This window comes from Patagioenas fasciata, chromosome 16 (genome assembly GCF_037038585.1).
Source record: "Patagioenas fasciata isolate bPatFas1 chromosome 16, bPatFas1.hap1, whole genome shotgun sequence".
Taxonomy (NCBI): domain Eukaryota; kingdom Metazoa; phylum Chordata; class Aves; order Columbiformes; family Columbidae; genus Patagioenas; species Patagioenas fasciata.
Window position 1 is genome coordinate 15,476,668 of NC_092535.1, and position 141,934 is coordinate 15,618,601.

At 52.9% G+C, this 141,934-nt stretch overlaps 2 protein-coding genes across 12 annotated transcripts; both read right to left on the reverse strand.

Annotated features, from left to right (window-relative positions):
- Nucleotides 1-1,021: 1,021 nt before the first annotated feature.
- On the reverse strand, nt 1,022-7,714 carry AAR2 (AAR2 splicing factor). Its single transcript, XM_065850119.2, has 3 exons — nt 6,884-7,714; nt 5,224-5,453; nt 1,022-2,229 (listed from the first exon to the last, which is right to left on the reverse strand). Exons 1-3 carry the CDS (start codon nt 7,641-7,643, stop codon nt 2,062-2,064), a joined length of 1,158 nt encoding a protein of 385 aa, XP_065706191.2. The 5' UTR covers nt 7,644-7,714; the 3' UTR covers nt 1,022-2,061.
- Nucleotides 7,715-8,356: 642 nt separating this feature from the next.
- Nucleotides 8,357-78,805, reverse strand: EPB41L1 (erythrocyte membrane protein band 4.1 like 1). Of its 11 annotated transcripts, none has more exons than XM_065850003.2 (26): nt 78,676-78,805; nt 69,357-69,406; nt 39,115-39,310; nt 38,384-38,548; nt 35,476-35,580; nt 35,354-35,396; nt 34,574-34,649; nt 34,115-34,333; nt 33,922-34,009; nt 33,494-33,646; nt 32,653-32,750; nt 32,340-32,515; nt 31,785-31,927; nt 31,165-31,200; nt 29,089-29,280; nt 27,695-27,793; nt 20,204-22,858; nt 19,536-19,643; nt 17,934-18,332; nt 16,394-16,504; nt 15,909-15,989; nt 15,663-15,725; nt 14,640-14,735; nt 13,576-13,656; nt 12,493-12,609; nt 8,357-11,389 (listed from the first exon to the last, which is right to left on the reverse strand). In XM_065850003.2, the coding sequence occupies exons 3-26, from the start codon at nt 39,289-39,291 to the stop codon at nt 11,381-11,383; spliced, it is 5,490 nt and encodes a 1,829-aa protein (XP_065706075.2). In that variant the 5' UTR covers nt 39,292-39,310; nt 69,357-69,406; nt 78,676-78,805; the 3' UTR covers nt 8,357-11,380. The 11 variants fall into 11 exon arrangements, with proteins under 11 accessions (XP_065706075.2, XP_071671761.1, XP_065706076.2 ...); XM_071815660.1 differs by lacking the exon at nt 78,676-78,805 and adding an exon at nt 73,956-74,051; XM_065850004.2 differs by lacking the exon at nt 31,165-31,200.
- Between the last annotated feature and the right edge of the window lie 63,129 nt (nt 78,806-141,934).

Sequence of the window (141,934 nt, forward strand, 5' to 3'; positions counted from 1 at the left end):
CTTGTATTTCACATCTAACAAAGGCACTGTGTCCCCGAGGGCCTTTTTCTTTCCCACCCATTTTGTGGGTCTGATAAGAGAGATTATCTCTCCCTGTTATAACCCCAATCGAGTACAATTATATTCTCTTTTCTCAGTTGCTAAAAGTGTAGCCCATTATGGGAACCTGACTCTTATGCACTTCAGAAGTTAATTTTCAGTTATTGTTTTTGAATTTAACAAAGAGACATTCAAATTAACCTATTCATCAAACAAGTGGGAGCATTGCCAGGCCAGCCTGCGCGGCACCGACACTGCCCGGCCAGCCTGCTCTGTAGCCACACAGCGCGCATCCCTCTTCCAGACACGCGGCTCCCCAGGTTCCGTGCTACCTTCGTTACTTAAATCAGTGGCTGGTGTTCTGCTCCAAAGCAACAGAACCAGTCATCAGGTTGGTGTAAACAGCCAACAGACTGAAAAGGCATCTTTCATCAAAGCTGGGACCATTCACTAGAAGTGACGCGTCCATTTGGCAACTGCAAAGACAGCACTGCCTGGGGGGTACAAACAAAGAGCAAGAGGACAAGAGGAGAGCAGTCAAAGTACAGTACAAAACATCTCATGGGTGTTAAGGACAAGAAACCACAGAAAAAAACACTTGCCACATTGGAGTAACCTCCCAAAAAGGGCCTGTAGTCAATACAGTGTATTCAAAATGGACAAACAGAGACATCAGAGCAACGGAGTGCAGAGCCCTTGAGGAAAGGGAGGAAACAGCACCGAACTGCAGACAAGGGCTTCTGACAGCCAGTTCCCATGGCAAGTTCCTGATTATCTGGAAGCACCGCGCCACGTACCTCCTTCCCAGAACACGCTGCACTTTGTGCCATGCCATGTATCATTTTACTGTGAGTTGTCCTTGGATGTCACAGATAACCTTGTGATGTTACTTCTGGGGATACTGGACATCCTGATGAGAGAGGCCAGCATCACTGTGCTATCAGCTTTGGCTAAATAACTAAAAAAACTATTCATACAGATGTTTTCTGTTGGAAAGGCTCTCTTGAGATTTATTTTGAACTACACAAGTCTAACAAACAGCGTTAACTTGTTGGACATGCATACAGACAAATTCCTGGAGCAGTCGAACAGCAACGAGTGGTCAGACTAAGTGCCTGTACAGCTCTGAACAAGCACCACAAGTTTTCTTACAGCCGACCTGCGGGAAATGGGGAGAAAGAACTGAAAATACATAAGATTTCAAATTATAACAAAGCAGATGATCCAGTTCATGTGAAGTCTGATCTTCTATCTCTATCAAGACAGCATCTTCTTCAAGACCTGGGTGACCACTGCCCGATAACTCTATTTCTTGTTGCCAAGTTGTAAAACTTACTTTTACATCAGGCTAAACGGAGTGTCAGCAGTAAATACAAAAGGCTTTAACAGAATGGGAGGAATAAGATACCTCAGTATTAGGGGTATGAAATGGGAGGAATTTTGCTGTGCCTTTGAGTTCTCCTCCACAACAGATCACTGCAATAAATCACAGTAAGCATCACAAATATCCAATGCAGTTTTGAAAGAGTTTTGGTTACATCCTTTGCATTACACAAGCCTTGGAAGAGCAGCAAGGCTCAGCTCACAGTCTGGGATCAGGCTGTCAAAGGTGCAATGACCAGTCACATGGGCTCACACTCCTTGCTCACCAGGTATCAAACCGGAGCAGCAAAGGCTTCAGGTGTAAAGTCACAGACACTCTCCAAACAGGGTGTCACTTCCAGCCCAGGAGGACAGAAGGGATCAGGGATCTACAGGTCAGCTGAGAACAGAATGAGAAGAACGTGCAGAACAGCCAGGGAAAAAAAACAAGGTGTCCAAAGTAGCCGTGTGACAATGCTCAAACTCCTCCAGTAATTCTGGTCTCCTTGAAAAGCCAGGAATCCTCCTCAGTTTTCCACATCTGTTTCTACAGCAGAAAGAGGAGTCAGCTTCAGAAACAGACTCTAGGAAGCTGGCAAGGTTAGGGATGATGTGGAGAGTTATTTTAAAAAGCTGTTTGTTTCTAAGCAGGCATTTTGTTTAGTCCACCTGCACGCCCTCAGGAAGTTCCACCACTACAGGAGCGCAGTCATCAGGCTCTGCCTCAAAGTCCCATTTAAATTTCTTCGTTAGGTGAGCCTTGAATTTTTCAGCCTTCTTCCTTAGGGTCCCATCAACAGCAGCGCTGCACGTGTAGGAAAAAAACACCTAGAAGAACAGAGTAGAGGTCAGCGAGAACCCAGCCATGGCCCAAGCTCTGCATCTCTTTCCTATAAGGAGGTCATCAACAGGGTGCGTCAGGAAAAGTCTCAGGTTAGGCCACTAGTAAGAGATCTACCACCCTGAAAACCAACTCCAGCTTTGGAGCTACCTAAACAAAGCCTTCCCGCCTCCTCCCATCCCAGAGCCAAGACAGATACCCTGCCCTCTCACCACCGAGTCAGCGTTAGAAATATCTGCACTATGGTAATCACCTTGCTTCAAGGAGGAGTGTATACGTAATTCAATATGTACTATGGAATTCTGAACTACTCTTAAGTGTGAGCAAAGAAAAATATCTGAGCAGAAGGAAAAAACCAAAGAGGACTATCAGTTTTCATTTGCAACAGAGTCAATTTTGCAGCATGTGTCAAAAAGGCCAACAGGTAATTATACCCATTGTTTTTATGGTTGGACGGACTAGGATATTCCACAAACTATTTTTGTAATACGGTATCACCAATACCTTAGGATATAGAGGAAACTTAATAAAAAGACCTTGAAGGTAAGTGAAGAATGGGAGCTCTCTGGAGAAAGTCCAGTTATCCCCAGCACAGCCATTCCCTTGAACACAGGGCACTGAAATCTGGACTGACCTCTATGGGCGGCTCCTCCACCATCCAAACACACACAGATCTATTATCTTTTCACAAATTCACAACTTCTGTTAGCATTGTGAGACCTAAAGCACCTGTGTATGATTAAACAGGGCATTTAGCTTTTAGAATCCATCTCTCATCAGCCTGCTTCTGCTCCTCTTCTGAACTTGTGATCCAGAATTCACTTTCATAGGAAAAAAACTTTTACTTCAAAGCCAAATAAAAAGAAAAATAATTGCAGGATGCAAGTAAAGGAAAAGGCGTCTGGGGAAAAAGCAGGGTGTTGTTTGGGAGAGACTACTGACAGCCGGATAAAACACTGACAATGAGCAGCAAAGTTCATTGCCTTGTTTATGATCATTTGTCTTTCCCTTGTTCATTCTACCGTGAAACTGCCTCTTTGTAACAGAACTCCCTTACACAGCAAGGCTACTATTAAGAACAAAAAGATCAAAAGATTATACTTCCCACTCTTCCTCAACGAATTGCACATTAAATAAGTCATTTCATCTTCTTTTTTTTAAACACTGTTAGGGCTGCCTATTCAGTGGAGGTTATGCTGTAATTGTCTTGCCTTAGATCAAACTCCAGAAATAAAGTTGCTGTATTCAAAGCTGAGCAAAAGCTAACCCAGATAATACACCCCCACACACACTGTTTTGCACTTCTGCTGCTGCACCTGCCCACGTGCAGTTCAGAGTGCTCACCGAGGGCTGTGCGCACAGCGTGACTGGGGAAGGCGAGGCCCAGAGGTTCCCTGGCACTGTTTGAGTACATCAGGGAAATCCCACAGGAGCAGAGGAACAGAGAACTTCTAGCGAGGAAAGGTTCTGTTCAACCATAAGGCAAATCTGTTCTTTGTTACTAGGAATGTGGTGGCTCCTGCTGGGGCTTAACAGTGATCACTGAAGCCAGCACAGCCACCTAAAGGCATCAGCTTCTACTGCTTAAGTGGAAAAACAGAGACCAATGAAATTCAAGGGCATACAAGACTCAGGTATCAAAAAAGTAAAGATAAACAGCAAGACAGGTACTTCCAAAACGCTCCTGAGATGGAAAGAATGGCATTCTTTGTACTGCTGTAAACTGACAGCTCAAAGTGTCGCTGGGAGTGTGCTGCAAAGAGGTAGGCTTTCCACCCTGTAATGGGATGGAAAAAAACACCAACAAAAATCAAATAAAAATATCAAGACTTCTCTGAATCCAAATTCAAAAAAAGTGAAGAAAGTGACTTGATTAAAGCAATGTTTCCTGTAACACCATACCCAGCAAATTAAAAACAAACACCTTCCCTTTCACCAAATCTGCAGCAAGAACTTGTAACTCCAAGTACAGAAACGCAGGTGCTCCCTAAGACAGGCAAAGGCATTAGTGACATGCAGCAAGCAACTGCTGGAACTAAGTTTCCACTGCTGAGTTTCACCAGTATATCTAGTGTGGGGTTTTTTTCTTTTTTTTTAATTTTAAAGCAAGTTTGATTGGGTTGTTTGCTGAGCTGTTAGCATGGTTACAATCAGCAGGAGTAACTGGTATTACTAGTGCTGAACTGCAGGTGTGCCCATGACAGTCTCAGCAGCAGCAGTGTTTTCTGCATTTCCGACTAACCATAAATGCGCTCTGAATAAGAACTTCGTTACAGAAAATCTTCAGCTTTGCTTAAGGCTCACAGGAACGAAGAAGTTTCTTAAATGCTACCAATGTCCTAAGCTCAATAAGTTTTCACTGCAACTTCTCTGCAGTCTTTTATGCCAAAGTTTTGTGTTGTGGTTTTAAGAATTAATGGAATTTGCGAAAGAATAATCTGACTGACATCATCTCGCACTTGCTCAGCCTCTCTCATAGCTGTTCAGCTTAATGTAGTCAAAAGCCTTAACAAGTTTTAGAAGAAGTATGCTGGTACAGTCCAGTCACATTAGATGCAGCACTCCAGAACTCCAGAAGCACGCCAAGGCAGCAGGCTACTTTCAGCACTGTTTGCAAGGAAAGCATAAGAAAAAAGACAACGTCCCCACTCTGTGTTGCAGCCATCTTCATTAGCCTTTCCCTTCGTCACCTCGCTTTGCTGGCCTCTCTGCACGTGGCCTAACTCAATTTTATACTGCATTAGACTCTTCTAGGCACAGCTTGAGCAGATCTAACTGCGATGACAAGCAAACGGCATTTCTTTGTAAATAATACAGGGAAAAAGTTTAAGAAAACATGTGTGGGCTTAGATAGGCTCACTATCTCCCATGCAGCTCAACAGTAGCTTAATTCCTTTTGCAGCTTCTCCCCAGATTTGCTCTGATGTCCTGTATGCTCTCTCCTCCCACTCCCATTTTTCAAGAGATAGCCACAAACGTACCTGTAAGGTGCTGGTTAAAAAGTTATCCTGGGAAATAATGTCCACAAAAAAATCAGCTGGGATTTCACTGAGCTGATGATACAGCACAGAAATGAGATTGATGTAAAGGTCTCGATACTTCCCTATGGCATCTTCAGATCGGCACAGGATGTTTAAGAGTCTTTTCCAGTGTTCGAATGCATCATACACGTTCCCGATCAGGAAGCAGATGAAAGCGAACTGCAACTCAGCTGTGTGTATTCAGCACAGGAAAACAAGACGAAACACATATAAGACTAAAAACATATCCAAGGTACATGCCCTTTCAAAAACTCTAAATGATTGCATAAAACTCTGGGTTTGCCTTTTGCGTAAGCAATCTGCCCTCCAGCGATTCTGCTAATAGCAATCAATACTCCAAACACTATTTACTAATGTTCTGCTCTTCAGCTGGAGGAAAAGCAAAGAATAATCCAGGCAGGGCCACCTGCAATGGTAATTTTCATCTTTGGAGGGTGACCTCACTGGCAATCAGAGTAACAGCCACCTAAGGACTTCCCGTGTCATCTGTGTTCTCAAAATGACACTCAAAGAAGTCAGTCAGATGTCACTGGTATTCTGCAAACACTCGCTCCACCTGTGCGTGGGCTTCCAAAGCCACACAGGAGTGCAAATGCTGTTGACCTTGAACACAAAGGCTGTGAGAACATTAACAGATGTTTCCTCCTCATCAAATTAAGAGCCAGGGATCATCTCACTGGATGTTGAGCATCAGCTATTTTGCCAGAACAATGGCATCATCATTTCCTGAAGTAATCTGTTTTTTGTATATCCTAGAGTTGTCTTTGATAATTTTGATAAAGAATAAATTGTATAATGTTAATATAAAAAAAAAAAGGAAGACAGGAAAACCAAAGGCTTATTCCAAACCTCAGTAGCCTTGAGGCTCCAGCTCAGCTGGGTTCCCAAGCCCTCCATCCTGCCACAAAACAAACCCACACTTCAGGACCGCCACAGATTTTATATTCATTCATATCGGAGGTTGTCAACAAAGGCTGGCAAGTGCTAAAAGACCCTGTGACGGGGAGCCACAGCCCTCCCCGTGGATGGCAAACCTCAAGCGCTGCCCAGAGCTGAGCTGCTACAGCTCCAGCCAGGGAGGGGACCGGCTCCCACCTCGGGAACTGATTGCAGCGAGATCTGATATCACCTCATCACCAAAATCGGATCAACAATCTGAAAATTAAAATGCTCAGCCCCACTCAATGCTTCTAGGCCTCCACAGCCTCTGCCCTCAGATGTTCACTTAACAGGCAGATTGCCAGTTTGGTGCCAGATGACAGGCCCAATTTGCATGAGATGCTGTTCGTGGCAACATGCGATTGCTGCTTTTGACTTGATTTGAGGCAATCTGGGCAGCACTCAGGAGCGAGAGGGGCAAACGTGGCAGCTTCGGACACCAAGCACCTCATCCTCACACCAATGCAACTGAAACAGGCCCAAGAGCTGCTAAAAACTCCACTAACTCCCGTCCCGTGATTAAGAGAGATGCTCCAGGGTGCCGGGGCACCGGGCCCACAGAACAGGTGCAGGTTTCATCCCCAGGCTCTCGTTTTGCAGAGAAGTGACTTCATTCTCCCCAAGCACCCCAGGACTCCACCAGGCAACACGCGGGACTCACCGAGCAGATCCAGAGGCTGGCTGGCATATCGCTGCTGAATCACCTTCTCCAGCGCGTAGCTGAGGTCCATGCTGTGCCTGGTTATCTCCTCCGGGGTAGCACCATCGGGGAACATCTGTGTCGGCAGCTCCGTGAACCTGATCTCGGTGCCGGCTCTCGGCTCCATGCGGGGCAGCCGCGCCAGCCCCTCCGCGTAGCTCCGGCACTCGGCGCCCAGAGCCGCCCCGCGCTGCTCCGCCCGGTCGCTGCTGAGCCGCCCCGCCACGACCGGCAGCACCTCCGAGAAGGCGCAGATCTGCCCGCTCTCCGGCTGCAGCTGCTTCACCACCGCTTCGCTGATGAAGCTGGTGAGGGAGACCCACTTCTTCAGGGTCTCGTAGGGGTAGGGCCCGAGGAACCGGTCCATCTCCTGCAGGTTCTCCCGGAAGGCCTCGGTCTCCCCGGGGGCCGGCGGCGCCAGCCCCAGCGCCTCGCTGGCGGCGTCCCAGCGCAGCAGCCGCACCTCCCGCCGCCGCAGGCTGAGGAACTGCCCGGTGCGCGGGCCCGTCTCCCGGCGGCCGCCGCCCGCCCGCCCCGCGCTGCAGTGCACGAAGTGGACGCCCGGCGGGATCATCTTGACGCCGCGGAACCTGGGCCCCACGGCCCAGCTGCTGTAGTCGATGCCGAACTCGGTGCCCTCGGGCACACCCAGCACCACGACCGCGGCGCCCTCGAAGAAGAGCTGCCTGGCCAGCTCGGGCTCCAGCCGCGAGCCCGCCATGGCACCGGGGCTGTCCTTACCGCCCGGAACCGCCGCCGAGCCCGCCCGGTCCTCCCCGAAAAGGGCCCGTGTGGCACCGCCGCTCCGGGCACGGCGGTTCCGGACGCGGCCGCATCCCGCCCGCGGCCGATCCGGGGAGCCGCCGGCACTGCCGGCCCGGGGTGGGTGTCCCGGCCCTCACTGCAGGCCAGCGGGCTGGGGTCCCCTGACCCAAGACCCCAAACCCGGCGGCTGTTCCCCTTCGGCCTCCTGGGGCCCTCCGTGGCTGACGGCTGCTCCTCTCTGACCCAACGTCTCTCCAAGACAGTCTCTCCTCAGCCATTCCCCTGGGCCCCCAGTCCTCCCAGCTGGGGATGGAGAGCCCCACAGCACGACAGACACACAGAGACCCTCACAGCGAGACAGATATACAGGGCCCTGCGGTGGGAGATGCCGTCACAGCACCACATCCTTCCAGGAGGACAAAGTCGGGGTCCTTGGAGCAGCTGCTGCCTCCTGTGTTCCGAGCATCCTCCCAACCACCTTTGCTGGCCCACACGGCCACACGAGGGTTGGCCGCTGCAGCTGCACGAAGCCACAACACCCAACCTGGCGGCATCTTCGCTCTGGGCAGAGCAGAATCCAGTATTTCCATGTGCAGAGACCCCAGTTGCAAGGTCCCCCCTTCACTTCTCCGTCCTCCTGGTAGGAAAGAGTCCACTGAGGCCCCAAGCTGATTTAGCATCAAACACATTTATTTCACTTTTATTGACTACAAGAACAGTGAGCACGCACGCATACACCACCGAGCACTGAAAAAGAGTATGACCAAAGGGGGGAGAGGGAGAACAAGGGAAAAGGAGAGTTAGCGAAGGAACAACAGAGCATTGCAGTTGGTTGGTAAGGTGCTTCTCGAATAAAAATAAATATTATTATTATTTTTATTGTTACTCATGCGATCGCAGGCCAGGTTTGGAATGAATTTGTGGGATTGGGTAAAAACAGGCACTCGTGTCTCCCACCTCTTTCAACAGAAAGGCCCCTGGAAGAAAACAAGTAGTAACCAGCAATCTGAAACAGAGAGAGGTGATGGGCAGGCTGGGGCTGCTGAGCCCACGGGAGCCTCGGTTGTTGCTGAGCAGCAGAAACCCACACCCTGCCAGGCAAAAAAGGAGTGAGCTTTTTTCTTTACTTTTCTTTTTTTTTTTTAACAGTTTTTAAACACTGCCACCCATTAAACACGCTGCGGAAGCCAGATGAGTGAGCCAGATCTGCTCACTCCAAACGTAACTCAATTCAGTCCAAGCACACATCAAGTCTAACTCTGTAAGGCCACTAATTTTAACAGTAACCTTTGATTTCATAACTGTACACAATGTCAAAAGGAACTATCTGGTTTCACAGTAGCCTCTGGTGGATTGTAAAGGTGTCAAAGCCAGGTGGGCTCATCTGAATATGCAGTGGCTGATGAACAGCAGTATCATCTGCAGATCACAAGTCTTCTGCCCCTCCGACCCTGCCGCTCTTTCTGAAAATGCCACTGCTGATTACAGCTGGCTTGGGTCTATTGAAAAAAAGAGAGCAAAGTAGCCTCGTTACAACTGGCTTAACTCTTTTTTCAGTCGGGAGTCTGGTCTCTAAAGGTACCTGAAGGTGCTGGGGAGACCCTCACAACTTGGCAGCACTGGCACCAGCCAGCAGCTCTGTCCACTTCCCAAGCAGCCTGTGCTTGTGTCTTTCACGCTTTCAGGAGAAACCTCTCAGCCAGAAAGACAACAGACTTCACGGGGACATAATAGCAAGCAACTGGTGAACCGTGACTGCCAGGGAGCAGGCTCTCTCCTGGGACAGCAAAGGCACTGAGCAGGGTCTGCCCAGAACACCCTTGCAGCGCAGGCTCTCCTGCTCACTGTCATCTTCGGAGTCACTGCAGGACCTGGCAAAATGCACCTATTTCTGGGCACGGTTTGCGTGAGGGGTGGGAGACTAAAGGCAAAATGGTGCAGAATCATGGGCCCTTCTGTTTCTGCAGAGCTAGAGATGATTCGAAGAAGGAAACCTGTTTACTTTCCTTTCTGATTTTGGTTCCAAGTCCACCCTAACTGCCTGGTTCACAGTGTACAAGGCCCTGGTCTTGGCCCATGATCCCCTTCCAAAGGCAGCTGTAGAGGAAGCCTGTGGCTAATGGCTGAGCTGGGATGAGCTGGGGGAAGGCAGCTCCATGGACATCTCCTCGACATCGCCTTCGTAGGCAGAGGGCCTGGGCTCTCTCATCCAGCCTGGGATGCTCTGCAGGGATGGAGACAGCACAGTCCCTCCACTGTCCATCCCCGGGCAGGTCCTGAAGGAACTGCCATCACCCTGCCATCACTGTCACCAGCCCACAGCGCCTTGGGCAGCCCTTGCCATCACACCCTGGGCTGCAGGGCAGGCAGGGCAGAAACAACCCCTCTGCCTTTGACCCTACTACAAAGCTCAAGTATCTTTATTACTGGGATCCAGAAACAAAGCAAAACCACCCCAACCACTGGCACGGCTCAGTGGGCTGAAGAGGAGCAATGAACGTGGTCCTGTTGCTGCCGCCTTGCTCCAGATGACTCCCATGTCAGCTACCGGAGCCACAGCCCCAACCTCCTTCCCTGCCCCTCCGAGTCACCACTGGCCCTCCAAATACAACCCCCATACACTGCAGATCAGCCGGCGAGACATCTCCCGTCTCTCGCCCTCTCCCTTTCCCTCCCAAAACATGGCGGCTGAAACCCTCCCCATTCTCCTCTTGCAGGACTGAGAGTCCCATGTGTGATCTAAGAGTCTCAAAATACACCAACCACAGTCAATCAAAGAGTTAATAATTTAAAAATGTCATCTTCATATTTACCAGCACTGTTGAATTATTTCAGTATTGTTCCCTCCCTCCCCCCTTGTTATATATAATAATATACATAACTTAAATGCACATCCATATGAAACCCCTACAGGCTGCTTTTTTATAAATGAGAAACCATATACATATTGTTTGTTTTATCTGAAATGAAATCCATTCTTAAATACCTTCAGAGAACAAGAGGTTGGACAAATGCACAGAGAAGAAGATAGGGAATAGACAGGGAAGAGTTAACAAAACCCCAAAAGATGCAAAAGAACCAGCATGGAATGAGAAAGGCGAAATGACACTTGTGAATCGGAAAATAACTCTAAGGTAATATAGTCGATATTTTTGTCTCTTCTTTCCAGAGGTGGGGAATGGTTTTGCTTCTGCTTGTGGTTTTTTATTTCAGTTGGCTTATTTCTTGCTTTGTTGCAAAGCAGTTTTTCTTTCCATTCAGTGTGCAACAAATGAACTCACGATTGTGTATGCTTTAATGTAACATGCAAGATGGTGGCTTATTGTATTACTAACAATATTATTGTTATTATGACTTTTTAAAATCTTATTTTATCACCAATCCAGTAAATTCTTCAATTTAACTGCAGAGGGTTGGCATTGTATGTTGGTGGTGTTGTTTGCTATTCATTTCCAGCATATAGCAGCAGTGCAAGGATGCATTTTGTTTCCTGTTTTTTTTATATATATATATATGTATGTATATATATATATAATATATTTGCTATTCTTTTTTTTTTAAAAAAACATTTGTCTCTTGCCATGAACATTGCAGCCAGGATGTCTACGTCTTGCTGACAAATCCAGCATGAAGGCTCCTTCTCTGCTGTTCTCCAGGTGTGAATGCAGATGCTGACTTCCATGAACATGTTGGTCAAGATTCCTGTACAAGGCAGATAGAAATGACCGGTCATGGGGGATTGATTTCTTTGGCTCCTCTTTGTATGAGGGCACTGGGCAGTAAATTTGCAAACACTTGGGGCCACAGTTTGCACTTAATTACCAGGACCTCTGGTTATTAGCAGAACTCTTAATTTCCTGGGCTGGTGTTGGTGTATGGGGGAGACACCAGTGAGTCACTGCTCCCTCACTTGAATACATTCAGTGAAAATGGGGTGGCTCCCGAAGTGATGCAGAAGTGTCTGGGCTTGCTTGTTTGTACTGTGCCATAGGAGGTCAGATTAAGCAGATGCAAGAGCCTCCTCTGACCTTCCGAGTGGCCTCTCGAAATGCACCTGCAGCCTGGTTGGTGCCAGAGTTCCTCATACCTTTTTCAGCAGTGCAGCTGCATTTAGAAGCTCCCACTCTCCCCTCCACTGTGCTCCTGCCCCCCAGCTGCCCTGCACGGAGCTCTGTTGGGCTGTGCCACCACGGCAGAGCTGCAGCAACCCAGCTAATGGGGGAGCAATGGGGTCAGAGCGGGGCAGGATTCCTCACGCCAGCTTTGCCCTGAGGAAAAATGTTTGGGGTGTGACTGCTTTGGGGCATCTGCAGGGGGGGTGCAAATTTTGTGTGCTGCTGCCTGCGCCTGCACATGTGTAAAAAGCCAACCTGGGGATCTGACTGGAACTAAAGAAACCTCTTGTTTTGCAGACACTGCTCTGATACTTCGGACTAGCTCTGCAGAACCTGTAGCCACGTTTCTCAGCCCATCCACAAAACTGGTATCACCTCCTTCCCTCCCTGCCCCAGGGGGGCAAGCAGGTCCTTTCTTCTTCACATGCAAATGACGCTGACCCCTCTGCCAAGAAGGACAGCAAGGTGACATCTGCAGGTGGCATGGCACTGGCTTTCTAACCAGAACCAGGTGGGCATGCCCAGAGCCACCATCACATGAGAACTGCTGGCCAAGTCCTGCTGCTCAGTGCTGAGGAGCAGCAACACCTACCAGCCCCTGCAGCTGCTGGGGATCAGAGACACCTCCCCAGCTACCTCCACCTCCTCCCGCAGCAGGTATAAATCACACCTGGTACCTTCTCCACCTACCTGAGGTTTCTTGTCCCTTTCCTCTGGAGAAGGTTCTGTTTCTCTGTATACCACAGCTTTGGTTACCAGCATGTCAGGATGCTGTAGTTTTGCCTCTTTGATTGCTAAAGCCAGTGCCTAGAAAGCAGAAGGATGAAAGCATTTATCATCGCTTCCCTGAAATCTGGTACATTGCTCTCAGCCAGGCAGAACCAGTGGAGAGAAAGCAGCTGAAGATGAGTGGTATTTCAGGAGGAAACGGATACAGAGGTTCAAAGCTGAACCCACAGGAGCCTGGCAGAAGAGGCTGGAGCCCACCACTGATCCAGGTTTCGTACACCATTGGGACACCTCATACACTGCCTTTCTCTTGCTGTTTTTTTTTTTTTCCATACAGACACGCTATGTCCCAGGTTCCCTACTAAAACCCAAGCAAAGGAACAGCAGCAATTCTACCTGCAGCAAAACCCTAGAAAAGTCTACAATAATAATCTAATTAAATTTATTATTCTAATTCTAAAAATATATAAAAATTATTTTAGAGCCTTTTAAATGCTTTAGTTCTTTACTTTTTCTTCTTAAGCAACAAATCCCAAATGGTTAGGTCACAGGAAAGTGACTTGGTAGCCCTAGAGACTTGTGTCAATCTGTTATTTCATCGAAAATTTGTCACTTTCTGTTCCTCTGTGATGGAGGCAGATGCAAAACACCATCACTTGGAGTGAGTTAACCTGTAGTGAGACTGTGCTGGAAAGAGAGAAAGAATCTGGATTACTTTGGAGTATTTCAACAGAGAAAGGGCAACGGGAAACCTGTTTTAAGAAAATAAAAAGGTGATCCCATCACTGGACTCTGTGCTGAGGTTTCACCTTTGCCACTGTTCCAGTGCTGCAGCGGGCGCCGATGGGAGTTGGGCTGGGGCTTCACGTGGGTGCCACTGCACCCCACGGGGACCTGCACTGCCAGACACAGCTCGTAAGTTTGGGAACTTGGGGCCAGTTTTTGGAGTGAAGGAGTAAACAGGTACGAGCCAGACCCAGCAGCATGCAGTGCTGTAGCTGGAGGCAGCCAGAGCTGGGCAAAGCCAGGGCCTCCTGCTCCTACCTGGTCCTGGTCCACATCTTCATCTCCTGTGATAATGATGCGCTTCTCTATTCTGGTCTCAGAAAAACCTCCTTTCACAGTCTGTACAAGAAGAAGGAAAGCACTCACCCACAGCTGTCCACCAAGCAACTCCCAGCAGATGTAGCTCTGCCCATGGGAGCATCACCTTAGGAACTCCCCTGTAATTTAGTGTATCATCTCCCACTACCCTTGACTCAGTGCATGGTCAGAACTGGCAAGACACAGCTGGCCACAGGTGGGAGGAAAGGAAAAAGTCTGAATGGCAGGTACTGAGCACCCCTCCTTCCTGCTCAGCTCCCTCACTGGGCTTCTGCTTTCATTTATGTGCACTCAGTTTGGGAATTAAATGGCCATGGGTGAGGTCCTCTAATGCATCCTTGTCTTCTTCATTTCCTACCATCACTCCTCCTTGCCTGGACCACTCCAGCTCTAATAAACTAAACACACCCCACGCTTACATGGCTCCCACAGCTGACACAAAGTGAGATGCATGATGCCATGGGCTTCTTGGGCCGGGGGACCTGGGGTCTGGCTCTTAGGTACATCTGGGAACACTCACCCCAGTTGCACGAGCAGAAACTCACAGGCACATTGCTGGCAGCCTAATTCAGAGTCCCTTCCAGTCTGCAGTTGGCCTCAGGAGGTCAGTGACACTGCATGCTGCTCTTCCTTCTCGCCCCACTGACTCCCTGCCCTCCCAATGAGGAGAGGTAGGCACAGGAGAGGTGCGAACACTCACAGTCTCCGTGGGTGGTACACAGGTGACAAACACCTAATGCCTGGCTGTCCTTGCCTGCAGCCCCCCGTGGTCACACCTGGCTGGGTGGGACAGGCAGCACAGCATGGCTGAGCCAGGCATGGGGTGCTCAGAGCGAGGCATGGGGTGTTGTGCTGGCTTGCCATCCCTGACAGGACAGCATACACTTTCTAAGCTTGTAAGGAGGAGAGGAGCTGTACCAACCACAATATAAATCCACCTATCCTCAAATTCCAGTGGCTTGCATCAGGAATCCCCCAGCTGTCCCCCTTGGAGATGCTCTTACCTTGGTAACATGGGTAGTGGTGGAAGTGGAGAGGGTTTCCGCAGTGGCACTGAATATGCTGGTGAGCACATCCTTCCCAGCAGAGCTGCTGGTGATCTGCCAGATAGAGAGCAGCAGCATCAGTGGGGCCACCACAGAGGAGTCCCCAGTGCTGGCTCCAGAAGAGCTGGGACCTCCCACGGGGGGCACCTACTCAGTCAAGCACAGGAGGGGAGAGAGTGGCAAGGGAAAAAAAAGACACTGCACTGTGCTTCCAACTGGACCAAGGGTTTTTTGAGAAGCCAGAGAGGTTTCCACAGCTACCCCAAGTCCAAAGCTGCAATAAAGGACATCTGCAGTGGGGAGATGATTCCAGGGCTGTGTTTTGCTCTTCCCCACCCATCCTCAGGGCCATCCTAAGTGCAGAGTTCTCAGGCCACCTCTAGTTCCGTCCATCCTGCTTTGCATGGCGAGGGCTGGGCAGGCTGCGCTGGTGGCCCGGCCACACAGTGCTGGCTATGTTCTCTGGGCTGCACAAAGTGACAAGCCTGGGGCAGCACATGTGGCATTTGGCCAGGCTTGACTCCATTGAAACGAGGCAACTGAGTAAGAAATCACTCTGTTCAGGAAGACCTGCTGCTGAGGGTTCTTGATGGCCATCACCTCCACTGGAAGTCTGGGGACTCTGTGTGTGGCCTTGTGTGGCCAGGCAGGACACACAGCCCTGAAGATACCTCAGCCTGCTAGGAGACTTCACCAGGAACTAGGCTATTTTTTTAGGAATTCTCCTCCTCCAGCTCAAGGCATTTGTCTGGCACAAGAGAAAGGCCACAGGCAAAAGGCCATGGGCAGTGGGTCCTCTGACACCTTGTTCCCCAACCTTCTGAGCATCCTTCTGCGCTTCCCAGTACCAACACATTGGCCCAGGGTGTCAGTGCTGGGAACGCAGGAGGGGGCCCTGTGCGACCAACCCTAGCCCCACAGGGCTGCCTCCCGCTCTCCCCACCACTTGGCCTGGCTGGTGGTGCCACGTCCCCCCCTCACCGGTGAGAGGGAGCGAAGGTCCGTCGCGGGAACAGCCCCTTTCCCAGCCTTGGTGCTGTGATCCTGAAAGAAGAGCAGACGGGCATGTTGGCTCTGACACAACACTGGGGCAAACACAGCAGGTTGCCCTCCACAGACATCCCTGGTGAGGCAGGGCCCCCCCCCGCCACAGCACACCCTCTCTGGAGCAGAGGGACTGCAGGGGACAGCAGTTTCCCCACCTCTCGAGGGGCCAGCCCTACTTACTGAGGCCAGCAGTGCTGTCTCTGCAGTGCCGCCGTGAGCAGTGGCTGCGGTGTCCCTGCTGCCTGGGGTGCCTCCTTCCACCTGCCAGGCAAAGGGACCTGGTGAGCCTGGAGGTGACAGGGAGGGGGTGACACTCGCAGGGACAGTGTGGCTGTCCTTGCTGCCAGAGGAAGCTGGGGAGGGCCATGAAGCCACAGACACACGTGACGCAGCATGTGTGGTGGCTGTCACCCTATGGAGATGTCCCATGTGCCAGCATTGCCCAGCAACATGGCAGATGGGGCCAGGGATGCACACAGAATAGCTCTGGGTGAGCTTTGATGTTCTGGGGACTCCAGCAAAACAAGGGTGAGCAGACGCCCCTGACTGCCCTGCTCAGCCACCTGCCCTCCCAGCGCTGCTGCCTGGGGACAGCTTTTGCTGCACAGGGGCTCAGCAGAGCCACTGGGGAGTGGGGTCACAGGAGGGTGGAACCACCACGTCACCTGGGCTGCGTCTGTGGTGCTGACCCGGTGGGGAGCAGAACCGTCTGCTTCAGGCTTCTTCATGCCTGGCGCCAGGCCAATGGTGACAGCATCCGTTTTCAGGGCTGATGACTGCAGAAGAAACACGGCAAGTCAGGCACTGGGGCACGATGCCAACAGCCTTGAGTGCTCCTTGTGCACCAGCCTCCATGTGCAGAGCATCCCCACCCCACTCCTCTGCCAGTGCCACACACACAGGATGTCCTACAGGTGTCACACTGAGCCCTACGTGGGCAAAGAGCAGAGGCCAGGCTGCTGCCCTGGGCAGATGGCCACCATGCACTATGCCCCGTGTGACTGACACACCCCAGATCAGACCCGATGCTCTGTCCCCGGGGTTTTCAGGGATTTTTTTTTTTTATAAATTTATAGATATCATGGGTTAGGTCAAACTCATCTTCAAAAGGTGGCTGAGAACCACCAAATCCATTTCTCTCACTCCCTGCAGCAGATTTATGACCTGCACCAGCTCCTGATGGCTGTGGTTACACCTGAGGTGTCAGAACCTTGAGGGGATGGAGACAGGTGTCCAGGTGTCCCTGATACAGGGAACTGGAGCTGCCAAGGGCTCCTGCACTGGGGATGCTTATCCAGTGCTCAGCATTCCTGAGCCAACAGTCTCCCCTGCCCGGCGCCAGCCATGGGGCACCGTGGAGATGATCACCCCTGCCCACGGCGCCGCTGTGACGCTGGGGCTCATGGTGTCAGACGTTCCACACAAGGGTATCCAGGCTGGGTCAGAGAAAGGTCCCTCTAATTCCACAGCTTTTTCCTGGCTGCAGGTCTGGACTCACCCTGGCAGCTCCAGGCAGCATTGGGCACTTACCTGCCAGGGCTGGAGTGCTGCCCCGGTGCTGATGGGGCAGGAGACGGCCCTGGCCCAGCACAGACGCAAGGCTATGTTTTGTCCAAGCTGGGGCTGGCTCTACCGTCCTCTCCCTGTGGCGTATACTCAATTCCACCTGCATGCTGCATGCATTTTTCTTAGCCTCATTATAATCACTCCCAGCATAGCAGTGACCCTCCACAAGCTTTGCAGTGGCTCCCACAAGCTACTCTGCAAATCCCTCCCAGCCCTGGCACGACCAGAGGAGTTAGTTGGCAGCACATTCCTCATCATTACACAAACTGGTCACTGACTTCATGCAAAACACAAGGACAGAGCTGCTGGTTAGTGACATGTGCCCTTCCCAGCTGCTGACATGCTGTAGTGGTGTGAAGGGCAGGGTAGGCAGCCAAACGCAGGGGATTAAGATGTGACAATGACTTCTCCTGGATAGCAGATGCACAAAACACATGACAGAGCCATGCAACAGGTGACAGGGTGCACCGCGGGAAAACTGCTACAGCGGACAAGAACCTGGGGATGTTTGAAAGCTAGCATGTTCTTCCAAACCAACATGGGAGCGCACACCAACAAGGCAATACTGGGCAGAAGGACAGGGGACACAGAAGCGTGATGTCACTGAGACAGTCTCGGTGGAAAGGCGTCCCTGTGTACCTCTAGCTGGGAGACATCTGGGCTGAGCTGGGAGACCTTCTCCCTGCCTTTGACATCCTCTTCCAGTCCAGGAACTACTTTGTCAGTGTGCTGGAAGGAAACCAGGGCCTCATCTTCCATTTCACTCTTGTCCTTGTCCAGCTCGGGCAGGCTCCGGGAGATGTCCTCAAAGGCTGTGCCATGGAAGTCACCAATCACTGTGAAATCCACCTCTGCTTCCAGGCTGGAGGTCGAACTGACCGTGATGCTGGAGCACTTGCGCTCGATGGCCAGGTGGTTGTCCTTCAGAAAGACTGAGTCCTTCTCTTGGTCCTGCTCCTCATCGCCGGTGTCGCTCTCGGGAGCCCTGTGCCGAGGTGGCTTAGCTTTCTCCTCGGCGCCCTCCCTCAAGCCCGCTCTCTGAATGAGACACAATGGCGGAGAGAGACGGAGACAGTGAGCACCACATGGTGCGGCCGCGCTGGCAGTGCCGACGGGGGAGAGGGCAGGAAGAGGAGGAGGAGGAAGAATGCTACAGCCAACATCACAGAGTCGAGTCAAACATAGCTCAAGCATGGAGACTGAAACCTTTCTGACAGCAGCAACTTTGCAGGAGTGAGGTGGGGGGAGAAGGGTTATTCAATCTGATTTTGCCAAAAGTCTTTCGGTAATTAATCATCTTGAGAAAGGGTCACTCACACAGAAAAGCTTGGCCAGCTTGGGAACACGTCAGTGCACCCGGTGGAAGCAGATGTATGCAAAACATGTCTGTTAAGACATTCAGAAACAGCTCAGACACCAGTGCTACCGTATGTCAGTAAGGCTGGGCACTCAAAAACAAAAAAACAAAGAGAAAGAACGAGAGAAGAGTTTGAAAGAAAAGGGTCCCATCAGCCACGCGTGGTGAAGGAGAAGCGAAGGACTGTGCCAATTCCACTGAGCATCTGCGTGGGCCCTGCAGAGCCTCTCCCCACCGGGGCCGCCCGCCAGCCCTGCACGCCGGGGCAGCTGCCTGTGCCAGGGTGGAGCTGCCCCCCAACACAACACTCCCATCCTGAGGCCTCACACAGCTGGGGGAGAGTCTTAGGGATGACCCCACTGAGCGTTTGATCAGTGTAATTGACAGCACCATCAGAGCCAAGGGATGACCTCCCTCTGTTAGCCCTTCTCCAGACACAGACATACCTCTCAACTCCACCATCAGAGGGCACATTTCCCCTCGTCATGTTTTGCCGTGAAGCCGTGGGAAATCTAAACCCATGCTGGGCTTTGCATCTCGCTCTAGGCAGTTCTCCCTCCCTAAGCCCACTGATGGCAGAAGAAACCCACCTCCTGGACTCTGGGTCAAGTATTGGCAGCCAGAGCCATCCCCGCAACGGGCCAAGCTGTGCCGGCAAAACCTTCCCTTGGCACTGCCGGGAGGTTGAGAGGTATGAGAAACAGGGTGTCAAACGAACTCAAGAGGAACACACCTGCATACATGTTTGTGTGTGTGTGTGTATGTATAAATATATACATAACAGCTCTGCAATGGGGAGAGGAGCTGGAAGCACACAGCCCTCAGCTGGTTAAGGTGAGCTTTCACACTACAGTAAGAAGCAGTTAGTAAAACAGCACTGAGACCTGGAAGACCACTGGAACAGCAGTCTTTAAATTCTCTTCTTTCAGGCTGGATTTTACTGATGCGTCAGATAAATCCTTTTCTTCCCCACTTGGTTCCTGAGATTTGCTCTGGATTAGAGAAAATGGTTAGTTGTAAGGAAACGAACTCTACAGGAGCTGATCTAGCACTTACAAGAGCAAAGAAAGCTATTTCATCATCCAGCCACCAGCTTGCCGAAGACAGGGGTAGGGGGGTGAGGCCGGCGAGCTAAGCAAGAAGGGATATCAACATAAGAAATGCAAGGGCGAAGCTGGAAGCATGGGCACGCTGCTGCTAGGTGTGTGTGCGTGTCCGTGACAGAGTTGCAGCTCCTTCAGCCACCCCCCCGTCTCCCTTTCTTGCTCCTGGACATGAAGCTTGGGTGCCCACTCTCAGATTTAGTGAGCAGCATTCTCCAGGGAGCCAAAATGTCGGGGTGGTATCACAAAACAAAAGCTGATGAACCAACTGGCCAGTGGGTCTGCATTCAGCAAATAAGCCTGACCACACACACATACATAAAAGGACAGGGGATGCAAAGCGACTGCTGTCAGTCAACGGATGTGTGAGGAGCCACTGAACATGATAATAAAGAGCCACACAACATGCGCATGAACTTTCCATCCGGACAGTTCATTGGGACAGTTACCACGGCTTCTGCCAGTGTGAGTTCGCAGCCAGAGTCAGGGGAGGCCAGGTCAGCACTGTCTTCTCCTTCGTGCTCCAGGTCAACAGAAACATCTTCCTTCAGAGAGCGAGGCTGGGAGGTGTTTCCTGAACCAGCCCCTTGCCCGAGGGCCAAGGAGCCCACACAGGACGCAGGTCCCACTGGAGTGACCGGCACCGCTGGTGATGAGGCAAGGCCTGTGTTCAAAAGCATGTCCTGTGCCTGACCTGTCTTCCCTTTTGATTTTGCTGATGTCTCAGCTTCAGGCACACATTCTTGTCCTTCCTGGGCTGCCCTTTGCCCTGTTTCGCTTTGCTCGAACATCTTAATTTTAGAGGCCATTGAGGTTTTCCTGTAGCTCTTGCTTTCGTGCCAGCCACCTGGGGCCACAGTGACATCTCCATTCTCCTGGGACACAGCTCCTGTCCTCCCAGTAACACATGTCAACAACCCAGACTCTATTTGATGTGTCCCACTGCTCACTTGCAGCTCTTCCCCACCCTCACAGATCAAGGCAGAGAGCTGGTACGTCTTGCTTCCTTGACACAATCCCGCTACAGGGGAGTGAGATTGCAGGACGTTGTCAGCTTCTTTGGGAGGAGACTTATCCTGCAGTGGCTGCTCCAAAGCAAGGTCACTATCCCTGGTGGTTTCTCCTACTGCAGGGCTCCTGCCCTGGAGATCTTGTCCCACACTAAACTCCAGGTCCCAGGGTGGCTCTTGCGCTTTGGGATCTGCAGTGTGGAGCAGCCCTCCAGCCCTGGGACTCTCTTGGGGCACATCTCTTATCATGGCCTCAGTCTGTTTTTCTGATTCTTCTGGCTTGGGAGATGATAGCTCTTCCATGCATGGGCTTTTGTCATGGGACAATTCTTCCATCCCACAGCCTTCATCTCTGGTCAGCTTCCCTGATGCGGGCCTTACATCCTGGGAGAGCTCTTTTATGATGGGCTTCTCCCTCTGAGCTGCTCTCACCGTGACAGAGTCCATGCCCTGGGCCACCTCTCCCGTGGCCAGGTCTCTGACCTGGATTGGCCCTCCCGCAGCATCTGTGTTTTGGGGTGGTCCTTCTGCAACAGGACTTGCATATTGATGTAGTTTCCACATAGCAAAGCCCATGTCTTGGGGTCGTTCATCAGATTCAGGATTGGTGCCCTGGGGTATTGCCACATCTGCTACAGGGATCACGTCTTTGGCTGCTCCTTTGCCCACTACAGGGCTTGCCTCCTTGCGTGCCACCTCCGCTGAGGGGTTTATGTCCTTGGGTGAGCCCACATGTCTTACAGGGCTGGTGCCCCTGGATGGGTCTCTGCCCTCAGGCTCAGTGCCTGGAGCCAGCTCTGCAGGGACAGCACCGGATTGCTGTGGACAGGGCGTATGGGCAGGAGTGCTGGGCTTATCCCCTATCGACCCCGCAGTGGTGTGAGGGTGGCCTTGCTGAGACACAGCTGATGGAGGTGACTTGGTCTGTATCTCTTCCATCTGAAGAACCACTCTGGCACTTTCCTCCTTGTTGCTGTCTGCTCCAGTCCCCCCTGAGAGCCCCTCCATCACCACAGAGATGTCTGGGCTCTGTACTGGCTTCCCTCTGTGCTCCTCAGCCCCATGGCCATCTCCTGCCAGGCCACGCAACTTCAAGCCTCTCATTGGGCTTTGCAGCTCCATCTCATCTGGTCCCAGCTCTCTGGAACCTACCTTGGCTTCTTCACAGTCTGTCAACCCAGCAGATGTTTTCTCTTGCTGTAGGGGCAGCCCACCCTCCAGCCTCAGGGTGGGACGTCCCACCATGCTGGTCCCATCACAGCCTGTCCCGGGCTGCTCCAGTGCTTCAGCAGATTTTCCAGACACTGTCTTCTGTTGCTGGCCTGCTGAGGAAGGGGGTTGGAACCCTTCTGCGACAGGTGCCACATGCCCAGATCTCTCCTCAGATGTGTTTGTGGTGGCTTCTGGTCTCTCCTCCAAGCCAAGCTGCCCACCGGTCTCCAAGAGCAGGTGTGTTTTACTGTCCTTCTCCTCTCCCTCTGGACCTCCTAAGTAGATGATCCTCTGGGTTGCAGAAGTCTCTGAGCTGTCGTCACCAGCCTTCACTTTAATTTTAACAAGGTCTGTGGCTGGCACTCTGGCCTCCTGCATCCTGGGGGCTACAGAAGCATGCGCCTTGGAGACCGCTTTGCTTTCTCCCTGGGGAGGCTCTGGCCCCAAAATCTTGGCCCTTTGCCTCTCTTCAGGCTGCTGACATGGCTTGGGCAGACCTGGCTCACTGGCAGTTGCTTTCTCACTCTGCCCTTGGGGCTCTTTCTCTGAGCTCTCAGCTGGCAGGCACTCTGCCTCCTGGCTGGGCTCCCCCCTGGTTTCCTTCTCATAGATCTCATCCTCCCAGACAGATTCAAAATCCTCTGGACTAGCGATCATTTTTGCTCTCGTCCGGGTATCCAGGGCTGCAGCTGCTGGCTCTTGCTGGCCTGCCACTTCCTTGGCTTTACCTACTGCCACCTCCACTTTCGATACGCTCGCACTCATTTCCACCTCTGAGGTACCTGCACGTGCTTCTTCTTTCTTGACTCCCAGAACTTTCTTTAGAGCTACCATTTCCAGCCTAGGACTTTCTCTCTCTATAAATACCCAGTGCTCCGAGCCCTGCATTGCAATTGGAGCAAGAAGAGTTAGCATCAAACATTACCTAACTGCTGATGACTGCTGTCATGAGTAACAGAAAGCTGACCTGCCTCAGACAGGGCTGACTAAATTATTATTATTACTCGAGCAAAAGTTGAGACAGGGTCTATACAAAGAGCCAGGCAACTCACCGATGGAGAGAAGGGACTGAAAATAAGGGGCCTGATGCCGTAACAGGGACTGAGTCCCTCTGTTCTCCCCAGGGACCATGTTTTGCTCTGGGCAGTGGCTCACTGACATACCTGCAACATTGCAGCTTTCTTGGAATTACAGAAGTGGGAGCAATATTCCCAGCAGACACACTAACAGCCATCAGGGCATCTCTCTGAGGCCGGGGAACACCGCCGGTTAAACCCACCTGGGACTCCTCGTCTGACTCCTGTTTTAAGCTGCCCCAAGCAATCTCTATGAGCAAAGGGTGAGGTTTCATTGCAGGCAACAGCCTGTGTTTTGAATGGCTTCACTCTTCAGCTTCATCCACGTCCCCTAAGACTATGTCAGACTGCTGGGAGCATGATCAAGGAAAGAAACCACCTTTGGGCATCAGGAAGGCCCTTTCCCCTTCCTGCCAGATGCTGCAGCTCAGTTTCACTCCAAAGTCCATCCTTCCTGCCCAGCTCTCCAGGGAAATCTCATCAGAAGCAATTACTTAGCAGAGGTTTTTAGCAATGCTGAAACCAAGCAGTTCAGAAAATGTAACCTGTAAAAGGTTACCTGTGAAATGCAAGAGAAGACCACAGGCTTGGCAGCTGAGACAGCTATGGGCACTGCAATAAGGACCAAGCAAAGGTTGCTGAGCATCCCGCAGCAAGGACACAGTGGGTATGTGATATTCCACACAGTGTCTCTGTGCTGCTGTGCAGGGAAGGATCCGACATTACTGTTACTACATACACTTTGTACATTCACATGTCTGTCATGCAAGACAGCTAAAGACTTCCCAAGTGTCAAGAACAAAGCACTGCTAAAATTCAAGAACTTCTGGAACAGAAGGTAGAAAATCACCAATGAGAACACAGCAGCAGGAACACATTTTCACCCAAGAGGAAGCCCAGCAGCCTCCCCAGGCATCCTACTGCAGGCAGCACACACCAAAGGGTGATGCTCGGGCACGGTCCTGCAGGTTCCCCAAGGGCCGGCTGTGCCTGCAGCACAGGCTGCCTGAGCACCAGCCGGGCGCAGGGGCAGCGTCACTGCTGCAGCCTGGGCAAGACTGACCCGTGGCACCGGGGTGCACTCCGGCCCCAGACGATGCACTCCCGCTCCCCACTCAAGCTAGGAAAAATAATCCCTGAAAATGTGAGCCATGCCTCACATGGGGGTGTCAGGGTGAATGTTTGCAGCAGTTGCACCTGAAATGGAAACCTAATAACTGAGATTGAATAAGGGGAAACAGGGGCAGAGAGAAGCAGAGTGAGAGGGAAGGGAAAAGAATGTGAAATTAGAGGAAAGAAGGAAAACCAATCACTAGTGAAAAGGCTTCCACAAGGAGGAGAAATCAGTGAAAACCCCTGTCAGAAAAATGCCACCTCCCAGCTCCTGCCTTCTTCACCAGGTGCCAAAGAAAGCAAAGCCGCCCCGGCACAGTGCTCCAGGCCCTGCCCTGGCAGCACCCAGGCAGGCAGCAGACCTCCCGCCCGCTGCCCTTCCCCAGGCCCTGGCAAAAGCGTGGCTGCCTCCTGAAAAACCCTGAGGGCAGAGATAGGTGCAGGCTCTTGGCACTGCCAGGATAGCCCCCAGGGCGGCACACGGGCATTGCGAGCCATGCCACACTCATGGCAGTGAGGCCACCATCCTCCACAGATGGAAGTCGGATCCTTGCCAGGGATCTGCCACAGCACCTGCCCCTGCCGCAGCCAGGCAGGCCTGTGCAGCCGCGCCGGATGAGCCACGTCTTCAGGAGACCTGTCCCATGCCAGCTCCCTACAGCATCACTCGCACAGGCCTCTCCAGTATCCCTTTACCCTGCGCTCGTATGCACCATCTCCTCTCCAGGCCCCTTCCTCTGCACTTGCCTCTGAGACAGGTTTTATTTCTTCCTAGTCCACAGAAACCAAACAGAGGCGGTCGGTGACTGCCAGGAGCCCCAGTTGCACCTCGGTCTTTCACAGCTGGGTTTGACCCATGGAAGCGACATTATCACTAACTCAGCAGCTGTGCTGGGCCTGTAGCAAGCCCAGGGTGACCTCTGCATTCCTTCAACACCAGTCTTCCCACTCAGTAGCGATGCTTGTGAGCGATTCAACCAGGAGATTGCTTAGGTTCCTGAGGGTACAGCAGCTTCTCTTCTGCTCCTGCACTGCAGTCTCATTGCTGAACCCTTTCTGCAGCCAAGTCAAGGATGGACAGGTTGTGAGCACATGTACGAATCTTTTCAGTAAGGCCCTCTCATCCCCCTTCTCTGGCTGCAAACCAGAATCCTTCAGAGGAGACCTTCTCTAGACAAAAATAAAGAGTTTCTTCAGGCTCCTTCTCTGAGTTAAGGCCTGAGATACATGTTGTAGTTTAAAAAGCCTTATGACAAGTCTTCTGAAGCCTGGAATAATGTGTTCACCCATGGCAGCACTTCTTAACCAGTAAGGAAAACCGGAAAGCTCCGGATTTACTTCCAATCCAGCTTCCTTCTCCTCAAACTTCGTTGGGATGAGCACAGCCCACTCCAAGGGAACAGCCAGCTACTCTGTGATGTGATCAGAACTCTGCTCCCAAGGGCTCAGTGCCAGCTCTGGCCGCAGCTCTGCTTCCACAGCTCAAGGCAGCACTTGTGTCTCCACAGCCTGAGGACTCTCAGGGATGTTCGGAGTAAATATCTGGATATTTGGGTATGTCCTGCAGGAGAGAATTTCTGGAGCTCTGGAGGTCAGAAGACTGGCAGGACGGACTGGCAGGACAGGCTCCAAGGCAGAAGCTGAGTCTAAGAAGTGATGACGCAGGGAAGGGTCCATCCATGGAGCAACTTTGACTTCCCAAGGCATAGCTCCCTTTCACGCCTCCCCCCTCAACACATCTGCTCTAGGAACAGGAGCATTTGGAAGGTGATTCTGACTGTGGCCTACATAACACGAGAGAGAGCGAGCTGGTAGAAAGAAAAGAAATGAGAACATGGAGCAGAGGCAGCTTTCTGCCCTTGCCAACAAAGCCTGCAACCTCAGCAGAGCCCAGGGCAGGCAGGAGGTCTCTCCCTTTGGCATCCTGCAGGGTCCCTGCCATTCTTCTTTGATCCTTGGGGAGACACAGCCCACAGCTCACCTGAGGGAAAAGCATGAGCCTCACGACAAGGAGGGGAGAATGAGTGATCCGCGACTTTGAGACAACACTTTTCCACTCAAAGCTATAGAGACTCCCAGCACGTTCCAGCCCTGCATTCTGGTCCTCCAGCAGGAGTGGGGACTGAGGGATGGAGCAGTGGGTAGAGATGCGAATAGCTGGGGATGACAGATAACACAACTTCAGTGTGTTTGAAGCCCATGGACACTGAGGACTTTCTAGCTGAGCGTGATGAGAGCTACAAGCTCTGCAGATGTGCTGTCCACATGCCATTACACTCTTGGGGCTACAAATTCCTCATGGTGACCACAGGCCAGGAGAGGACAAGTTCCCACCTATCAACTGCTGAGTCTCAGCCACTAATGCCTGGAGAGAAATCACCAGCAAGGCCAACTCAGCACCCACACCTGAGTGCAGCCCTGGCACCCCGAGGTCTCCAGAGGGCGCAGGACAAGACTCCGAATCAAGAGATGTGTGTACCTAATTTCTGCTCTTTCTGTCCACTAGCTCCTAGATAGTGCCAGTGTGGACCAGGAGATGCTGCTGCAGAGCCCAAGCTTCCCTGAAGGTGCCTGTACCCTTGTTGGAGCCCGAGGCTGTGCCCAGGCTCTCACACCCATAGTGCCTCCTGGGACACGTGCTCCAGCCAGCCCAGGCTCAGGGCACAGCCTGCCAGCACTAACAACTTCTGCGCTGACTGATGGAGACGCCGAAGAGTGAGAGTGGGACTGGCCTCATGCCTGCCCCTGCCTCGCCTGCCCCCCTGCCCCACACTGCTCCTGCTCCGCTGCCTTCCCTGGGGGCACTCGGGCAGGACGTGCACCCCAGCACCACTGGGCACCATGCTGCAGCCTGGCTGGGACCAACCACACCAGAAGCAGATCTCAAAGACAAGTTTTCTTCTGCTCAATGGTATCTTCTTCTGGCTATCCTGGGAAACAACCACCGTCATGTGAGACAAAAACTGCATGCAAGCAGTGCCGAGAGCCCATATTCCTCATCCATGGGCACTGTGCAAGTACAGTGAAGGCAGAACGACCCTGTTTTGCACAGGCATAAGTCCAACATTTCTGATGCCTCCAGAGATGCCCTATTTCAGGGTGCCTGGGCCTGGGGAACTGTAACTGTACCCAAAGTAAAAGGAAAGCACACAGGATTGCTAAAGACAGCTTGTAGCTGCCTGCCTGCCTGCACCTGGAGCAGACACCCGCGGAATGCCTCTGCACCAGCACTGGCCTCCAGCACAGCGCCCTCACCCCCAGAGCCAGCCCGGGGGGCACAGCAGGGCTCCACTGGAAGGTCTCTCCCAGAACCCTGTCTCACAGCCCTGAACAAACAGTGAGGGGAGCAGATTTCAGCAACAGCCCTGGCCTGGTGAGTGATCCTGCCCATCACTGGAGAGGGGGCCCACCCAGTGGGGCCAGCAAACAGCTCTGCTCAGAGGGCAGGAGCCACCTCGGTAGGCTGGAGGGCCCCATGGGGGCAAAACTGTGATGGGGGGGGTGGGGAGAGAAGTAGGATGGTGAGAACCTCAGGAGAAGAGACAAGGCTTTTCTGCGTGAAAGACTCCATGCTTAGGGAAGCTCCATGCTCAGATGCAAAATCGTCTAGGGTGTCCTCTTCCATCGTCTGTGCCAGCACGGAAACCCCAGCACCCACAGGGAAAGAGAGAAAGAGACAGAAAGACACAGAGAGAGAGAGAGAGCACATGAGAAGGAATGAAAGAACAAAAGGCAGGCAGGTGGGTGGGTGGATTGAAGGATGGATGGAAGAACAGAGGTCACAGCTACGCCAGCTCTAGATGCTCCATTTACACGTCTGCGCTTTATATATTTGCTGTTAAAAGAGATGTGGCGTTTGGTCCCTCTTCCCAGCTCAGTGCTTTGGTGCAGGGCTGTGAGTTCGCCTCTGCCCAAGCCACCCTGCAGCCTCAGGTCCACGGTCAGTGCTGGACCAGCAGCACACGGGCACATCACAAACCCCCGCAGACAGCACCTGGCCCAGCTGCCTCACAGCCCAGCCCCATGTCCTCATGTGCTCTGCAAGACTGCCCCAGGAGGGAGCCAGGGCAAAGCGGGCCCCACGTGTGGCACCCCCCTGCCTGCAGCCATGGCCACCAGTGCAGGCACAGGACCGGCTTCAGAGCCTCCTTGGGGCAGAGAACATCATGGAGGGGAGAGCAAGCTGGGGGGTCCCTGGCAGGGAGAGGGCACCCAGGCTGGCAGCGGGGATGCCCTTGCCACGCACTGCCTTTATCAAGCCAGCCAGGAATCTGGGACCAAAGAGCACCTAGTGGTGCCACATCCATGCCCCTCACACAGCTCCAGGGATTCTCCACGTCCTGGCACCCCTAGTTCCAGCTCTCCATGCACCTTCCTTTCACACTTGCTGTCCCACTGCAAAGCCAGCAGGCAAAACGCCAGGAGAAAAGGACACGCGTGCAGGATGCCGCTGCAGCACTACTCACTCCTTCACCTACTCCCACCACCCAGATTCTCGGACACCTCTGTACAGGCACCTGGTTCTGCTCTGCTCTGGCAAGAGCTGACAAGGCACCGCCATGCAGCAGCTCTGCTGGTACAAGGGGAGAGGAAACTCCCACCTCGTGGACCAACACAGCCACAGCCCAGCTCTCGGGTACTCCCAAAACACAGCACTCTGGAGGACGAGAATTCAACCCCATGCAGCACCTGGGCACACGGGGAGATCACTACCAGCAGTGTGCACATGGTTAGCTCGTTACAAAACTTAGAGATGCCGGCCTGGTCAAAGGCCCCCTGCTTCCACCTCATGTCCTCTTCATTTAATTTCTACCATGTTCCCCCAGGGTGGCACAGGATACAGAGATTCAGAGCCCAACAGCTGAGGAACACCTCCCCATGAACAACCTGATCCCCTCTATAAAGAGAAGCAGTAGAACAAACCTCGCTGGCCTTTTCTGGGGTTCCCTTTGGTGTTTCATCCTCATGCTTGGGTGAGGAAGAGGCTGGTGAGGAAGGCAGCCTCCTGTCCCGGTCCCTGTGAACCAGCTTGCTGTTGGGCTCCTTCAGGGTCCGTTTCAGCTCATTGATGCTGGCCTGATGCTTCAGCAAAACATCTTCTGGCTTGTCTAAAAACTTGAGGAAGGAGAGAGGAAGATAATGATGATTAAAGTACTAGTCAAAGCAAGAGATGAATAGGGGCACTGGGAGGGTTTGCTTCACAAAGGGCTTGAGTTCAGGGTCTCAAGAGCCAAATGAATGGTGTGTCAGAGCACCCTGGTCTGCAGTCCTCACTGGGACCGTTGCAGGTAGCAGCAAAAAGGCAGCACATGGCTGAACATGCGTGTCGGGCTTCCCCCACGAAGGGTACAGCATGCCCCTCAGGCATCTCCAGCAGGGACTGCTGGGGACAAGCTAAGCCACCCAAAGGAAGATAGTGGGGTCTCCCTTGGGATCAGCAATGGATCGGGCCCCACTGGAAATAACCAGCAGCTTCCTCTGCTGCTCTCTTGTGCCTGAGCCTCTGTCCCAGCAGGGCAGGAAACAGGCATTCCCAAAGGACCTCCTTCCCAGAGTCAAAGGGCAGGAGGACAAGGGCTGCTCAGAGATGTCCAGCATGGATCCAAGCCCAGACCACTACAGACCAGCCTGATGCCACCAGCAGCCTGGGGTTGGGTGGGGTCTGGCCTGCTATGGAGAGAGGACAGCTCAGAATGCTCAAGTACAAGGTGAGGTTTAGGCATTAGAGCATCATCTTGTGATGATGCAGGCACCAGGGTGGCTCCCCTTGTCCTGCCACAGAGGTGGGCAAACTGGCTCAGAGCAAGAACCAGCAAGAGCAAGAACCCTGGCTTCTGCTTCAACCTCAAACTCAAACCTGCTTGGAGGTTCGAAAGGAGTCACCTAAAATACCTCCCTGGTATTTCTCCTCAGCAACAGCTCAGAGACCCAAGAGTCCTGTGAAAAACTCTACCAAATTTTCCAGATCCTGATGACTCAGTGCAGCTCATGGAAAAAGTCCCCCCATAGACTCATGTGTCTGAGCAGTGGAGAAGTGCTTCATGGTTTGCCCACCTCTGGGTTCAGGGTGTGCCAGGAGAGCAGCACATGCACATGCAGTGGGGAAGCAATGAGGTGGGTGGGGGGCAGCAGAGCTCAACTCCCCAGTGGGGTCTGCCCTGCAGTGCTGAGGGGGTCGGTGAAGTGCTGTGTGGCGGCAGTGTGGCAAACCCCATCGCCTGGCCACGTTTGTCCCCTTCGACAGCTCCAGCGAGGATCTACATCCCACTGCAGGCGGAGGCAAAACCCCAGGGAGCAGCTGTGAATGCGATGAATCGCTCCTGATGCAGACACAGCAGTTTGTGCAGGGGAGGGCCCAGCCTCCCTCTTCTCTCTGACAGCTCTTAGGCCGGGCAGGTGCAGGGGTGGGTGCCAGTGCTGCCCCACAGGCAGCTGAGCGGGCGCTGAAGGCAGCTCAGAGGCTCCTTCCCTCTGCAAGGAGCTCCAGCGTGGCTCTGGGTGCAGGGGAGCCCTGCTGCGGGAGCAGGGGCTGCGGGGGAGCAGAGCTCTCGGGCAGGGGACAGGCAGCTCAGGTCAGGCCAAAGCAGAGCATGGGTCGATGTGCCAGTGGGAGCAAAGGGACCAGCCTCCACAGGAGAGCTGGGCTGCAGGGCTGGATGGAGAGGAGACGCGAGGCGAGGACATGGCAGTCAGTAACACGAGCAGAAGCCAGGTCTTCCCAACGGGCCAAGGACTCGGCATGGGACCCTGCCCGTTGTGCCTTGGGAGAGCTCTTGCTCACATGTATGATTACGACTACCTTACTTAGTGGGATAGAAGATGCTGTGTGAGTGCTGGGGCAGATCCCCAGCTGTCTGATCATCGGGCTTCTCTAGCATCCAACCCCCCGCCCTGGTGCATCTTGTATTCCAGTAAATAGGGTGACACACAGTGTTGCTTTGGGAAGGATGGACAATATGATGCACCGATGAGGACTAAGATACTCCAGACAGAGAATACCTCCTGCTTGTGCCTGGGGGTTGTTTCGTGCTCCGGCTGGCAGCAAAGAGAGGGTTAAAAGTAACCAGCAGGGTCAGTTGAGGGAACTTGTCACAAACATCACAGTTAAGCTGATGGACTGGTAGGCACAGAAGGATGGGACCCCCCCTCCCCTCACAGTGTGGGGCTGAAATGGGCTGGGGTGTCTCTGGGCCAAGCCTGGGGGACAGGGGTAGGGAGTGGATGGGCTGTGCCTAGGGAGTGGTGGGCACGAGTGGGCACTGGTGTGCCTGTCCTGTCCCCATCCCCATCCCTGTCCTAGAGCAGGGCTGCTCCTCCCAGGTCCAGCTCTGCTTGGGGATGGGCCTTGGGACCACCTGGAGGGTGCTGGGGAATCAGAGCTGAGTCACACCCCTGTGACAGCCCCACTTCCACCGGTGAGGCCAAGAGCCATGTCCCAGGGGTCCCACCAGCCTGGGGCACATCTGGCAGAGAAAGGGCTGCAGGAGACTGTATCCTGAGGTGACCCTTCCTGCCCACAGCCCAGCCCTGCTGTCCGTGCCGGTCCCCTGCCTGCTCTCTCCAGGTGTGAGCCAGCCTACACATCCACCTCTGCCTTCTTCTGCCCGCCTCGTCTGTACCTTCAGCTCCTTGATTTTCGTCGGGGTGGTCACCTCCTCGTCCTCTATCTCGGACCGTCTCCTGCTGCCAAACTCACCATCCTCATCCTGCTTCTCACCCTCAGCGTCGTGGTTCTCGCTGACGGAGGCTGGGCGCGAGAACTCTGCCCATGGGGGAGAGCCTGGGTCACCCCAGCCCTGCCACCCCCAACCCCCATCTCCTGCCCCCCACCCTGCGTGCTCAGACCTGGGGACAGAGGAACCCTGAACACGCTGCAGCAGGAACAGCTGCTCCCAGGGGTCCCAAGGCACAGGATGCCGGGGGGACCCTCATCCCCAATCTGCCTGACCCAGCCCTGCCACATCCCCCTGATCATGCGCAGTCTGAGCTACCACTCGAGGTGGAGGCAGACGCTCTGCCACGGGGATGCGGCTGGGGACAGCCTCCGGAAGGAAGCCTGATGGCTGCTGTAACCCTGCCAAATGAGCCAAACAGCTCGCAGAGATGAGCTGAACAGCACCCCCTTGCATCCGCCAGCAGACCAATCTCCCCCGCCTCCCCAATTTGGGGCATACCTCCGTCAAGGCTGCGAGACATGGTGTACCGTTTGCTGGAGGAGCGCTCAAAGAAGGGAGCCGGGCGGTCGATGAGGGCGCTGGCCTGCCGTGTCTGCGCCTGTGTCCGCCCGCTGTAGCGAAACTTGGAGCCCATCACCAGGAAGCCCTTGGGCGGTGGCTCTGGGGACACCAGCCTAGGGGTGAGAGAGATGGAGTGCCACCAGTGAGCCTCAGCCATGCCCCCCGGCACTGCCTCCCACATGTACGCACTGTGACAGATGTAGGAGCGTGTCTGTCTCCGAGAAGGAAGGCCTGAAGAAGGTCTACTCACCTGAAGAAGGTGTGATGCTCTATGCAGACCTTCCAGAGACGTTTGGCAGAGCGGTGGTTGGGCAGCTTGAAGCCAATGGTGCTCTCAAACTGTTCATACTTGGGGGAGACAGAAACATGCCGTTACAGGCAGATCCTGCCCTGGAGGACGTGATGGGATGCAGCCTCCTACGTCAAGGTCCTCAGGCTCCCCTGGCAGGAGCCATGACCATGCAAAAAAAATTCTTCAAAGCAGTGCTGGAAAGGTCTGTGTCCAGCCCCACTGGGTGGTGGGATCACACCCCCACACTTTTGGCCTAAACACCTTCCTCAACTGTAAATGGCTTTTCAGTGCAAGATAAATTCCCTCAAGAAACAAAAACCTTTCACAGCTCATTTTTAGTTGCACTGTCCTTGCCCTCCTGCCTGCTGGAAGATGTGGGTGGAAATGCATTCTCCCATCAGTGCACATAAAAGTGAAAAGAGAGAAAATGAAGTTGGAAAATGAACAAAAAAGACTGCTGATGTTTTTTTGTGAAGCATGGAAGACACATCAAAAATGGCCCTCAACCCCGCTTCCTGGGTGACGGCCCTACGCCAGCAGAATCACAGCATCTGACTGGTGTGAAAAGGAGTCTGGGGTGTCCCCAGCCTGCTGAAGTCACATTGCCAGTCAGAAAATGAGAGCACAGACATGAACACATTTTCGGGAAGCCTCCATATACATCAGGAGACATGCTCATTAACTCGGGACCCTTGGGGCAGAGGCTGGAGCCAGGCAGCACCTCCCCACCAGCCAGGCCCAGTCCAGCAGAGCAGGCACTCTGTCATGCCCTGGGGCCACGCTGGTGCATGGCACCCACCTCACCCGGGCGGATCTTGATGTAGAAGTTGCTCCTCTTATAGGAAATTTTGAGGATCTTGGGCCAGGCAAAGCGGTTGATCCTCAGCCGGTCCCTGTAGATGAGGAGGCCATTGGCGCAGACACCCAGCATGATGTCGATACCCTCTGAGTCCTGGAGGAGGCAAGAGGGACAGGAGGGTACTGCTCAGCTGCCCAGTAAGAACCTGCCCGGCCAGCAGCGCCACGCTCCCTCCTGCTCAGTGCTCTGCCACGGGGCACTGGCTGATAGAGACATCACTGAATCACAGAGCGGCTGAGGTTGCATCTCTGGAGGTCCTCTTGTCCAACACGGGCCACACAGAGCCAGCTGGGCAGGGAGGGTGTGCAGGCAGCGGGGCAGGATGGGGCAGCACTGGCCATCGTTCTGGCAGCCCCACAGCTCCATACCTTGGCGTGGTGCAGGTCTACCCCATACATGGAGAGCTTCTTGGCATTCTCCAGGAAGTGGATCTCCGCTTCTCCGGGGGTCATTCCCCTGCAGGGAGACAGAGAGGGGGGCACATGGAGAGGTGCCCCACTGGGCATGGGCCAGATGTCTGGCACCTTCTTCGTCACCAGCCGATCCTCTCCGGGGGCTCACCGGTAGGTCTTGTGCAACTCCATGATGCGCTCCTCCAGTTCGCGCGTCTGGTTGGGGGCGAAGCGGAGCTCACTGACGTAGTTGCCCACATGCTCCTCAGCATCATAGTCACCCAGCTCGGCCTGCACAGCGTAGGAGCCCAGCAGGGCATGTGTGACAAAGGAGCATGGCAGGCGCCCCGTGATGATGTCTGCACGGAGCTGCAGGCACAGGTAGTATCTGCAGGAGGGGGCAGAGGGTGAGAGCAGGGCAGAGGCCTGTGCCCCCTGGAGCAGGCTGAGGCTCCCTGGGAGTGTGCACCCCACCTTCAGGGACTGCCACCTCCCATGGCCACCTTCCTGGCCCTGCTCTGCATGATGTCACATGCAGCAGGAGGGCAGTGAACCCCCAGACAACCCCCAGCTGCCCATGTCGTGCCTGAGCCCTGCCCCTCCACACACTCCCAGATGGGGTCCTCACCTTGTGATGTCCTCCGTGAGCTGGGCAGGGTCTGGAGGGTAAAACTTCACAGTGAAGGCAAAGTTCCAGGGCCCGCCTAGGGAAAGGAGAGAGCGGGAAGGGCAGCACACACGCCAGCCGCATGCAGGTGTGCAGGAGGGTGTACACTGAGGGGTACAGGTGTACACTGAGGGGTACAGGTGTACACTGAGGGTCCCATGACTCCCCCAAGCCCAGGACAAGGTAAGGACAAGGGGGGGTCCAGAAGCTGCCAAGAGAACAGCCATTGAGACACCAGCACGACTCGGGGAGAGAAAAGCATCACAACATCAGGAGCCATCAGCTCAGTGTGACTACCAGTGTTACAACAAAAGTTTCACATGTCCCAGCAGGAGACACCTTGGGCAGCATAGCTGCTGCTGCCCCAGCGAGGCAACATCATGGGCAAAGCCATCTCAGGACCTGTCCCAGAAAGCCCCCTATCCCTGTCCTCGAAAGCCCCCTATCCCTGTCCTCGCTGTTCAGGGCAGGTAGGGATGGTGCCCAGAGAGGCACCAGGTCTCAGTCAGCTCTCTTGTGGCACAGACAGTGTCCTTAGCCCCCCACGCCTCTCAGGAGTAAGAGGAGAGGGGGTAACAGGCAGCCAAACAAACAGAATCCCTGTCCCCAGGCCAGCTGCCAAAGGTCCCCTCCAGGGCAGGTGAGGAGGGGACCTGTTGGAGGACAGCCACAGCTGAGCCATCCAGGAGCTCCAGGAGACACCCCAGGGCTGGGAAGGATGGACCTTCCCTGGGCACTTACTGCGGATCTGCTTCTTGATCTCCTTGGAGGGGTCCAGCCAGTTCTGCAATGAGGAGACGGTAGGTCAGGGAGGTTCCCCCTCCGCAAATGGGACAGCTGCAGAGGGACCCCCCCATACTCACCTTCTGGCTGTCTGAGTCACAGAAGGTGAGGCCAAAGTAGTCCTTCTCCAGGAGGTTGAGGTGCTCACACACCAGGTCAAAGAGGACCTGGCCTCGAGCATGCTTCTGTGGGAGAGACACAGAGAGGCTGATGGCCGGCTCCCCTGTGCTCCTGGAGACCCGGCAGGCACAGGCAGGGAGCACTGGGGAGGATCGGGGTAGCCCTGGCCTTCAGGCAACCACCAAAAGGTGCTGGGCTGCCTTTGAGCACAGCCCCCTCACTCGGCAGCACAGCTTTGGGGACACCCAGGTGGCCTCAGGGCTGCGGGGACAGGGCACAGTTGAGCTGAGTCAGTGCGGTTCAGGCAGCAGATCCCATGGGCCAGAGGTACCCAGTGCTCACCTGGCTCATCCCCCATCACACCAGGAAGCAGTGATGCCAAACCAGAGAAGAGTCCAGCCAGCCCAGGCACCTCCAGCCCAGAGCAGCAACCTGGGACAAATGAGCTTCAGAGCTCACAGTGGCCGCTGCTGCCCGTGGGACAAGCTCCTTCCCAACACCCTCCCTGCTGGCGGATGTGGCAGCTGGGTCTGGAAGCACAGCATGACAAATGAGAGCCACAAAAAGCCCAAGCCACGTGCAGGGATGGAGAACTGCCTCGTTATCTGGTCCTTTGAGTTCCCCTGAATTTCCCTTCGCAGTGAGGCCCAGGGTCACCCATGGCAATGGAAGAACAACCCTTCCCACTTGTGTTTTGCTGCTATTTACAGCCTTGCAGCCTGGCAGCTCCCATCTCCCTCCTCCATGGCATCCATTTACTGGTGCAACTTTCCCACGGCAGCCCAGGACACCAAGCGGCACAGCCCCAGCAACTTGCTGCCTCCAGCTGCAACCCCGGGCTCCTGCTGCCCTGCGGAGCTTTTCCAGAAGTTGCAGTCACTCTTCCTGGGTCTCCTCCCTCCTACCAACCCAGGTTTCGAAGGCAGAGGTTCACCCATGGCACCTGCCACAGTGTCCCACTGAACAGTTGGACTCCCTTTTTTGATTTTTACTGAATTAGGCTTTAATTAAGTATGCAGGCAAGAAACAACTATTCCTATGGGGCCTGTGAGAAAGAAAGAAAAAATGTAGTACCAAACACTAAACCCTCTCCCCTATGCCCCAGGTGGCTTTTTTAGAGAGCTGCAGCTCTCTAAAAAGTCGACTCCATCCTCTGCACCACAACAGAAACCTCATCCTTACCCACACCCGGTGAGAGGTATTGGTCTGCTCACCAAGCTGCCAGCGAGCCCGCAGCCGGGTTTGTGCCCGCAGCCGGGTTTGTGCCTGTATGCCGGTTTTGCTTGGCCAACACTACAGGAAGAACAACCCTGCTGGGGCCTGTGCAAGCCACTCCTGTGCCCAACGAACCCCTGCAGTCCTTGGGGTTCTCTGCTCCTTTTCTTCTTTGGGAGGGCATTCATCTTTGTGACAACCCATCTTTCCACAGCTTTGTGACAAATTTTGCTTCTAATGCGACAGTCAGGGCTGCAGGAGAATACAGATCAAAGGTCCTGCTGCCTGTGCCACGGGCAGGGGGTCAGACACCCCCACCGACAGCTGCCTCGGTGTGTACACTCATCCAGGCAGCCATATCTTTATGGTCATCAGTCCTGCACAGCCGAGACCCAGGGAGGCAGGACCTGGGTCCACTCTGCACGGACAGCTCTGAGCTGATGCCAATGAAAACCCATCTGCCCACTCATCAGCAGCAAGTGTAAAGGTCACCCTGGCAAAGGCTCCAGGATTTCTGCCTTTAAACAACCTCAAAATTTGCATTTTTAAGCAAAGTTGCCAGTCCTTAAAAGTGTCCCTCCCACCAGGACAATGCCAGTGCCACAGGTCAGAGCAGTGCTGTCTTCCCCAGCCTCCAGCCAGGAGACGGCAACGAGCGCTGGGGACAGAAACAGGCACTCCAGCGAGAACTTCTCCTCCCAGCTGCCTGTGCCCCTGTAGCAGGGCCACAGGACCCTTTCACAAAAAGCAGCCTCGACTTCTGATTTCATCCTGGGTGTCCCCCAGTCTGCCCTAGAAGAGAGAGATCTCTGTGCCGGCGGTGGCTGAAGCAGCCCTGCAGCATCTCCCAGCTCCAAGGCAGCCACTGGCAGGCACCAGTCCCCTCTGCACTCCCCTGCAGTGACAGCTCCCTGGCACACACCCACGTGCACTCGTGCACACCCGCGCCACACGCTTGTGACGCTGCACAAATAGCAGGTGGCCCACACCCCCAGAGCGGGGTGCAGAACCACCCTGCCCGCACACAGGAGGATGCAGCTACAAGGATGTGGACGTGTATCACCCTATGTACAAATGCACACATACACCTCGCTGCCAGGCTCTGACGCCTCCCCACACAGTCCCTGGCCCGATGGCTTTATGGGGAGGGACAGCAAGGGATGAGAAGATGAACACAGAGAGGGTGGATGCAAACCCGCCTGGGGCAGCCGAGAGGCTCCACGCGTGTCAGCCTCTTCACACCAACATGTGCACACGCATCCTGCGCCTTAGCACACGGGACACCTGCGCTCCTGAGGTGTTGGCAGACAGGCTGGCACACGGATGTGTCATGTACACATTGTGAGGCAGCTCTATCCCCCATCCATGAAGCTTCTGCTTTTTAGACACTGTTTTCTACTGGGAGTAGCTGCCAAATTTGGATTCACTGGGCTGAAATTCCATGAGAGGGTCTGTCTTTCCAGGTTTTTTTCCTTATTTTGAAATTTCAACTTAAATGTCTGTTTCTCTGGATTCTTTACCTAGGAGAGAGATACAACAAAGCTGTCCTTGGAAGAGCCCTGACATCGAGGACTTGCTGGGGTGGGCAGGGTCTCTGGGCTGGGACGCGTCCCCTCCTTGGTGCCAGCACAGCCCCCTGAAGCTGGGACTCACCTCCACCTCACATTCATACTCAGAAGCATCAAGCAGAGTCACTCTGCAGAGAGCACTCTTCACTTTCTTGGTGGTTTTCTGGGGTGACTTCTGGGTCTTGCTGGGGGTTGTTTTGTCAGAGAGCCCATCCGTCTCACTGTAGTCCTTCTCCTCCATCTCTGTGCCCTGAAGCGAGGAGACACACAGGGTCAGTGGGCACCACTGCCAGGATGGATGGACAGACAGCTGGGAAAAGCCCTCCCACAGTAGGCAGAAGAGGGAAGCTGATGGAGAAGAGGCTGATGACCGGTCAGGGCAGAACTGTGCAGCACAGCTTCCCGGCTGCTCCAAGGCTGACATTGGGGTGCAGCCACTGCTCCCAGCCCTGCCAGGAGTACCCCAGCCCTGGAACACAGGGCCACCTGCTTCTTCCCCTGGCCCTGGCCAGCAGCCATGGCAGTGCCGTTTCCAGCACAGCCGATGCTTCAGGCTGCCGGACTGTTCCTTCTGCCTGTCCTGCCCACAAGGACTCGTGCAGGCCGCTGGGCGGCAAACAGCAGAGCCCATCGCTGCCCTGGCTGCAGGGGACTCTGCTCCAGGATGTTCCCTCAGAGCTGCCCACCTCGCCAGGTTTCCTGCAGCTCCCACACTGCAGCAAGGACACAGCAACGGGCAGCCCAGAGTGGTGGCAAGTCCCCAGCTGTGCCTTCCTCTCTGCCGCGTCTCACGACACTCAGCCATCACCAACTCACTGGTTCTGTATTTCGGGCATCGGACTGTGCCCCAGCCTTCTGGTTGGCCTCAGCGTCCCGGCCGGCGGGGCTGGCAGCTGCGGCGGTGGGACCGTGCACGGCCGCCTCCAGCTGCTGCTGCGGAGCCTCCTCCTGCGCGTTCTTCACCTCCGAACCAGGGCCTGTCTCTGTCGTCATGGCCGCTGGTCACCTTGCTCTGCCACATACAAGGAGAGACAGGAGGTGTCACCCAAGCATACGGGGATGGAGGATGCCAGCCAGGCAGCCAGGGATGCCCCAGCTGCATGGGCCAGTGTGGGACCTGCTGGTCTCTGCCCCACTGCCTGCATACGCAGATCTGCTGCCAGATACACAGCTCCCTGGCCGCACCGGGGGGGGGCTTTGCAAAGGGTCAGTGGCACAGATTGTCAGGATTTCATGCCAGATGAACCAGATAAGAACCAGCAGTGGGGAGGGACAGCAGTGGCAGGGACCCAGTGGAGTCACTGCACTCACAGCAGGGAGCAGCGCTGGTCACAGCCCCCTGAGCACCAGGGCCCTTGGTACCTTCACTAGTATTTTTTATAAGTGGAAGGGTTTATTCTGGCAGGAAAAACCAAGCTGTGAGTCAGGTTAAAGGCTGCACTGACAGGAAATTGCAAACATGGACAACTGTACATATTGCGTCTGGGATGGCTGTTTTTTCCCCCTCTGGATTTCCCAGCAGCAGCAGCATGCTGGGTTCCCACAGCTGGTGCAGCTGGACCCTGCGCAGCAGCAGAGCAAAACCTGCCTCCAGCCCCGCTGCCTGTCCTGTGCAAGACGCAAAAACAAACCTGCGGTTCAGAACAGCGGAGGGGAAGGCACTCTCTGTGCCGGGCTGCTCAGTAACATGCTTTGCAACCTTTCTGGTTTTGAAACCTTTATGCTAATGCTGTGTGGGGCTGGCAGGGCTCCTGGGATGGTCCACGCACACACAGGTCATTGAGCAGCGTTTGTGACTGTCACCCACCCACCACTTGGGCTGCTCAGGCCCATCACTGGGCTCCAGTTCGGGGATCAGCTGGGACCGCTGGCGCCAGAGCATCTGAGGGCTGCAGCTGGATGAGCTGGCTCTGTTGACAGCATCTGCCCACAGTTGCAACACCCACCTTGCTCACACAGAAGCCACATAAGCAGCCCTGAGTAATGCCTGCAACACCAGAAAAACTGCACTTTTACGGAGTATGGAAGCCCATACAGGATATTTCTGATCCCCGTTTCTGGAATGACAGCCCACGTGGCATGGGCAAGGGGCTGGCTTCTCCCGGAGCTGCCAAACGGGTGGCGGCTTTGCCGCAGCCCTGGCACCACTAACGAAGGTTTGAGGTCGCAGCACAGCTCCAGGCCATGGACCTGACCTGGCCACCCTGGGGCTAGAGGAGTTGCTTGGTGGCATCCCACCACCATCACCTCCTATAAGTCCCAACTACCTAAAGGCAGATATGGGAGAGCAAGAGCCCCGTCAGGACCATGACCTAAGGCAGGTAGGGAAAGTCCACTTTTAGAATGACAGAAGGATTTGGGTTGGAAGGGACCTTCGAAGACCACCTAGTCCAAGCCTTATTCAATCAGGTTGCACAAAGCCCCATCCAACCTGATCTTGAACATTTCCAGGGATGAGATATCCACAGCTCCTCTGGGTAAACTGGGTCACTGTCTCACCATCTTTATCACAAAACATTTATTCCTTATATCCAGCCTAACCCTACCCTCTTTCAGTTTAAAACCATTGCCCCTGATCTGGTCACTACAGGCCTTGGTAAAAAGTCTTTCTCCACCTTTCTTATCGGCCCCATTTAAGTCTGGAAAGTCCACACTAAGGTCCCTCGGAGCTTCTCTTCTCCAGCTGAACAGCCCAGCTCTCCCACCCTGTCCTCCCAGCAGAGCTGTTCCAGTCTCCGGTCATTCCTGTGGCTCCTCTGCTCCCTCTGCAGCAGGTCCATGTGTGTCCTGTGCTGAGGACCCAGAGCTGGACCAGCACGGCAGGGGGGTTCCCATGGGCCCACCCTCCACCCTGACAAGGTCTCTGGCTGGATCCCATCCCTCTGGCACGTCAACTGCACCACTCGGCTGGGTGTCATCTGCAAACGTTCTGACTTCCTTTCACAAAGAAAACGTATCTCACACCACAGCTCATGTCCCACCTACGTCGGTGTCCTCAGCACAACAGGGAGATGTGAAACCTTACCCAGAAAAACTGCAAAAACTGGATCCCAGGGGTGGGAGGGGACAGAGAGGAGACAAGAGAAGGGACAGACAGAGAAGACAGAGCAAGTCTGCCTGCCGAGCCTCCTGCAGCCGGGCTCAGCCTGCCCGGATCAGCCCCCACCACAGAGGGACTTGGTTCACGCCAAAAGAGCCAGGATTTCACACCCTGCCCCAGGGCCACGCTCTCCTGGCCAGAACAGGTAGGACAACTTCTCCCAGCAGACCCCGGCGCTCAGGGGAGAGCACGAGAAGATTTCAAAGGTCACCAGTGGTTTATTTTTTCCACAGCGGAAATAGGGCTGCTGCTTTTCCACTGCAAATTCAAGCAATTGCATACTCCCAGCTCCAGTCCCTGTGCGGACCATTCCCAACCACTTCCGTTCGGTTCTCAGTGTGTGAATTTTTCCTCTGAAATCTGAAATCTCTAAGATGACAACTGTCTCTTCGGGGCAAAAACTCACTGAGGTTTCCACTCTGGGTTTCTAAACTGTCTTCCAAACTATCTTTTCCCTGCACAAAGAAGCACTGATCCCTGATGAAATTATGGGGATTATTTAAGGATGGCAGGCTAGGAATTAATCCCATCTCTCCAGCCAGCCCTACTCTTGCCTATTAAGCTCCAGGTCAAACCTTGCGATGATAGGCAAGGAGCCTGATCCAGGGACCCTAACTTCCAGCTGAAACAGGTGAGAGCTGACACCGGAGTGTCGTGGTGGCAGAGCCCCAGCAAAGGGGTCTGAGGAGCCCCCAACCGCCATCTCCCTGCTCCTGGCCTGGCTTCTCCTGCCACTCTGCTTTGGGATCCCAGCCAGTGCCCCCTTTCCCTGCTCCCAATATGACCCAGCCCCACTGCACACCCTCTCCCCTGCCCCAGCACTGCCGGTCCCTACACCTCAGCAGGGAGACAGGGCTCAGCACGGGCACAGAGAGAATCTGAGCATCGATGGGCCCTGTCCCAGCAAGGGCCCACGGAGCCCATCACTTAGTTGTTGCTCCTGCTCCAGCAGCGTGGAACATGGAGGAGGAGGAACAAGCCTCTCCGTGCTCCCAGGGCAGGACAGGCTTGGGGAGGAGCAGGAAGCCCCAGGTCTCTTGGCCTGAAGCTGTACTGGGAAGGCTTCAGTCTCCCACGTGTGACTTCAAACTCACTGCCAGGGTAAAAAGGGTCCAGGAGACGCCTGGAATGAGATGGGGCTGGCAGGGAAGCCAGTGACGCCAGAGGTACAGCACCGCTGCAGCTGAGCACTGCAGAGGCACACAGTCAGTGCAGGTGGGGGGGCCACGCTGGCACTGCCACGCTCCCAGGCACAGCCACAACAGCCACATTCAGGAGCTAGTGAGGTGTTGGTGCCACATCCATGTGGGCAGTGCTGCTACCTGGGGTTCTCTGCTCACAGTGGGGCTGAGCAGAGAGGCAGGAGCATGGAGCTGCACTCCCCGAGCGCTGCTCACAGCAGCGTGTGCAGCGAGGACGGAGCGCTCGGGGCTGGCTGGGCACCCAGGGTCAGCCTCAGCCTGGCAGCACCCAGCCCCTGGGGACGGCAGCACCCAGCGCCCGGCGCTCAGGCCAGAAGTGCAAGGCTGACACCCGCCACTGCAGCCTGGTCACCTGCACTCAGGGCTGCTGCAGGCCCAGCCCTGGGACAAGGCCATCGAGGCTGACGCGATCGCCCACACCCCAACCATTCCCTCTGCCAGGCTGTGGGTGCTCAGCACCCGGGGCAGCACTCACAGGGAAGCAGCCAGCACAACCTGTTTCAGCTCCAGCAGGGGGATTGGACAGGATGATCTTTTGAGGTCCCTTCCAACCCCTGACATTCTGGGATTCTGTGATCTCCCCCAGGAGCTAGTTTTTTCCTGTGGCCTTTCCTCCAGCACTCAAGAGCTTCCAAAGCAGATGATGTTTATTATGGGAGCATCTCTGTGCCTTAAGCAGGAACTTCTGCTGATTTAAAGGTGGAAAGTATACTTTTATACAGCAAGAAAGAAGCCAGTTGTGGGGAGCACTTGCCATCACACAGCGGTTTCCAGATGCAAAACCCAGCTCCTGCTGCCCTACCTTGCAGGACAGACCCCCTGGTCATGAGGGGCCACGGGCTGAGAAAGGACATGGCTGCATGCTACTAAAGGGACAGTTTAATGGACATATCTGCCATCACAAACCTTTAGAAGAGGTTTAGACCACAACTGCAGCAAATTTGATTGAGATTGGTGGAAACGCTGTCCCAAATAATTTCATTTGTTTCTAAATATTACCCCCAGCAGGAGCAGTACTCAGGCCTGCAGGACGGGCAGCCTACCCAGGCTGTCCCAGCCCTTCCCAGCACCCAGCCTTGCTCATGTATGCTCCCTCGGGAGGGAAGCCAGGGCCAGAGCAGCTCTGCGCCAAGGCTGGTAGCTGCCAAGGCAGCGGCTGCCAGCAGCAGGACCAGCGAGCACCATTGCCCCGACCCTTCCTCCGTGCTGGGCACTGGCTGAAGGGCTTCTCCACAGCCATGGCCTCCAGTGCCACATGCTAAGCACAGCCCTGGTTTTCAGCAAGGGCTGGCTTGCTTCTGCTGCAGCTAGACCCAAAATGGGCTGGGGGACGCTCTCCTCAGGGCAGACATCAGGTGAAATGGTTGGAGCTGACTGGAGCTGCAGGCTATCAAAACAGGCTTGTGAGAAGGGTGCCTGCAAGGAAAGCTTTAGCAGGATCAGAGGTAGATCTGCTTGTCATGCCTATAATCCCCTCCCATCATCTCCCTGCCTGGTCCTCCTTCCCTTGGTGTTTTCCTCTTCCCCCCACTTCAAGCTGGAGTGCGGATTTCACGGCTTTCCCAGACACTCTGCCCCCGCACTTCCCCAGTACATCCCAACTCCAGCCTCCGCAGCACGCCCCTCCCCGAGCTTTTCCTTCCCTGCTACCTCCAAATGGTGTTTCACCCGAGCATGCTTTCCCCTTCCCCCTGCCCATTCACTCCCTGCTGCTGGGCTGGTTTTCAAGGCTGAGCATCCCCCTTTGCTCCTGGGTTCTGCTTTGCCCTCTCGCTCCCTGCTGAGGACGCTGCCCATGCATGATGCTGCAGAAGACACAGGCAGGCAGGAGTCTGCAAAGCCCCACGCTGAGTGCCTGAACAAGTCTCCATGGGTCCCAGTGCCACTGGGGTGCACAGAGCTGGGTAACAACCAAGCGCCTCCTTCATTGTTACGGCGCTCAGCAGCTGCTGAGGGCCCCGTGGGACCGATCCTGGCAGCAAAGCCCACCCCCGCACTGCGGGACAGATGGCTGCCACGGAGACAGCCAGAGATGGGGAGCAAGCTGGGCACAGGGAGCACCCTGTGGGGGTGGCAGTGGCTGCGTGACACTGGGCAGGGAGTCCAGGCACTTGTCAGCCCCCAAGAACGACGGAGGAGCTCATCAAGGCTGTGGCAACCAGCAGCCCTGCAATGGGGCTGAGCTGGCAGGCGACAGGCAGGACAAGAGCACAGGCAACATAGGCAGTGCCTTGCAGCCATCCTGGAAACATGACACAAGTCCCAGTGAGGAGTCCTGGTTATTCTTCAGGGACACCAAAAAAATGAACAAGGAAAGTGGTCCCTGAAACCCCAGTGACACGCAGCACCCGAGCCCCACTGTCACCCAGCCCTCAGCCCTGGCACTGGGGGACACACAAATCCCCAAACCGCCCCGCGGTGCAGTGGGTAGACTGGGGAGCCCTCCTGTGTTGTCCAGCAGCAACACCAAAAAAAATCATATGAGCTGCCCTGTTTAGGGTAAAGGATCAGAAACACAGGGTGTCCCCAGCTCCTGGAGACTGCAAACCGCTCCTCCTCACCAGGGCAGAGATCTGCACTGCCCCAAACTATTCCCCAGCTGGAGAAGCGCCTCATCCCCTCCACCCGGGCTCCAGGACCCACATCCCACCCAGGCTGGTGCTCCCAGAGCACTTGCTGTCAGCTAAAGCCCAGAGCATCCTGTGGGCAGCCAGCAGCAGCGCAGAGCATCCTTCTCCATGGCGGGGCCAGCCCTACCTTGGTGCCAGCTCCCCATGCCTCCAGCACCGCTCGCCGCTGCCGCCGCTCCGAGGCAGAGCTTTCTGCAGAGCCGCCTCCCCCCCGGCCCGAACGCCCCCACGCAGTGATTGATGTGCGCCGCAGCTGAGCGGGGATCTGGGCTGCCTTCCCATCCCAGCGCCAGGCTCCCCCCTCGCCGGGAGCTCTGTGCTCGCACTGCAGCCCATGGGTGTGGCGGGAGGTCCCACGTGGATGTTGGTGCCAGCCCCATCCGCCCCCTTGCCTGTAAACACCTGACTCATCCCAGGCCAGGCACAGGAGGGCTGTCGGAGGCTGCGACCCTGCCAGGATGCTGCCCCGCGCACGCACTGCTGGGGAAGGAAAGAGCTCAGCTCCTGCACTGGCTGCTCAGCAAGCAGCTGGACCCACTATACATCTTCTTCCCAAATTAATCAGGCATTTCCCTGCATCACCTTTCTCCACGTCTTACATGAGTCCTAGGGCAGCAAACACTGCACCACTTCCAAAACACACTGATGTCACTAGTCAGCTTGGAGATGTAGCAGGAGAAAGAGCTGAAAAGAAGCCCTTTCTTTGTCCTTGTCCACAGAAAAGTTCAGAGCAGGACACCCAGAGCATCCCTGCCTACAGGGCACATGGCTCCTTGTCCCCTGGAAGGGACAACACCACAGACCAAAGACTAGGGCTAGGTACCGCACTGCACGTGTGCCTCATACCCCTGTAACGCAACAGCACAAAGTGCCCGTAAAGCACAGGGACGGATCCTGCCTTCAGCGAGCACAGGCACGGGCACCCGCAGAGCAGCTGCAGGCTGGCAGCAGGTGCTGCCCACACCCCATACACGGGCAGCCCAGGGGTGCACAGGCGGGGGTGGCTGAGGCTGGGCAGGCAGGCGGGCAGCTTGCAGGCAGGGGCTAGGTAATATTTACCAGGTGTAGGCAGCCTGCCAGGTGAAGTAGTGTTCAGGCAGCACTCACTGGTTTGGGCATGTGCTGCTGAAAACTCCAGAGCGTGCCAAGCCATCAGGAGCCCCACGTGAAGAAGCACAAGTCAAGCAATGATTGGTGACTTGCTGGCAGGCTCCTGCTACCAGGGTGCAGGCACCCACCCATGTGGTCCAGCCACACAGAGCCTGACCATGCTGGATACAGAGGGAGAAAACCCACCAGTTCAGCCCCAACTGCCCACTGGTCACCAGTATGAGTTCTCCAAATGGCACCTGTGGGTTTGGATGCTCACAGACCATCCCCAGATGAACTGGCAGGGCAGGGACCAGGTCAAAGCCCTGACACCCCTCCCCACGAGCCCCCTGTGGAGCTGGGCACCACTCAGCCAGGCTGGCACTGGCCATGCCGGCAGGTAATGAGCTCGGCCTCGCACAGGGACTTCTGAGACGCTGGAGCGGGACAGCCTGGGGGAAGTCTCACTCAAGCGAAATACAACAGCCTGTGGCAATAGAAAACCAGTCATCCCACACTTCCCAGCAAGCCCCCCTCTTCCATAATCTTTGCCTGGTCTGTTTGCATCTTAAGTGGACACTCTGGCAGCACAATCCTCACAGATTTAGCTGGGCCTGGGACCAGCCAGGCTCACAGCTTCTGTGGCTCCCAGTGGGGAGCAGCACAGACTCAGCAGCCCCACGTGCAAGGGGGTCTCGGTCTGAGCAGCTTCAGTATCATCAGTGGCATTTCCAGACTTGAACCCCTGCTTCGCTCTCACCCTGGGGGGTTGCAGCCACGGGGTGTGAAGCCAGTGGCCAGCATTTCTCATCTCTCTGCACCCCTCCCACTGTGGTCAGAGCTGGCATCACCAATCTCTAAGCACCCACAACTGTAAAACCTCCTTGTCCAGAGCTGCCACATGAACAAGGAGGAGGAAACACTCAAAGCAAAGGGAAGAGTCAGCCCAGAGCAGAGACGAAACACAGACAGGAAAAGGAGGGACAAGGGGAGAGACAGCAGCAAAGACCCCCAAGATCCGAGCCATGTCTCAGATTGAACCTGACACATGATGGGAAAGACCTAATCTATCATGTCCTGTGCAACTCCCCCAACTCAGCCAAACTCCTCTGCCCTGGGGAGCACTGCCCGAAGCAGGGGGGAGGCAGCAGGAGCTGCCGCTGTCCCACACCTTCTTGCTCCAGTGGAATGAGCAAGCCAGCCAGGTGGGGGGAATACAAAGGCCACGGGACATCCCCCCTCCCTGATCAGCACTGAACCCCATAAAACATCCCTGCACTGGCTCCACAGGGTAGCCTAAGGAAAACAAGAGCAGAAAGGGTCTTCCCTCCAGCCCTGACATGATGCAATGATGCACCCAGCTGGAGGTGCTTGGGCCCCAGGATACAGGGCTGGAAGGAACACACTGTGTGCGCACTGCCCACTAACAGGGATGGAGATGCCTGTGGAAATGCTCTTCTCCCTGGCCCAAAAATCTGCAGGGTGCACAAGGCAGCAACAGCACAGGTTTCAAATGTGGTCCTGCCTTGGTCCCCATGCATCAGTGCCTGCCCTGCACCCTGTTGAGGACCCCACTGCACTCTGCTGAACTCCAGGCATGCTGCCCAGGCTAGAGGTGGCTGCTGCATGGAGCAGTTCTATCTATTATACAAGCTGACTGAAGGTTTCCTTCAATCCCAGATTTAGCCTCTGATTCAAGCATCAAAATGTTTCTGACTAATTTGGTAGAAATTAAACTTGGGATGGGGCAAAGCCCCTGTAAATGCTGGAAAATCCATTGAAAAACTTCACCTAAACTTGCATTAAAAAAAAAAAAAGTACCTTTTGATGGGCACTATCACCAGGCACATCCCTCACCTACTGAAGGCTCGCGGGGGACAACACTCCCTGTGTTCCAGCACACGCTGGTCTGCCCGCAGGGATGAAGGGGAGCGCTGGGGTGCAGCCAGGGTGCCCGGGCTGCTGTACCCCCTGGGAAGGCGCTGCCCAGGTGCCTCGCAGTCCCGGCTGTAGAAAGGCCACATAGCTTGGAGCTGGTGTGAAGGGCTGTCCAGAGCAGTGGAAACACGGTGCTGAGCCCCAGGCTGCACCAAGCCCACACTCTAGGCTGGCTCTTCAGCCCACAGGGGCACGATGGCTTTCCCTATTTGGGAAGGGGACTGTAGGGACACGGGGGCTGCAGCGACCAGGAGACTTGCCAAGCAGTTCTGCAGCACCAGCCCCTTGTCTCATGCTGGAGCGAAAGCACTTTCCCCCTGTGCTGAGTTCCCCAGGGCTGCCCTACCATGAGGTTCATTCCGTTCCCCCCTGCCCAAAGCCCCAACACTGGGGCAATGTGGCCTCCATCACGGCAGGAAGGTCAGGAAGGAGGGGAGGGCGGCAGAGCTGTGCGACCACCTTGCTGCTGGGCTTTCTGCACATACCGCCAGCACCCTCCTCAGACTGGGAGCTTGCCCAGCTTCCGGCAGGGGAAACTGAGGCACACGTGGCTTGATCACACAGCAGCCACAGTAATGCCCTCTCCCAGCCTCCTGCACTGGTGGGGGATGTAGGCATTTGGGACCGGCCTCATCCTGCAACCATTGCTCTGCCCAGAGCCTGTACCCAGCTGCCAGGTCAGCCCAGCTGCCCCCCCAAGAGAGGCAGGGAAGAGTGGGCATAGGAGAAAACACAACATTAATCCCCAGAGTGCTTTAAATCCAGGTGAGGCGTAATCATTACTTGTAACCTCCAGCCATCAGGCGCACCTGCAGGCACCCCATGGCTGGTCACCCTGTGCAGGGACACCATATCCACACCTGCCCCTGCTGCCTTCCACAGCCTGAGCAGGAAGGAGGACTTGGGGCAGGGGCCACAGCACAGCACGCCTGCTTCATGCCCAAAACAGTCTTTTTGCAAAACACCCCACTTGAATCACCTGTCCCTGTCAGTTAAGCTCTGTGCTCGTATTAGCAAAAAAGAGTTGAGCACCTACCTCGTAGGTTAGAGTCTGAAGCGAGCACTGGAGGGGCTGTTAGTACAGTATTTGTGGGGTTTAACCCGATTCCCTTGCTTTCAGGATGCCTAGCTCTTGCTTTCTGAATGCCTAAAGACACCAGCGCAGGCTTCACTCCGGTTTCTCCCCATCTGACCCTCTTCCAACCGCAAGGACTATATATCCAGGAGGGAGGAGCAACGGCACCCCTGTGGCTGCACAGCCATGAACCATATTCCCACCAGTAACAGCAGATTGAAGCAGGATCAGGACCCTAAGAAACCACAGAACGTCACCAAATAAGACTAAATAACAAGAGCATGCACAGCACAGCCCCCCGCTCACCTCAGCGTTCAACATCCTGCTAACGAGCCGGACAAGGCCAGCGTCCTGGGCAGCGCGCAGCCGGGCAGGGGCAGACAGCTCCAGGGAGGAGCGGGAGGGCAGACGAAGAATCCTCTCCTGTGCATGGAAATAGCCCCCCACGGTCCCCACGGTGCAGTGGCTTTCCGGGCTGCTGCAGAGAAGCACACGCACCATCTGTGGGTACCCAGGCACAGGAGAAAAGAGTTTTTCAGCTTTTTCCACAGCAAAGACAGCTCTGAGACCTTGAAGGTGTTCAAGTCTTGCAGGCAATGATCAAAGGTAAGAGACAAATGTTTCAAAGGCCAGAAGGGATGGAAGAGGGATAACAGAACGTGGAGAGAAGAAAAAGCAAGTCAGCTCAGAGCTGCAGTGGGGTGTGGAGCAGCACAGCAGCTTCCTTCATCAGCTCTGACCTTCCACATGGGGGACATCATGGGACACTGTGGGACACAGCAGGCACTCAGGCAATGTGGGCAGATCTGGGGCTACTGCAGAGAAAAAGAATAGTCCCGAGAAGAAGGTGCCTTGGTGCTGCCCCGGGACTGCAGCTGCTCCATGGGGCGCTCCCCAACCCAGCACAGACCCACCAGTGCTGCCCACACGGGTCCTGCTGCTCCCACCGCCCCAGAGGGCGAGACACGCTGTGGTGTCCGTGGGTCACCGTGGGGCTGTGCTTGTCTGGGAAGCCTCCAGGGGCCTCCCACACCAGTCAGGCTCGCTCCCATCTATCCTCACATTTTTCAGTTTGTTTGGGACACTGTCCCAGTGCCTGAGGTCCCCAAAGACCCCCACTGAGCACCCCCAGCCCTGATGCAAAGCTCTCCAGGAGATGTGCTGGATGGATCCAGGGCTCTAGCAGGAACCCACTGGAGGGAGCACCCAACTTCACCAGCCTGGGGCTTGGTTACACAGGGTGAGCCTCAAGGGCAAGGAGCAAAGCAGCCTCCAGCCCTCCCCACCTGCCACAGAGGAGACAGGGAGGGGACAGGCCACATCACCAAGCCTGGAGGAGAAGTGGAGCTGCCCCAGCCCCTGTGCTGCCCCACGCCCACCTTCATGAGCTCCACATGCTCCCCTCCCTCTCCTCTCCCATCGGCCCCCCAGCAGCTCACACCCCCCAGGAGCTGGGATGCCGTCTCCCCACAGACCTGCAGCACAGCACCACAAGTGCCCACACACCAGACAACCAGTTCTTGGAAACGGATTTACTCCAATTCCCTCTGCTTAATACCCTTTTTCTGTCCCCATTTGTCTTTCAGCAGCAATTGGCTCTGCCCAGGATGCTTTCCATGCCTGTTCTTTATTCAGCACATCTCTATAATATATGTGTTATATACATTAATGCAACATCATCACCGCGCAGTGCACCATCACTTCAGAAGGTCTGAGTCCCAAAGCCACCCTGATGCTGGTCCCCAGCCGTGCCCGTGGAGACAGGCCCTGCAGTGCCCGCTCCTGCACCCCAGTCCTAAAATGTAAGTGCGGCATAGCTGGATTCCAGCTGCTGCGGGGAAACCTGTAACTTGGAAATTTCCATGCTCCGAAGCATTTCACAGATACACAAAAGTACCAACAAGGTGTCAAAGGAGCTTAAACAAGTCACAGGGCTGAGCAGAAGACAGAAATAGCAACCAGGAGCCTTCGCTACATGCACTGGGAAGGACCGTGGCGTGGGCAGCCAGACACCCCCACCGGGCTGCCCCATAGCAGAAAACAACCTCCAAATGGCTACATCAGTGGAGATGGATAGCAGGAGGTTCTGGCCTTGAACAACTTTCTTACCTGGCTCTGACTCTACTTTGCTAAAAAACCACTTTACTAGTCTCACTTAAATACATATTTGCAAGTAACAGCATTTGCCTCCCTGTAAAGCTGAGGAAAATCCATCCTTTAGCATCTGAGTACTCGGACACAATGGACACCCAAACCGGGGACAAACGGAAAAATCCTCAATGACTTGCAAAGTGCATCCAAAAAAAACATCACTATGAGGCTCCAGCTGGCGGCAAAGCATCTGGTCTGCAAAAATCCTCCAGGAGGAAAACAGAGGCTGGAGAGCACCAACCTGGACAAAGCGCACAGAGGACACAGCTGTGACTGCAGCACTGAAGACAGGGCCAAGCCTCCCAAGAGGATTACACCTGTGGGCAGTTCTGACAATTTACATCTCAGGTTGTGGGTATCCGAGCCTAGAAAGGACACAGAGAGATGCCCAAACAATATTTCTGAAGCATAACAATGGTACTTGTCTGTCATCCTCAAGCTGGTTCAGAATAGCTCAACGTATTTACAGTTGTACCAGATGTGCTGAGGATCAGGAAGAGGGAGGCAGGTGACCCCTGCTTTTAATCTGAATTACAGAAACACCTGCTCAGCAAGGAGTGCTGCAGTGCAGCTTGCAGGGACCAGAGATGCCTCTCCATGCACTCACAGGGAGGAGGAAGGTCACCATCCTCCGTGCCGGGTCGTGGGAGGCAGGGGCTGCCTGCAACACGAGCAGCATGCCAGGAGGTCCAGCCAAGCCGGGCACTGTGCTCTTGGGTTAGGGCAACGATGGCTTGATAAAGCTACCACCTCACCAAAATGCCAGGGCACCAAACCCTGTGCCCTGGCTGCTGCCAGCAAGGGAACCAAAAGGCGCTCCCTTTGCAAGCAGAGCACATCTCTTCACTGCAGCTCGCTGCTGGCGTTACCTCGCAGCCAGGCTTGGGAAATGCTGATAAGATGAAGTAAAATACCTTCTTCCCCTCCTCTCGTGCTGCCCTCCTTCCAGACAATTAATTTCCGCCCTGCGCCAGCCCGTGGCTGTCCCGCAGCGCTGCTGTGAATCACCGGCACTGAAACGATGACTCACAGAGGTGAGGCTCCAGATGCGGCTGACGTGGGAGCTCTACTCCTCACAGCCTCCTGCAAGCTCACTCCCGACAACACTCCTTCAGGGCCCCACGCGAACTCTGCGAGCCACAGCAGCCTCCGTTGCAGCACGGAGATGGTGCTTCAAGAGGTGGTTGAATTCCACTGGCTCCACACAGGGAGCAGCTCCATCCATACCGGCCCGACAAGCCTTTAATAGTCTCCTGCAGTGGAAACTCCTCTCCCTGCACCCCCACCCTTGCCAGGGCTTTATCCTCATGTCATCAGAGAGGTATTCTCCAGCATCTCATTTAATCTCCTTCCCTGAAGTTTTGGGTTGTGGTTGTCCTTGTCCTGAAGAGCCGAGGCTGAGCTCCTTCTGCCTTTGCATTGTTTCAAGCTCTGCAGCTCCCCACCATCCCCAGGCCACCATGACCCCTCCATAGGAGCAGCCCCGCAGGGAGCTCAAGCCAGCAGCTCAGCCCTGCACAGGGGAGAAGGCAACACCGGTGGCAGCTCACTCAGCCCAGGGACAGCAACCCCCTGTGGCCACCGTTCCACCCCAATGGGAAAGTGTCTTCTCAGGTCCATCAGGTTCCAGCCTTGGTCCTTCCCAGAGGTGATCTGGAGGGCCTCAGAGAGCAGCAGGTCCACAGAGCCACTGAGCCAAGGCAAAGGCAGCTGCCCAGGGAGGTCCCCGCAGAACCACCAGCCCCAGGAGCACCTCTCTGCTCTACCCAGAAAGAGCAGAAAACAGCTGGCAGAGGCATAGGCAGCTGGGCACTGAGCACTGCTGGGTCCAAACCAAAAGCATTCAGTTCCTCCTCCTGCCAGCAGGGTCTTGGCTGTGCCATGAGGGCCAAGTACATGTGCCCTTGCTGCCTATAGTTGGATGGACCTTGGGGTTCATCTCTCGTCTCTTGCCTGGCTCCTGCAGATCCCTGTTAGCTGAGACAGCAAGGTTTTGTGATTGCTGCACTGAGATTTGCCATCTGGTGTGTAACCACAGCTTTCTAAGACCCCTCATGCCCACAAACTTGTCTCAAGCCCCCTCTCTATGTTCTCTCCTCATGTCCCACTATTTCCTCTCTGTTACTTGGCTCAGTCACACAGATGGATGTTTTACCATCCAAGTCTTATTTCCAGAAAAACACACTCTCTTCTGATGTTCTCCAGTTACGGTAAAGCAGTTCCCTCCTCACCTCACAGAAAAGGCATCCTCCAGTTCCCAATGACCTGGTTCCTCTACCCAGCAAACACTTACAGGTGCACACAACAAGCAGGTCTGGAGCACCAGAGCAAGGGCACCGCACCACATGGGCACCCCGTGCAGCAGGACACAACTACTGCAGAAGCAGCAGGCCACTGGGGTGCTGGGAGGAGCTTTATTGCTCACCCACCCTCTGCCACCATGCACCCAAGCACCTCATCCAGTCCTCCCTGAAACCACGAGGTGCTTGCAGGCTTCGTCCCCCCATCCACCCCTGAGCCTTGCACCCCACGTCTATCTGTGTCACCAAATACACATGTAGTCTCAGACACGTTGCCCATAACTCATTTTTTTCTCCATCACCTCCAAGCTTGTTCCCTCTCACCCACTTGCCAGAAGCTCTTAGAAAGGAGATGTCAGACCAACACAGCATGACACTGTACTGCCCAGCACAACAGTGTGAGCTCAAGTAGGTCACACTAGGAACATGAAGGGTAGAATCACAGAATAGTTCAGGTTGGAACAGACCTTCAAAGCTCACCTAGTCCAAACCCCCTGCAATGAGCAGGGACATCTTCACCCCGATCAGGTTGCTCAGAGCCCCATCCAGCCTGGCCTGGGATGTCTCCAGGGATTGTGTGAGGATTCCCTCTTCACCTCAGATGCCTTTCTCACCAACCTGTGAGCAGATTTCACACTGGTCCAGCTGATCTCTGCTACTCTGTCCTGCTAGCCAGACCAACACTGGTCCACCACACAGCAGCACAGGAGGACCTGGCCCTACCACATCTCCTGCCTTCAGGTAGGGGAGAGCAATGAGGTTGAACCTGCTGGTGGAGGAGATTACCATCAGCTAACAACAGGAGGGAGGCTGCTCCCAGCGAAAGTGCAGGGACACATCATCTTCTGTCCCTCCAGGTCAGAGCCTGTCTGGTGATGGAGGGCAGGAAGGTCTCATCAAGGTTGCCTGGACCAGCCCCTTCCTGAAGGCAGGTCCCAGCTTGTCTTATCAGCAGGCCTTAAATCAATGTAGGATGGTGAGGAAAAATGCTGGGGGAAAGAAGTCAAACCCAGGGCTGAGGCAGCCACCGAGCACCATGACGAGAAGTTCTTCACCAACAGGGTGCACAACGGTCACACTGGAGCTGCCAAGCAATTAATTGGGTCAAGTGGGGAAAAACATGAGAGCAAAGGCAGCGAGGACGAGATGATGCTGTGGCAATACACTCATGTGAGGGCAATGATCCTGTGTAACACCTCCAGAAGCTTTGGGGTCCACCACGTGGAAGGATCCCATGGCATGGGGCTCTCCCACCTCTCTGAATGGGACTGGCAAAGCTGCTGTTCTGCATCAAGCTCAGACTTAATTGACATGTGTTGAATCTGTGTTTGGGCAATTATGTATTTATATTATGTCAGCAGTTGCCAAGAGCCCAGACATCTGCTCGCTCATCATGTGCGAGCCAGGCAGCGCAGAGACATTTGACCCCAGAGCAGGATGCTGGGCTTTCGCAAACACAGCTGACAGGCAGAAAAGTGTCTCTCCCGCCACAGACTGCACTGTCCTCCACTGGCACTGCCCTGGGACACAGGCAGCGACCTGCTGCCCATGGCGGCAGCCCCCTGCTCCAGGGTTAATAAAGCAGCCTGAGCTTATTTCATCAAACTACACTCCGGAAGCCAGGCTCAGCTCCCCTGCAGCTCCAAAGGCACCATGTCACGGGTCAAAAATGAATCATGAGAAAGTTAGGGGGAAAAAAAAACATCGCCAAGTTAACACGCCAAAAAGTTCAGAGGGAGAGGGCAGGGCTGTCCCCCAAGGCAGCCCTGAGTTAGGCAGCGATGGCAACTCCCGGCCTCCCTGGCTGAGCTGCCAGCATCCAGAGCAGCCGGAGCAGGGTCCGTCCTGAGAAGCCAAACCCTCCTTCCCACTTGCGCACTCCATGCTCTGGTCCCAGCCCTTTTGGCACCAGAAAAAACCAGGGAAGAGGAGCATGGCCTCTGCTGGGTTCCTGGAGAGGGGGAAGGGGACAGAGGCACCTCCTCTTCCAAGCCTGCCAGGATGCAAAAGCAGCACATCCTCCTGCCTGCTGCCCTGCTCCCACCATGCACAGCGGCACACAATCATTTTGCAAGACCTGGGAAATTTCAGGCCATTTTAAATAAGATTTCACTCCTACCCTTTTGAATGACACACCCCAGCTGAATAAATAAGTTCAGGAATAAATTGCTGTGACCCCTCGCAGCAGTCAGTTCAGGAAGCCAAGAAACACCATCCACACAATGTCATTAACATGCAAATGAAGATCTCTCAACTGGTGGGTCAGCCCTAGCAAAAAAATCCTGCGCTTCTCTAGATGAAAGTGCAGCCCAGGCACGGTCCAGCAGTGAGATGAAAGCACTGGTGCAGGCTGCAACCCCCAGCCACCCCTCATCCCCGGCTTGCTCTCCCTGCTCCTGGAGGCCCATGTGAGCCTGTGAGATGGGACGGGCAGCATCAGCCCCAGCACAGCACGTGGCACCACTGAGCTCAGACACTGCAGCATCGTCTTCTCTGCAGATCACAACCCGCCTGCCTACTGCTCTGGGGATTTCTTTGCTTTCCTCGGCACCCGTGGGTCCCTTCTATCTCACACATTTTCCCCTCCAAAAGTCAAGTCCAATCAATGTCCTTGGCCACACCTTGGCCACACTGCTGCCAGGGCAGCAGCTCCACAGTCCCATAGCCTTGGGAGATGCCAAAGGGCCAATGCTAATCCAGAGCTCTCTAGTTTCAGCTCAGCTCCCTCACACTTCAGCTCCCTTCCCCAAATGACAGCCACTCAGTAGCACAAGCAGAAACACCAACCTGTCATCAGCTGGCTGAAAACCGTCCCCTGCTCCCCCGCTGCTCGCCGAGAGCCATCCCTGCTGCCCACTGGCCACCCACCCCAAAGCATCTGCAATGCAGCCGCGCAGGCAGACGCAGGCAGGTCGCCATGGCCGCCTTGCAGCCTCCTTTGGCAGAGCCTGGCAGCAAGGCTGCACCGCCCAGCACTGGCACTGGCTCTCAGGGACAGGGGCATGTCTCAGCAAGGAACAGCTTGACGGTCCCCTCCCTGACAGGGGATGACCACACTGCTATGCAGCACCTTTGTGACAGCACAGCCACACCAACCGCAGGTTTACAGGGGACACCAAAACTCAGCCCACACGCAGCCCAGAGTACAGGCTCCCGCAGCAGCTCAGCCACTCGGAGCAACAGGCGCAGTGGGGACAGAACCTCACGCCAGGATCCAGCTGCAAACCAGGCAGCTCCTGTGCCAGAAACTGCACAGCCACCAGCAACCCCACCCCGTGTCCTCTGCTGGCTGCTGCACCCTGCCTGCTGCCCCAGGAAAGAGCCCAGGGCTGTCTGGAAGTTCATTAAGGCTTCTTGCAAAACCAAAGGCTGCCCAGCTTGCCCCCTCTGTCACAACAGGCAGCTCTGTAAAGCCAGGAATGTGCCTCTTCCAGGCAAATACCTTTTAAACGGCATGCTTGTGCTGTCAGTAGAGTTCAGAGCACACTAGGAGCAGGGAGACAGGAGATTTACGATATGACAGTGCACCTGGGTATTCAGCTCTTCCAGCAAAGGTCCAGCAAGAAGCACTGGCTATGGGTGGGAATATTACAGGAGAGGACAGGGAGAAAGCAGGTTGCTTAACAATCAGCATGCAACATTCTCCAATGCAATGGCACATGGCAAACCAGGCCTGTGGATGCACTGAAGGGTTTAAGCCACCACCCAGAGCAACCTCCGCATCCTCCAGCCCCTGAACAGTCATTGATACAGCTCCTTCTCACACTGCACAATGCCATTTGATCCAAACACTTTCCAAGTGCCTTACAAACACCCAGCCTCAGGAAGGTCATAAAGAAAAGGGACCCAAAGCCATACCTTACCCAGGCAGGGTTGTAGTTGCCCTGAGTAGGGACACGTGAGCAGCACGGCCACCGACTCCTCCCCAAACCCTTCTGCACCACCCAGCCTTCCCATACCACCCTGACCATCCCTGCCTTAACACAGCCAACCCCTAAGAAGGACCAAAGGTACCCAGGCTCCATTGGCACAACTGTCCCAGAGGGGAAACATGCTTCCCCGGCATTCCACAGCCAGCCCACCCCGCATCCACAGCCCCCAGCCCAGATAAGGGGCTGTACATGACCCACAGGTGCAGAAGTCCTGGGGCTCTGTGCTTTATGCCCTGTTTTGGTGCGAAACAGCAGACCAGGGCAGGGAAGCAGCACTGAGGTAGAAGCCCCAAACAAAGGGGTCAACGGAGTTTCAAGACAACTTCCTTCCCTAGGATGGTGTTAGTGATCCAGGGCAGAGAAACTCCAAATCAGGGTTCAGTGATGCCCAGAGACACCCTGGGATGCCCCCCTGCCCCTGGACAGTGTGCTGTGGCTGGCCCAAGCTCCCACTGTGCTGCCTGGCGAGGACGCAGGCAACACCAGAGCACACAGGCAGCAGCGCTGGGGATGGTACCCAGAAAGCTCCACCTCTGCCGGTTTCTTAGCAACCAGCATCCCGCAGGAGCCACCTCGCCTGCACATCCCTGCCAGCAGCACCAGCTCTGCTGCAATGGCTCTGGTGGCAGAGGTGAGACCAGAAACCTCCACCTGGCATCCACCAGCCTCCCCGTTCCTGCTGAAGCACCAGGGCCTGGCTATGCTGGGGATGGGCTCTGGTGCAATTTGTCCTCACATCCCAGCAGCCCCCGCATCTCAGCCCCCAGCCTTGCTCCAACCCAGTGCCTACAGGAAAGGGAGCAACACTTCTAGATGAGACAGACCTTCCATCTCATGTCCAGCTGCTGTCTCCAGAGGCTGATAAATGCTAGACAGGGAAAGGAAAAGAACAAATGGAAACCACTTCAGGCTGTCTGAGCCCGCCTCAAGCAGCCAGCCTGGCTGACTGGGAACGAGCATCTCCCGCAGCACTGCACAACCCGCTTTCCCAGGGACACTGATGCATCTGAGCCCCTGCTCCCTGCTCCAGTGAGCATCATCCTCCACAGCTTGGCTCCCTCTCAGGCTGTAAAGGGCAATTGACAAGCCTCAGTATCATTGTTGCTTCCCAATTGACAGAGGCCAATCTGCTTGGGAAGATCCCCCTGAACATCCCAAAATTTCTTTGCAGGGAAGGAAATGCTACACGTTTGCAGGAAGAACAGTAGATCAAAAAGTGAAACAGCCAGAAGCTGGAGCTAAAGGAAGAGAATTGTTCTTGCAAATGTCTTTTTGGACACGGCCTGCAATTTATACTGCAGTCCATCTCACTTCTGAGTGAAGACAGATTGGCTAGCTGGAAAGAGGAACAGGAAATTGCTGTATTAACCATACAAAATCAAGACTGGAAAATAGACCTCATGGGGCTTCCTTAAACTATTCCCAGCACCAGTGTCTCTAGCAGATGTCTGACCTCTCATGGGTCAGAGCTACAGAGCAAACCAAACTTCTCCTTTCACTTGGCACCTGAAAATCCAATTAATCATCAGTGCTGCAAGAAATCAATGCAACTGCAAGCACGTTGCTCCAAAGTCTCATTAAAAAAGCTGAGAGGCTTCCACAAGCTTTCAACCCTGCAGTAGCAGCCACCTTGCAGCTTGGCACAGCAGGTCCCATGCATTAAAGTAGCCCAAGATACCTGCAGTTGGGTGTCCAGAGGCTGCTGTCCCAAAGGTCCCCACCGTCCCTTGCACCCCCGCTCAGGCCATGCTGGGTGGCAGGGGAGATGCTGCTCGCTGGAGTGGCCCCGCATCCCACACCCAGCTCACCTAGAGCATCAGCAAACGTTTCTGAGTGAGGTGGAGCAGAACGTATCAGGTAGGTTGGGTTTTTTCTAAGATACAGAAAGGAGATACTTTATGCAACAAAATGCCTACTACTGTGTTTAGAATCACAGAATAGAAACATAGTATCATCACTTCAGTTGGAAAAGACCCTCAGGATCATTGAGTCCAACCCTAACCTAACTGGAAAACTAAACCATGCCCCTAAGAGCCTCGTCTAAACACCTTTTAAACCCCTCCAGGGATGGTGACTCCACCACTGCCCTGAGCACCCTGTTCAATGCCTGACAATCCTTTCTGTGAAGATTTTTTTTTCCTAATATCCAGTCTAAACCTCCCCTGGTGCAACGTGAGGCCGTTTCCTGTTGTCCTATCACTTGCTACTTGGGAGAAGAGACCAACCCCCTCCATGCTCCAAGCTCCCTTCAGGCAGTTCAGAGATCAGAAGGTCTCCCCTCAGCTCCTGTTCTCCAGCTGAACCCCCCAGGTCCCTCAGCCGCTCCCATCACACTTGTGCTCCAGCCCCTCACCAGCTCCGTTCCCTTCTCTCCACTCGCTCCAGCACCTCAAGGTCTTTCTTGGTGTGAGGGGCCCAAAACTGCACCCAGGATTCGAGGTTTGGCCAACCCAGGTCCCAGCACAGGGACGGCCACTGCCCTGGACCTGCTGGCCACACTGTTCTTGATGCACATGGTGCAGGTGGCCTTTTTGGCCACCTGGGCACACTCTGGCTCATGTTCAGCTGTTGTCACCAGCACCCCCAGGTCCTTTTCCAGCCGCTCTTCCCCAGCCTGCAGCGTTCATGGGGTTGTTGTGACCCAAGTGCAGGACCTGGCCCTTGCCCTTGTTGAACCTCAGACAATTGGCCTCAGTCCATCGATCCAGCCGGTTCAGGTCCCTCTGCAGAGCCTCCCACCCTCCAGCAGATCAACACTGCACCCAACTGGGTGTCATCTGCAAACTTACTGAGGGTGCACTCGATCCCCTCCTCCAGATCATTGACAAAGAGATTAAACAGAACTGGCCCCAATACTGAGCCCTGGGGACACCACTCGTGACCGGCCCCCAACTGGATGTGGCTCCGTTCACCATTTCTCTGAGATTTAAAAAAAAAATAAAAAAATAAAACAAATAGCCTTTCTTCTTTGAATGCAGGTTTAATAAGGCTCAGAGGACTAGTCAAAGGCCCCAGGTGCTCTGCTAAGGCCCACACCATGCTCCTCCATGCACGCAGGCAGCTCCTGCTAGAGATTAATCTGCTGACACCTCTCCAAGCACTGGCTTGATCTGGTCCCAAGAGTACAAACAATGCCATTGCTTGGGATTAATTCCCAAATACAAAGATTAAAATTCTTTTTTTCTTTTTTGCCCTCTTCACCTGAAAGATGAGGTTCAGTTTACCCCTCAGGTGCAGGCAGGTCCCTGCCCATCACGGGCAGCAGCTCCCCACTGCACACAAGCAGCTGGGTGGGTGCAGCTCTGCTCCCACAGCCCCCGCTCTCATCTGCCCACGCTGCACCCGCGGACACCACGGTGGAATCCAGCCCAGGTACGACATCAAGTTTGCTACTTTATTTTAACCCTTTTCAGCCCGGGCAGTGCTCCTCCACTTCCACATGACCAGATGCCAACTCTGCCAGAGGGGTGGCAGGAATCAGAGTCATTTAGATGATGCACAGATATAAACCTGATGGACTAACCCGTGCCAAGGTCAAAACTGGAGACATGCATGGAGACTCCCAGCTCCCACTGCAGAACTGCTCCAGCCCAGTGCTCCCCCACTCAGCATCCTCCAGGTCCCACCCCAGGAGGGGACCCAAGACACCAGCCAGCCTCCCAGGCACGAGGCAGAAATCTTCTGGCAAGCAGAAACTGGTGGCTTTCCCTCGCTCTCCACCAGCCCTTCCATTTCATCTCTTAGACAATCCTGAGCAGCTGTTTTTCTCTGCTGTTTAATCTCTCACCAGCTCCCAGCAGATGTACACTTAACACCTGCAGAAGCTCATCGAGCTTTGATGTGTCTCAAATTCTGCCTCCAGGCAGGTGACAGTTATTCAAGGAACTTGGACAATTAAACGACAACAGAAGGAAGGGCTGGAGAAGTTTAAAAATAAATTTAAAAAAGGGAAAAAAAGGCAAACTCAAATGAAGCCTCTCCTGCCCACCACACGCAAGGGCAGAGCCCAAGGTGGGCAGAGCATGTGGTAACCACGAGTGCCTCCTGCTCTCATGCGTGGAGAGGAAGGTCCCAGTCTAGACTCCTGGGGCATAAAACCCTGCTCCCAGCACAGGTGGGTGCTGCAGCCAGCCTAAACGCAAGGAGCAGGGACCCCATTGCCACAGCTGAGCTGGCCCCACCATGGCACAACCCAAGAGACAAATTTGTCTCCAGGAGGTCCTGGACACAAGTGGCTGGCAGAGGTGGCAGCACTCCCCAGCACACAACTTGTCCCAAATGGAGCTGGGCACAGGCTGGTGCAGCTCCTGCCCTCCCAGCTAAACCAGGGCAGCCTCAGCCAGGACCAGGGACACAAATCCAGTGGCAGCTCCCAGACAGATCCAGGCTCAGCCTGGTCCACCCCAGCCTGACCCCTCTGTCCCACACCGCCCAGTCTGGCAGCAGGGCTGCTGGGCACGGAGCAGTGACACCATGGCTGCCACAAGCATGAGGCTCCAGTGATCTCCACCGCAACATGAGGGGAACAAGACATAGATGCCTCTTATACCTGGCAGCTGTCCCCAATGGGTTTGTTACTTCCCACCGTGGCCTCCCAACATTAGCAGGACACCCGTCATGCGGCTGGGAAGAAGGTGTGTGTGGGGAACAGCACCCACAACTGCTGCAGGATGCTCAGGGCTGGGCACACAGGCAGAAGGCACTGGGGTCTTACCTGGAAGAGCCGTTGGATGGGTGACATCCATGAGGGGATGCAGGCAGGGCTGCAGCCCCGGCAGAGCACCAACATGCTGCACCCACCCCCATAGCACCGTGTGCCTCTGCCCATTGATCCCTGGTCACTCAGGGACATGAAGGTGGCCCATGACAGGTGCCCTCTAGAAGAGAAGTCTAGGCTTTCCAAGAGATGGGGTTGCCCACCTCGATCATCAGGTGGATGAGCCAAGCAGGGGCAAGGCCACCTGCCACCCCAGACAGACTCTCACCCGTCACCAGCATCACCCAACTGTGGCCAGCACAAGGGACTCACTTTGTGGCTCTGGAGCACGGGCCCCTGATCTGTGCCAGAAGCACCACATTCATCCAGCTCTCCCCAGCCTGCCCCAACTTTGGGGTGTCCATCCAGGGCACTGGTGCGGCCACAGCCACCAGCAGACACTCATGTCAGGGCTCCATCATCAGTACCCCAGGATGAGGCAGCACACACACTGCTCAGCACTCTGTCCCCCGCAAGACCATTGGGGACAGCCACTGAGGTTGTCCCTGGTGGCAGCAAAGGGCCAGAAGAGCAATCTGCCCGGCATGGCTGCAGCATCCACCACATCTGAATGTCTGTCTCCCCAGCAACCAGAGTACCAGCACTTTGCTGCAGCTGAGCTGTCTTGTGCAGCAAAAGCCATGCTGAATCTGTAGCAGATTATGGCAGCCTTCTCCTTCCCTCACTCTCCCGCCCTTTCCATCCAAAATTCATCATTAAAACATAAACCTGTGATGAGGAACAAGAAGCATCATGCCAGGGTCACAGGGAGCAGCAGCACTCCCACTCACCCCGCCAACCACCACCACAGGGTTTACCGGGTGCAACTGGGCTTTCAGTTGGAGGAAAGTGGGACCTGTGAAGCAGCCACATGCAGAGTGATGGATGCCATCTCAATGCAGGTTACCCCGAATAGCCTGAACCCTTATGTGCACATGGGAGCAGGATGAGCGTCTTCCAGGTGACACCAGTGGTAAGGACACCCAATCTCACCCTCCATCCAACACGTTCAGCAGCCTCAGAGGCTCCAAAAGCTCAACACTGCAGCACAAAGCTCCCTCCCATCAGCTTCCCCATCACCCTACCAAGAATCTTGCCTTCTTTGCAGATGGGGAAGGACACAAGCCAAGACCCAAGTCTCAGGGCAGCATGAAGAACTGGCCCCTTTCTAGAGGGCCCTAAGCAGTGTCCCAATAGAGAGAATACCAGCCACACCGAGGACCCTCACAGCAGGCCAAGGTGCCATACACAGAGGCATGAGAAGCATCCAGCACCCAGAGAAATAGCATCTCTTGGCAAGGCACCGCGGAGGTGTGCGAGTCCTGGCACCCCGGACCTGCACCCTGGATGCGGCTCAGCCTAGCAAGCTACAATGAGGAGAGCAGATGATGCCCCACAGAACTTGTTGGCCTCTCACACGGCAGCTCTCAGCTCCTGCTTTTGTAGCTGCTGAGGGTGAGAAGTGGCCCAAACACTCCAGTATCCTCCTGAATAAAATGTCCAGCACACAGCTGGATAAACACAGTGCAGTGGGTGAGCAATTGGCTGATGAACCAGGCTCGAAGGGTTCTAGTAAATGGGGTTATGTCAGGCTGGAGAACAGTCACTAGCGGGTTCCACAGGGATCCATCTTAGAGCCAGCACTCTTCAATGTCTTCGTAAATGTCTTAGACTCGGGACTTGAGGGACTATTTAGTAAGCCTGCCAATGACACAAAATTGGGGGAAGCTGTCAACACTCTCGAGGGAGAGAGGCCCTGCAGAAGGATCTGGGCAAACTGGAGAACTGGGCACTCACCAACCACATGAAGTTCAACAAGGCCAAGTGCCCGATTTTGCACCTGGGACACGGTGACCCTGGCTGTACAGACAGACTGGGGGACGAGATGCTGGAATGCAGCTCTGCGGAGAGAGATCTGGGGGTTCTGGGCAATGGCAAGTTGAACATGAGCCACCAGTGTCCCTGGAGCCAAGAGGGACCCGTGTCCTGGTGCACCCAGCACAGCACGGCCAGCCGGGCAGGGGGGGATTGTCCTGCTCTGCTGTGCCTGGGGCGGCCTCACCTGCAGCATTCACTGTGTGCAGGGCTGGGGACACAGGAGAAAAGGAGATAAAGCTGCTGGAGAGTGTCCAGAAGAGGCTGCGAAGCTGGTGAAGGGTTTGGAAAGGAAGCCGTGTGAGGAGCGGCTGGAGTCACTTGGTTTGTTCAGCCTGGAGGAGACTGAGAGAGACCTCATGGTGGCTACAGCTTCATCACAAGGGGAGGAGGAAGGGTAGGAGCCGATCTCTTCTCTTTAGTGACCATTGACAGAGCCCAGGGAATGGCAGAAGATGTGCCAGGGAGGGTCAGTGGGACATGAGGAAAAGGTTCTTCCCCCAGAGGTGCTGGACACTGAACAGGCTCCCAGGGAGGGGTCACGGCCCAACCTGACAGTGTTCAAGAGGAGACTGGACAACGTCCTCAGACACACGGGGTGACCTGTGGGGTGTCCTGTGCAGGGACAGCAGTTGGACTCCATGAGCCTTTGGGTTCCCTTCCAGCTCAGGACATTTTGTGATTCTAAGAAACACTGTTGAATTTAACTATTTAATTAACAGAGAGGAAAGTCAAGAAAGAAAAATCAAAAACCCTCTGATCCAGAATAAAGGAGGAAGCAGCAAGGGCTGTGGGGAAACTGATCTGAAAGCAGCCCAGAGACCTGCCATCACCAGCACCAATCTGTTGGAAAATGATGCCCCAGGGCCTGGTGCTCTCCTGCACGTGACCCAGCCTCCAAATCCACCCTTGGGAGCGAGTCCTGCAGATCCCCACCCCACAGTGTGTCTGCTCAGACACTGTCTATAGCTTCGCATCCCTTGGGCCCTGCTGTGCCACAAAAGCTGCTGAAACTCCAGTCCCGGCAGGCAAGTACTCCTCTGCAGGGATCTGAAAACGAACGGCTTTGCTTTCTACCCAGCTCTGGTGGGTTCACCAGTTTACAAGGCAGGAGCCCTTCATACCATCGACCAAAAGCAGGGGTGAGGGTGCTACACCATGTGGGAACAGAGTTCTCCTTCACGCCAACGCCTGCCAAGGACTTGGGTGAGCACATGGCCATCAAAACAGCAAAGTTGCATCTTCCAAGGAAAGCCCCATGTCCTGCTGCCTGAGCAAACAGGGCCACGTGTCAAAGGTAGAGCAAGATCACAGCCCCAGCATGGCCCTCAGGCAGAGAAGCCTTCAACAGCCAGGCAGAGAGGGCACAGATGGACGGACAACCCAGCTGGAACACAGCACAGGGGGCTTCTAAACAACCTAGTGCAGAAGAGGTTAAAAGTATCAGCCAAAGCAAGCAGAGTGTTCAGCCAGAAACCAGGCTTTCCCAACCAAGTTTGAGGGAGCTGGCAGCTCTCACCAGCCTTCGGGGCACACATTGCCACATACCGCAAACGTGTTTCCTCAGCCCAGGCCAAAGCAGCTGCAATGGCACCGAGCAAGCTCCATTGACCAAGGCACGTCTCGCAGCAAGGGTGGGCACCAAATCAAGAGGAAGGTGCACCAGCAGACCCGAGCCAGGGTAGGGGAAGCATGCAGCGCTGCCACCGAGGAACAGCCGCCCCACAGCGGCACTGCCAGCTGTGCCAGGGGCTGCCGGCACTGCCTGCCCAGCCAGGGTCCCACTGCTGCACGGGGTGAAGGGCAAGGAGGAAGAACAGCTTCACCTTCCTAAATACTCTGTAGAACAGACTGACAGCATTTCTCAGGCAAAGGGTGATCCGTACACCATCCTGGGCCAATTCTTATAATAAGGGGGAGACTTCAGCAGCCCCTCTGTGCTCATCTGTGCTTTGCAGCCATTACAAACCGCCTGCAAGCAGTTACGGGGCTAAACCCTCTCAGTGACACATCTGGACAGCTCAGGGGGCTCTGCCCGGGGGATGGGGCTGCCCTGCTGCAGAGCTGGCTGTGCCCTGCTGGCGCCTGGGCACTTTTATGGATGGGGAAGGGACTGTCCAAGAGGCGTCACAGAGAAATGGAGCAGTCAGCCCAGGCAGGGACAAGGCTCCCCGGGGAGACACTGGGGCCACCAGCACTGCAGCCATCCTTCCCCTCCTACTCAACCCTCACGTAGGGACAGCACTGGAGTGGAGCCTGGGGCTGTTCTCTTGCAGCAGAGCGAGACTGAACTAAAGGCTCTTATGGTAGCAACCAGTGCTCTTCAAGCCCAGTCTGCCCAGCTGCAGATATGCTCTGTGGCTAACCACTGCGGAGCATCAGCAAGGCACCTCAGAAGCAGGCAGGGGTGTTGCAAACCATGTGGAACACCCATCACCAGGGAACGCTCTTCTTCCGCTGGTGATGGTGGTAAGCAGCTCCCATCCCCACTCCAGGTCACCTGCTGCCTCTGCAGCAATCACAGTTCACGGACAAAAGCAAGCAGAGGAAGGTAGAGACCACAGGTTCAGCCGTCTTGCGCTGGGAGGTAGCGGGCAGAGGAGATCAGCTGCCGCATGTGCAAGAACACAGGACCAGACACCCTGGAAGCCACAAGGGCAGCCTGTAAGCAGGGTGTGTTGGAAGAGGAGAGGGGCTTGAGTAGGTGAAAAGCACCTAGAGCAAAGGGAGCTATGGAAGGGAGCCCAGCTCAGGCACGTGCTCAGCCCTGCCTTCTCCTCCCATCTTCTCTTTCCTTCCAAAGGAAGGCCCAAGCTCTCTGCCTACAGTCATTGTCCTCAGACCTGCAGCCCCAGAAGAGCTCTGTTTGGAATCTAACGCAGTGGCTACAAAGTGCCATTGTCCCCAAGGCAATAGTCATGTCTTGTGCAGAACTTCTGAGGAGGATGGTAGTTCAGCTGGAAGGAACCTACACTAATCGTCTAACCATAACCATCTCCTTCAAGCAAGCTCCCAAGGAGACAAGTCCATTCCCTTCACCCTTGCCTACCACATCCCAGCATAAACCATTCATGACATCCAGGAGGCAGGATGTTACATGAGTGGTGAGGGAGCTGCAGAATACAGACAAATGCGAAGCTCATCACCAGCACAATGATTGTCCTGTGATGGGACTGTCACCAACCCTTCTAGAAGCAGGGGGACACTCCTTTAGCACAAGGTGGCAGCTGGTCCAGACTGTGCCAGCAAGACTTCATTTGCCCAGACTTGCCAGGGAGCTGGGACCCGCAGGCAACCAGCACACTGAGTGAGTCTGCCCAGAGTGCAAAGCCGTATGCAGTTCTGCTGTGCAAGTGCTTGTCCAAGTCCCTGGTGCTGGCACATGAGTCACAGCTGAAAGACGGAATCATGAAACCGAAGACACCCAGACCTGGTTCACCAACATCCAGCTGCACCCAGGACACTGAGACCAGCAGCAAAAGTGAAGGGTTGGCCAGATGGTGTGTGTCCTCCTGCTCCCTGTGCCACCCCAGCGCAGGGAACCCCAACAGGGACTCACGGCCCTGTGCAGGGCCAGAGCTTCCCGCCAGGCATTGCCCAGGAGCAGAACGCTCCCGCATTGGCGGTGGCCGGTGCACACCTTCCCGGGGAGCCTTCCTCACACAGAACCCCAGAGCGGAAGCACACAGGCACCTCACCCCGTGCTGCAAGGAAACTGAGGCACGCAGCGATGCAGGATAAGTGCGATCCACCACTGAAGCTGAGTCTGCACCTCCAGCCCACCAATTCCAAAACTAGTCTTCCAGCACCTGAACTCATCAGCATACAGAGACGGGACAAGAAACTCCATCACTCTGCTCACTTTCCCTACATACACGCGTCCCTGAACACGCGCAGAGCTAGTATCTTGCCAGACCCACAGAGAGCCCTCCTGGAGGGACAATCTTGTAGCACCACTGGTGAGAAAGTGCTCATAAAAATTAATGAGCTGCCCTATTCAGAGCCAGAGACACCTCCAGCCCCAAGGAGCACACCGCCACAGCCCTCTGCAAAGACACGGATCCCCTGCCTGCATCCAGGGTGCTGCCCACATCTGCGCCCTTTGCCTCACGTGGGACGGAGCCTGGGTGGGCGACAGGGCTCCGCGGATGCAGCGAGGTCCACGATGCACGCTGTCACGTGCCACCGCCACCTGGGAAAGAGTCAGCACAGTGAGGGGCTGACATGGAGCTCCTTGCCTCCAGTTTTCACACGACAACACCTTCCTCCCACCTTGGACACAGAGTGAGGGTAGTGCTGCTGCGCTGCTCACTTGCGGGTCAGGGACCTTGTCCTCCCACCCATCCCCGGCCACACACTGTCTGCAGGATGTGCAGAAGCAGCTCGTGACTGGTTTCACAGGGATGTGCAAACCTGCTGTGCACCGGGGCCCTGGAGTGGAGCAGCCCACCCAGCCAGAGGGACCCCAGGGGTCTCCTAGGAGGCCTGGACACAAGCCCTTGACTCTTTCAGGCATCCCAGAGAATTCAATTCTGCAGCTCAGACCCATCACTGTTCCCTCCCACCCTCTGCTCCCAGCCCCCATGAGCCCGGGGACCTACACCCTGAGCTCAGGCCCACACCCAACAAAATGCAATGGCTGGTTTGTCAACACACCACCTTCCTCAGGTCCTCTGCACAAAAGAGGGCAAGGAAACACAGCATTAAGTGTGACATCCCAAGCTGCTCTGTCAGCAGGCAAAGACTCGGGCAGCTGGTAGGAGCCTTTCTGTTGACAACGGAGCTGTTGTCCAACTCCTAAATCAGGAAAATATTTCAATATATAAAGAAAAGAACATGTCCAAGCCCAGCAGTTTTCTGCTTTGGTGGTAGCAGGCCAGATTTCCAGTCTTGCTGAGGGTTTCTGGCAGACAAGCCTCCCTGCACAACTGGCTCCTTCCACACTATAAAACCCACTCAGTCTTATGTGGGCTCTGGAAAGCAGAATAAAAGCTTTTAGGATAAACTCACGCTGCTTTCGGGGGCTGCTGTCAGCACTCTGCTCAGGCACAATTCAGAACCTGCAAAGAAGAAAAGAGATTCCGTTAAAAAGAAAAAGAAAAGAAAACAAAACAAACAAAAAAAACCCCAAACAAGCAAACAAACCTTCCTGGGGATGGCAGCAAGTGCACAGGAGGACGTTAGCCAGGCACTTCAGCACAAGATGGTGCCCACACAGCTCGAGCACTGCGTTTAGATTCCATGGAAATCCGCTTGCTGGTGAATGCAAGCTCCAGATTACGTTTGATACCACTTTACTTTAAAAAGACTGACATAAAAAAAGCACCTTCTCACACAGTCAGCCTGCCCACTGTGTGCATTGCGGGCCAGCTCTGCTCCTTTGAAGAATAAAAGCAAATATTTACTACAGGCAGTGCCACAGAACCAACACACCCCTGAGAAGCGAAACAGATACCCTCCTGGCTCGCACCATTGGGTGCTATACAAGTTCTCCTTTCAAGGCCACCTGTGCCAATCCCATTGTCACCCATCCCTCCGGCTCACCAGTGCGATCCCTGCAGTAAAGCCAAGGGCAACATCTGGTCAGCAGGACTCTTGCCCCGGTTAATGATGCAGGTCAGTGATGCAGGACCAACGGTAGCCAGCCCTGCTCGCCCACCCACGGGATGACCAGCAGCTCCGGCACACCAGGGATAAAATCAGCAGTTTTAACAGGAACACCTCAAATTCTGCAAAAGCATTTTCAGGGTCACTTTTTAGATGACAACTGCATCTAATGGCGTAGGAAAACCTGCCTAGCAGGCACTACAGTTCCGTGAAGGAGGAAGCAGAGTACCACAGCACAGCAAGGATATCCTCTGCTTTTCCACAGATCAACTTTCAAACACACCTTCAACAGGAAAGCACCATCCTCCCATAAGCACAGAAGCAAAGCAGGCGGGATGGCCTGCCTATGCAAAGCACCCACCTCTCCTGTGGATTCAGCATAAACCTTTCACTCCCAGCGAGCAAACATCAGCTGTATTTAGCCTGACAGAGCTTTCCAAAGAACTCACTCGGGACACAAAAGCTGCTCCACTCCCCTTTGGACAGAGTCCCCAAGCAGCACAGTGACACACAGCAACTGATCCGTGGCTGGGCAGCTACTGTGTGGGGCTCTGGTCATTCCCTCCCAAACAAGGACAGGACCCGCTGCTCTCCCCCAGGCAGAAAACCTGATGCAATAAGGCCAGGAGCTTCAGCACCTCTGAGGGAAAAAAAAAAATCACCTTTGAGCAGGGAGAAATTGCACCCCCAAATGATTTGCATGAGAGATACGGCAAGAGTCACAGTCACCACTGCATGCGCAGTCCTGTCCCAGCTCTCTACCACTGCCCCACAAGGAGAAGCACAACAGGATGCCATTGTACGCTGGCGCTGGGCAGGCTCTCGTGCACTGCTGCCCATCAGGGAGAGATTCCTTTGTAGCCACCACGTAGAGTGGTGTTACTTGTTCAGCTGTCTCACTGCCTGGGGAGCAGGGTTGTGGTGCAACATGGGGTGTCCCACATGGGCTGTGCCTGTGCCCAGCCAGCCGGGACCAGCTCGGACTGCACCCGCAGCCTCTGGTGCCCCCACCCACACTCACCGCCAGGTGCCACAGGGCTTGACACCTCCATGTCGGCACCCTGGAGCATGGCCCATGCAATCCCAGAACCGGAAACGGCATTTTCCTGACCCACTCGCAATTACGCACAGTGCCCACACTGTCCACAGACCAAGGATGCCACTGATGGGTGCAGGCTGTTGTCCCCATGCCATTACCTACATGTCCGCACTCCATGATTCCGGAGCCCGTGACAAACCCGTCTTTCACCTGGCTCCTCTTTTCATGCTGATGCCACTGCCCAGAGTCCAATGACCCAAAGGAGAGAAAGAGCTGCACCAGGAGAGCTCTGCCCTCTCCCAGCAACAGGACACACGAGTGCTCCAACAGGCCAAGCTGATCCATGGAAGACTCCAATACCAGCAGGTCCTGCTCCCACTCATAGGAGGTCACACAAAGCCACAGGGATCAGTGGGGCTCTCTCCCCTCTTCAAAGCATCCTCTGTGGCCCTGTTCCTATTCTGCCAAGCCCAGCAGTTTATGTGGGGGGCCTGCGCTGCTCCCAGGTTCGTACACTTGGCTTCTCCCAGGCCAGCTCAAGGGCGAGTCAAGAGATGCACAGCAGAGATGGGCAGGCAGATGCAGAGTCAGGCACCAGAGCAAACAGCTTTCCACAGACCCAGATGAAAGGGTACCGTGCCAGCAGTCCCAGCACCCAGGGCTCGTCAGGGCATCTCCTACAAGGAAGGATGGAGGTGCAGTCCCCAAAGGCAAAGCAGTGGCACTCAATGCTCCCCAAGTTGCCTGTGTTACCACTGCCAAAGCAAGCCCCTGACCTCTTCGCTAGACACCAACCATCCCTCCTTCCCATCTTGCTTCTGTGTGAAGCAGTATTCACTGGGGTTGGCTGCATCACAGCAGGCTCTGAGCTACAGACATTTTGGGATCTGAGCTACTGCATAATTAGTATCATATTAATGAAGTGTTCTATGAATACAGGCAGCAGGAACAAGACCCTCCTCCAACCCTGCTCAGTTTTGCCTGCAAGCAAGCAGCTCCCCATAACACTCCTGCTAGCAAAAACCCATGTGAGATTGCATCACAACCTCCTGCCATGCAGGTCTCCCTGGCACTGTGCCGGTGCACACACCATGTCAGCCACAGACAGTGCCTCGGGCTTGAAAACATCCCACAGTGACCCACATTGTCACAACATCATCATCACAATCATCCAGCCTGACTCTGATGGGGCAAGCACGAGTGCAGGTTGTGGAAGCAAACACTGTGACACCACCAGCCGCCACACGAAGGCCATGGCCCGTGCAAGGGGCAGACCCCAGCCAGTGCCACTGGCAGGCTCAGCCGCTGGCTGGGGTTGGGAGGGAGGCATATGCTGATCCAGTTCATTCAAATCTAGGCCAGCATGTTGCAAAAATGCTGATGGATCCAACAAAGGGCAAGGAAAGGGTCAAGGATTCATACTGCCCCCCTTCACTTGTCCACCAGAAGATGAACATAAACAGGGCAGGGCAGCACATCAGCCCCAGGGTAGCTTAATCCAGTACGAAGCACAACCAGGGAGAGGTCCAGCTGTGCACAGCTTCACTCTGAGCCGGGGTCACATCAGCTCTGGCGAGCCAAGAAGGAACAGCCCGACCAGCACTCAGCAGGAGATGACCATGGACCACAACACCACGGGCCTTCCAGGTTGCGCTGCCCACACACGCCGGGCTGCCGCAGGCAGCAGCACCGTGCCGGCGCGGGACTGAGCTCTGAAGCTCTTGCAGCAGCACAGAAGTGGCCAGGCGGGCTTACAGCAATGGTGGAAGTTGCCACCAAAACACAGCAGGGACTGCTGCATTTTCTCTATAATCCTGTAGTACGTCCAACAGTCACCCTAAAGCCAGCTGGATTTCTTATGGATGTATCACACAAAAGACCAAGGTGACCAACAGGGATTTACTTACACCATACTAACAAAAGGCATATTTGGCTCCCTGGAGAAAAGCCCCAGTGAATTTGCAGAGGTAATGGCCTCTGTCTCATGTAGGCACGGGTACACCCAGTGCTACATCAGACCTCAAAGTAAGTTTCTCTTGTTCTGGACAGTTCGCTCTGCAGGCCCTTCATCTATCAGGAATTGTAGTACATCTCCTGAAAGGCAACACTACTGAGAATTCAGGCTGGAACTTTCCCACCCCAAAGCTCACCATCAATTTTGGGTTTGTATCCTTGTCAAAAATTGCACCTTCCCATAGCGAGCAGCAGACTCAGCTGTACGACACCCCCTTACACCTTAACACAGCACCGCTCTTCTGCATTGAAACCTTTGCCACATACCTCTCAGCACCAGCAAAACAGAGACCCAAAGCTTTGTCAGGTGTCACACCATCCCATGCTCAGCAGGAGCTCCTGCCAGCAGAAAAACTGTCAGATCAATAGTGCACCTAATTAGAACATTTAATTTGCTTCTCTCATACATAGAGGTACTGCTTCCCCAACAGAATAATTAAGGAGAAAAACCTGCAGGACCCCTCCCAGCACTGCAGCCCATCACACGTGGCCACCTGGGTGCCAGTCCTGTGCAGGTGGGCAGGAGGAGGATGAGCAGGGCTGGTCCAGCCCGTCTGCCGCCCTGGCCCAGCCAGGATGGCTTCCAGGGGGCCCCCACCCAGCCAGTACGATGAAGCTGATTACAAAGGGGAATGTGTCATTTAAAACGCACAGTCAGATTTCCGTCATTTAAAACGCACCATCGGATTTCCCACCCCTTCTGCCCATAACAAAATGTCTTGTGAAACGGTTCATTCTGTTCTCCGATAGAAACATGTTTCCCTTCAAAAGCCTGATATGGGGGTGGGGAGGGGGGAAGACAAGGCAAAGCTAAAAATATCTTCCAAAAGATACCATGACAGCAACAGATTCACAGGAAAATGAGGTGGGAAGGGGGCTGTGAATGTGTTAAGATCCTGTTTAATCTCTCCCCAGCCACCTAGAAAATCCACTGAAGGCAGAAACGATACCTCAATATTTCCTTTGTGCAAGAGATGACTCCACCCTGTGTTTTCCTCTCCATCTGATTCTCGGGAAGGACAGATAGCAGCACACATCTCAGCTCTGCTGCCAGGCAGCGAGCGGGGCCCCGGCAGCGGGTTTGTGGGAGTAGAGGGAGAAAGGAGCTGGTGGGTGGAACCTGGCAGCAGGACCACGCTGTGTGTGAATCCTCATTCAGTATCACCTCAAACACAGGATGCATTTCACGCTAGAACAGCACCTGGTCCTGGTTTCCACCTCGTCGCCAATACCTTGTAAAGAAGCATCAGACTTTAGGGCCAAGAAGGGGTCAGGGACAGCAAAGCCCAGTGACATGGCCACAGGGTCCATTTACAGCTGGTGGCAGAGGGCTGAAAGAGTTTCTGAAAGGGAGACGAAGCAGATACTAACTAGACTGTTACCACATTTCATCTCCACAAAGAGGCCAAGTGCCCAAGTAAAACTGCTGACCAGCTGGCAACAGCAGATCTGCAGCTTCAGCCTCATTTGTCTCGTGTTTTGAGCACAATGGGGTCAGCCCAGTCTCCTCTCTGCGCTGTGATAACACGGGACCTGGGAATGCTGCTTAACCAGACCTGGCTGCTCACAGCAGCTCCTGCACAGGGCAGACCAGCCCTGAGCACCGCTAAGCCCCCAGGGCTAGTATTGCTCTCTGGAGGGCAAAAGACAGACCATCAGAGAACACAGAAAGGAATTCCTCTTCCAGAGTACTATCATCCAGATTTTAAGGCTGTCTGTTACTCCCACCCTCCCCAACAGCAAACCTGGGAGTGTGCATGAGCACGCACATGGGCACACACATACTATAGGCAGGGTACTGAGTGACTCAGCCTCAATTCAGAGCACTCTCAGCTGTGTACCGGACAAGTAGACATGAAGTATTCGTACCAAATCACCCACCTAGGGCTCTGGGATGACTGCCCCTTTCCACACAGTCCCACAGCTCCTTGTCTAGCACAAGGAGAACAAATCTTGGCTTCTGCCCCAGTTGCACAAAAGCTCAGCCCAACAGCTCTTGGGACACATGCCTCCATGCACCCCCAAACAGTTTATCTCCTTGGAGAAAGGCAGGGCAGATGGAGCAACTATCTAACTGTCTAAAAACGGACATCCATGGGGCCTGAGCCCAACATCCCTCTCTGCACCCAGGGCATGTTGTGCAGACAGGAAAGCTGCTGCAGGGAGTAGCCACTGCTTCCATGGTGGAAGAAGTGGTTGCCCAGATCTCCTCCTCTCCCCCTAGGTCCTGGACAACCCACAAGCTTCCAGCCAAGGGCTGGGAGGAGAAGAAAGAAGGATCTGCAGCCACAAGGAGATACCGCAACACATCCCATTAAAGACGGTCTCCTCCCACCACGCTTCCCAGCTCCTGTAATCCAGACAAGGTGATGTGCACGAGAAAGGCCGGTCCACTCAGCTGGCTGTAGTGATGCTCAGCTTTAGAGACCCAAATGAAACAGGGCACATGCTGGAAAGGAGCTCCCAAGGGAGACTGTCCTCCAGCTCCCACAGATACATACAACTCCCTCCAGGCTCTAGTGACAGCACGAGCCAACAATAAGCATGAGTCCAGGCTCAAGCCCAATGCCCCCAAGCAGAAGGAGACAGTCAGGGCCAGCCTCTGCACTCAGCACCACAAAACCTCACAGGTCTCTCCAGTGCAATCGCTCCAGCTGTAACAAATGCAAACCTGCTGACTCAGAGCCACCCGACTGCTCTAATGAGAACAATAAGCCTCACAGCCATCACTGTCACAGCCTCGGTGCAAGCACATTTTCAGATGCCGTATACGAGAGTCATGTGTTGTAGCTGCACAAGACTCTGCACAGGAGCTTCCAGCAACTGGGGACTCAGGAATCTCCACTGTTTTTTCTTTTGCAACTATGCTTAAAACAGAGCTTCAGACTCGGCTCAGACCTCCAAGTGACAGGCACCACATGAAAGTCTACCAAATAGCTAAACACAGGCCTTACAGACGCCCACACTGATCTGCTGCAAAGCTTACACCCGTACTCAGCCCATCTCCTCACACACGCTTGCTTCCCCGTTGGTATCCCAGCTGTCACTCAGGCCATAGTGCTGTTCCCAAAGCGACAGGGAAATATCCCCAGTCTGTAGCCAAATAAAATTAAGGCAAAGGACATACAAGTGATGTCTGTGAGACTGGGCAGGAAACTCAGAGCAAGCCTGGGAACAGCCAAGCCCACCCCTTGCCCTCTAACCGACAGGTCATTCTCTGTGACTTCCTAATTTAGAAATCCTAATTAGCTATGGGAAAGATTTTTTTGGGGACAAAATTAATCAGGCATCTGACTGGTCTGTCTCTGAAAACCTCCTCTAGTGATGCAGAAGTCATTGGCAAGGAGGAACGCAGAGTGACACTGGAGTTGTACGTGGGACGAGCGCTCAGTGCTGCCAGCAGGAAGTGTGAAAGGTTACTCTGTAAATCTATGAGAGATGCAGCTCCTCACCAAGACCAAGGTCATCAACCAGAGTTTAACACGGGGTTCAACCACCTGAGGGAAGAAAACTGATTTTTAAGATTTTCGCTATTCTACACTGCAGTGACTTCTTCAGCTGACCCAGCTACCACTCCTGGCCACCCATAAACCACATGCCAGAAGACATTTACCCTGGAAGGTTGTTGTGGTGGTGGCAACCACAGCAGCATCCCGGAAAAAGGGGCCCAGCAAGCTCTGTGCCTGCACTGGACAGGAAAGGTACCAAAACCTTCACTTTCTATGCATGAAGAACACAGGCTCTCTTCTACACTCCTGCTTTTTCACCATAACTACAACACTGAACTTCAAAAACCTTTTTCAGAAGCTTCCTCCAGAACAAAACATCTCCCCTGAGAGTTTTGGAAAACGCTGATTCCTCAAAAATTCGTTAAAATAAAAATTCTGGACAGTTCTAGGTACAACATCAATAAGCAACTAAAACAGCAGAGGAACACATCACCTGCAGCCAGAAGCCAGCCGACCGTCAGCACAAACACACAGGCTGTGCAGGTCACCCAGAGCTGCATCACACCCTCCCAGACACCTGCACCCCAAGCCAGGGCTCTGCCATTCCTGGTGATGTCTGGTTTAATGACTGCATTACCATCTGAAGTTGCAGCTAAAGGAATCAACACAGTACAGGGATGGCACAAGGAGAACAGGAGATGTGAATACTCCACTGTAAGTGGGGAGGTGGTTCGCAGCCCCAGGGATGGGTACATCATGGTCCTTTGACACCAATCACGGAGGTTATCCCTGTGTAAGGAGGGACCTGCCATACGCTACAACAGTCAGGGTCTGCCACAGTTTCCAGAACATGCCCTGCATCTCTGCATACAGCAGAGCCTGGGGTCCTCATAGGCAGATCTCAGCTCTGAGCACCCTGGAAAGCCTCCACAGACAGGCTCCATGCCTACCAAATCAGACTCCAAAAATATAATTAAAGAGTAATTCTCTTCTTACAAGGATCATCGCTCAAACCCAGCCTTCCCTCAGCTCCAAAGCTGCTTGATGGGCATACAACTGAAGACCACCAGAACAGCTCTCCAGCCTGTGCAGCCATGGTTAAAGGCACGCACAGAGTCCTCCAGTGGGCTGCAAAGGATGCAGAGATCTGCAAGGCAGCCCCAAGAAGCAGACGTTGGTAACAACGTGCTTCCTACATCTCGAGTTGTTTGGAAGCAAACAATCACTCTGGACAAGCCCAGCATGAGAAAGCTGGAGGAAAAGTGACAGTGAAGTGCAGGAAGGAGCCTGATGCATGGGCTGGTCTCTCTAGGGATGCTGGAGAAGCCACACCTCATCCACAGCAGTGGAGAGAGGGCTGATCAGGAGTCACCTCACACCATCTACAGCTGAATCAAACGCAGCTTTTCCATCGCCTGCTCCTGCAACACATTGTGAATACTCAACCAGGCATACCCAGACTATTGTTTGTTCACAGAAGGGTCGGCACCATAACATGCTGAAGGCTGGACATGTCAAAAGGAAACAATAGCACCGTGGAAATAGCAAGAGAAACAGCATTTTATACAAAAAACACTGATAGAAAAGAGACACACAGGTCCTGTAGTACAATCTCCTGGGTAACCAGCCTATGGAGAAAATGCTGAGCTCAAGGATACCTCCAGAGCCCACCTCCTGCCATATGACGATACTCCAAAAATAACCACAGAAATATGCGAGGACCCATTCCAAGTTGTTCCTGGCTCTCTCCACATTCTCCCTCTAATGTAAATCGTCTCCCTGAAATCACAGCCCAGCAGTTAAACGCTATTACGCCAACCCACAGCTCGGGGCTACGGATCCGTGGGGCTGGCCCATCCCGTTGCAAGGATCCGACTGACGCTACTGCCTCCCCGCACTCTGCTTTGCTCCTTCGTGGGTGGGAATCGCGGTGTAGCCCCCCCGCGCCCGGATGGACCCCCGTGTGGAGCTGCACCCCGACCTCTTCATCCCGCCCCGCACGGCAGGACACGATGTGGGATGCGATGTGATGCGCTGTCTTCCCTCCCTCCCACCGCTGCTGGGAACGGGAAGCCCGGCTTGGAAAAGCGTTCCCAGCGGCGGGGCTGCTCCTCCCTGCGGCGCTGCCTGCTGCCTGCCGCTCCCTTGCAGGCAGCGCACCCGGGGCTGCCGGCGCTGCCCGACCCCGCGGTCCCCCATCCTCCCTCACCCGGGCGCTCACCTCAGCCCGCTCCACCGCCACCGCCTCCCGAGCGCGGCCCCACGCCGCAGCGGCCGCTGCCCGCCCCGGCCGCCTCCCGCAAGCTGCCCGCCCGCTGTCTGCCGGCCGCCGTGCGGCGGGAGCGCGGGGCGGGGCGCGGCGCTGCGGAGGGGGAGCGGCCGTCCCGCCCCGCCCCGCGCTGCGTGGGAGCCGCCCACGGGCTGCGCTGGGGGCTGCGCGGGGGACGGAGCGGGAGGTGGCGGGGGGGCTCGGCGCGACCCGGCCCGTCCCATCCCCGAGGGAACCGGGGGGCAGCCGCGGCTGTTCTCAGGCAGGTCCCGTGTGATGCGCCCCCGAGGGACCTCAATCTCTGCGCAGCCCCTCTCAGCTCGCATGGCTGCACCCGCCGCTTTCCCCGCCGCCCTCCCATCCCTGTAGAGCCTCTTCCTGCCACCTCCCTGTCGAGAACTGCAGCCCCGGGATGAGGTTTTCTTCCTCAACGAAGGAGCTGTGCCTCTGTGGGACATGTCAGGTTTTGCAGCTCCCGAGCAGTGGCTGACCCTTACTGGAGCCCTGGAGTGTCTGGGACTGCCCACCCAGTGCCCGCAGCCCCGCAACACTGCGTGAGGTGTTTGCATGGGACATGCATAAGCCCGTCCCAAGAAAACTCCTCATCAGCAAGTGACCCAGCTTGTGTATGGGTATGTCAGTATAAGCAGCCCCATCCAGCAGATGCAGGTGAAAAGGGGTGGCACCACACATGTGTGCAGCCACAGTGTGGGTACACCAGCTGTATGGGTGCACTGGATGGGGTGAGGGATAGCATAGATGCACTGGGTGCAGTGACGCACGAGGGGCAGGGATGCACTGGATGGACAGTATGGATGCAATGTGTCAGGGATGTACTGGGTGCAGGTAAGCACAGCATGGATGCATCAGGCACATGGAGGCACCAAACCTTTGTGGAAGTTGCACCCAATGGCCACTAGCACTTGTTGCATCACACAGGTCTCCAAGCAGCATGTTGTACTCCTGGACTTCCCTGTGGGGCCTTTGCTTGGCTCTGTTATCTAGTAGAGCATCTGCTATCAGTTACTACCCTGGCCCACTGAAGTAAGAAGGGTGCAGCTCTGCATGGGACCCTGGCAAAGGCAAGGAGGAGGCTTGGGGACTCTGCCCAGCAGGGAAGGTCTGACCTGGCTGCCTATGCTCGTCCTCTGCAAGCCAGGGCTGGCCTGGGGCGGCTCTTCAGGGAGTGTCAGCACACGGTCACCTGTCTGGCAGCAGTGGGTGCCCGGGCTCTGCGCCAGTTGCCTCTGGGTGCTGCTCCTCAGCTTCCGCCTCACCAGCCTTCGGGAAACCTGCTGTTTGCACTCACACAGGGAGCCTGACCCCTACAGCACCATGATGGGGACAAAGGGCTGGAACAAGGCGGGCTTTTTTTTAACCACTTCATAAAATATCTCCTTTATTAGTCACACTGAGGCTTTTTTTTCCTGACAAACCACATACTAGCAGAGTACCAGGAACAAAATGAAGCTGCATGGTCCAGTGGTTCAAGCCAAAGCCGTGATGCCAGCAGGATTGTGGGCTCTAAGCCCCTGCTGAGCTGCTGACTCACTGTACAAACTCAGGCAGGTCCTGCCTCTTTGTGCATTGGAGAAGCCCAGCTGGAAAGTTGGGTAAATAGCAGGAACCTCTTGGGAAAAAAAACAAAACACACCACCACCACAACAACAACAGCAAAACTCCACAGTATCAAAGCCAAGCTTGAGGGAGGGCATTCAATTACAAATAAAAGACATTTCAACTGGCTGCTCAGATTCCCCTTGCAGGCACGGTTTTCACCTCCGACCCCTCACTGCTGTGCACTGCTAAGGGATGATGGTGAATAGGTGCTTTACCTCCCTGCAGGGATTGCTGTGCTGCAAGTGACATCAGTCATTTGTCATGCTGCCCTGCATGTGTAGGGAACTTGAACAGGAGAAAAGTTGCATTGTATTGTTGCAAAATTAATTGCAATTGTAGCTCTGCGAACTGTCTTGAGGGCTGTTACTCTCTGTTTTAATCTTTCAGGTCATTCAAAGGAAAAATGGCAATTTCTGCTTAATGGGTCAGGTTCTGTCATACTCCAAAAGAAAATCTAGGAAATTTAAGTGTTAAATTCACTTTTAAGTGAATTTGGGTTAAATAAGTCAGTGGCTAAACACACTGGCAGAATTATGAGCACAGGTATCCTTGGTATAGTTCCCCAGTACCCACTGCAGGGGCGTTTCCCTCACGGAGCCGAGGAACCAGAAGAACATGTAGAACAAACTCCCTTGGTGAATCCTTCACTCCCCTTCTTGCGCTGGTGCAACCAGCCCGGCCTGGGCTGTCTTACGGTTGCCACCAAGCTAAAACCTGAAACTCTTCAGCAGTCCTGAAGACACAGAAAATGCAACCTATGTGCGTACCTGGGCATAGAGCCCTCTGCTTGCTGAAATGAGGAATAGAGCTTAATTTGCAAAGTAACCACCTGTGAGCTATTGATCACCCCATCATGTGCTGGACCCTCTTCTGATTATTCAATAACAGACAAACAGACAAACGAGCTTTCTTGCATCCCTGTCAGAGTTCTGCTGCAGTTATGGGAGTGATGGAGATATCCTGTTTCCCTGAAAATAAGACAGGGTTTTATATTAATTTTTGCTCAAAAAAATGCTTACTTTTTTAAATGTACAGCTGCCTGGACACTATTTAAATTGACTTTTTTATGAACTGTAACTAGGGTTTATTTTTGGAGTATGGCTTATATTTTGAGCATCCTCAAAAATCCTGAAAAATCATGTTAGGGCTTATTCTTGGCGTAGGTCTTATTTTTGGGGAAACAGGGTACCTGCTCCAGCCACACCTTGCAGACGAGGTAGAGGGAAGGGGACAGTAAGACTCTTTTTTTCCCCGGAAAACACTGAAGAAGTGTAAACTTTGTAAAGTTTTCAGAGCTTAACTGAAAATTTAAAGAACTCGAATGAACTTAAAGGAGCTGAGTTTTGTTCGGTTATTTTTTCAGATAAATCAAATACATTTCCAGAAGAATTAGTTGTTTTAAACACCAAAACCAGCTCTTATGCAGCTGGGTGGAACTGCCTCTCTGTCTGCCTGTTGGACGCTGGAGCCCTTTGCTGCCCAGCCGCGCACGAGGGAAACGGAGCCTCTCGCAAGGGCGACACGAATGGAGGAGCCTGCCAGCCCTGCTCGCGGCCAGCAGCCCGTGAGGAGCACTCTCCCGGGAGCTCTGTCATTTTTGCAACCCAAGTCAGGATCTCGGGGACAGATTCCCACTGTCCAGCAGAATCAACTTGAAACTGCAACATGAGAAAACACAAATGCCCATACCAGTATTATTTACTGGCACAAATTGCAAGAGCTTGCAGATGTTTCATGGTTCAACGCTAGGACAGGTTCAGTCACCAGGTTCTTGGCAGATCTCCTTAAGAGCCTCCAAGCTCCTTTATGCCAGCAAGTTTTCCCCTTACAATTTAACTCTGTAGGGACTCTGGCCTGGCTTATGGGATAGAAAGCAAAGAGAATCAGCACATTCTCCAGTAGTGACCCTTGAGCGTATTTCTACATGGAAACCTGCTCTTGATTGAAGAAGACAGATTAGATAGAGATGCAGCTGTGTCCGGTTTCATAGTTGTGGCTATGAAGAGGAAACCTCCTCCAGGGAAGAGCACCTTGGAGCTCTTAGAGCTCCACCTTCAAAGCACAGAGCAAACTTATTTAGCCCTTGCAATACCAGTGTCAGGGAAGCACACCACCAGTTATTAATAATCATTGCAAAGTATTCTTCATCAGGCTTACAAACACAAGGACGCAGCAAAAGTTGAAGTGTGGTTGTGTTGTGCCTCTCTCCCAAGGGGACCGTGTGCACACACAGGCGGGCACACGTGCAAGCGGGGGCACCACCAGCCCTGCCACCAGGCCGGCTCTCAGGCTACAGCATCCCACAGAGCTGTGTGTGCACAAAACCTTTATTCCATAAAGCCCAGCAGCACGGAAAAAGGGGTATGCATGGCTCTGTGGTTTTGGGAGGAGGTTATTTCGGGAATCCCCGCCTGAGCTGCTGCTGGTGCTGATGCTCTGCGATAACAACCTTTCATGCCTCTTGCTTGTTTATGCAGGGCATGAAAAGGCCCTTTGTGCAGCTTGGGGAGCTGGCTGCCAGCTGGGATTAGTGAGATGCTCCCTGTGTGCTCCTTGGCTCCATCCTCCCCAGTGAAGTTGTGCCCACGGGGAAGTGTGGAGGTGCCCGCAGGCAGAGGAGGGCTCCTAGAAATAGCTGCCCTGCAGGAGAGGGAGCACAGCTCCTCATGTTGAGCTCCTTGGCACTTTCTGCCCTTCTCACATTTTAGATGATGGGAACACAGTGGTGAGTTTGGGCAGCTTCACCTCCAGGAGTTCCAGGCAAATGTTTCCATCCAAAGGAAACATTTCCAGCTCTTGGTGCTGTCTTCCTTCAGGTTGTTTGAGTGGGTTCTAAAGCTCAGAGAAGTCCCTGGGACTGAGATGTCATCAGAGTCATCAGATCAAGCCCTTATTATCTATTATCCCTGCATGTCTGGAGCCCTGAAGTCTTGGGGTATGAGCTGGCTTCCCACTGACTTCACCCTCTGCTCCCCAAGGAACAGGACTTAAGAGGGGCAGGAAATGCATTTTTTTAATTTAAGTCAAAGAGATTCATGATGTATGTAACAGTTATGACACATCCCCTTTTGATGGCTTGCAGGGGTAGGAGGACTGCAGTGGAAGGAATTGCAACACCCCTAGGAGACAGGGACGGAGGAACGTTTGCCTGCTTTACAGGCAAGGAACCCAAGAACCAGGGCAGCGTGTGGGTTGCCTGATGCCACGCAACAGAGGTGCAAAGATGTAAAGAGATGCAAAGTCAACGCAGAAAGCACTTGTGCCGTGGCCATCTCAGCCGACCTGTGGAGCAGACAGGGTCCCCAGCGAGTCAGCAATGGGGTTAGCAGCCACCAGCAAAGCGAGTGATGACGCTGGACACGGGTTACTCCTGTGCTATGGGCTGCAAAGCGAAGGAGGAAGGGCTGGGCAGGTCCTGCTGCCAGCAGCAGCCCCAGCCCTCGGTGCACATCCTGCCCCACGCAGGCGAGAGCCCTGTGGGACCCACTCCTTCCTTCGCTGGGCTTTCTGCAGGGACCAGCTGGATGCAATCCTGGGCTGCAAGTCCCTGAGAGCATCAGTCCCATCCTGTTTATGAATGTGGCGAGGCCGAGGCTCTGCCCCAGACTGCGCGACAGGCAGAGCAATGGGATATCCTGTGTCTTTCCATCCTCATGCTGCCAAGGAAGCACAGTTCTCCTGAGAGGAGCGCCTGGCACAGGTCTGACATGCTCTGATTAAAGGGAAGGCTCTGACAGCTTAATTAACTGCCAGCTTGAAGATGGCAGGGATCGAATGAAGATCAGTCTGACACCACCCTGCGCACTGAGAACAGCTGGGACCCCCAGCAGAAATCTGTGGCACCGAAGAGAGAGAAAGCAGGGGAAGGTGAGGAGCAAGGTTCAAAGAGGGGAGTGGATGCAGTCATGTTTGGTCCTTTAACTCATTCTGCTAACCGCTCTGAGGCAGGAAAGATTAGATTGATGTCACAGCATCTCCCAGCAGAGTGTCTCATCCTCTCAGATGGCTCCTGTATCCCTCAGCTGCCCTCATTTGAAGGATGTTCCTTAACACTGACTGTCCTAAATCATCATACTTTGGTGAGCCACAGAGGAGGGCACAATATTAATCACAGTGTTGCAGCAGGTGTGCTGACCTGGGGGACTGCACCAGCAGAAAATGGTATTTCTGCCCAATAACCCAATTTTATACTGCATAATCTCTCATGCTGCCCAAGCTGTTACTTCTCAGTGGAAAAATTTTGAGTCTGTACAGATTCTTTTATTAAGAATCACAGGCATGAATGGGCCCCCCCTTCCCCACCAAGAAAAAGTCAAAACCAAAACCAAACAAAAAAACCAAAACCAAAACAAAAACCACAAACAAACAAAAAACAACACAAACAAAAAATAAATCTGTTCTGGAATTCAGGTTCCCAGTCGCAACGCATGGTGTCCCAGCCTGCAGAGCCTGGTGACTCTTGAAAACCTCAGCTTCTAACACTTTTGGGTAAAGGAAAGACAAGAAAATGTGAAAGCTAAAGGCTGGAATGGCAGAAAACAAATCAAGAGAGGGTCAAGAATGATCTAAGGATCTGTTTAGGTAGAAAAGACATCAAGCCATGTGGGATGACTACAATCACCTGGCGTGGTGCCTTGCAGAGCAAAGCCTAGAGACTGGCCCCACAGCCTCCCACAAGGCCCAGGGCTGGTGGCTGAGCAGGGATGTGTTCATGGGAGGGACAATCAGCTGAGGAGTGATGGTGAACTGACCGCACTCCTAGGAAGTCAGTGACCTCCACTGCACGAGCCGCATCTCAGCCATAATTTAAGTATCCCAGATTTCCAGCCACTAGGTCTTGCTGCACATACCTGGTCACAGTCTGCTATGCACCAGCCTCTCCCCACACTGCTGCCTTGGCTCCCACATGCACTTCTGGGTATTCTCCCGGAAAAAGGCAATGAGCTGAAGCTCTTCAGTCTGCTGCAGCCACGCAGGTTCTTTTGACCCCAGCTGGACTTACAGCCCAATATGGACCTCTTTCAGCTTTGTGGCAGAATGCAAACCCCCCTCTCTCCCCCTTCCTCCTTCGATATGGAAGGAGTAGACACATCTCCCTCTCTCTCTGCTGTTTCAGGCTGACAGCTTCTTCTGTTTGGCCCCAGAGCGCGCTCATTTGCACGTGTATTTCTCCTCGCAGGATTGCGAGTGTATTATAAATTGACCCTCGCAGAATCACAAGTGCACACTTTCCGTACTCACTACGAGTACGTGTATCCCTTTAAAATAATCCCACACTGTGTTCAGGCAAGAGTGGACTCCTCTGGGACCTAGGGGCAGCTCCAGCATTGGTTTTGGTGCAGCCATGTGTATGGACACTGTGGACCTCCTGTTGTATTAGTTGCTGCCCCTTACTAATTTTCCTCAACTGATATCCAAACCTGTATTTAAGTCACTTTTGGAGTGCTAAAACCCTGTTTCTCACTGGTTTAATAAAAGTTGTTTTGGACCCTCTTGTCCCTTAAATTAACCTTGGGGTACCTCCGTGACAAGCTTCATACATGATACCGGTAAATGTTTGTGGTTTTAAGACACGCTTGAGACACAGTTTCATACAGGAAGAGTTTGGGATGGGTGTAGGAAGAATGACACTTCCTTTATGAAGGGTCCGCAGGAGTCCGTGCTCTGTACCTGGGCTGAAGGAAGCTGGGAGGTGGGCACAGGCCCCTTCCCTGCTGATGCAGGGAGGTGGGGAAGCTGTTGTAGGGATGTCAGTCACAAGGAGTAGAGGCTTCCCTCCAGTGTCTTCAAAGCAACTGGTACACCCCATGGTTACTAACAGTGTCTTCCTGGGATGTCTTTTGAAGGAAGAGAATCCATGAAAACTTTTCCTTTGGATATAATGACAAAACCACCTGGGCTGAATGATGTTTTTGCAAGGGCTGTGCTGCAAGGTTTTGCTGGGGACAATGAAGAAGGACTCCAGTCCTGGGATCAGCATGTGGGGAGGGCTGAACAGCTTGCAAACCCTCTGCTAAAGCCACATTTGGCCCTAAACACTCTGGACTGAGGTCTGGATTTTGGCAAGGGTTTGGATGCACAATTCACATGGTTCCCATCTCCCACCAAAGATCCCAAGCATATGTGCCAGAAATTCACCCACAGACATGGCACTGATCAGAAGCAGATCCCAGTGCCCCAAATGCAGCTGGAGGCTGCTCCAGCATTGGCTGAATAAAAAGAAACTGGTCTCTCACATTTCCCCAACAGCCACAGGTGCTGCCAGTCACCAGCAGGGCAGTGGGCACTGGGAGGCCCGAGCGAGCACCTGGGAGCAGTTCTCTGAGCAGAAGAGTGATGTGGTTGGCACTGGCAGCCAGAAGCCAGTGGGTGTAGGGAACCCCTCACCAGCAAGCACTTTACTGGGGCTCTCAGCTTTTCTGCTTACTTGACCCCCTATGGAGAAGCCTTGAGACTCATCTTCTTTTCCAGGAGCAGCACTAAACCACTTACAGACCCTATGGTGTGGAGGCTGGCACAGCATGGCAAGATTATGTAGGTGGGATTAGGTCAGCTAAAGCCCAAATTTTCTTAGGGAAGAAGGAGGGGATTTATTTCAACTTGGTCTACCACTGTCCTGACTGCTCCCACAGCATCTTACAAAATTCCTCATCCTGAACCTGGAGCACAGAGCAGGACGGACATTGCGAAGCCATTGCCAGTGGGAAGCTGGGCAGGAGCAGATGTGCTTGGGGAACAGGGAAGAACAAGCATCTCTGGGCTTCAGTGAGGAGAGATCCTGCATGACCACCCCCCAGGAACCACCTCCAGGAGAGCAGGGCCATTGGTCCACAGCCTGTCTCACAGGCAGGGAGCGACTAGAACGGATTTGATTGCCTAGCCCTATGCAGCATTGTTTGCAAAATGAGTGCTCGGGGCAGTTTCCATCAGGCAGGAGAGGTGGTCCTAATCAGCACCAGAGCCTGCTCTCCCCTCTGCTTGTGATGGAGAGATGGCTGCTGCAGCTGGGGCCTCCTTTGCTTGTTAGCTCCCAGCCTGTGCCATTTACTGTTCTGAGATGGGATCTGTTGAAGTCATGAAAGGCTTAGTTTGCTCTGCAGGCCAGAGTTTAGATTGAAACTGGCTCTGCCCTGTCTTGTGTATGTGATTCAAGGCTTATAAGGGCAGGGGGTTGGTGGCTTGCAGGGCAGGCTCTGTCTCCTTGGCAGACACCTAACTCAGGCCCCACTGGATCTCAGGCAGTCTCCAAAATGCTGAATTCCTACTGCTTTGTCCCAGCCCTCAGGAATATCAGCCTTTGGTTCATCTCTGACAGAAACTGGAGCTCTGCAGCCCCTGGGAAGGAAACCCTCTCCCTGACAACTGACCAGAGGGAGGGTCAGGGACACCAGGGAGCCTGTCAGCAGCTGGATCCAAACATGTTTGGATCACAGGTTTCACTGGCACTAACAGTAAATTGCTGGTGCTGGAAGCAGGAACTTTGCCTCCTCCCTCTGTCTACATGCCACCCAGAGCAGGCAGGGTGGCTGCTGGTGGCTGCTGGTGGCTGCTGGTGGCTGCTGGTGGCTGGCTGGACCCGCACGGGTGGCTCCCCCGAGGCAAGGGAGCTCCTGCCCCCCAGACCTGCCCACCCCTGGCAGCACTGCCCACTCCTGCACTCCAGCCCATCCCGGCTGCCACTGGGGCCCATGGGCAGCCTGACAGCCCCAGCCCATTGCAGCATGGCAAGTGTCCTGCCCAGGCATCAGGGTCCACCACCAGCCGGCAAATTTCTAGGTAGACCCAGGGAAAAAGCTGGGCCAACATTGCTGTTTTAGGCAGTGGCATAGGGTCAGAAGCCATGGCCCTTTCCAGCCTCCCAAAACAAGGAAGTACCTGCTTCCTTGCTGCCCTCTCCAAGTGGCTCTGTCCAATGATTATCCTGCCCTGGAGCACAGGGTTCACTCCCCTAGCCCCCTGATGAGGGTGCTCCTACGAACTGAGCCACAGCACCATCCCACTAACCTGACACCCATCCAGTGCTGCGCAGTTCATTCTACTTCACCACACCGAATGCCCGGGAAGGTTGCGAGAGGGCAGTCCCTCACCCCTGGACATCCTGTCCAGAAGCATCTGGCAGCCTGAGGGAAGTTAATAAGAAAAGGCTGAGCCAATATTGCTAGATTACAGCCATCTCTTCCAGAAAGGATTAGCAGCAAAATCCCCAGTGATAGGCTTGTGGCTGTGCCCATGGATGGGAGGGCAGTGCAGGGACCAGACCGGAGTCCAGCACTAGCTGGGGCCAAACTGCTGCCAAAAGCCACCGAACAGCTCTCCTCCCCTCCCTGTGGTGCTAGCGAGACTGTACCTCACTCCCCCCACACAGCCTCAGTCCAACGGTCCCCAGCCAGGACCATCAGATCTCCTGCGTGTGTCCCGTGGGCAGGAGGGCAGGAGGATGTAGGGAGCTCTGCGCTCTCCCAGGCCCGCTGAGCCATGGCGTCCCAGACATGTGGGGCTGGTACGGCACGGTACCATCACCTCCACACTGTGGTACCCACCCTGGGAATCCCTGAGCCTGGCCTGGAGGTGGCCCCTCAGCAGTGCCAGCCCCAGAAAGGCACTAGCTTACCCTCTCCCTTGTGTCTGTCCACCCCAGCCCCTTGCAGGATGCAATCAATGCCGTGGCATCGTGCTGAGCTCTCCTCTGCAACCCTGGCCAGTGGCTGCTCTCCCCTCAGGGCCCAGGCCCACAAGCTGCACGAGAAGGGGTTTGTCAGGTCCTTAGCAAGGTTCCAGTGGGGACACAGGACCTTTGGCCTCTACCCTACAAATTCCACAGGATGAGAGGAGCATTCTCCTGGGTGGGTGATGCACCCCACTGAAACAGGGGAACACAAGCCCACAGCTAAGCTAATGCAAGAAGCCACGGCTGTGGCAACAAACCCTGTTTTGTCTCAGATTCCTATCTCCTTGGAACCCCAGCAACCTCCACTGCAGCTTCTGGCACGAGCTGCCCCCAACCTAAGGCCAAGGGCACAGAGAGCAGCAAGCAGCCTCCCCACTGTGTCCACCAGGGCTCAGCCCCTACATGCTCAAAAAGCCCTTCAAGCACCTACATCGATAATTTCCCTGGCCCAGGTGCACACAGTGAGATCACAGCCTTATTATTGCTCATCACATACAGGGCCACATATAATATTTGGAAAATAAACATCTCTGCACAGCCTGCCCCTGCCAGTGGTGTCCAGTACCCAGCCGGAGCCGCTCCCAGCAGCACAGGATGAGGCTTGAAGGTGGTGTCCTCTTTTGAGGGTATTTATTTGCATTTCTGAGACCTCCGGCCCTCTGCCAGCTCCAGCTGGTGCTGGTTAATGGGATCAGCTCTCCCTGGTACCAGCTCTGCTCTCTGGTCAGGACTCCCATGTTTGCTGTGCAGGGCTTGGTGGAGGCTGCCCCAGCCTGACGGGATGAGGGCCAAGCACAGGCTCAGGGAGGAAAGCAGGGGGCTGCCGGGGAAGGACATGGAGTCTTCCCTCTGCCGGCTGGTCCCTGTCTGAAGCACACTGCTGGCAGGAGCAAAGGGGCCACACGGCCATGGTGCAGGGAGGAAGCTCTCCTGATCCTTGGTCCTGCCCCAAATGCCCTGGGTGACGGGCTGGGGACCCCAGTGCTGGTGGTGGCCACAGAGGCCCTTGGCTCAGTGGCACATTCCAAGCTAACAGCCCATCCGAGGGACAAACATGGGTATTCAGCCTTGTCTGGATCAGGGCCTTGCTGATTGCTCTTCTGAGATTCTGGAGCTTGGTGACAGGCCCATCTGGGCAGCAGAGCTGCCACTGCACCTGAGTGGCACAGGGACTACCAGCCAGGGCTAACATCTGAGAGCGGGGTGCTTTTAGGGACATGCTCTCGCCTTTCACTACGAGAAGGGCTGGACATCCCCAGTGCCAATGGTCAGCTGGGGACCAGGGAACCTGCTCCTCCCTTTGCATATCTCCCCTGCCAAGCCAGCATTTGAGAGATGTCAGCCACATCAGGCAAAACAGCAGGTCCCCATCTCCTCTCTTAGGATTTACTTTGTTCATAATGCAGCCTATCAGGGTCCTGGCTTAGGGCCTTGTCATCCTCAACACGTGTGCTGTCCTTCCCCTGTCCCAGAGGGGACCAGTGTAGGTACCAGCTTCTTTTTTTCAGGACTGGGTATAGGAAGATGGTGGTTAATGGCCTTTGTGAATGGGCAGCACTGGCAGGCTTTGTGCTGAAGGTGCTCACATGGACAAGTTCAGATCATTGGAGTCAGTCACAGTCAGTTTTTTGAAAGTCCTGGCATGTAAAACTGTTCTGTATGAGACCTGGACCAGACATAAGCACCAACACAAAAATCTCAGTGATCTCTTTGCATAGGCTGGCTTGTGAGAGCGCTGGGGAATTCATCCTGGCCCCTCAGCTTTGATGCTTTGCACATAAGACACATTTTCAGCCCTTGCCGTTTTGTCTGCTCATGTGGCGGAAGTGCCAACGCCAGCCCTGCCTGCGCACCAGGGCCGTGTGTCTGGGCACCACTGCAGGCAGCTGCACCAGCCCGCTCACGTGCACTGGTCCCCCTGGCTGACCCAGCAGCCAGATGAGACCCAGACAAACCAGGCTGACGCACTCCTCCACAACACCATCTGGCTCCTCACTTTCCTCAGCCCTGGCTGGCATCGCTCACCAGTTCCAAAGACCTTGCAGACACATTGATTTATTTGGGCAGAGGAGAAAGGTTAATGCCTGGTGCTACAGAAAGCAGTTGGTGAGCTGTGTTGGGTCAAGGAGTGCACTTTGCAGTGCTACAAGGGCTGGAGGAGGCTGGAAGACTCTTTCCTCGTTGCTGCAAAACAGAAGAATATGCCCAGCAAAGGCTCTGCGGGTCTGCCCATGCCCCTGAAGCACAAGCTCCCTGGCAGCAGCTCCAGCATCCCCTCTGTGGAGCCATACGTGCTCTGCCCTGGGTCCTGCTGAGCCTTCAGGCCACACGTGCTAGATGAGAAATGTGGGCTGCCAATATCTGTAGGCAATAATCACACCCTGGTACATGTATGGTGATTCCTCAGCAGGTCACGCTGCACACAACTGCACTTCAGGAGGATTCAGGGATCAAGCATAAGCTGGGACAGATGTGTCCACCTAGACCAGATGCCCTGGAACAGACATTTTCTGGCAAAAGCCCCTTGCAGGCATCCTCAAAAATGCCACTCAGAATGTCAGATCTGGAGCACAAGCCCACACTGAGCATGGAACAGTGCCAGGTTGTGCCTTCTGAGTCCTGCAAGGACAAAAACCAGATTCATCAGAGTGACTGGCAAGACACCCATCGGTCAGGCAGATGTGAGACCGCCTGTCCCACAGGAGAACAGGGCCTGATTTCTAACAGCTAAGTGCTGATTTACCCTCCAAAGGGAAAATTTCCTTCAAAAAACCATGTTAGAATTAGTTCTCATGATCCATGTAAACCTTTCCTTTCTCTCAGCTGCAGAAGGTGGATATTCTCTAGCTGTGTGAGCTGTTTGCAGCTGTAATTGCTGGGATAGATATGAGCTGACCATTTCTATTACGGGAAGATTTTTAAACCAAAATTAGCATTATCATCTCTTATCAAATACTGACAACAACATTTCCCTGGACAGCTTTTCTCCATGACAAGACTCTGAGCAACAAACAAGCAGCTCCCTGCTGTCACATTTGCAGCCTGGGCCCTGCAGCCCAGGAGCAGTGCAAAGGAACTGAAATTAGCTGGAAAATGGCTCTCAACCAGCCTTGCTAAATTGCCATGAAAATTTAACAACCCAAGCGCAAAGCCTCTTTGCCTATCTGCTTTTTCCATCATGGCAGAGAGAACAGAAACCAAGTGATATTTTAACACACCAAAAATTAAGGGACAAGGTGCTGTGCCTGCTGCCAGTCACTCCGCACAGGTAGTCCGAGGGTCACCCCGTGTCAATGGTTTGTGAATGTCCATCAGTGAAATGCAAACAAGGCTGCAAAATATTCTACCCCTTTGTACTGTTACTAGCAGAATCTGACCTTCTTTCAAATACATGAACTTCTGAGTAACAGCTCTGCTTTTAGAGACAGTAATTGGAAACCTGTGCACCCATTTTTCTTCTGTGATGAGGGAGCCGATGGCCACAGCTGTCTGGGGAGCTCCCAGCACCTGACGCCTCAGCACCAGCTGCTTGCACACTGAGGGTGTCTTGTGTGGTAAAGGGCTTGAGGTTCCTCTGAGTAGATCAGAGTGCCAGCCCCATTTCCGCCCACCCCACTCCCGGAGAAAGCGATGGACATCATTTTGACTTACAGCCCAGTGGGCACATAGCCCTTTTCCTGATGGCAACCAACCATGTTGCTGCAGACCCCCACCTCCTCAGTTGCGTCTGTAGCCCTCCATCAGACTACGCTTCTACATGGTCTAAGTGAAACCAAACCCTCCTCAGACCCCCTCCTGTGTCACGACGCTGGCGGCTGTGGCTGCCTGCCCACAGCCTGCACTGTCTTGCCCTTTTGCTGTTGCACCCGCACGGAGGCATCTGCAAAGTGGGCATTGGTTCTACCTGGCATGGAGAGAAGTTCACCATATACCAACTGACTCTGTTTTTCTTTAACCAAGATGTTAAAGAAAACGTTGAAGGACTCCCTGATTGCCAGGAGGAAAACTCCTGAAAGTTAAACATTAACCAGCACCTGATAGAGAAGGAAAGAAACACTTTATAAGGCTGGAAGCTATTTGTCTGTAAAAAAAAAAAAAAAAAAAAAAAAAAGAGAAATTCAGGCAGAATTGTGCTCGGAGGCCCTTGAGAAAATGCAGAAAAGAGCCAGTTTGCCCCAGAACACGACCCTTAGCATCCAGATGAGCCGGCACATGTGGAGATGGTCCTTGGGAAGGAATGCACTTTGCTGAACCCCAGTGCCTGAGAGTCTGTGTAAAGCTGGGGAAGTCCCTGCACTGAGAGGCTTCAGAGGGGCCAGGCTGAGCCCAGCGCCCTCACCCAGCCACGCAGCTGACACCTGGGCTTAACCACCCTGGTGAGAGCAGGCCTTCGTTCCCAGCAAACCTAGTGCCGGCGAGGAAGACCATCTGATGGCTAGCCCCAGCCCGCAGGTCCTACAGGCATCCACCCTCCACCAGGCGATCCTTCTCTACCACATATCTCTTGCCTTTGCCATTTTGGTGCCTGATTCGGCAGAGAGACTCCCAGGCTGGCTCACTAGGACAGAGTTGGCACAGACATATGTGCCTTGTACCTTCAGAAAAGCAGCCTGCAGAGCCGGCAGATCCTCTGGAAATGGGTGACTGCAGAATGCCCTTTTACCCGTGTGGGGACGCCAATGGGGAGCACTCAGAGAGTCTCTGGGCGGGACTCACTGTCACTCTCCCTCCGCACTCCGGCCAGAGCTCTGTGCTCACTGTGGCCCGCGCTCGGCTCCGCTCGCCAGGCAGAGCGGAGGGCGCGGGAGCGCACTGCCGCGCACAGAGCAGCGGGCTCGCTGGTGACCGCCAGCACCATCCACGTGGTGCTAATGAATGTGTGGCCAGGACAGGATGCAGCACCCTGGCTCGGCTCCTGTCCTGGATGGAGTCAGGAAAGCGATTCAAATGGAAATGTTGTGCTGCTGAATCAAAAAGCTAGTGTGAGAAGGAATGAGAATAAAGAGAGAGAGACTCGAAAGGAGGAGCAGAAACAGCTGGAGGGATGGGGACGACAGAGAGCAGGAGGGGTGCAGCAAAAGCAAGATGAGAGAGGAGATGCAAAACAGAGGCACAGAGAGACGCAGGAGGGAAGGATGGTGTGGCAGAAGGACAGATCAAAAAGGGGAGAACTGGAGATACAGTTATGGAGCTGGTTTTCCTATTCAGTAGTGCAGTTCACCAACACAGTTTCCGCCCTCTGCCACTGGACAAAGACCTCCTTCTCCCACGGCAGGGAGGCGGGCAGCTGCTCAGGAGCAGGAGCAAGAGCCCCCGCTGCTTCCCCTCTTCCCTGCTACCTTAAGCCCAGCGCTGGGTGCTCAGAGGTGGCTCTGCACACCTTTCCACCTTGGCCCTGATTTCCTGGGGCGATCTCCCAAGGGTCCCTGGCACAGCAGGGTCCCTCCAGGGTGCCTTGCACCCCCAAAGGGCAAGTGGCGCTACAGGGAGCTGCTCCTCTGGATGCTGATTCGGGACAGATAGATCCCAGCCAGCCTTTGATGCACAATGATGGGGCCCAAGGAAAATCGCCTTGCAATCCTAATACTACCTTAAATCTCTCTAGGTGCAAATTACACCTGTTACTGTACAAAATATCCTTGGTAGACTTGACAACAAAGTATCACTAATGTCTTTCTAGTAATTTCTAGCATTTTAGAAGGCTGTTCTTATATCCTTGCTCTGCAAGACCTAGAGAGTTTCTGTTTGCTCTTCTTCTTCTTGCAGCTCATGTTTTTCCAACTTCCAACCAATCTTGTAAGCATCTCCTCTGGACTTTCTCCTGTTTGCTGCATCCTCCTTATGATGACCAGCCCAAATCTCTGGCTGAAATTCCTTGCTGGCCATGCCCAGCTGCTGAGCCTGATCAGCACCCACCGCCCAAAGCTCCACAACAGCACTACTGCTCTCCAGCCGGAGAGTTTCTGCAGGGTGTGTGTGTATTACGGGTTGACAGGTTGCCTTCTTTGCATTTGTCTATACTGAACTGCATTTTATCAATTTCAAGTAATTTATAAGCGATTTAATTTTATTTCATATTCTGATAATGTCCTTCAAAACAGTTGCAGCCCTTTGGTATTTATCATTATTTCAGTATTTTATAAGTATAATCACCATTTCATCATCCTGGGGGCTGAAGAAAATACTGACTAGGACCTGGCCCAAGACAAACCCCACTTAACATGCCTTCCCAGTCTGAGAGCATCTGAGAAGCCCCCGCTGTCAGGGTTTTTTAACCAGTTGGACATCCACCTCAGCAATGTTTCAATTGCACTCCATTGCCTATGTTTCCTGAAGAACACATCCCATGGGACAGCGTCAAAAACCCATGACAGTCATGACATACCATATCTACTGTATTCTGTTATCAGCTGGGCTACTTCCCCATCAATGACGGAAATTAGATTGCTTCAACATGTTGTATTACTGGCAAATTCTTCTTGCCTGTTACTTACCACATATTATCCTTGAGATGCTTAACATGTGATTCTGTAATAATTTCATTCCGTGTCTTGTCAGGCATCAAAGTTAGTCTGACTAGCATTTCCCTTTCTCCCTTTTTAATGCCATGTGCTATGTTTTGTCCTGTTCCAGTCCACAAGGACCTCACCCATGTTCCATATGTTTTCTGAGATAATTGCTAATGGGGTCAGAGATTACTGTGGCCACTTCCTTATGTGCTCCAGGGTGAGCTTTATCAGACGTTGGCGATTTAAATATCCCCATGCTATATTCTTCAACCTTGTTATTCTGTTCTTGTTCCTAGCCTCTTGTTACTAATAGTAATCTGGTCCCAGTTAACCCTTCTGTACATATTTAAAGCATAAACCATAATGAACAATTCAACCATCTCACATATCATCTGTTATTTCTTACCTGCCCCACTTAGTTAATTTAGACTTTCCTGGACATACAGGTTTTTTTCTTGACTTATACAGCTAGGCAGAATTCATTTTCTGCCGTAGTCTGCTTGATTTTGTCTCTATATTTGTGTTTTCCTCTCTATTCATCTTCAGACATACATCCTTGATTTATTACCCTTTCTCAGGTTCTGATGTACCCAGCCTGTGTTGTTCCACCTAGTCCGTGTGATGTTCAGCTCCCAGGGGATGTTCCCAGCTCTTCCATTTTGTCCCCCTTGCTGCTGGTGTTTCTCTGCCCTGCTCGTATCTCAGGACTCTGCACCATGCTCCCTCCTTCAGCCCTGTTCAATCTCCACTGTACCTTCCCACTCTTCCTGGAGGCTTTTATCCAGCTTTTTCATTTCTTCGCCTCAGTTTTTGTCATCAGTCCTTTCAAACAGGAACTAAATCTCTCCTCACTGGACAGGTACATTGGGGTCCTTGGATGCTACTTCTTTCTTCCATAAGCAGGGTCTACCTCTGGCCAGCCACGCTGTGAAGGGAATCAAGTCCTCCTTTCTGCACCACTTGCACAAACTGATGCATCTATCTGTGCAGGGATGTGCCTCGAGCTCAGAGGATGGCCAGACACTGGCACACAGACCCTTTTGGAGTACTGCATATATGGCATTGCATGGAGCAGGGGAGGGAGGGCAGCTGGGAGTGTCCAGGAGCCAGCAAAGGCTTGAGCTGAGCAGCAGACACATTATCCTTCCTACACAAAACTTCCTATAAGTCAGTTTATCCAGATTTTTTCAGGAAGTAGAACACTTCAAGGAACAAAACAAAAGTGTCACTTCTGGAAAATGTAAGCAGGTGGGTTGGGGTTTTTTGATGTGTAGTCAGCAAGTATTACCAAGGTGGAAAGCCCTGTTGTAGTTTGATAAGCGGATCCAAAATATTTAATATGGGTCAGTTCAATGTGACACCTCTGTTTCTCTCTGGTGCGCTGTTGGCCCACTGGTGACGGGGCTCAGAAGCCAGGCATCTTCAGGTCACACCTGAAGTTGTGCTCCAGGCTGCATCTCCTGGGGCCACTGGCTGGTGCAGAGGGGACATGCTAGAGGTGCCAGGCAGAGAGCTTAGCTGTGGCTCTCAGGAAGGTGGCAATAACTGCTGCGGCAGAGTGGAGAGATGAGTACACAGGCTTTTACAGGTCATCAACCCTACCAGGTAACACCAAAGTCATGAATGTCAAAAAGCACCAGTGAAAATCCTCTCTGGGGAGATAAGCAGTTTGGCAGGATTTGCTCCTGCAGGTCATGCCAGCTGTCATCAGGGTTTTGCTTCTCCTCAGGGATTGTTATCCCTTTGGATTCGTGCACGGAACATGTATTGCTCCTGTGGCTGTCAGGCCGGGTTTGAAGTGATGTTGTAAGAGAACCTTGAAATCTAGCTGGCAGAGGGGAAGGTGAGTACCCCATTGTACTCCCTGGGCGCCCCAGGAGCCCCAGGCTGCTGGCGTTGTTGGGAGACCCACTGTGCTGAGGGGTTGGGTGGCCGGGCAGTGACTCAGACTGGTAGGCAGTGCTCTGCCAGCAGGACGAGGAAGAAGCACTGATTATGGTTCGAGGATCTTATATACCAACATGCTGCCTGCAGCCTGCTTGGGTCACTGGGCAGGACTAGGGAAAAAAGAAGTGTCAGGGAGCAAGTGTGCCTTCCTGCAGAGCATCCAGGGCTCAGGCAAGACCTTGGCTCTGGAATGGGCCTGCTCAGTATGGCCCTTAATTTCATCAAGGCACCAGCAGGAAATTGTGCAGATAACAGGCAGGGAAGGCAGAGCAGGTAGCATCTGATAGCTATATTCTTCAGCTGCTGTTCGCACATCCAGAAACCCTGCCCTTGGGCTACAGCACTCATCTCTGCCTAGGTTGAAGCTGCAAGGAGGGCTCATGGGAAAGGACCTGAACCAGAGCCTGTGGCTGGTTCCATTGTGGCTGAATCGATGGAGCAGGAGGTACATCTTCTCCTTGGCTGTGTCTCTGGCGGTGCTGGGAATGGGTCCATGCTGGGGCCAAGGAGAGGTGACAGAACCACAGGCTGCATTGGTGGCTCTGGGAGCTGGTGCAGTGCTGGGCGGTGGGTGAATGGAGGAGACCATGAGCTCCTCTGTCAGCTAAGGGGGGGTCCAACAGGACCTAGGGCTTGAGACTGAGTCACACAGAGTGCAGGGACACAAGCAGCAATCTCCATGCCTGTCTCTCGGAAGGCTGGTGATGTGGGTGGGAGCTCTAAGGCTGTCAGAGTTAGAACCTGCTCTTTTGCAGTTGGCAATGCCTTTTTTGGTTTTGGTTTTTAGGTTTGGGTTGTTTTGTTTTTGTTTGTTTGTTTGTTTGTTTTTCTGACATGATTGCACTGTCATAACAACACTGAAGAGGCTTTGTTTTGACAGTGCTTCCTGCTTGTGCTTAAGGCTCTCCACCCCCTCATTGCAAACGGGTTTAGGCTACACAGAAATGAGCAGGATGCTTGAGAGGAATCCCTGAAAGTGCTGCACTCTGCCTGCCAGCCCCAAACCTGCAACACCCCATCCCTGCAGTGACAGCACAAAGGCACAGAAGAGGTTTCTACAGGTCCTTTTGTCCTCAACACCCAGAGGAATGACTATAATGTTAATCCAACTCTTTCAGCTCCTGGTCCTTCTCTCGGCTTCTTGTTGCTCCCCAGCAGTGCTGCTCAGCCCAGATCCTGCCACGTCTGCATGCTCAGATGGCTTCAGGTCCTGGTTCATGTGCCTGGCTCTGCTGCAGTAACCTGGCACGCGGGAGCTTTCCCAGCGGTGCCAGACTCAGGATACCCAGAGGCTGCCTGTTCTGTGGAGGCACCCTGATGCACCACAATGTGCATGAGGTCCAGCAACTGGGGAAAATCGTGTCTGTAAGACCCCAGGGCAGCCTTGCTGTTTATCAGGTGGACAAGCGAAGGCTGCTCTACTCATGGCACCAGCCCAGCAACGCCACACAGAGGACTGACCTCCCGCAGCCAGACCTTCTGGCACCTGGGCACAGCGGGGGCTGCTGCCCAAATGGAGTGGGACATATTTACTGCTCCCCAATAAATGAGCGGGAGGGATATGGGGAAGTAGCAAACCCATTCCCACTGCACCACTCACCAGCTGGACTCCTGCAGGCTGCAAGATGTGGGTTCCATCCCTTGCTGGTCTCTGGAGGGCTAAGCTTTGCCATGTACCATGGATGGCAAATAGCTGTGGAGCCACTGATTGGGTGGAGAGGAAAGGTCTCCTCTGGGAAGTGGGGAAGGACCCCCCAACCCTCGGGAAGGCTGCACCAGGCTAGTGATGCCAGAAAGTTGCTCACTGGCCCAGCCTGGGCTGCAGATCCTCAGGTCTTGGCTCTTGAGTTTTGGGGACACTTGAGTCTGGGTGAGCACCTGAGCTGTGCAGCTCCAGCCTGCTTCCCAGCTGCGTGAGTCAGGAGAGGAAGCAATTAGCTCTGCAGTTGGATGCCTGATGAGTCATTCTTTCTGCAGGCTCCTCTCCAGATCCACTGCAGCCAGCCGTGACATCCAGGGCACAGGGAGCAGGGACAGGTGTCAGGGCATCTGAGACATCTGGAGGGAGGTGGCAATGCAGGTATAGCCAGCATAACAAATGTTAGGAGGCATGTCAGACCTTCCCAGCTCACCCCTTTGCTGCCATCCCTCATCCTTCACCTCCCCACTTTGCCGCCAACTCTCAGGATGCAGAGGCTGTGTCCCCACACTAACGCTGCAGCCCCCTCCCAGCCCGGAGAACTCCCATGGGTAGATATGTCTGCCTGGTCAGGCTGATGATACATCATCTGCTACACACCACGTCTGGCTCAGGAGCATCTGGAACAGGAGATACGAAACAGCAGAGCCTTGCCAAGGAACTGTGCCAGCTGCTGGGCTGAGAAGTGTTATGAAAACAGGTAAAGATGGCAGAATCTGGCCAAAACATTGTCTGCTTGTATTGAGTTTGTGTGGCAAGAGTTTGATAGCTGGGGGCTCCCAGGAGTGGCTTCTTTGAGAACCTGCTAGAAGCTTCCACTATGTCCAATATAGCCAGTGCCAGCGGACTCCAAGATGTACCCACCACTGGCCAAGGCTGAGCCCATCAGCGACAGTGGTAGCTCCTCTGTGATAACATATTTAAGAAGGCGGGAAAAATCGTACAACTGCAGCCGAAGAGAGGAGTGAGAATATGGGGGAGAAATAACTTTGCAGACACCCAGGTCAGTGAAGAAGGGGGACGATGGTCAATGGGGCAGAGTCCAGTTGGACGCCTGTACCTAGTGTAGTGCCTCAAGGGTCAGTACTGGGGCCTATATTATTCAATATATTCATCAGTGATTTGGATGAGGGAATAGGGTGCACTATCAGCAAGTTTGCTGCTGACACCAAGCTGGGAGCAGTGGTGACACTGGAAGCTGTGCTGCCATCAGAGACCTGGACAGGCTGGAGAGTTGGGTGGGAAAAATGTAATGAAATAGAACAAGGGCAAGTGTAGAGTCTTGAATCTGGGTAGGAACAACCCCAGGTTCCAGTGTAAGTTGGGGAATGACCTATTAGAGAGCAGTGTAGGGGAAAGGAACCTGGGGGTTCTGGGCACAGCAGGGTGACCATGAGCCAGCACTGGGCCCTTGTGGCCAGGAAGCCAATGGTACCTGGGGTGGGTTAGAAGGGGGTGGTCAGTAGGTCAGAGAGGTTCTCCTGCCCCTCTGCTCTGCCCTGGGGAGACCACACCTGGAATATTGTGTCCAGTTGTGGCCCCTCAGCTCCAGAAGGACAGGGAACTGCTGGAGAGAGTCCAGCGCAGCCACCAAGATGCTGGAGGGAGTGGAGCATCTCCCGTGTGAGGAAAGGCTGAGGGAGCTGGGGCTCTGGAGCTGGAGAAGAGGAGACTGAGGGGGGACTCATTCATGGGGATCAATGTGGAAAGGGGCAGTGTCAGGAGGATGGAGCCAGGCTCTTCTGGGTGACAACCAGTGACAGGACAAGGGGTAATGGGTGCAAACTGGAACACAGGAGGTTCCACTTAAATTTGAGAAGAAACTTCTTCCTGGTAAGGGTGGCAGAGCCTGGCCCAGGCTGCCCAGGGAGGTTGTGGAGTCTCCTTCTCTGCAGACATTCAAACCCGCCTGGACACCTTCCTGTGGAACCTCAGCTGGGTGTTCCTGCTCCATGGGGGGATTGCACTGGATGAGCTTTCCAGGTCCCTTCCAACCCGTGACGTTCTGGTATTCTGTGATTCACTAAGAACCTTGCCTAAATGCCTTTTAAACGCCTCCAGGGATGGTGACTCCAGCACTGCCCTGGGCAGCCTGTTCCAATGCCCCACAGCCCTTTGGGGAAGAAATTGTTCCCCACATCCAACCTCAACCTCCCCTGGTGCAACTTGAGGCCGTTTCCTCTGGTCCTGGCGCTTGTTCCTGGGGAGCAGAGCCCGACCCCCCCTGGCTCCAAGCTCCTTTCAGGCAGTTCAGAGATCAGAAGGTCTCCCCTCAGCTCCTGTTCTCCAGCTGAACCCCCAGGTCCCTCAGCCGCTCCCATCACACTTGTGCTCCAGCCCCTCACCAGCTCCGTTCCCTTCTCTCAACTCTCTCCAGCACCTCAATGTCCTTTTTACGGTGAAGGGCCTAAAACTGACCCCAAGGTTCAAAGTGGGGCCTCCCCAGTACCGAGTACAGTGGCACAATCACTGCTCTGGTCCTGCTGGCCACGCTATTCCTGGTGCAAGCCAGAACGTTGTTCAGAAATAAAGTTAACCCTGGAAAGAAGGGAGAGGTGGATGGAAAGTGCTTTAAGATTTAATTTTTATTTCTCATTACCCTACTCCGATTTGATTTGTAATAAATTAAATTAATTTCCCCAAGTCGAGACTGTTTTGCCCATGACGGTAACTGGTGAATAATCTCTCCCTGTCTTTATCATGATTCATGAGCCTTTCATTATATTTTCTCTCCCTTGTTCAGTTCAGGATGAGGATTCATAAAGCAGCTTTAGTGGGCACCTGGTGTTCAGACAAGGTCAACCCATCACATTGCTCCAGAGTTCAAATGCTCAGGTTGAGACATCTTGGCTCAAACTTTCTAAAAGGTCATGGCCAAGGGCTCAGTGCCTGTAAGAGAGACCAGATCTTGCAGAATGCAGTTCTCCCACCAGGATGGCACTGCAAAGTCAATGGCAACTTACAGCCTCTGCAAAGCCCAGCCCAAGAGCCAACGCTTGTACCTGTAGAACAGGTTTCTAACCTTCAGGGTGACAGTTGCCCAGATACCTTTCCAACGGCAATGCTTCCTCAGCTGGAAAAATAAATCCATGATACAAAATCAGATTTTGCATGTATCTAAAAACAGTTCATGAGGAAACACAGAGCTTGCAGTGGAGTAAACCGGTAAATACTGGGGATTCCACTTAGCACGCAACAAATGACAAAACAACGCTGAACTTTTGAGGCTAGAAAACCAGAAAGCTATTCCTAGATTGAAATGGAATCTGTGAATGGGATGCAGACAGAATTCAGGTTGAGTGCTGGCACTCCGTGTTTCTCTGGAGATGCAGGATTCTGCTTACAGGAACCCGCATCTGCTTTTCTCATGAGTCCTGTAACCACACGGTTCTCTCCGTTTGGCTTCCTCCAAGTACACCAAGTTATTCTTGATTTCTGCTGTTTCCTCCAACCACCACCAGAAATCCTGGAGTTGATATAGAAATAACAAATGCAACGTTTGCTTGTGATTTTTGTGTGTTTAATGTTCAAGCATTTGTTCTTATGCAGTGTCTCTTAGTTTGGGTTGTACTTAGCAGTCTTGCTGGTAAGATAAAAAATCCCTTATGTGTGAATTTTCTAGGTTTAGAGAAACGCAAACTCTGCAATACATGAAAGACAGGCTGAGAAGAGTGCTGGGTGTCTTGGCTGGAGGCCTCCATGGTCAGTTCCCATTCTGCTTGCCTTCTTTACCACCCTCCAGCAACTCTCTCCTCATTGCCTGTTCTCTTGTTCCTGCCTCAGCCCCCTGCTCATCCCTTTCCTCCTTGGTTTTCTGTTTTTTCTGTCACCAGTTTTGGCCTAAGCTGATAGCTGAGGGCATAGGAAAAAAAGGTAAATATCAGCCTTGTTCTTGAATCAAAGCATGTTTTGCTAAAGCTCTCAGAGCAAAAAAAAACGCAGTTTCTTAGAAATCTGGATCCTTCCTCCTCACTGCAACACTTCCGAGAAGTGCTGGCTCCTGGTGTCCTTCCAGAGCCACACCCACCGAGGTCCCCACACCCACCAGGGTCCCCACACCCACCACTGGCTCCTGCTTCCACTGCTGCAACCAGCAAACCCCCCAAGCTCTGGGAATCTCAGCTGCAGAGGCCGATCTCAGGAAATGTAAGACCAAGGACCTGCATCCATGACTCCTTTCTGGACCACAGTGACTGGGAACTGCAGGTATTCAGCAATATCAGCATCCAGAAAGCCCTCTGCTTCTCACTCTGCATGTCCCATTCCCTCCCCCAGGACCCTTTCCAGACGCAGGCACAAGAGTTTCTCCCCACAGTTCCTCATGTGGAAGGAGGAACCACCTCCTCCTTCTCACTGTCACCTTCTCTTCTTATCCTGGTCCCTGCAGCAGCACTGGTGGAGCCTGCTTTTATGAAATCAGAGCTTTCCAGGTTCATGGCGGTCATGCTATGTGAGGGTAGAAACATGCAGGAGCCTTTTGTGAAGTCCAGCGAAAGCTGGGCTAAATACCTACCGAACCTCAGCGGGGAGGAGTGTTCTCTGGCATGCTCAAGAACTTGTTTTAGATACCCTGACCAGGAAGAAACATCAAGAAAATTATTGGAACGATGACAAGTGAGGAACACCTTGAATCAACTCATCTTGACAGCCCTCATCAGATTTCATAGGAAATACAGTTCTTTCTCCTTTTGGCTTGGACCTTGCTCTGCTGTGCCTTGGATGGACCCTCCACCCTCAGCACCAGGCTAAGGCAGGACAAAGAGAGCCGCTAAGGCAGTGGGATGTCTACATACGGCTAAGGAAAACCACATCTTGTGTAGAAGCCCTGGAGCTCTGCCACACGGTTCTGTATTACTCATCTAGTGCTGAGGACAAGTGGCAGAAGGAGGATTGCCCTTGTCCCCAGAGGATGCTCATTAACAGGGACAAGTGGCTATAGTCCCTCAGTTTGACAGCTGGTGACCTTTGTTGTGGTGACTAATGTGTGGCTTCTCAGAGCCCAGGCTGGTCTCTGCATGGCTCACTCTCTCCCTGCCTTGAGTGTGGTTCCAGTTTTCTTCTTTGTGGCAGAAGGAGACTCTGGTTATACCTTCAGGGCTGAATTTCTCACCCTAAGCTGTCAGATCAATGCAAGAAACTTTCCATGGCCTGGAATGCCCAGTGTCCCTGACTAACAGCAAGGATGGAGAGGGGCCACAGCCCCACCAAACACCCTGCTCTCCACCTGCCCCTCACACCAGTAGCAGAATAAGAGGTTGTAGTAACTTGCAGGAAACAGCAGCTTGTGATTATTTCTCTCATGTAGCCCAGCAGGTCCTACAAGTCTGAGCAGTGCATGGTCATGACATCACAAAATGGGACATCACAACTGGGATCTGGCAGAGCGATCCCAAACAGGAAGCCCAGGATCACCTCACACAGCAGCACAGGCCGGGACAGATCCTGGCTCCTGAGCTCTAGACCAAACACCTGGGCTGTGTTGGTCTGCTGGGGGCTGGGAACCAGTGACCTAGTGGATGGCCTAGCCAGATCGCTTCCCTGGTTTGTCCATGTACTGTTTCCACGAGTACAAAGAAACAGGAGACGTAACCCTGACTTCCTTTTAAAATACCAATGGAAAACACCTTGTCTGAGCAGCGTAAACATGAAACATAAGCATAAACAGAGTTCACAGACCATATCTTGAGGGGGGAAAATATATGGCCCTTTCTCTTCCCAGAGCAGTTACTCAAAGTAGGTGTTGTATGTGCCTGGGGAAGGCCGGCCTGGGCATGGGTCACATCCCCAGCTGTGCCACTGGAAGCAGAGCAGCACAGCATCCCCTGCATGAAGCTGCATCCTACTTGGAGAAGGCAGAATCTGGCAGGAATATGCAGGCATTATATGAGCAGACATGACATTTGGAACAGGGCTGTATTTTACCATCTAGCAAAACTGCCAGAAAACAAGGGAAGAGTTAAACATAAGACATGAATTAGAGTCCAGAGAAAGAGAGAAAACAGAGGGAGATGTGAGAGAAACTGAGAGCCAGACGTCAGCTGTCAGAGTTGATTCCTTTGCAATGTGAAATGTGATTGCATGCTGCCCAAATAGAGATGGCTAGAAAGGTAGGAAGGTCCAGTGCTGGAGATGGGAAATGTTGGCTGAAGGTTAGCTGCATCCCTTGGCACTTTGACACATTTTTAGTGATACTCATGGACTTTTTTCCATAAATACCTGACTCATTCCATGGATCGGGAGGACTCCCCTGATGTCTCATCACCTAGAAGAAACCAAGGACAGGGAATTGCCCTTTGTATGAAGGAGCATCAGGAATGCACGGAGCTCTGCCCTGGGATGGACAATTTGCCACTCAAGAGTATCTAGGTTGGAAGGCAAACTGATGTGGGTGTCTGCTACAGACTTCCTGATCAGGAAGCAGAAGATGAGGCCTTCTTCAGACAACTGGAAAAGCCTCATGTTTGCAGACCATGGTCCTCACAGAAGACTTTAATCCCTGTGATATCTGCTGAAGGGACAGCACAGCAGGGCAACAACTTCCTAACACAGGTGATCAAAGAGCTGAGGAGGGAAGACAACCTGATGGCTCTGATACCTATAAACACAGAAGAACTGGTCAGGGATGTGAAGGATGAGGGCAGCCCGGGCTGGAGAGCATGGCCTGGTAGAGTTCAGAGTCCTGAGAGAAGGGAGTAGAGCAAAGAGCAAGGTCACAAACCTGGACTCAAGAGAGCAGAGTTTGGCTTCTTATCAGGATCTGCTTGAAACAGTCCCATGGGATGCAACCCTGGAGAGAAAAAGTGTGCAAGAAACATGATTCATTTTCAAGGATCAGCTCCTCCAGTCTACCCTGACAAGCAGGGAATCAAGTAAAGACAACAGGGGGCTTGAACAAGGCACTCCCAACAAAGCCCAGGCATAAAGAAGAAGGGTAAAGGACATGGAGGCAGGGACAATAATGCAGGGGGAATGCAAAGACACTGTCCAGGTGTCAGGAAAGCCAAAGTCCACCCAGAGTTGAGTCTGGCAAGGGACATGAAGGGCAACAAGAAAGGCTTCTACACATACGCAAGGAGCCATGAAGGTAATTAAAGGGACTAGAGCATCTCTCCTATGAGGAAAGGCTGAGACAGTGGCAAGGTTGAGTGGGGAGGACCCCGCCACTTCAAACAGAGGCTATGAGCAAGGAACAAAGTACAGCAGGAGGCATGGTATACACCCAGAGAAGAGCAGTGCTTTCAGCATCACTCATGGTCCCTCTGGCTGCAAGAACCGATGCAGCCACCCAAACTGAGCTTGCAGGTCCCGAGCTGCAGAGTGTGCCCGGGTGTCTGCTCGGGGACTGATGGCAGCAGTGAGCTCACCTGTGGGCGATGTGCCCAAGTGAAGGAGCTGTTCAGCCTGGTGACAGAGCTTCCAGAGGAGGTGTCCAGGCTGAGGAACATCAGAGTCAGAAAAGGAGATTGACTGGTGGACTCACAGTCTGACATCCCCAACGCAGGAGCAGAAACCAACCACGGCACCAGATACAAAGGACCCCCTACCCTCTCGCCACCAGGTTGTAAGGGGCAACCAGAAGATGGGGGAGAATGGAAATGGGTTACAGCTTGGGGCAGCAGGTGAACACACCCTCAGCCTGCCCCACCTTCCCAGGTGTCTGTATACAACAGGTATGAGGCCACGGAATTGGATGGGCAAGCAGCTGATGCTGCTGAGGAATATCCTTCTGGGAAGGAGGGGTCCTCTAAGCAACATGAAACCCAGAAAACCCATTAAAACCTCACATGTAAAGAGAAAAAGAAGGGTAATTGTCACAGGTGACTCCCTTCCAAAGGGAACAGAGGGCCAGATATCCTGACCTGACCCAACCTACAGGGAAGTCGTTGCCTCCCTGGGGCCAGGGTAGGAGATGTGGCTCAACAACTCCCCAGGGTGATAAGGTCCTCTGACTATTACCTGCTCTTCATTTTTAATGTTGGCAGGGAAGACACAGGAAAAAATAGTATTAATCAAATTAAAAGGGATTTCAGAGCTTTGGGGCGGTTGGTCAATGGTTCAGGTGCTCAAGTGGTATTCTCTAGATTGGAAGAGGGAGGGGGGCGGTAGCAGGGAGGTCAGTGACAAACAGTGGGATGGCACACCAAAGCCCGAGGAGGTGCTTGGCACTGAGATTCCTCAGACTGTGCAATGAAGTGAAGGCCACAACCAAACACAGCTGAGGTGCTTCTACACTAATGTGTGCAGCATGAGGAACAAACAAGCCGAACCTTGGCCCAGTCCCAGGGATATGATAGAATTGGCAGTAGCAAAACCTGGTGGGATGAATCCTGTGACTGGTGTGCCATGATGGTTGCTACAAGCTCTTCAGAAGGGACAGGTAGAGCAGGAGAGGTGCGGGGGTGGCACTGTATGTAGCGGAGGGGCTGGGGTGAATGGAGCTGGCAGTTGGTGATGGCAAAGTTGAGAATCTCTGGGTAAGGATTAAGGGTCAGACAAATAAAGTAGATGTCGTCGTGAATGTCTACTACAGGCCACCCAGCCAGGATGATGACATTGATGAGTTATTCTTTAAGGAACTAAGCAAAGCCTCCAGGTCATCTGCCCTTGTCCTTTTGGGGGACTTCAACTTGCCAGATGTCAACTGGCAATATCACACAGCTGGCAACAACATGTCCAGAAGATTCCTGAAGCATCCGGATGATATCTTCTTGGTGCAGGTATTAAGAGAACCAACTGGGAAAGGTGCCTTCCTAGATTTTATTCTCACTAACAGAGAGGGTCTCATGGGAGAAGTGGCGACTGGTTTCTCCCTTGGCCACAGCGACCATGAAGCCGTCAGGTTCAAAATCTTTTCTAATGGGAGGAAAATTGGCAGCAAGACCTTAACACTAGATATGAGGAGAGCAGACTTCAGGCTGCTCAGAGGACTACTTAGTAAGATGCTCTGGGAAGAATCTTTTGAAGGCATTGTGGTCCATCAGTGTTGGTCTTTTTTTTAAGTTCCATCCACTAAAAGCACAGAACCAGGCAATTCCAGAATGCTGAAAATCTAGCAGATGAGGCAAAAAGCCAGACTGGTTGAGCAGGGATCTTCTTCTTGAAATACAGTGAAAAAAGAAATGACATGGTCAGTGGAAGCAAGATCAGGCAACATGCAAGAACTGCAGAGATGCTGCTCGCCACTGTAGGGAGGAAATTAGGGCTGCCAAAGCTCAATTAGAATTGAAGCTGGCCAGTACTGTGAAGGACGATAAAAAAGGCTTTTTAAAATATACTAATGGCAAAAGGCAAACTAGAAATAACATTGGCCCATTACTTGATGAGCATGGTCACCTTATTAACAGGGATACAGACAAAGACAAGATGTTTAATGCTTTCTTTGCCTCGCTCTTCAACACCGATGATGGACTTGGGGGGGTCCATAACTCTGGGCTGAAAAAACATGGCTGCGAGAGCGATAAACTCCTAATCAAACCAGAACTTGTATGGGATTTGCTACTCCAGCTGGTTCCTTACAAGTTGATGGGGCCTGATGGGATTCATCCAAGGGTGCTCAAAGAGCTGGTGGTGCCATAGCAAGACCTCTCTCTCCATGATTTTTCAGTGCTGGAATCTGGAGAGGTCCTGGGTGACTGGAAGCCGGCAAATGTCCCAATCTACAAGAAGGGCAACAGGGATGGCCCTGGCAACTACAGGCCTGTCAGCCTCATTTCTGTGCCTGGCAAAATCATGGAGAAGATTGTTCTGGAAGTTATTGAAAAACATCTGAATGACAACACAGTCATTGGTCCAGCCAGCACAGGTTCATGAGGGGAAAGTCTCGCTCAACAAACTTAATTTCATTCTATGACAAGGTTACCCACCTAGCTGACCAAGGGAAGGCTGTTGATGTGATCTTTTTGGATTTCAGTAAAGCCTTTGATAGTGTCTCTCACACTCTCCGGTAAACACACAGTGCAGTGGGTGAGCAATTGGCTGATGAACCAGGCTCAAAGGGTTCTAGTAAATGGGGTTATGTCAGGCTGGAGAACAGTCACTAGCGGGTTCCACAGGGATCCATCTTAGAGCCAGCACTCTTCAATGTCTTCGTAAATGTCTTAGACTCGGGACTTGAGGGACTATTTAGTAAGCTTGCCAATGACACAAAATTGGGGGAAGCTGTCAACACTCTCAAGGGAGAGAGGCCCTGCAGAGGGATCTGGACAAACTGGAGAACTGGGCACTCACCAACCACATGAAGTTCAACAAGGCCAAGTGCCCGATTTTGCACCTGGGACACGGTGACCCTGGCTGTACAGACAGACTGGGGGACGAGATGCTGGAATGCAGCTCTGCGGAGAGAGATCTGGGGGTTCTGGTCAATGGCAAGTTGAACATGAGCCACCAGTGTCCCTGGAGCCAAGAGGGACCCGTGTCCTGGTGCACCCAGCACAGCACGGCCAGCCGGGCAGGGGGGGATTGTCCTGCTCTGCTGTGCCTGGGGCGGCCTCACCTGCAGCATTCACTGTGTGCAGGGCTGGGGACACAGGAGAAAAGGAGATAAAGCTGCTGGAGAGTGTCCAGAAGAGGCTGCGAAGTTGGTTCAGCCTGGAGGAGACTGAGAGAGACCTCATGGTGGCTACAGCTTCATCACAAGGGGAGGAGGAAGGGTAGGAGCCGATCTCTTCTCTTTAGTGACCATTGACAGAGCCCAGGGAATGGCAGAAGATGTGCCAGGGAGGGTCAGTGGGACATGAGGAAAAGGTTCTTCACCCAGAGGAGCTGGACACTGAACAGGCTCCCAGGGAGGGGTCACGGCCCAACCTGACAGTGTTCAAGAGGAGACTGGACAACGTCCTCAGACACACGGGGTGACCTGTGGGGTGTCCTGTGCAGGGACAGCAGTTGGACTCCATGAGCCTTTGGGGTGCCTTCCAGCTCAGGACATTCGATGATTCTATGTTCAGCCTGAATAAGAGAAGGCTTGTGAGGGATCTTATTAATGTATATAAATAATTGAATTTGCGTGCAAAGAGGACAGAGCTAGGCCCTTTCCACTGCTGTCCAGTCCTAGGACAAAAGGCAACAGACACAAACTGAAATAAAGAAAATTCTGCTTAAATAGAAGAAAAAGCTGTTTTACTGTGAGGGTGGTTGAACACAGAAGTAGATTGCCCAGAAAGGCTGTAGAAGCTCCACCACTGGAGCTACTCAAAGCCCAACTGGACATGGCCCTGACCAACCTGCTCCCCTGGACTGTGCTTTGAGCAGGGGGTGAATGAGACGCCTCCACCACTGCCTTCCAACCTCAGTAATTCTGAGGATTTTTGTTCAGCCAAGTAATTTTTTTAACATCACATCAGAAAGGTCCGTCTGATCCTCTGCAATATGGGAAAAGACCATACTCCTCTGGTGGTGTTTTCAGATGCGGACTCCATGCCTTCAGTTCTGCAGACAGACAGCTGCGGTATGCAGGATCCCAACCTCAGCCTCCCCCGGAGACATGCAAACACACCTGTGATCAACACAGCCCACAGCTCAGCCGTGTTGGGTACACACGCAGAAGATCACCTCTTTCCAACCAGGCCGCTCCTCCTGCTGCAGAGGAGCCTCCCTGCCACATGCTGCTCTGACTCCTCTGCACAGATGCAAGCAATGCAGCATTTCTAAAGGCTTGCTTCAAGGTTTTAGGCTGCCGTCAGCTGAGCAACTCTGGAAGCGTTTTCTTTTTCTCTTTCCTGCTCCAGGACCCATTTTTCTGTCTTGAAAACACCCCCAGAACACCCCAGTAAGATTCAAGGGGTGTGAAGGGAGCGCAGATCAGATATGTCATATAAGCAACTTGTGTTCAATTAAAACAGCAAAAGTGTTGAACAGGATCATGAGTGCAGCTGGGTGTGTGGAAGGGAAAGGATTTTGTTCTCAGAAAGGAAGGTCAGCTGAGAAATAGGGGCAAGCGCTATCCAGAAGGGAAAGGGGCTGACGTGCCTCCCTGCGCACTGAAGGGCACAGACTTGCAGGCTGAAGCAGAGCTCAGCCCTGGGGAGCTGCTCTGCCCCTCGGGGAGGGGCTTGGGGAGCAGCCCTGCAGGGAGATGGGCTGGCGGGTGCTCTGGCTGATACAGCAAAGACAGCTGTGCTGGGTCAGCTGAGACAAGGTTAATTTACACAGGTAGCCTGTGGGTGACACACTCAGGACAGCTGACCCAGAACCATCCAAAGGGGATCCCACGCTACAGGAGGTCATGCTCAGCTGTTAAGGGGGCTGGCCAAGGGGCCGTGTCTCTTGCTGCTGCGAGCGGGGTGGTCAGGGCTGTTCAGCTGTCCAGGACAGGGCAGATTTCAGCGTGGGCTATGACCAGGAATCCACTGGCTGCTTTGAAGGAGGCAAACTGTAGCCATGTGGTTAGGTTGTGCTGTGTGTTCATTGCTTTGTACTTTCATTATTATTGTTGCTCTTGTTAGTTTGGTTTTTTTTCGCTGCTCTGTTAAACTTGTTCTTATTCCAACCCACGAGTTTTGCCTTTTGTTTCCTGATTCTCATCCCCATCCTACCATGCTGGGGGACGGGGACAGCTGAGCGAGCAGCACGTGGTTTTAGCTGCTGGCTGGTGGGGACTGAGGCTGAACTACCACAACAGTGCGGATGGAACCGAAGGAAAAACAACAGAGCCAAGCCTGCTCACATACGCCAGGCTTGGAGAAGAGGAAATGTGTAGGTAATTAAGGCATCTAAAAGAACATCCGAAAAGCCAGATCCATGTTAAGTGAGGGCAAAGGGGGTTAACTGCAGTCATTAACGGGAATACTGATGAGAAAACCAGGGAACTTTAGACTGTTCTGATCTCAGTTCTGCTAATACAGGAGTTTTAATCATTATGTGTAAATGAGATCTGCTTAGCCAGCATCCCTGAGCACGATGGCAATGTATACCAACAACAGAGCAGTGATACAGCAATGTTTCACACACAGGGAAACTGAGGCAAAGCAAGAGGCTGTGCAATGGTGCTGGTGCAAACTTGAGTCATTCTCCATCTCCTAGGAACAAGCCTGTCTGCAAGGTCCTGGTGCTAAAGAGTTCAGTAGAAGCAGTTCCCTTGCGTTTGATTTCTTCATGTGTCACTGGAGTACTGGCCAGATAACAGAGGATGGCACGGTGACTGGAGCAGCCCAGCGACTGTCAGCACTACCCAGCTCCGTCAGGGAAGGGGTGCAGGAGGTACCCATCTCCTCCCACCTTTTTGGGTTGATTTAAGATGATCCTTCTCTGCAGAGCTCTGCATCCTGCCAAGGCCCCTCCTGTGCAGACAAGGGCCACCATGCAGTAGTTTCTCCCAACCTAGAACTGGGGAGATCCCATGCTCCTATAGCCCTGGGCATGATGACCTGGTGACACAAATAAAACGAGTATTCAGCTGTGACACCAGAGAGCAAGGAACCAGAACATACACTAATGTTTTTGACATCCTTACAGAGTTTACTGGACTGTTGCTCTTCCAGCTGCCACTCTCCGGAGGCACCGCTGCATGGCTTCGGGGTTGTACAGCCCCACGCATGCACATGGCAGGGCCTTAACCCCAGTTTCATGCCCTCCTTGCACACAAGGTGCCCCCACTTGTGTTGGCTTTTGACACAGTGGGGAAATATTCACAGCAGCACTCAGGGCCAGCAGCCTCCACCAAGCCACACAGCCAGCAAGCCCAGGCTGCTGCTGAAGCTTCCACAGTACCCTGGAAATTTTGGTGTTGTGGCCCCAGCAGATGTTTTGGAAGTTACGGCACTGAAACAAAGAAATAAACTGAACAGCAGAGTTAATTATACTGTTAAGCGGAATTCTTTCGTTGACAGTGCTAGAGAGTTCTGGGGATCGTCATCCATAAGTGCTCCCAAGACTGGATGCTCTCGCATTGCTTATATTCACATAATTCTTACATATGCATTACAATTTAAAAACAAAAATTGACATACAATACATCTATACTAAGAAATAATTGATGATGTTAGTTGTAATTGTTTAGTTTCTTACTTACACTACATCTATTAATTATTAGTTAAACATAAACTAGGCACACTGCTTCTAAACAATGTTTTACTCAACCGTCTGTCTCCCTCCTGTCATGCAGAAAGATCTAAAACTTGAAAAATATCCCCTCGTTTTGCAGATGGTCAGAAAGCATTTACCTCATGTCAATTGGTTAATGGTGGGTATGTCTTTTGTAACTTAATCACAGTATACATTAACTTGGCAGCTTCTCTTCAATTTTCAATATACTTGCAAATTCTTTTGCAATATAGATCTACAAAATATAATCATCCCGTGTTGCAGTACAGCATAGCTATTTGTTAAATTCACTATTGTCAAGAGTATAATTATCACTAATAATGCCAACAAGGGATATTCTTCAGTTTCGGATTCAACCTGTGCAGACTTTTCTTTTAGTTCATTTTGGGCTATAATAGTTTTCACTAAAGATTCATATAAAAGCTAACTAGGAATAAAAGCATTTTTAACTGCAGTTATACTTTTAGAGTCACTAAGATCACTGTTGAGAGAACTGTGAAGCGGTAGGTGTACTGGTTATGATGTCTGGTTTTTATCTGGTGCTTCCTTCACTCTTGAATAGTGAATCCAGGAAGGTTGTTCTTTAATCTTGATGGCAGTAAAGGTGTCAGCAACACCCAGAATGGTCCATTCCACTTCTCTTCTAAAGGTGGATGTGAAAAAGCTTTAACATAAACTTAATCTCTTGGCTTGGAAGAAAAGACTGAAGTTTTCTTTGGCTCGAGGCTTCACTCTAATTCTGAGCAGCACTACAGGTACTGCTTGATTCCACTTCAAATAAGCTTCTTGACAAATTTTATTTAACTCCTATTTGATTATATGATTCATTTTCTCTTCTACCTGCCCACTTGCTTAAGGCTTGCAGGGAGCGGGCACCTGCCAGCCCGTCTCCAACGCTTCACTGACTTGCTGCACCACCTGTGCAACACAACGTGGCCTCTATGGGAGGACATCGCAGCGGCCATCGCAGCTCGGGGTAGGAGCTCATTTAACCAAGCTTTAGTTACTTTTCTGACTTTACTAGTTCGGCAGGCTTCTGGCCAACCTGAGAAGGGATCTGCTAATACCAGCAAATACTGATAGCCCCCTTTTCTACGAAATTCGGAAAAATGTATTTGCCAATACTGTTCTAATACATTTCCCTTTTCCAAATGTTCTTATTTATTATTACCTATTATTGTTATTATTATTCTTATTATTATTATCATGTTCTTCTTATTATTATCTATTTAAAGTATTAAGATTGTTTTCCAGACATATTTCACATTGCTGGGTCACTTGTTTCTAAATAGTATATAAATTCAGCACCTTCCAGGTCGGTCTCAGTGACATCCTGAGCAATGTCCTCCAGCAACACGCGGGCTGGTCCTGGCCAGGGGGACACCAGCAGCGACCACCCCTCAGGGCCAGCTGAGTTAAAGGGGAGGACGATCTCCCAGCACGCAAGGAGGGGGTGTTCAGTTCACCTGAGCTCAGGCTGAGCCAGCCAGTTCTGGCAAAACCATCTGATTTTACAGCCAGACAAGGCTGCTCACAGTGCTTCCAGCTTTCAAGGGTCCAGGCCCTCAAAAATATGACTTATTTTGAACTGAGCAGCTTGGGGATTTTCTTTATTCCTTCTTCTTATTTCTAAGCCTGCAATTTTCACTCACCTTGAAAGTTCAAGACCACAAGTGCTGGATTAGCTTTTTTTAAGGTAAAAATCTCAAGGTGAAGTCGTATTCTCTATTCCAGCAACACAATCCTGGGGAAAACCAGCAGACATCATCAGCTGGAAATGTGACTCTTGCTTCTCTCTTGTTTGGAGATTCATCTGTGTTCACAACCAAAGCCGCTTCACCTAGCCCCAGCTTTGAGAGGTGATGTGGTGATAAACCACCTCTCCTGCACAAGGCCACCAAAAGCCAAGCCGGTGCCACCAAGAGCCCTGTGCAGCTGCAGTCCAATAGAGGACGGCTGATTAAAGCAGTCAAGCTGGTCGAGTTGGAAAACTAACTCCTTTTGACAGTATCACATCAACCTACATAATGGATCCCAGTTTGGTTGCTAATTGCCTTCATTAAGGATGATTGTGAGTCACTCGGCCAGTCGAAGCATAGGTTTTGATGTAGAAGAGGAGTGTGTGTTGTACACAGCTCCAATGTCAAAATCAACAACCAACAGCTTGGAATTGCTGGGTTTTGCATCCTTGGGGCTCTCAGGCTCAGGAGGGAACAGGTACCTCTCTGCACATTGAATGGAACCCTCTACATGAGGGGTGGACAATTCAGGGTGCACTAAGATAATCCATGTACAGGGAAACTTTTATCCTAACACCAGGTCAGCAAATGGCCCCCTAGGGCTGTCCATGCTGTAGGGGGAAGCCAGTGGTCCCACACAGGGGGCAGTGACACCGCAGGGTACAGGGTGACAATGCACTGCAAAGGCGCCATTTCAGCTCTGCAAAGCATGTCAGCTGCACTCTGTTGTGACAGATGTGCTCCATGCTGGGTGCTGCTATGTCTGCCTTCTGCTCTAAGCAGGATGGTGAAGAGGAAGGAAAGGCCAAATTTGTTTTGCCATTTTTTGGTTGAATTCTATCCTAAACAAGAAACTGAGTAAAACACTAGAAGACTGTGATGTTAATTTTGTGGTGAAATTTTGCAAGGGTGAAGGCAGTGCGCAAAATCACAGTGAACATAACTGCTCCTTGAGAGGGTTGGGTTAATGAGGTGGTGTTCACTAAAGTGTTTGAAAGTATTAATTGTTCTTAAAAGCTAAATGTTGTTCTTACTCCCTCTGCTTTCCCTGGCAATAGGGTTGCCATTGTGTTTGTGCTTATCCTCTAGTAACTGATTCCTGTGATGTCCATAGTTCAAGAGGAGACCTAAAGTTGGATGCAGATTTTCCCCATCGGTTAATTTAGAGTGCCCACAGCTTCCTCTGGAGCACCTGACGATGTCCAGTGTCAGCATCATATTACTGGGCTCTCCAGAGCCAGGAATCGAATTTGTGCTCAGACACTGGGGGGACTCATTAGTGCTCTTCCTCACAGCAAAACCCACAGCAGTTTGCCCCTGCAGGGTGGAGAGCCCGAGGAGGTGTGCGCGGTGCTGCTGCCTGAATGCTGCCTGCACCCCCCGAACCCTGGGGAAAAGGGGTTTGGCTGCACCTCAGGCTGAGACTGATGGACATGTTACCGCTTGAAAGGGGCCTTCTGCAAAAGGCAGCAGGCTTAAAACTATGCTTCATTTTCATGTCTCCAGGTCACTCTCCAGTACATTTCTGTGCGCCCGGCCTGCGTCTGACAGGCAATTTTCACCGCAGGCAGAGAGCCGGCAGCGCTGCACCGCCTCGCCAGCACTGTGCATAGAGAAACAGCCGTGGGAAGAACAAGGGGTGTCCACCAGCCTCCCCTCTGCCCGGGAGGAGTGTGCTGGGTGCAGGGGCGCAGGCTTTACTCCATGCTCCAGAATCACCTCTCACCACCCCAGCACTGCCCACCAAGCACATTGCCAGCTGTGGGCAGCACCAGATTCAGAGCTCTCCAGCCTCATGTTCAACTGGCAGGTGGAAAGAACCTGGTGTGAACTCACCCTGTCAGGGAAACCGAGGCAGGAGTGAAGTTACTTGCCCAAGGTGAGACAGGAGGTCGGAGATGCCTGGAGACTCACATCAGGTTTTGTTCACTTGATTTTTTTTCTTCTTTTCTGGCACAGCTTCCCTGAAACATGATGTCTGACTCTAAGTATTAGCCACGCTCACTCTGCAACAAAGCAAGCAGCGCAGGCAAGCACTGCTCTGCCCGCTTCAGCACTGCATCAGCACGATCTTTCCCAACAGGTGAGGGGGAGAGGAATCAGTGGGAGCCCTAGAAAGAAGAAAACATGATAAGTAAATCTTGGCCATTAAAATGTGAGATTTGCTTCATTTTCCTTCTCTCTCAATCTGGAGGCATTAGCACCAGCCAGATAAGAGACCTGCCAAGCCCCTTCCAGCAGCCCTGCCCAGCCTGGTCTTGATTCAACTTCCAGCCAAGACGATTTCTGAATGCATGGACAGCTCTCTGAAGTAGCCTTCAAGAAAAGGAGGGTCAGAGAGGAAGCTGCTCTGGAAGCTTTTCTTGCAGGAATAATGGCTTTCCATGAGCAATGCCCTGACAACCGTGTCCTCATCTTACCTGGGAGCGCTGCCAGCAGCTTGATATTTACACAGCTCTTCAAACTCTGACAGGCTTCCACCGAACACAGAGAAGAGCCCAGCATGGTCCCTGTCCCCGGCGCCCTGGCTCACAACATGCCGCAGCCCGGTGCCCGCAGAACAGGGTGGCTCAGGGCAGCCGTGCTCTCCTGGGGGTGCAGATGAGGAGATGGTGCGAAACGCAATCTTGAGTGCTGAGAATGAGCTGTTTGGGCTCTCAGAACAAGCACACTTTGTTCTCAGCTAATAAAGAGGGTTCTTTTCCCAGGGATGCTGCCCGTGGCTCTCCGGGCTCTCATCAGCCTTTAGAGCCTGCCTCTGCCACGGCAAGGAGAGGAAACATTTTGCTCTTGGATGAAAGTTTGTCAGAATAGAGGACCAAAGGCTCTTTTTCTGTTTCTTTATCTTACAACTGCTGATTTAAAGAGCAGGAGCATCACTGTTGATGATGTTCTGAGCTCCACCAGCTCACCAGGGCCAGAGCAGGGGGTTGGGAAGAGGAACACTGGGCTGTGCAAAGGCAGGCAGGAAGGAGGGGGATGCAGGGAACCACAAGCAGGGGTATAGGTGAGGAGGATTAAGGATGAGAGGCAGAGATGGATGTTGGCTTTGCCCATGTCTGTACCCCTCCATCCCTTTCTCCAGCTGTACAGTGAGGATAATGCCCAAGTCAGGGAGTCTTGCCAATACCAAAAGCAAGGCCAAAAATCCTTACTCTCAGCTGTGGAGCCATCCAAACACCTTCCCGGGAAATTAAGTATTACTCTAGGCGTTCAGAGCTCCTGAGCTTCTTTTTGGCTGTCCCTGTCCACTCTCAGAGCTGCAGGCTGCCAGGAGCAAAGTCAGCCTTGTGCACACTGCTGTATGCACAGGTAAAGGCTTTCCTCTGTGGGTATAACAGCATCCATCCTTCCCAGCGCCCTGCAGCCCTAAGTAGCTGTATAAGATTTCCAGTGAAGATAATATTGATTTAAATCACAGCTGACCCCCTCAGAGCAGCCTGAGCTTGGCGCCTGGGGCAGGCTCTGTCTGTGTCCCTGGGGCTTCTCCAGAGTCTTCCAGGGATTCCCCTGCTCTCACTGACCTGCATCTTGGCTGCAAGTGAAGGCAAGACTCATTGTCCCTGTTTCACAAGCCCATGCTTTAAGTAAGGCATGAGACTGTGGATACCTCTAGATCTAGGCAGCTAAACTGAAACTCCCATGTGAATACTTTTGTTGAGTTCTTTGCAGATGCAGCAAGGTGCCTGTACCACTGGCTGGGATGGAGATAGATGCTTAGGAAGCCTTCAGACCTGCACGGGGCCTAAGTAGCTCTTCCAGGCACCAAAATGCCTCTGCACATTTGGTCCCCTGCATTCAGCATGATGAATCCCAGCATAGCCTCTACGAGTTGCCAGCCCTGCAGTCCCAGATGGTCCCACCTGGGGGGATCACTTCTCCAAATACGGGCAAAACTCACTTGTCTGCTGTCAACCCCTGTTCTGTCAGGCATTGCCAGATGAACTCCACAGTGAATTTCAGCATAGCTGCCTTCATCCAGCTCCAAGACAGATGACTACACATCCCAGTTGCCTGTGCTGCAGGATCAGGCGTCCACGCTCAGGAGCTCAGCGACTGCAGCTGTCTGGGTTGCTCCGGGTCCCTGCGCCACAAGGCCGAGCTGGGCCGGGCTGGCGAGCTGCGCCCCGTGTGCAGCACCGCGCTGGGCTGCATGGCTGCACCACACCAGCAGGTCGCACAGGGCGGGTATTTTGCTCAGGAGCATTTCTGACATCTCAGGAAAAGCCCAGAGATACTTCCCACATCCATTTCACCTCTGCAGGAGATTTGCCTAACTCTGTGTCTTAAGCCTCCCAGCCTGGAAGCCTTTGCTAGTAAGGGTCACGTTCTACCCCTGGACAGGCTGCACTTCAGCACTGCCCATGGCTGTGGGTCACAGCAAAGGCCTGCACTGGGGATCAGCCAGCTTTCATTTACTTCTCCTGAAGAAGGGGAAACACTTCTTCCTTCAAGTCCAAATCACAGAAATTTAAACCATGATGATATTTTCTTTAGTCTTTATCAAAAAGCCAAGAAATTCTTTATTAAGGAATACTTTGAAGGAATAGAGACTCCAAGCCCTCTCTGCAGAGACAGGTCAATGAAGGTTTGGAGAGCCTTGGCTGCAGAGGAGAAGTGCTTTTAGGATGGTCATAGGTGCCTTTAGGTGATGGTGCTGAGCTGCTTCTGCTCCATTAACTACGAGTCACAAATACTGTTTTTCTCCTTCTTCTCCTCTTTAATTTCAGCCTGGCATCCTCTGACAGTCCCCCTCTCAAACGTAACCACAGCACTTAGATGGAGCCCTTCCCCACATGAGCCAGGGAGGGGCAAGGGACAGACAGCGGGACGGATGTGGCCTGGCAGGACAGACAGCAGCAGACAGCATTGCCTTTTATGTGGCCAGTTTGATCTAACTTGCCTGCCCGAAGCCAAGTGGCAAGGTGCTCCCCTGGCGGGAGGAGCAGGAGGGTGTGCTGCCTCCCACCGCAGGGACACTGCGGCTTTGAGCACCCCTGGAGTGTGGGATGTCCGATTTCTGCAAAGCACTCGTTGCAGAACCGTGAACCCAGACAGCAGCAGCATGAGCAGGGATGCTAGAAGGAAAACAGAGGCATGTCCAGCTGTCACCCACCACAGGGCAAGCCAAGGGCTGGGAAGCTGTACCCCGAGTCCCCACAGTGAGCTCTCAAAGAATGGACAAAAACATGGGAAACAGGGATGCTCCCAGGGAAAAAATCCACCAATTGTTCTTCTCTGCTGTTCAACCAGCTTTGCATCAGCCTCTGTTCTGTCTGAACTTACACTGTGTTTCTTCACGTTCTGTGCCTTGGTTTCCCCACTTAGAGAAAGGGAACATTGCTGTGTGCTTCCCTAAGGAGCTGGGGCTAATGCCTTTTCTGCTTCTGTTCCCTCTCATTTTATATCCTTCCTTGTAAAGGAAGAAACGTTTTACAAGGAGCGTGGTAAGACACTGGAAGAGGTTGCCCAAAGAAGTCTGGGATGCCCCATCCCTGAAGTGTTCAAGGGTTTTGATGGGGAAGTGTTCAAGGGTTTTGCTGGATGGGGTTTTGAGCAACGTGAAAAATGTGCCTGCCCATGGCATTAGGGTTGGACTAAATGATCTTGAAAGGTCCCTTCGAACCCAAACCACTCTGTGACTCCATGTGCTGTCCCAACAGGGACCACCACAGGGAACCCTGCAATTCACAAATAGCGTGTCCCACACTGCTGACCTGCTCCCACCTCAGCAGCAGCCACTGGACAGGCAGCACCTGGCAGCAGTCCGGATGGGACGCATGTGTGGCTGCGTGCGCCTTCTCCACCTCTTACTCAGTGTCCAACAAAGCTGACACACACCAGGTGGAATTGTACCTTGCCAAAGCAAAGCAGTAACCACAGCCATGCAAGTCAGACATTGAGAGCCCATCCCCAGCAGGGACAGGGCCATCAAAGGGCCGCACTAAATACTGAAGGCTGAGGAGAAAGTTCAGGCAGGAAATAAATCAATAGATTATAACTTTAAAACCAAGTCTCAATGGGAGAAGCTGCCTGGGAAAGCAGGTGCAGATGGCTGGCTCGCCTCATCTGAAATGGAATTTGGTTTTGCTGTGGGCTGCTACACTCCTGCAACCTCTGCGGTAGCGCCAGCTTGCATGGCCATGCAGCTGGGTGTGCACGCTTGCGGCACTTCTGATCAGCTTGTCTGAACACAAGACAGCGTGTCAGCTCTCTGTGCATGCTGGAAGCAGGTTGTATGGGATGGGATAGTCATTCACAGCTGAATACACTCATTTGGACTGAATGTCCCCAACAGCAACAGCTTGTAGGATGGAGGCTTTTTCTCTCTGCCCAGGAAAGAAAAACTGAATTTCACCTGTAAAGCAGGGTGAATCACTCTGATTTAGGAACCCGGATCCAGGTTTACACTGAATGTCTGCAGCACAAATGGATAGCACAAAGTGGTGTGCAAAGTGAACCTGTGACATCTTATCAGAAGGGCCTTCACTCAGCACTTGGTGCTATAGGTGAGACGCACCCACAGTTTCAAATGCCTCTTTGGGACAGTAGGTGGATGGTGATCTCTCTCCAAGAAGCAGCACAGATCCCCTTCCCTTTCCTTTCTTGTTCTGGGCTCTTGTCAAGGGGAGCAGGGATTGTGACACTGAAATACATTTCTCCATGTCGAAGTTCGTATGTCTCATATTAAAGGAGAAACACTCTTTGTCCTGCAGAATGGAAAGTAACTAATGAAAGATTTAATTGTCATGTCCAGTGAGGGAGGGAGAGCAAGAACTACTCACCTCTCTCTCACACACAGTCCCCAGGCAGCATCCGGAGTGCAGAGGGACCTTGGGCTCCCTCTGATGTGATAATCTCACCACTTATGAGAGATGCAAACACACAGTCAGAGGGGTGAGGAAAAGCAGACTTGTACAGGAAGGGCTGGAAAACCAGTATCATACTTGCTGGTTTCTTCTTCAGCATAAGGGAGGCAGCAGTGACTAATGGGCAAAAGCTTGGATGCTTTTCCCCAGAGGCGGGTACCTACCTTGGCACTCAGAATGTGCTCCTTCAACCCTCACTGCCTCTGTCCCCTCATCTGCCACCTTTGGAAACGATGGACATCAGAGACGACACCTGATGTACATCTGCCGATGAGGACTGTGTGCTGCAGAGAGCGTCAGCCGAGAGTCTTGTTGAAATACCCAAAGGAGGCAGGTTGTCACCCATAGCAGTGATCCTACATCATCCCCAAAGACTAAACACAGTGACAGGCAACCTCTGCACAAGGATCCCGTAACTGGCCTTCGAAGCCTGGCAGATGCTTTCAACGCCTGGAGAGCCCACACAGGAGAAGCTCGGACATTTCCCACTTACAGCCAGAGGAGAGAGGAGATCACCAGAGAGAAGGTACACCACTCTTCAGAAAGTTCTGACATTTTTGAAATTCCTCCTAAGGCAGACAGGTAAAAGAAAAAAAGGTCATGTTCACATTTTCATGCCGAAAGTTATTTTGGAAGTGTCATATTTCAACAAAGTTGGTACATTTCCTTCTGATACTTGAAAATGTTGCATTATAACATAATTCACAATATAAAATATGCCCTTGGAATAAAAAGGTGCTTTAAAGGAAGAATTTTTCAAGATTTTTTTTAAAAACCAGAAGTCACTGACATCAACGATTCACACAGAAGGTCTGATTCCAGTGAAACAGCTTCCATAGAAATGTCCTAGAGGAAAATATTCACCCAGCTCTTGTGTGAGCTGGGTCATCTCAGACCGTATAGGTGGCTGGTGGGGGCTCTCCTGGCCCCTTAGGTTAGGTCAGGTGGGAGAGGGGCTGCACCTTGCTTTTTGCAGCTGTGGGTGTGCAAATGTGGGTAAGCAAAGGAGGTTACAGCCGCAGAGCGCGCTGCGCTGGGCATTGCTGGATCAGAGGTGCTCTCTGGCACCCGCCAGACCATCCCTGCATTGGTATAGTGGCATATCCAGCCATCAGCAGCTGATGACATCACATCACTTCTCTGACCATTCATTAACTTTTCCTAATATCAATGTTCTCCCAGAAACAACCATTTCTCTCCCTGCACAGCACAAAAGGGGCCTATCAGTCTTATTGCAATATGACAAACACCGGTGAAAGGGGTCTCCCTTTCAAAGGGGCAGCAATGAGAAGAGGCAGGGGGTGGCTCGGGACAGAGGCACAGCAGAGCCCATGGGTCGGGTGGCCGAAGGGGAAGTGACGCACAGAGCACAGCGGCAGGGGATGAACGATTTGGCACGTATTTGGAGGCCGTCAGCACGCACATATAATGAAAACCAATTAGACACATATGACAGATTGTAAACCTCTCGTGTGTTGTTTAAAAAAAAAAATAACATGTTTAGAGAGCTTCTCAATAACACAGTTTTACTCTGGTTGAGAAATTACAGGCATCCCGCCCACTCCACATAAAGCCTGACATTTCCAATCACATCATCTTCCTTTTCATTTTTAACAGAAGAAAAAAAAAAGAAGAAGAAAAACCAAAACAACCTCAACAAGACTTATCATTTGCAAGTCAAGCCAGATACAGTTTAATCCACAACTGCTGGAGCTGATTAAATGGCATATATATAAAATAAATAGCATATTAGAGACTGCCCTATGCAGGCTTCCAAAGCCTGATGGTACATTCAGCAAACCAGTTCTGGAAAAGACAGTGACATTATAATTTCTGCCAAGTGTTCATGCAAATAAAGAAGGAAGTTTGATCTTTTGCAAGCTCCGACCTGTGGCTGATTGAAAAGCAAGCTCATGTTTCCTTGCAGCGTCTCACAGGGCCGCCCGGCTGCAGGCAGGCGCAGGGCAGGGTCCCAGGCTGCGCAGGGTGCGTGCAGCGGGCGCTGTGCCGGCTGTGCTGCTCTGAGATGTGTGGTAGACTTCACTGCATTTCTCCGGCACAGCTGGACGGACTCACAGCCCTGTAGGCACAGCCTCTGTGATTCAGAAGGACTGTGGTGGGGCAGCTGCTTTACCTCCTGCTCACAAATCAATAACAAAACGGCACCTGTGCTTTACTCAGTTTGGTGAACCAGTGAGGACTTGACATCTTGAAATCCCTCCCAGACTCATATTTCCTGGATCAGGTTTGGAAATCTGGTTTATGTATGTGTTGAACACCCAACACACCTCGCCTGAGAACAGCAGCACAGCCCCATAAATGCTACACCTGGGAAGAATAGTGCTCAGCATCTTCTCAAAGTGTTCCTGACGCCAGATGAGGCAGCAGTGTGGGACCACTTGTCCTCTTACCCCCTGCTGTGCTGGAGACCACGAAAATAGAGGGAAGGACCCCAGTCCAAAGTGCACTGGCTCCGATGGACAGCATTCCCCCTGATTTTGGCAAGGTTGGATTAGGTCCCCAAGAAGAGTGGTGTTTTGGAAGACAGGTGACCTAAGAAAGGTAGGAAATTGAGTACTGGGCTGTCGAGGGTTAGGATTGCGGGGTGACAATCAAACCCTGGCAGATGTGTTGTCAACCTCCTCTCCCCGCTACTTCCCCCTTCTGCCCCTCCCTCTCCCCCCTTCCCACTCAGCACAGGCGATCGGGAGGGAAAGAAGGACAGAGAGAAGAGAGTTGGAAAAGTTAAAGATGTTTTACTAATGCTACTGATAAGAATAGAGAAAATAACACAAAATATACAAAACCAATCTTGTAAGTCTGAGCAACTGCGGAGCCAGCACCCAAAGTCCTGGACTAGACTCTGTAGCCAACCGGAGCTGGATTCAGTCTCTCACTGGCCTCAGTTCACAGGGACGACCAGCAAGGTCCTCTCCTAATGTCAGCCATGAGGAGAAAAAAAGGAAAAAAGGGAAAAAGGGGGAAAAGGGCCGAGATCCTCATGATCTCCCACTTTTATATGAAGTATTCACGTGAATGGAATGTTATACACCATTGGTCAGTCTCTCGGTCACCAGTTTCTCATTGCCCCTCTCGCGAGATGTCCATCCGTGCTTATCAATAAGTTTGCATTCCGTTGCTGGGTTTAACCAAAACATGTGTTGGGTTCTCCAGGAAAATGCAGCTAACATGAAGGCTTTAGCTGACAGGCAAATTCACTAAAAGAGAAACTTGTTTTTAACAAAACCAGGACATTCCACCCCTTATAATATGACATTCACTGAATACTTAAACCTTATCAATACAATCTATCAATACAATCTAATTAATCACTACTACTATATATATATATACATATGTACATATATACACAGGAGTAATTAATCAGTGGACCATCCTTTGAAAAGTTCATTAAGTTCATTTTGTCACCACAGTCTCCCAGGGCAGGAAAAATGGTCCAAGTGCATCTCATGACCCCTGTTGGTGGGTTAAGGACACCAACTTCGAAGAAGGTGTCGGGCGCCACTCGAAGAAGCCAGCGCTGGTTTCATCACCATTGTCTTGATCTGAAAGACACTTATTAAACATTGTTAGTGCGGCAATTCACATCATACAGTTCAGCATTGCATATTTTCACCTAAAATCAAATCCCCTTGAGGTACACTCCTGTCCTGGTTTTCAGTTTCTCGTTGCCCCTCTCGCGAGATGTCCATCCGTGCTTATCAATAAGTTTACATTCCATTGCTGGGTTTACCAAAACATGTGTTGGGTTCTCCAGGAAAATGCAGCTGACATGAAGGCTTTAGCTGACAGGCAAATTCACTAAAAGAGAAACTTGTTTTTAACAAAACCAGGACATGGGCAAAGAGAAACCTTCCTGTGTGTGTTTGCAAGAACACCTTCCTAGGGGAGATGCCCACAGTGGATGTGGCTGTCTTGTCCATCAGGGTTGGCAGGGGCTGCTTTGCTGTAGGAGTAAGAGTAGAGGTTCGGAGAACTCCTCTACATGGTGTCAGCAGCACAGGCAAGTAGGCAGATGCTCAGATACTTCCATGAGAAGCTGTCGAGTGTGAGGAGCCAGCACCCCTGGCAAACTGAGGGCAGGATGGTCGAAACAGTCCTGTCTGTGGGCAGGGGGAAGCAGGAGGCAGCACTGGGGAAGAGGCAGCTCTCTGTCACATCCCCATCCCCAACATCAACACCAAAGGCACCTGCTGCTACAGCACCCAGAGGAACAAGAGGAGCTGCCGAGGCAGCTCCTCGGCATGGGCAAAATCCCCAGAAGGAGAAACTCCCACCCTGTGCTAATGGCGGACACTTCTCTTGCCAGCATCAGGGAACACGCAGGCTTGTTTCTCTTCATTTTCCATTCAGCTGCTAGTTACAATGCAAAGGGCTTGTGGTTCTTACCGGTCCTTAGAGGAAATACACTGAGAAATGGGGAAGGAAGGGGTTCACACACAAGCCCCTGGCATGACTGTGGCAGTGTGAGCGAGCGCTGAGCTGGCCAGACGATGACTGTAGGTGCTGTAGCAGGTAAGCACTGGCCTTTTAAAACATAAAGGAACAGGAGATTTCTATAGCTCCTTGCAAATCAACACACAAAACCATGCCACCAGAGTGTCTTAAAGGCTTAGAGATAGCAGAAAGAGAAAAGCAGCCTGACACTGTGATCCTTTTCTAAATTTTATTATATTTGAGCCAATTGCATTTTTCCTCTTTTTCCTGGCGTATGACTCAGAATTTGAGAAAATTTAATGCTGGCATTACTGGAGAAGAAATATGATGTGAAGATAATTTTAGTTTCCAAAAAGCCTGCTTCAAATGGCTGTGATTTTGCTTTCAGTTAGTGCAAAAAGCTGGACTGACACCTTTTGTTGAATAATGCATCTGGGATAACGTCCTCTGCTGCAGGGAGAGGTCTGGCACGCAGCCCTGCCCCACTTACACCCTGCTCAAGTGCTATCTAGTGGCTTCCAGGGGATTACAAACAGGGAGTGGGCTTTGTCCTGGCTCCCCGCACAGCAAAAGATGTCATTATTCTCCAGGAGACCCTGTCTACAGATGTATATTTGTGTTATTACATGCAAATAAGTTTCATCTGAAAGTACCTGCCGCTTTTACCGTTCAATCTAACATTCACCTAACAATTGCATCCATTATCTGACAAACCTTAAAAAGAAGGATGGGAGAAAAAAAAAAACAACAAAAAAACAACCAGAGGGCAGGAGGAGGGTTCGTGATGAAGCATCCCCATGCCCTGCTGGCCTCGGCTGACACCTCCCTGTCTCTGCGGGCCGTGCTGCGGACCAGCGTGCTGAGGTGCTGCCCACAGCTGGGGCAAGACCCTAGAGCCAGCGGCAAGGGCGACCCCACCTCATCCTCGTCAGGCAGCAGCCAGGGAAGCCGGGCTTGCCATGGTTGTCTTCTCTACCTGCCGTGACAGATGCCATGTGCCAAGCTCTCCCGAAAGGATTTTAAACATGTAATTATCTTGCATCTTCCAACAGAATCAGCTCCAGAAATGTCTGACTTAGCATTCAACATGCAGTAAACAAATCAATATAAGCATGACATCTTGTATTTTTTGCCCTACCTAACAGCGATGACAGTGCTTCTTAAATCCCAGCAGCCGCCTGGGGAGGGCAGGTTTAGCAGGAGGGTCGTATTCACGTTGGCAGGTGAAGCAGCTCCCCTTGTCCAGCTGCCTTGTGTAAAGCCAAAACTGACTTGCACTGTTGGCAATGAAGTGAGAGCGGCTACAGGCAGAGCTGGGCACGCGTGCCAGGGCTGTCCCAGGAGGGTGCCAGGGCTCGGGTGGGGAGACGCGCACGGGACAGCCTCCTGCCACGCTGGGAACGTGCCACCAGCACCCACTGCATTTCTCACAGAGGGTGCTGGGCACCGTCTTTATTTTTTTCTCCAAATATTTTGAGATACAGCTGCACACACCTATGCTGCAAATACCCTGTAACGCCGCTGGGCACCTCGAGACAGCCTCAGCTCTGGCTGTGTGTGGGGAAGGTGGCAGGGGCAGACTGGGCACTGGTGCCCTGGGGACCAACCATCAGCCAGGACAGCCTGCTGCCACCCTTCTCCTGGATGTAACCCACCCCTGATGATCTCCAGGCATGGGCAGCCCAGCTGCAGGGCAGACTGCAGCCCTCCAAGGGAGGAGATGGGTGGCCTCCCCACAAAGCAGTCCCACACAAAGGTGCTGGGACTGGAGCCCAGGACCCCACTCTGAGATGCAGAACAAGCCCCTGCTGCCCACTGCAGCACCCCACCTGCCACAGCCTCTCACAGGGCCATCTGGTCCTCCACAACTACACAGGGCTGGCAGCAGCCACAAGACCTACAGTGGCCTGTTGTGTGAGCCCACTGTGCCTGATGCCAACCCCCCCACGCAGCATTGCCCTTGCCATCAGCTCTTCTCAGCTCTCTGTGGGACCACAGGAGCTGGACGCAGGGAAGTGGGGCAGAGCTCTTCTCTGGTGCACCGTGCATGCAGGAATAAAACCCCAAAGAGCTGGCAGTAAGGTGCTGGAGGGCCAGGGTAGGGATGCTGTCAGTCTCAGGGGCTGCACTCAGGCTCTGTCTGAACACTTGGAGCACGGGGCTGCCAGGCCATGCAGTGATGGATGGGGCATGGGCACATGGGCCCATTCCTAAATGGCGCTAGGAAGGCAGAGTTTAAGTAAAGGTGACAGACGCAATAAAGAAAGGGCCTAAAGCCGTGGCATTAACCTCATTAATTGCTTGGTTTCATGTCTTAAAAATACATTGGGTTATTGATGAGGGATCTGTCCACAGGCGTATCAATGTGAGATGAGATGAGATTCAGTGTCTTTGTCTCATGCTCATCTAGTAGCCTTTCAAGCACAGACAGGAGAAGGGGCTGTCCATTCCACAGAAACAAAGAGGCAGGACTGGAGAGTGCTCCAGTTTTCTTTTTTTGAAGCAACCTCCAAGCTAAAGAAAGCTGCTGGGCTGGTTAAACCTTGACCAACTGTGAGGGATCACCCAAACACAGAACAAACGTTCTGCTTCAAGGATGGTGAAGGCCCAGAGAAGTCAGAATTAAACCAATTGCAGAGGATAAAGGATGGAAACTATGGGCAGGAGATACAGGTCACAGGGTAGAAATGAGGGCTGCAGAGGCAGAGGTCAGAATACTGATCTCCTCTGCAAAGATCAAGAGTGGCCTGAACTTGCATGCAAAAACCGGTGATTTTTACTGGCAGGGAGCAGAGTCCAGCCCCATGCCAGACGAGGTCAGCTCCAGGAGCAAACACAAGTTAACGTGCTGGCACGACACAGGAGCTTTAAGTGAGGAAAACTCCTGGGGACTGTTTCTGCTCAGTAGACTTCGACACAGGGCAGGTAAGGAGGTGCAGTGGAGCAGTACCTGTCCCCACCATATGAGCATCGTGCAAGCTGCCGTCAGCAGTGTGTGCAGGAGCCACCTGAGCCCGTGACCTGCAGGTAGCACCGTGCCCAGCACGCTCATCACAGCTCTGCCCCACGACTTGCTCAGTTCAACCTCTCTGCTCCAGGTTTGTCTCCTTGTCAGCAGAGTCCTGGTGTGCTCAATAAAAAGGCTCATTCAAGAAAAATCAAGGACTTAAAAGATACCCAGGCTGCATCTTCCAGAGAGGTGCTTCTCCGAACAGCCAGCCAGCGACATGCCCCACTTCTTTGCATCCACCCCTTCCCGGAAACTCAGCAGAGCAGGAGAGACTGGCTGGTGCTCAGCATGGCTCTGCCCTGGCGCCTTGCTGCCCGAGTCCACTGTGGGGGCTTGGTGTTCTCCTGCCCAGTGTATCAGCCTGGCTGCACCAGCCACAAGTAGGGACCCTTTTATTATTCCTCGTTTGAAATTAATCTTTCACTTGAAGCTGTCTCTTTACAGGATACAGAGGACCTGGCTTTCCCTGAACTGCAAAGGACAGAGCAGCTCCACATGTCTTGGTCTTGGGTACTTAAGTGTCAGGCCTGTACTCATTTCCTTCACAGTCCCATGTGGATGTTGCTATCACTTACAGAGTAACAAGCAGCTTTGGAAGCAATTGGACTTCACGGCCTATCTTCTCAGTCCTAGCGAGCTGCCTAGTACCACCATGTGTTTCTACCACCAAGGTCTCTATCCTTGCCCATACTGGCACCAACCGCACAACGCAATCTGTGTGCAAACACTTTGTGACAGGCACTTGATAGCTGGCTCATGGTGACAACAGCTGGGAGTAAGAGCTTGCTGGTGATGGTGCAGATGCCTCAGCCCCATGAGAATGTGCTACGGAATACTTACAGTCAAATACTGACCCCCTAAAGAAGGAAAAGTGGACAAACCCCAACCTGTGTAAAACTTTTGCAAGCTACCTCAACCCTGAGGGCAGGTGAAACACACCTTAGTTACAGCGGGCAGAGAATGGGAACGTGGTGGGGAGCAATGGGAGCCTCTCTGGGCCACCTTCATAGGTCCTGCCACCTCCCCAGGCAGGCAGGGCAGGCAGCGCAGGCAGGGCAGGCAGCGCAGGCAGGGTAGTCCCTTTGCCCTGGTCAGCAGCTGTAGCCCATCAGTGCCTCAGCCCTTATTTTCTGATGAGGACAAATACCATCAACAAAATCCTAATTAAAAAACAACCATGAAGCAAAAGGCACAGATAATTGCTTCTTTGACTGCAGAACAAAAGCCGCTCCTCTGTGTAATTACACTGTGAAAATGAGAAGAATTTAAACAGGAATTAGAAGTAATCACACAAGCAAAGAAATGGGAGTGAATGCCTATAGAAACATGAATGCATGCCTGAGCACAAAGTTGCAGGCAACTTCTAAAAGAGGGGGATGACAAAGAAAGTATTTAAGACTCATTATATTAAGCTAATCAGCTGGTCCTCAAGTACCTTCCTCCTCAGGCACTCCAAGCACCTTGTCCATCCTGGTGAATTGAAGCTCCACAACTCTCCAGAGAAGGCCTACTGGTCAAAGTCATGGTCTGCCTCTGGCAGGAGGGGGACACACATTGCTATGTGGCAGAATGAGTCACTCACCCACCGAGGCCAACAACCTCAGGGCAAAGCACACATCGCCCACCTCTCGTTTCTGCCTGAACCCTAGCTGGCTTGCTCTGCAGGGCCAGAGACCATGCAAAGTCTCCCAAGAGGAGAGTTTTCCCATGGATGGACACTACGGGCTCTCTGCGGGGTGGGCGAAGGTCAGGTTCTTGTCTGGGCAAAGGGTCCTCAGGAATGGAGGGCCCAGGCAGAACCCAAGCCCCACAGCTCACCTCATCCTGAGCTCAGAGCTACATGGGAAGCGAGTTGAGTGGTCTGTCTCTGAGATAAGCAACAGGCTTGGGTCACTGCCAGGGAAAAGAACTCCCTAGAACGAACAGCGGGGGAGAAAGGACACAGGGAAACAGGAGAAGGAAGGTAGGTTACATTGAAAACCTCAGGGTCCACATTGGAAGAGCAAGTCTGGTGCTCCTGAGGGCTGCATGGAGTTGGTGGTCAGGAAAGATGGGAACAGTTAGACTAATGTTTCCTTACCCAAAGGACCTGCAGAGCTCCCTGTACCAGGAGGTCCTTGCATGAAGTATGAGGTCTCAGCCCATGGGAAAATGGCATGGCACACAACAGTAAAGGGAGCATCCTCACCAAGGTGTGACCTGAAACCTGACCTGACTCCACCAAAGAGAAGACTTGCTGTCATCCCAAGGCCCTAGACTCCACTTGGAGAGCTGGGTACCAAGAGAGCAGTGACACGGAGGAGACACTTGAGTGAGAGGCGGTGTTTCTTGGTGATCAAAGCACAGGACCGCGACTCAGCCCATAGCACAGACAGGCGGAAACCTTTGCAAAAACTGCCCTGGCTCAGTCACCTCCTCCACTGCACCTGTGGATGCAACTCCCACAGCCCTGGAGGGACAGACAGAGCCTACTCAAGGACCTGGGTGCAGGAAGGGCTCAAAATGTTGTGTAGCCATGAGCTGTGCTACTGAGAACCTGCCCTTTTGGCTATCACCCATTTAGGTCCAAAGCAGCCCCAGATGCAGCATCAACCACAATATTTAAGCCTGATTATTCCTGCTTGCAGTAAAGGACAGGAGGGCGCCCTGCCTTTAAAATGCTGAGTGCTGCTTGTGAATCAATAGTGCATTTATTTCTCTTATGAGAGGAGGTTGAGGAGGGGGAGACCATCAACATGAGGAAATCAAATAAAATGGCCCAGCAGAGTCCCAGCGATGCCCTGCAGAGGCGACAGAGGAGCGTGCAGGAGGCTGGTACCTCCAGCTGAGGGACCCTGGGACAGAGCCTGGGAGCACCCACTCTCACTTCACATCCCACTGAATCTCACAGCTGCCATGGGAGATGACTTAAATCTTCAGCTACCTTGCATCAGTGACTGCTTTTGAAAATCCTGGCCAGTCTTGCTATACCCAGATACCTCTGAGGTGGCCAAAGGCCAGTAAGATTTGAGAGGAATCATGTCTGAACCACCTGTCTTCCCCAAAATCACATGCTGTGCTGTGTTTGCCCTCAGTCCTCAACAGAAAGCAGATGCAGCCTGGAGAAGGCTGATCAAGGTAAGCACATGAAGTAATTGAGCTCCAGCTCCTATGTGCCCCTTGACCCCCAGCCTTGCTGTGCACTCTGGATACAGGAGAATCACACATTGGCGTTGTATCAAGTCAAAGATGCTGGAAGGTAGGACGGGTGCCCATGAGAAACGGTATGTATTCACCGTGGTTGACCCAGCTGGCAATACAACCACAACAGCCGCTCGCTCACCCTGTCCCCACCCCCCAACAGGGGAGAGAATCAAAATGGAAGCGAGAAACTTGGATTGAGATAAACACAGTTTAATAACAAAATACTAATACACTACTAGTAAATATATATATATAAAATAGAATTAAAATATACTCAAGGCAATTCCCCATGAGCTCTGTCCACAACTGAGCAGCCAGTCCCAGCAGACCACGCCTGGTCCTAAAGCCGATCCCAGAGAGAGAAAAGAGAGGAAAAAGGCAGAAAAGCCCACAGACCTCTGCAAAATGGTAAAAAGCCGAACTAAACATTCCTCACAGACCTCCCCTGGCCCCGAGAAAAACAGCAAAGAGAAGAAAAAACGTAACGCGCACAAGAGAGGCCCGAGCAGCCAGAGCAATAGCAAAAGCAAGCAAGAGAAAGCAGAAGAATCAGAGAGATTGGAAGAGCCAACCTGAAGGTCCCGCTCTTGTATCTGAAGCATGACGCTAATAGGCTGTTCAATCTGGATGTCAGCCCAGCTCTGTCCATCCATCCCCCCTTCCCTGATGCCTCACAACTATAACTGAGGTGCTCAGAACGTCCTTGGCTCTGAGATCAGAGCAATAAAAAGCATTAGCTCTGTGCTGGGTGTTATCTGCTTGTTCTCAAACTAAGTCCAAATAATGAGCATGCTAGCTATGAAAAAGAAAGGATTCTAACTGCACAAAGAAAATTAACCCATTTTCAGTCAAACCAGCACAATATTTTTCTCTCAAATAGGGTTTTCCTACAGAGGAAAACAATATATCCACTTAGGAAAAAAAAAAAAGTGGAGATCACAGCACCCAGGCAGTCGGGCTGTGGTCATCACTCTCTGAGTCCCTCCAGCCCTCTGGATACAACTCAGCTTGATGGCTCGCTGTTAGCTGCAGTATTCTGATATGGGAGATGGCTGGTGGAAAGGCATCATCTGCCTTGCTGCTTTAGTATGGCGCCTCTGCCAAGATGCTCTTGAACAAGGGCTGACAGCCAGATAGCTCCACCGGCTTCTCGCTCCTGTGAGACTGTCTGCCCACAGAGAGCTCACCCCTAGCAAGACCTCAGCCAGCTTGGCACCAGCTCCTCTCACACAGGACCCATCATGGCCTGCAGATGTGCAGCAGGAGGCTGAGGAGCATCAGCCTGACACAACTGTGGGCAACCACAGTCCTGTCTCCTGGGCAGAAGAGGCTGGGACCCAGGAGAGCCAGATTGACTGAGGCCAGCGAGGAAAGGGAGAGCTGGTGGGCTAGGGGAGCAGGCAGGTATGGGCTGGGAGAGGGAGGATGGGGCAGCTCTGGGCCAGGGCTCTAGCAGGGGTGTCTCATAATTAAGACCCATTAGTCCTAATCTGCCCTTCCTTATTCCTCCTGCCCAAAATGCTGAGGTTTGGGTTTTCCTCAGGAAGGAGCAATGCTATTTCTCATATTTTGTGCAAATGTTCTTCTGCCTCAGCAAACCTGCACTGGCTTGTGTAAGAGACCTCAGGGATATTTGCAAAAGGCAAAGGCATTTGAGCATGCAGGAGCTGTGCTTTGTAACATAGCATTTGCTTGTGCACCTGGGCTTGGGGGCAGGAATGGAGCTGCTGCAAAGGCACTACAGCCCTAGAGCTGTGATGGGACTTTTAGCTCCTTTGTCCCAGAGAAAAGACCAATTAACAAGGGATGGCATTCTTCTTGCCCACTTGTACTTAAACAGACTGCCTCTGAAAAGGGCATCTGTGAACAAGGGCACAGAGGGCTGCCATAGCCCTGAAACCTCAGGTTCTGATACCTGACAGGAGCTTCTGTCCATAGCTCCTGGTGCCTGGGGTCCAGATCCAGAAGGCAACTGTGTCGACTCTCCTTGTTTGCTCATTTTGATTCAGCACATCAGCTCCTTCCTCATCCCCTTCCTAAGCCATCCCTGCCACCAAACTTCCCACACGTTCCAGGCAGCACCGTCGCTGCTGGGTCAGAGGCACCTGCGGCGATGAGAACAACGCAGACAGATGCAGACAGAGATACAGACACAGAGTTCTCGTTAGCAGCAAGCGCAGAGCTGAGCCAGGCTGAGCTGACTTTTATTAACAGTTCTCAATGTATAGGTTTACAGATACGGGGCTGGACCAAGAGGTTAGACAGGGTATTTTTTCAAAAATGTTATTCCAAACACACCATGCTCATGTTGTGTTTGTTTTCAGTCACGTTCCCATGCACATCTTGTGAGTGGTGTTCTGACCCACCCATTCCCACAACCAGGCCCAACATTCACACATCATACACACAGGGGTGGTTTTCTGACCCCAGATACCATTCTCACTGGCCTGGGCTACCACTCCTTACACTCATAAAAAACGTACTTGTGTATGATCTGTCCAAGGCCTTTCAGCTGGAACTGCACGTCCTGTGGTTCCCACAGGCACCTTCCCAGCAAGAAGAACTCAGTAGCATTTGTGCTAACCATAAGCACATCTGCGGCTATGGCTGTGAGACTTCAGGAAAACAGCTGTCTGACCTATCTGGTTTATTAAACAACTAGTATAAAATCTTTGCCATGTTTCAGCTGACTCTGGTACAGAAAGCCTGGATGAAGCTCTAGGTACATCCTAGGGCTCCAAATGTGGGGGTGGTGGAGCAGGAGTATTTATCACACAGTATCACAGTATATTTGGGATTGGAAGGGACCTCAAAAGATCATCCAGTCCAATCCCCCTGCTGGAGCAGGAACACCCAGCTGAGGTTCCACAGGAAGGTGTCCAGGCGGGTTTGAATGTCTCCAGGGAAGGAGACTCCACAACCTCCCTGGGCAGCCTGGGCCAGGCTCTGCCACCCTCACTGAGAAGTAGTTTTTTCTCTAAGTGGAACCTCTTGTGTTCCAACTTGATCCCATTACTCCTTGTCCTATCATTGTTTGCCACTGAGAAGAGCCTGGCTCCATTCTCATGGCACTCACCCTTTATATATTTATAAACATTAATAAGGTCACCCCTCAGTCTCCTCTTCTCCAAACTAAAGAGACCCAGCTTCCTCAGCCTTTCTTCATAAGGGAGATGCTCCACTCCCTTAATCATCTTTGTTGCCCTATGCTGGACCGTCTCCAGCAGTTCCCTGTCCTTCTGGAACTGAGGGGCTCAGAACTGGACAAGATATTCCAGATGGGGTCTCACCAGAGCGGAGTAGAGGGGAAGGAGGACCTCTCTCGACCTACTGACCACCACAGCTGGTTATAGGATGCTTACATTAGTTATAGCTTGTTTGCAGGTTCCAGCACTTCGGCCACCTTGGATCAGTCTTGGCTACGTGTGTGTGGGCCTCTTATTTGACCTTATTCTGAAAACCAGCAGGAATCCCAGACACTTTGACATCAGGCTGGCCCAGAACTCTTACCAGGTAGATCCTGAGCAATGCTGGGAGCTTTGGAAACTGGACCTGCAATCTTTCTGTGCCTGGGTCTGCATTTGTACCAAGGGTTTGCAAGGATGCCTGACTAGCTCTCATTTGCTTTGTCCCCTTCCAGGGTGATGCTCTGCTGCTGGGACCAAGTCATGACAGCAAACCAGGCTCCTGCTGAGCTGAGACCTTGCGCTAGTAATTTGCAAGGAAAAGTTGACAACTAAATAAGATCTCGTGCTGGACTACTGCGCAGGTAGATCCTCTTCCCTGGTCAGATCTACTCTGCTCTCGATACAAAGATAAAGGTGGAAACGTAGTGCAGAAATCAAGACAGACTTTTCCTTGAGCGGTGGCTGTGTAACAGCTTGTCACAGGAGTTGGGACACCTCAAAGGTCAGAGCATCCCTCTCCTCTGCACTGACGAAGGATAAATATATCTAGGCCAGCCTTTGTGGCTGCTCGTTCAACCTGTTCTTCAGACTCTTGTAGTTAATGGGCTCCACAAGGCCCTTTGGCAGGCTGAGATATAGAACTGTATTGAACCTGCAGTAATGCCCAAGGGTTATGAGCTGGACACTGCAGTTTGGGGCCAGGATGCCCATTGGCACATTTCTCTGCAGTCCCTATAATTTAGCAAACAACAGGGAGGTGGTGCTGGCTGGTGGAGGCAGTTTGCTCTTGCTTGTGGAGTCACTGAATTTCAGGACTATAAAAAATCAGGACTCACAGCAAGAGTAAGGCAAAACATTGGTGGATCACTCACCTGGATAAAGTCAGGTATGATTCCACAGAAGAGGTGAAGGAAACATTTAATTTCTGCTTATCTTCCAAATGTTCTGCTGTTTCTGCACATACTGGGCTAGCTTTAAAATTGTCATGCTTTTAAGGGGAGCTGTGGCAGTTGCTGAGCAGGAAATCCTGCAGTAACAACCACCTGAACTCACTAAAAGTGATCACGACCCTTGCACCAAGCCACACTGCCCCTTGCCCTGCCCAATTTCTTCCTCGCCCTCCTCTGCTTGTGGAATTCCCCTTACGCCATCCCATAGTGTCAGTGGTGGCACATATTGAAGCCATCACAGTGCACTACACTATGGTTTATGCTGTTTGCATATGTCTCTTAGCATTATAGATTTGGCCTTTGTCATTTGTGCCTCCAATTCTTCCTCTACTAAGTACATTAGTTGCTATGGAAACAAATATTTCATTGTTATGAGTAATCTTCAAGACAGCCACAAAAGGACCAAAAAGTCAGTTCATATACTGCACCTTCTACTTAATTCAGTTAGCTGCTAATTAGCTCTTCCCTTGAAAGTGATCAAAATCTCTGCCACCAATAATTTGCAGGGGAAAATAAAGGGGTTTGACTCGCTGCTTTGATCATTTTGTGCTAACCCTGCATGAATCAGAGCATCATCCAGTCCCTTGGTGTAGGAGGACCAGAGGACATCAGCTGGATGAAGGAAGGACCCAGTCACGTGCAGCACCTGTGCCTGAGCCACTGAGAAAAGCAGAAAGGCCCAGCAGAGTCCCAGTGTTATGGAGCTGACAAAGTAATTGCATCGGGGCTGGGAGGGTGCAGCATCCCAGCACCGTGATATGGGGACTGATTCTGGGGCAACACCTCACTTGGGCACTTGCCAGGCCTAGTGCACCCAGGCTGAGCAACCCTCACTTCACAAGACTGAAAACCCTCCTCTTTTGCGCCAGGCGGGAACTGAAAATGTTGCTTCTTGCTATGTGCCAAAATAATGGGTCCTCATGTGATGAGTGAAATAGAAGTGTGTAGCAGGGGCCCCATGAGCATCTCTCCACTGGGTGCCACACTAGCAGTTGCCATCTGCAGCAGCAAAAGCTCTGGCCCTGCCAGGCCAGATTCTGCTGTATCCCAACTGACTGTCAGGTTTCTCCTACTTTTCTTGCACAGCAAACTTCTTTTTGTTCTGTAGTTGCACAGGAATGGGGACTACAAAGTCCCAGCACACGCCTGACCTTCCACTGTGCTGCTGGCATCCAGGGAACCTGGAAGGAGCACAGACAAGACCTGCAAGTGTGAATTCTTTTGCATTGGTGCCTATCTCAAAGTGGTCCAGTCCTGCATTGTGGGCTGGTGCTGGGAGGAAGCCAAATTTGTCAGAAGCAGTACAGGTTTCAGTCATTGCTGGCCCAGTTCCCTTGCACCTGCAGGAGGATGCAGTGGAGGAGCCTAAATGCCTGCAAATAGAGCAGTGTCAGGTCAAGCAACCTATTTTCCATCCCCTCCCAGCAAATCCAGCTTTATTAGAAGGTGCTGATGTCCCCAGATTGATAAACAAGAACAGAGGAGATGCTAGGGAAGGTCAGGCTGATTGCTTTTTCATATTGTCTGGTGAGGCATTTTGCCTGTGAAGTGTCACCCTCCGGGCTGAACTTTACCCTTATGTACACTGCAGGGATATCTTATCCCAGAAAGGGTAGATGATACATGGGGTCCAGGCCAGTTTCTGACTTGCCCTCACACAGCTCTCCCTGTCCAGGTGCAGGAACACAGGGCTGAAATGCAGCCACTCCTGTCTAGCACCTGTATTGCCTAAATAAAATCGGCTTTTCTTTCCTGCAGTCCCTACACACAGCTTAATGTGGCTTCAGCTCTGGTGCCATCATTTGCCACCCTGTGCACTCTTTTCTCCTTATGTCCCTGTATCTACCTGGCTGTATCCACCTGTACAGCCTGTCTCATACAGGGACTATAAGCCAGGGCTCCATTAAAGTCTGGCCTACGGCAACTTGAAGTACATCCTGGAAGGTCAGACCTGGTGTAAGGACTTGCAGGCTCAGATTCACCCGGCCAAATCTCTCATTAGCTGCTCAAGGCTTCATTCCCAAGGACTACTATGCAGAGGTGGAAAACTAGCCATTTAAGAAGCTTTCAGAAGTGGCTGGTGGGTCAATTCCCTGATAAAGATACCAACTTCTTTCAAAAAGTTGTGGGCCTGCCCTGGTAATCAGGCCTTTCCTGGGGCTTCCCTGGCGACCACCAGCAGCACATCCTGATTGAGAGGTCTGTGGTATATCTTGCTCCAGGGCTCAGCCCAGCTTATGGCAGTGCCCTGTTGGAGCAGGATCGGCTGCTGCAGGTGGTGAGAAAATCCCCGCACATCACCCCCGCCTCACCAATATAACATGTGGTGAGGTCACAGTAGCGACAGTGAGAGCCTTTCAAGGTCCTCTGTGCCGCCTCATGGAAAATTTCAGATCCACACCAGGTTTCATCTGAAACCCACAGATCTGCTGCCCATGGCCCCGAGGAGCCTGGGCAGCTCCTCACGCTGCCATACACAGGCAGCCACACGGTGCTGGGAGTGCAGCCAGTGGCAGCGGCCTCATACCATGTGGCAAATGCTACAGGCATGGCTGATAACCCAGCTTGTATTTGTCTGGAAAAATGGATGCATTTTAGGTTTTACTGGGGAAAGAGAGAAGGAAGGAAGGAAGGAAGGAAGGAAGGAAGGAAGGAAGGAAGGAAGGAAGGAAGGAAGGAAGGAAGGAAGGAAGGAAGGAAGGAAGGAAGGAAGGAAGGAAGGAAGGAAGGAAGGAAGGAAGGAAGGAAGGAAGGAAGGAAGGAAGGAAGGAAGGATTTAGCTTATTAAATTACTCCCAATCTTCTGTGTAGGTTTGTACTCAGTGAAAATGAAACCATTCTTACAAACAGGCTTGTCAGCAAGCCAGCAAGTTGTGGGGAAAGGGTAAAATGAAACCATGAATGAAAAAAATCTTTTATATAGATTAAAACCCATAATGCCTTCAAAATGAAAGGCAAGCAAAAAGATATCAACTCAGTAAAATATGGGGAGAAGCAAATTAATGAACCATTCTTACAGAGGTGACCCTTTTTTAATCCCCTACTCTGTGTTTTTTAAAAGGTAAAAAAATGTTCTAGTTTTAGTAGCACCTTCTATCCTGGGCGCTGTGAGCACAACACAGAAGACAGCCCAATTGTGCAAGCAGTTACCTGCACCAGAGTCATTCTTCCGTTTAGTTATGTGTGGCATTAAATATCTCTCTCTCACATATACAGAGCACAGCCCAGAAATGTTTTGCTGGTTTTACCAGGTTAATTCTGGTCTGATCATGTAAAGCTGTGGAAGAGAAAAATAAACACAAGGCATCTTAATTCAGTAACCTTCATGGGAAGCAGTTTGCACTGCGGAGAATAAATATTTATCTCTGCTCACATATAAAGATCTAAGAATAAATTATTTGATAATATTTATCCTTGCAACATATGTGAAAGTCTTACATCATTTATTAGAGGTTTGGCTTTCAGGATAAGCAGATGAGCACCGGCTGCTGGTCTCTTGACTCAATAGAAATGCTCTGAGGTCCCACCAGAGTGAAGCAATTACTTTTTTCTTCCCTGGACAGCAAAGGGTCATTGCCTAAAAGCCATCTCTGAGCCCAGCCCTGCTCCTGTGTGCCAGGACGCCTCCGTTTGCCCGTCAGCCCTGTCTCAGAGGGGCGGCATCACCTCATCCACCATCAGCACGTTTCCTGCCTGCTCTTCCTCCACACCCCTGCTCAGCAAATCCAGGAGCTGGGGCTCCTCTGAGCTCCCCAGAGCCCCTGGCACAGGGTGTCCCCCCCCGCTCGGCTTCCTCATGCTGCTCGGGCTGAAATCCCCAGCAGCATCCCAAGCAGAGCCTCCCACCCACCAGAACAGCACAGCTCAGCAGACTGAAGGGCACGTGCCCAACCTCCACGTGCTCCATCTCGGCTAACAGCTCAGCCATTTTGCTGTCAAAGCCTTAACGCGTCACTTTTTTTTCCAGAAATGTTTTTATTTGTGCTCCCCTGTTGCAAACCCTGCTCTTTCCCTGTGGTTTGGAAAAAGTTGTGACAGGTTGCCTCTCTTAGGGACATATTCTCTTTGAATTTCCAGCCCATAAGGGTTTAGGTTTTATTAATACTGTTTGGAGTGGGATTTTTAATGCTAAATAAGTTCCAGCCTGAGCCAAGGAGGCCAAATACCACAGGCAGCATAGAGGAGGTTTCACAGGAAGGATTCACAGGATTTACAGAAGTACAGGGGTTTTGGTTGTTGACTTTTTGTTTTGGTTTGTGTTTGGTTTGTTTGGTTGGCTGTTGTTGTTTTGCTCTGTGTTTTGTTTTGTTGTTTTGTTTCCTTTTTAAAAAGAGCTGTTATTACTCTCCTCAATGCAAAGAGTGTTTTCTGTGACGTCAGTTGCATGAGTCAACACTTCTGCCACAGCACTGCAAAATCCTTCCACTCATCCAGCTCTTGGAGCCCAGGGAATTTCTGCTTTTTATGCAGAATAAAAAGTGCTGAACCCCAGGGGAAGGAGCATAGCTGGAGAAGGGGATAAAAGCCCCCAGCACGGCATGCAGCAGGGCTCAGCAAATCACCATTCTCACACCAGACTCGAGGTTTTGGAGCTTCATTGCCACCCACCTGCAAACCTATGCCTACTCCAGGCTCTTCCCACACCTATCCCATGATCCCTCCACACTAGCAGCCATCACCCTTGTCTCTGCTGCACCAGAGGAGAGCAGGACACAGGCCGACAGAAGCGCTTCCACGGGGCTGCAGAGATGCCTGTGTCTCAAGGACAGGGACACAGGGACTGCCTGCGGGGACAGGCAGGGCTGGCTGTGGGCAGCCATGGCCTGGGCAGCCATGGCCAGGCAGTGATAGTCACCCTGGCCACGGATCTGGCGGGTGGCGCTGGCAGTGTGGGGGATGGGCAGGCGAGTGCTTATCAGGGTGTCCCTGCAGGCTCCTTGTGCTGCATCTCCGAAGAGCCATCCTCCGGTGATAAATTCCAGCCAGGCCTGACCTGAACTGAGAGCAGATGGACAGAGGCTGGAAAGTACATGGAGGTAAGGAAATTTGAACATAATTTGAAGGCCCCAAATTGCCTCATTAGTAAAACACACATCATGGGCATCTGTCTGA

Coding starts and splice junctions, on each gene's coding strand:
- AAR2 (XM_065850119.2), bottom strand. CDS start 7,643: ATGGCGGGCTCGCGGCTGGAGCCCGAGCTGGCCAGGCAGCTCTTCTTC. Junction 5,454..6,883: donor CCAGCCTCTGGATCTGCTCG/GTGAGTCCCGCG, acceptor GAATACACACAG/CTGAGTTGCAGTTCGCTTTC. Junction 2,230..5,223: donor TTTTAACCAGCACCTTACAG/GTACGTTTGTGG, acceptor CTGTTCTTCTAG/GTGTTTTTTTCCTACACGTG.
- EPB41L1 (XM_065850003.2), bottom strand. CDS start 39,291: ATGACGACAGAGACAGGCCCTGGTTCGGAGGTGAAGAACGCGCAGGAG. Junction 34,650..35,353: donor GATCAAGAAGCAGATCCGCA/GTAAGTGCCCAG, acceptor TCCTTTCCCTAG/GCGGGCCCTGGAACTTTGCC. Junction 19,644..20,203: donor TCACACTGGCAGAAGCCGTG/GTAACTGTCCCA, acceptor TCTCTAATCCAG/AGCAAATCTCAGGAACCAAG.